This window comes from Seriola dumerili, unplaced genomic scaffold, assembly GCF_002260705.1.
Source record: "Seriola dumerili isolate Sdu_G_001 unplaced genomic scaffold, Sdu_1.0 BDQW01000191.1, whole genome shotgun sequence".
NCBI classification, from domain to species: Eukaryota; Metazoa; Chordata; class Actinopteri; order Carangiformes; family Carangidae; genus Seriola; species Seriola dumerili.
This window is the reverse complement of record NW_019174446.1, coordinates 7046285-7190463: the sequence shown is the minus strand read 5'-3', so window position 1 is coordinate 7190463 and position 144179 is coordinate 7046285. Positions and strand designations below refer to the sequence as shown.

At 39.7% G+C, this 144179-nt stretch overlaps 5 protein-coding genes across 12 annotated transcripts; 3 read left to right on the top strand and 2 right to left on the bottom strand.

The window, feature by feature from the left end:
* The first annotated feature begins 51993 nt into the window (after positions 1–51993).
* Positions 51994–65053, top strand: azi2 (5-azacytidine induced 2). 4 transcript variants are annotated; one of them, XM_022753304.1, is made up of 8 exons: positions 51994–52124; positions 54134–54364; positions 55097–55213; positions 55529–55628; positions 57230–57363; positions 57695–57759; positions 59056–59180; positions 61298–65053. In XM_022753304.1, the coding sequence occupies exons 2-8, from the start codon at positions 54146–54148 to the stop codon at positions 61735–61737; spliced, it is 1200 nt and encodes a 399-aa protein (XP_022609025.1). In that variant the 5' UTR covers positions 51994–52124; positions 54134–54145; the 3' UTR covers positions 61738–65053. The 4 variants fall into 4 exon arrangements, with proteins under 4 accessions (XP_022609025.1, XP_022609023.1, XP_022609026.1 ...); XM_022753302.1 differs by having other exon boundaries at positions 54129–54364; XM_022753305.1 differs by having other exon boundaries at positions 54111–54364; positions 59056–59165.
* On the bottom strand, positions 64639–70888 carry cmc1 (C-X9-C motif containing 1). Its single transcript, XM_022753306.1, has 4 exons — positions 70791–70888; positions 70250–70342; positions 65632–65722; positions 64639–65399 (listed from the first exon to the last, which is right to left on the bottom strand). The coding sequence occupies exons 1-4, from the start codon at positions 70807–70809 to the stop codon at positions 65279–65281; spliced, it is 324 nt and encodes a 107-aa protein (XP_022609027.1). The 5' UTR covers positions 70810–70888; the 3' UTR covers positions 64639–65278.
* A 17610-nt stretch (positions 70889–88498) lies between these two features.
* Positions 88499–93991, top strand: LOC111227694 (eomesodermin-like). 2 transcript variants are annotated; one of them, XM_022753333.1, is made up of 7 exons: positions 88499–88680; positions 90073–90713; positions 90895–91049; positions 91338–91459; positions 91922–92080; positions 92366–92427; positions 92674–93991. In XM_022753333.1, exons 2-7 carry the CDS (start codon positions 90190–90192, stop codon positions 93458–93460), a joined length of 1809 nt encoding a protein of 602 aa, XP_022609054.1. In that variant the 5' UTR covers positions 88499–88680; positions 90073–90189; the 3' UTR covers positions 93461–93991. The 2 variants fall into 2 exon arrangements, with proteins under 2 accessions (XP_022609054.1, XP_022609052.1); XM_022753331.1 differs by having other exon boundaries at positions 90065–90713.
* A 1026-nt stretch (positions 93992–95017) lies between these two features.
* On the top strand, positions 95018–129289 carry ankib1 (ankyrin repeat and IBR domain containing 1). 2 transcript variants are annotated; one of them, XM_022753255.1, is made up of 20 exons: positions 95018–95165; positions 97507–97791; positions 98916–99216; positions 100502–100684; positions 102622–102739; positions 105298–105506; positions 109599–109687; positions 109815–109959; positions 110821–110987; positions 112423–112511; positions 113364–113494; positions 116734–116868; positions 117587–117673; positions 118053–118119; positions 119095–119240; positions 119695–119873; positions 120056–120107; positions 123847–123958; positions 124987–125030; positions 126043–129289. In XM_022753255.1, the coding sequence occupies exons 2-20, from the start codon at positions 97604–97606 to the stop codon at positions 126922–126924; spliced, it is 3324 nt and encodes a 1107-aa protein (XP_022608976.1). In that variant the 5' UTR covers positions 95018–95165; positions 97507–97603; the 3' UTR covers positions 126925–129289. The 2 variants fall into 2 exon arrangements, with proteins under 2 accessions (XP_022608976.1, XP_022608977.1); XM_022753256.1 differs by lacking the exon at positions 95018–95165 and adding an exon at positions 97246–97326.
* On the bottom strand, positions 128084–137342 carry LOC111227660 (protein lifeguard 1-like). Of its 3 annotated transcripts, none has more exons than XM_022753257.1 (11): positions 137280–137342; positions 136020–136128; positions 135475–135643; positions 135001–135079; positions 134492–134545; positions 134104–134194; positions 133919–133956; positions 133195–133282; positions 131328–131417; positions 130642–130689; positions 128084–130015 (listed from the first exon to the last, which is right to left on the bottom strand). In XM_022753257.1, exons 2-11 carry the CDS (start codon positions 136122–136124, stop codon positions 129863–129865), a joined length of 915 nt encoding a protein of 304 aa, XP_022608978.1. In that variant the 5' UTR covers positions 136125–136128; positions 137280–137342; the 3' UTR covers positions 128084–129862. The 3 variants fall into 3 exon arrangements, with proteins under 3 accessions (XP_022608978.1, XP_022608980.1, XP_022608979.1); XM_022753259.1 differs by having other exon boundaries at positions 136032–136128; XM_022753258.1 differs by having other exon boundaries at positions 136020–136125; positions 137280–137324.
* Positions 137343–144179: the final 6837 nt, after the last annotated feature.

Sequence of the window (144179 nt, the reverse complement as noted above, 5' to 3'; positions counted from 1 at the left end):
GGGGAAACAAAGAGAGAGAATTGATTCTTCCAACTGCACAGTTCACTCCTATTATGAGGAGCACAATCTTTACATCTCGCTCTATATTCTGCTGCCACAATAAAGCTTCCTAATTACCCTGTCTAGTGACAAGACAGCCATAATGGTGGTGGTAAATACACACTGGTTAATTGCATTAATTTTAATATCAAACAGACTTGAATTACATCTTAAGTACAATCTAATTGCCTATTTGTTTCTAAAGACTGAATATGTATCTGCTGCATCTGCATTTCTTTGCAAAAAGGATCTTCTTCTTAGCAGAGACACTGTTTTCCATGTCCACTGCTTGACAAATACCAGACAAAAACTGACAGCTGGAGCAAAATATCAAAGTGTTGTCATTGACACTGTGTGTTCTTACAGGCTCCGGTCATCAAAGCAGTTTTTAAATGGAGCAGGAAAGGCCATGCTGTGACTCTCATGTGTTCCTCTCATCGCTGACCACCAGATGTATAACAAACACTGAGCCAGAAAAAAAAAGAAGAGTAAAAGCCTCACATCTTAGCTCAGATACAGCTGGAAAAACAGAGGAGGTCATGATGACGATAGGCCCATTCTACAGAAGCCGCTCTGGTCGGTTTTCAAGGAAAACACTAGCCAGGATATCATCACACACACACACACACACACTCTGTGGTATTTTCACATAGCAGATTTACAGTGGTAAATGGACTATTACATCCAATTGCCACACACAGCATGAGGGAATTTGTCTCTTTGCGAGTCTCCTGAGATACAAACAAAGAGACCGCAGAGAATGAAGAATAAACTGTTTTAGGTTTCTTTGATCCACAAAATCGAATAAAAAGAATTAAATAATTAAGAAAATAGAGCCACTATCTCAGTCAATTTAGCGCTGAGTGTGTTAACATCCAAATTACATCCAAGCTAAAACATTTAACCTTATTCATGCACCGTCAGTATCCTGCAGAAGAATGTTTCGGTGAAAGGCTGAGCAAATCCAGTAACTCTAGGCAGCTGTAGCTCAGGTAGAAGAGCTGGTTGGCCATTAATTGCAAGGTTGGTGTTTCAAATCGTAATTAAGCCCCAAAGTGCTCCTAATGTGCTGGGAAAAAATGTAATAGTCTGGACAAAAGTGTATCTCTGTATCTTAAATGACGCACATTTTCACAGACAACAAACAATACCAGACTAAGGCCTCCGTTGTGACTTTCGATCTGAAAGGCGAGAATCACAAGAATCAAACAAAATCAAAAGACAGCCGAGGCCCATCAGAAGGCTATTTTGCAGGAGCCTTGCTCGCTTTTCTTCACAACTGTCCTTGAAAAATATACGATTTTCAACAATGAAGTGAAAAACTTTTGATTATCAACATTTTTTTATTCTTTCACCCAAGGATGTCACAATACCCACAATTTGGTCGTCGGTACCAGTGCCACTGAAATTCCACACGACACAACGATTCTCCACGACACCAAATTTGATATCAAGGTGCACACACAAACACGTACTTGCATACTGGCTTGCGGTTGCCTATATCTTGTCCCTGATGATCAGCCTCAAACGCAATGACTCATGAAGTGTTTCTTTCCCCCAAATCGCAGCGCAACTCCTGCTGCTCCCGCACTTGCTGCCACCATTCCACATGTTGTTATTGACACTGTGCCTACCTTCCGTCTTCTTATTCTTCCTTTTGTGTTTGACATCAGACTAATCAACAACTAATCAACATAACTTCTACTTAATCAGATTTTGAAAACTAATTTTGGTATAAGTTATTTTCCAATTTCTGTATTGCAGTTCTATTATCACTGAATTTCCCCTGGTGAAAGGCTTCCACCAGCTCCGTTTAGATTGTCTGTCTGGAGAAATATCAGATAATGAGGAGGGCACAGCTCGAAGCGAACGACGATGCGAATCATCATTTCATACTGAAATGTATCCATTGTAAAATTTTTATATGTAAACACATACAGTAAAACAACATAATCCAACACAAGATAACGTTGTGACATTGTGATAATAGCTTTAAATAGTAAATAGTGGTCAGTATTGGTAAAAATGCAAGCAGATTAGCTTGATAGCGGTAGTGCTAGCTTGGCTACAGTTACATGTCCCTCCCTTGCAGATTGTAGTTGTAGCTGCAACTTTTTGTCAAAAATGGACAGTAAGACCAACTGCACATGAGAAGTAAAAGGTGGGAGCCACTTTTGAACAAGAGAGACATCTCTTTTTCCTTAGCATAGCAACATTCGATGCTGAGGTCTAAGACGGAATAAAAACATCATTGCCATCTTTCCATCGTTCCTGCTTGATGGAAAGGTATTTAGAAGTAATTTCACTGCAGCCAGTTTAAACATTTTCCTAAACTATCTCTGTAGCCATAAGAAAAATCACTTCAAACCAGTAACCCCTTGTACAACACTGTACGCTTCATTACATGACTGAATCAAAATGGTGACAAATCACCTTAGGCCCTTGGCAAATCCCGCTCCTCCCATCCCCCTTCTCCGCTCCCCCACCCCTCCCCTTCTACCCGCCCCATCCCACTCTCCCCTTTCCTCTCCTCTCAACAGCAAGCCACATCTCACTTTAACACAAATCATCATTTTATTAAAAAAGAAAAAAGAACAGCGCGTCAGTGGATTCATTTGAACAATTATGCAAATCAGACAGGAGATGAAGCTTTTATTAATGTTAGAAAAGTGTTGCATCAGATAGTGCTGAAGTTCATTAAGTTACTCTAGTTGAAGATGAATACAGTCTGATTAGTTTGATGTCACTATGGTGTGTATCACATTATCATCTTGGGCTGCGTCAGCGCAAAACCCTCCATGGATCCTCTGCCGGAGTAAAATAAGGAAAAGGAGTGTTTTTTCACAGCGAAAATGTGCAATTTGGATTAATAACCCTGATGTCTGCATTGTTTTTTTCTCAACTTTTTTCATTACTTAGACTTGCATTGTTTCTATATGCGTCAACTACAGATTTTTCAGACTCCTCAATTGTTTTCTTTCGAACCAGGCTCATTGTTGCAAACCTAATGTCATCCTCCATGGCTCTCTCCCCCTCTACCTCTTTGTCTCCCTCTTTGTCTCCCTCTTTCTCTCTGCAGGTACCGAGCCTGTGAGGTGGTGGACTGTGACTGACTGACTAGGGCCCATGCTTGCTGTGGCTCCGAGGGGTAATTAATTTCAGAAAACGACCGCCACGTCTGTCGGCTTTTATAAACGAGCGTTTACGCGCTATGGACAATTTAACCACTCCACTGAGCCCGCCTTGACAGAGATGAGTAGAGAGATGTGGGAGAGGGACAGACAGAGAGAGAGAGAGAGAGAGAGAGAGAGAGAGAGAGAGAGAGAGAGAGAGGAGTGGGGGGGGGGCATTCTGCCAGGTGACTGATGGGAGATTTAATCAATAGAGTAAGCACATTTACTCTCATGATGCTCACCCAACATCCATATTCATAGTGTTAATTCTCTCAACGCCTACGCTGTTGCACACCACAAAAATTATACTGCATGAAGGATTTCACTACATCTCATCAGGCCTCATCAAAGGCCAGTATCATCACTGCTAATTATCTGTAGCACCATGGACTAAACATCATCATGGTACTTTAGTCAAATGATTTTCCTCTAGATCTAAGCTTAATTCGATATCCAAAATAACTACCCTCCATTATGTTTTGGCACATACACCTGAACAACCAAATTTTCTTCTTGTTACTGTCATTGTCTGCATTTGGAAGCATGCCTCACATCCAGAGAAAACAAAGGCTACATCAGTACAGTGTCCCTCCTTCCTCAACAAAACTGTGAGTTATGGAGTGTTTGTATTATTGAAAATATTTGGATTGGCTGTTACTGGACTGTGAAAATGGGCTGTAAAATGTCTGGTTGTTATTAACTGTACTTACGTGGATTCAGACATTAAATGACATCTCTTGAGGCTCATGATAAACCGTTCAGTCATTCACCACCCAAAACTTCAACCCTTTGTTCCTGAAAACATACTCCACCTAGAAAATTGAACTCCTTAGACTGTAACTAGGTTGTGAGGATATGTAGGCATTGTTGTGTTGGATTGTACACATCTGACTTTACATCTGAAGCGGAAGCAACAACCGGGAATGACATAAAATTAATCAGCTATGTATTTGTTCATTGACTAATAGTTTAGGTTAAAATGGCAAAAAATGAATCAGTTCCAGCTTCTTAAAGGTAAACATTTTCTGTTTTTCTTGGTGTTAAATGATAGAAAGCTGCATATCTTTGGGTTTCCGCTGGAAATCTTGCAATTGAGAATCCATCTTGCCAGGCCCCAAGCTATTTGCTTGTAGCCAAACTACAGTGGTTTGGACTAATCAGCATCCTATGAGGGAGGAACTACTGCAGCAAGAGGTGACTGTTTGTTAACAACAATGGTGGCTCCTAAAGAGGTTAGCATAGATGCTGCTATAGCATCAGTTGTATCAGAACTGGAGAGTATTTCTTCACTGAAAGAGGGCAAGACTTGGATTTGATTCACCAACTGGCTCTGCTGGTAGTGAAAAAAATGGGAAGGATGCAGAATTTGATTGGTTGAAGTTAGCCCGTGATAGATGGTGACAGACAGATGGTTCATCCAATCACCTGCCAAGTATTTGCTGAAAGTGCCTGCCCTTTTTCAAACAGTTTCCAACAAAGCCTTCCCAGATGGTTCTGTGTAACAAACCATCTGGTGCGTCAGGTTAGGACTGCTGGTTGGACAAAAGAGTACATCTGAAATTAGGTGTCTCAAATTAAGAGATAGGCATTTTTAGCTATATGATGACATTATGTAAACCAAGTGATTAACTGAGAAAATAATCAGTAGATTAATCAGTAATGAAAACTAGAGACCATCTTGCAATAGGATCACACCAGCTGTGACAACACGTTGCCGTTCTGACAAATGAGTATTCAGTAATTATTACTACATTATTACATGAGTACTCAGTACTCATGGGTCGGGCCTCATCCATCTTCAATCTGGGTCTTCATTTTGATCTCCAATATACACCTGTGAAGTTTCCTGACTGTATCTTGCATGGTTGCGACACCATCTTTTTGGTGGACACCAATTTGTTCACAAATGTGGCAAAATTTGCCACGATGACACACACAAAGACTCATAGGTGAAAACACAACAATCGTTTTCAGTTGCAGCCACAGAAAGAAACAAGTTAATCCTGGTATGAAACACACAAACTGCATGTATTGCTATGCTGTTGACACGGGTAAAGTTACACCACGAGGGACATCTTTTCATCCAAAAAAACATAAGAAAACATAAGGAAGTTTCTTCAAATAGTGCAATTTTTTTTTCCAAAATCATTCACTTTAATCACTTTCCTCTCTCTTTTGAACATCCACCATGCCCTGAAAAACTGTGGTCAATATAATCAAATCAGCTTAAGTTTTTTCAGTGTTTGACTGTTATTATAACTCAACAGCATGTAACATTCCCACTTTCTTTCCTCAGAATTTCCAGAGCCCAAGAAGTGCAGAGCCACACCGCAGTCACTCGGCACTCGGTCAGCCGAGTCCTGTGAAAACCGTTCTGTTTGCCTCTAACACTATTGGGTTGCCAGACTATTAGTGCTGCAGCCCCACACTGCTTTGTTCCCCCTGCCAAAGCAAGTTACATGGCTCGCCTCGAAGTCAGTGTTTTCACAGCTAGACATACATTACTGCGCGACATCCAGCCCAGGGGCTTATAGATCTGCTGGATTGTATGACAGGAGCCTTTATGGGTTTCGCAAGAATGTATGACAGCAGTCTGCCTACCTCAATACTTGGCAGGGGATAACTATAGTATACCACAGTGTAGAACAGACTAGTGCAGCCATATGAGAGGCCTGCAGCAGCAAGTGTTTCCATAGCTACAGTGGGCCGAGGGGATTGTTTACTCTCTGAGAATGAGAGATTAAGAGAATGAGTGATTCTGTACATATATGCTGAGCGATCATTTCTGCACTCATGTTGTGTGCATGAATGTGTGTGCGTTTCCCTTCTAGATGGAGCAGCTCTTAATAAAACTGTGAGGGTGCCTGAGAGCATAACCCACTGCACTGACTTTTAATAACACCCCCTCACCCCTCATCTACCATACACACAAATACATATGCACTTGCTGTCACACACATTCAAAAGCCTACACACACATGCACATGTGCACACATACATTCAAGCGGTACGCTTTGCCAAGTCAGTGTAATCAGGGCAGCATAATGTGTTTACCTCTCTGAGGTACGAGAGTTTGATTAAGGAGCAGCCATCTGGCAGAGGAGAGGAGAGTAGAGGAGAGGGAGGGGCGGGAGAGAGAGGAGAGGAGAGGAGAGGAGAGGAGAGGAGAGGAGAGGAGAACCGTAAATTCTACTTCAATAAACAAAATCAAATGTTTTATTGTGATCATTATTCCCTCACAGACATGTCTGCACCACAATCAATCAGTAGAATTGCAGCTCAACCTCTACGACAAACTACATCAGACATAAACTCGACCATAAACAACCGCAACATCTTCCCCATATCACCATCACACAGACATAAACCATTGGTGGCAAATGTCATCATTTGGTATGTCCCTTCTTCAATATGCCCTTAATTAGGTGGCTGGGCAACCTTTTTTAATATCAAAATAATGATGGGTGTTAAAAGATGACCTCTTCTAAGACTTAGATTTAAGCACAACCACCAGTAATGACAATCAGCTGACATGCAGTAATTAACATATGGTTTTGCAGAAATATTTTACAAAATCTCTCATCTTTCTTGTTGCTCTTGCTGTAACTAATGGCATGTGTTGTTCCTACCTGTGATAGCACCTACTAAATGTAAGCAGGAACAAAGCCAAAACAATGAAAATATAGTATTCAATGTAAAAAATGAATGGGTGTCAGTGATGGAAAAAAGAAGGAGGCAGTATCTTCCAGGATACAACCTTCCTCTCCCCTCCCTGTGGTACCTGACAAGCCTGTAGCTAAGCTCACCCTCAGCCATTACTTCTACTATAGCCTTCCTGCTCCATTAAACTCAACAAGCTTAACTCAATGGCCTTCATTCCTCACGGCGACGGCTTCTGCTTCATACCCTGGTGGCTTTTAACAGGAGAGGGGCAATTTGAGTGGGGGGACAGCATCTCCCTTGTTAACACAAAATATGTCATGCATTGCCCTTGTTAACTTTAGAAGAAAAATCTGTGAAAACAATATTTTACCTTGCCCCTGTTGCTGAATATAAAGATACTACTCACTGGGGACTGAGGCAAGGACCTAACAACTGCAGTAAAAAGGAGCCATTAAGTTATACTGTCCTTGTCCTGCTGTGGCATTTAATCGCCCAGTTTTAATATGCGAGAAGGAAACGACATCACACTTACAGTCCGGTGTCGTGCACGACTCTGTACTGAGTCAGCAATTATTGATTACAGAAGGAAGTGTTTTGGAAAATAATCGGTTTTATGGCAACTCCTGGAGTCTTACTGTTAAAACGCCCAGGCCTTACACTGAATATGACATACAGGAAGCCCTGTCAGAGAGTCCACAGCAATGCGCAAACTCTGAGAATCACACACAAACACAGGTGAGATCAGCCATGATGGCGTGGCTGGTCACTCATACAGGCGTTCCCCTTTCCTTATGTTACTTGTTTGTCCCCAGTTTGACTTTGTCTGTGTTTGTGTGTGTATTTGCTGGGTGTGGCTTTCTGGATTCCTGCTCCCGCCAAACCACCTGCACACCTGCTTCAGATCAGCTCATCTACTTAAGAAGCTCCTGCAGTATTTGAATCCCGTTCCTCACTCCACTCCACTCCACTCTTTGCCAGCCTAGCTATTGTTTGCCTGTGCACCAGGTTTATCTTCGCCTGCTTGTCAGAACCATGTATCGCCCACCTCCTCGTCATGGCTACAAATCCTAGCCTGAGATCCGGTACCCAGCCTGCTTTGTGTTTGTTCCTCTAGTCCGGCCCAGTCCTCTTTTCTGCTGCCCATCCCACACTTCAGCGATCCCAGTCCGAGCCTCAAGCCATCATTCCTAAATTCTACAATAAACAGCCTCTGTTGCACCACTCAACTGTCTCTGTGTCTGAGTCCTACCTTTGTGTCCAACAAAAAGCTTTATTCAAATCATAACAGTCTCTCAATTTCAAATAATATGTCTCTTTTTTCTTTAAAATTGCACGGTGGTCCTCAATGAACATCAACCGTGGAGGAAATTGAAAATTTCACTGACGAATATCACAGCAATCCATGCAAAATGCCGATCAGAAACCCAACCAACGCACAGACGGCTCATCCAAGAATGAGAAACCCAAGGAGCGCTACTGGGAATCTGACACCTCTCAATACCAGAGTTTAGTGATGGAAGAATCTGCATACTTTGACTTAAAAAGACAGAACAAGTGCTTGAAAATTACTGTTGAAACCTTGACTAAGGAAATGTACAATATTGTCAAAGAAAATAAGACCATATTGGACATATTTTCTCTGGGATCCCTGAAAATAAATCTGCAAATCCGATAAACATAAAGATATCATATGAACTGAACTAAAGGTTCGCTCTCATACTGTCAACAATATAACTATTCACCAGGCTCATAGGCCTGGAGATAGATATACAGCAAAGAGGGAGCCTGGGCTAATCATTACAAAGTTTGCACATTACCAACAAAAGGAGCTGTTGAAAAGCAGGGGCAGAGAATTAAAAAAAACTCACTATGGCCTCAATAATCAATTCCCCTGCCAAATAAACATATGCCACAAGAGGGTCTATCCCATTCTTAAACAGCACCAAGCAGATGGGAGAAGAGCTTCAATCACCATGGATAAATTGTACATTGACGGCCAATTATTCTGTGGTCTCAAGATTGCTCCGTGGCTCTCTAAAAACAAAAAACATTATATACCCAAAATGCAAGCAATGTGTACAAACCAGTGTTCTTTAATCTCTTTGTTTGATTTTCTGCACAATTTTTTGTTTTATTTTTCCTTTTTCTGTGACTCCAACCTTTTTCCCCTGTTCTCACTCCATTTGTTCCCCTGCTCTCTTTCCTAAGCTCTGTTACACCTTTGTCTGACTTATGTCTCTGTAATACCTTCTACACTGTATGTTTCTGTTGTCTAAGCTTAAATGTCTGATTCTGTGCCTGTACAGCTGAGTGTCTGTTTCCTTTGTTATATATCACATGTATTTGGAGTTCTTGCTCAAGTGCCTCTCATTATTTCTTAATCCTACAGTAAAGCTCATGGATGCACTGTAGTATGGTGTTTCCATTGGCATTTCTGCAATTAATGCTAGATAAAATGCTATAAAATTATCATTGATGTTAATGGTGATGGTGATTGTATGATGTTAATTACAATAATAACACAACTTCACAAAAAACTAGTTCTAAATATGGCAATGTTTAATATTCAGATTATTTCTTTATTTTTTCAGAGCTTAATCTGCTAGTAGCCAAAAATCAACCAGATGACCTTCGTAAAGAACTCTTTGAAGCCAAATATGAGCTTGATATCATGATGAATAAGAAAAAACAATTCCTCATACAGAGTGTCAGGTATACCCATTTTGAACAAAATAACAAATCTTTATATAATTCTAAACATTTCTGGCCAACAATACAACACTGTCATTCATTTAAACTGAAATTATAAATTCCTCTGTCAACAAAGCACTTTTATCACTCCTCCTTAAAATTAATAAATACCTGAGGTCAAGGATGTTCACTCTCACCCCTACTATTTGTCCTGTTTATTGTACCCCTACCAGATACCATCCACCAAGAAACCAAAATCACTGGAATCAGCATCCTGAACACAACCCACAAAGTTAGTCTATATGCAGATGACCCATTACTATATACACAAAATCCTCTAACATCAAAATCCACTATTCTCAGTTAACCAGTAGAATTCTGTGATCCCTAATCTCTCACTTAACATTCATTTAACCAACATTCAAAATCTCAACATTGATATTTCCTCCAACCTTTCAGAGTTGTTGGAATCGAACTTAATGCCAATTCTTAAAACCAGTGGAAATCATTTAAGCTGTTGGAATAACTCACCATTCTCATCTGCTGGCCATATAGCTGCAGTGAAAATGTCATCTGCCAAGAATCAGCTTTTTTCAAGACCAACTCCAATGAAAAATATGTTTTTAACCTTGTTAACATGTCCATGTGGCGTTTTTTATATAATACAAGACACATAACAATAATAATAATAATAAATAACAACTCCATAACTGCGTATTTCCACCATGGAACTGCAGTGAACCAATGACAGTCTCATAAAAATGGCCTCAGACCGCCAGGGTTTCATACGTCATCTAACCTAAAGAACCAATCCCCTCAACTTGTGGGGACAGGGGACGAGTTAAATAAACCCAAAACCTTTCATTTTCTTCACAACACACTGCTCTTTCACCAGTCACCAAAACCTTGTCAGTATAGGGAGCAAGAGTTTGCATTACGACAGCCACAATCACTGAGTAAGCTACTGCTATTTACAATCTAACAAACAAATGACTACAATTACCATTCTGATACGTCTTCTAGTCACTGAGTGTGGTGCACAACAAACTCCTCACTCATCAACAAACTCCCAAGTCTGACTGAGCTCAAACATGTGCGGCCTGATCCAGAATTTTTCAATGAGAAAGTAAGCATAGATGTGCTTCCAGCCCCAGTTTTCCTTTTTTTTTTTTCCAATTCTTACGCGGGAAAACCATGTTAATCAAAATATTAATCAGAGCAGAGTATTTTTTTAAAATGTGAACTCTCCAAATAATTGTACTCCATCACTTCTATGCCAAAACATCATCTTCATCATTTTGACATTTGTGTTAAATTGTGTCATAATTAGTGCATGAATTTGTGAGTTATGGTTAAAAACATATCATGTGAGGTCAGTGACATTGACCTTTGACCACGAAAATCTAATCATTGAGTCCAAGTGAACGCTTGTGCCAAATTTGAAGACATTTCCTCAAGGAGTTACTGATATATCACGTTCACGAGTATGGGACGTACGGATCAATGGACAACCTGAAAACATAATGCTTTCTTTCCTTCCTTTCCCTTTCTTTCTTTCCTTCCTTCCTTATTACTATTTTTGCTATTATTGTTGTTGTTGTTGCCATTTTTGTTATTATTTTGGTTTCGGTCACCACTTAAGGTATTTACCAATGTAATTATCATTATAATTATTGAACATAAACACATTCAAACACTGAAACACCAAAAAACAGATTAGAGGCAATTTGTGCTGCGAGGGCAGACAGGTATAACAGAGGGACTTTAACTGAGCCTCTCTCAAGTAATAATGTGAGGTAAAATTTGGGGAATGTGTATCTGGGACACATAATAAATATTTCATGGCATATTATGAATAGGTTCTTTGTTTAATTAGACTTGGAGAGTTGTCCCCTTCAGCCACTTCTGTCACGTTAGCATGAAAAAATACGATCCTTTCCACTTTAATTATAAAAGTTCTCCAGGCCAATATGCTGTGTTATAATTCATTCATCAACTTTTATATAAGTATAAACTATAAAACCTGTCAGGGGGAGGCATTAATTACATGATTTAAATATCAAATATTACTCATTTTCTCTTCTCTAAAACTTTTCATACACATACTGTATTTGAAAGGGTATTTACTCAGCATGACTGTGCACAGAAACCTACTTTACAACATTTTGAGATTAGTTGTAATTGTATCAGCCAGTAAGAAATTTAATAACATCTGTGTAAATTGCAACAACTGCGGGTACTGTAGCAATATGATGGCAAAGAACCTGAGACAAGTACACCAGATTTAGATTTTGATAGAAAACTTTTCTTTTCACATTAGCATTTAAATTCCTAACTATGTGTATTTGAATTGTTCTGAAATAAAATATCAGGACCATATTTATCTTAATTAAATGCAATTAAATTCATGCACATCCTTTTAAAGTTAATTAAATCTGGCTCAAGCCTGCCAACTCATTACAATTGCTGGCCTAGTTGATAACACACAAACACATTTATTTTGTATATAGTATGTACTATATACTGTGCACATTGCATATCTAAATTGATGTTTAATTATATTAGATTTGCTTTTAGCCATTTAATTTTTGTATCTTTCCTGCTTGGTTTGATTTAAAGCAAAAAATTGGTTCGTGAAACTCAGTGCTTCATCTTCATCTTTAAACTTCTTAACAAAAGACACTTGTCATTATTTTCCACTAAAGCTCATATTCTCTCTGTTTGTGCAGCACTGCAAGCTGAGCTAAGTCAGATGAAAATGCTGTACTGCGCCTAACATAATTAACTGCAAATAACCTGACTCCACACCTTCTGCAGCACTCTGCATAGGAAACTTCCTGACCTGACAGCAATTATCTCATGAAATTTCTATGAAACTCTGTAACAGCCATTCCTTTTCTCGGTTTCTTTCTTTCTTTCTTTCTTTGTCAGAGATTTCATTGTGAAAGCCTGTAGTGCCACAGTGTAACACACCAGGGAGGAAACACTGGACACAGCTCTAATGCCTTTCATCTTCGCAGACTGGGAAAAGCTTCCTGTTTTTCAATGGACACACTAATTAGCGTGGATACAAACATGCACTTAGCTCAGACAAGATGTGAACAGATGCATACTTTGCACACAAGCACAACAGCACACACAGATACATGCACAGCTACACAATCATCGCACAGTGAAAATACAGTGAGTTCTAATTCTAATACTAATTCATTTTCCACACACCAGGTCTTTTGTGCACTTTATACCGCAACAGCAGAGGGGGAGTTAAGTGGGGAGGGGGGCCACACTTCCAGCGTAGTTTTTACGTAATATTTTCTTTTCTTTGAAGTGGCACAGCTAAATGAGTTTTCAAATCTCCATAGGTTTCAATACCACAGAGAAATACGACCACAGTTGATAGGCACCACTTACATTCAATTATCTTTGTTCCACACACGGAGCGTTAACACACGCACACACACGTGCATACATACACAGACACATCAGTTATTTCTGAGCGGAGGAAAATTGTGACTCTCATTACCAGCCCATTCTGAATACTGAGGCACTGCTTCAGAGCCCTCTATCTAAAATTACGTAGATACAGTGCTCTGCTGCACTTCACATATACATCAAATAAAACGACACATTGAAATCCTGTGGGGTTGTAGAAACGCTGATGGAAATGAAATGCTTCATTAAGCAACAGCTATGGCTTTTGTTTTGTCAGACATCCCATGAATTCAGACGTTACTTTATGTGTACCAACGCACATCGTCTTAGTGAGAGATGCTTTGGGTTATTTTTCTATTGGTGGAAGTACAGTCAATTAGATGGCTACTAAAACACAAAACAATTATCTTTATCTATTTCCTTTAATCAGATCAAAGGAAATAGATAATTTTTTTGTGATTTTATTATGTCCAGTTTGGTGATTATTGGGTTTGATATAGGGCTTGATGAAGTTACTAAACTGGTCAGCATACTTCACACTTGATTATAGATAAAATCTTTCTTTTTTTTTACCTTGTCCTTTTGGTAAATCAAATACCTTCAATAAACATGATCTTGAATTATAATTACATTATGACATTAAAATAATGGTGAAGATCCCCTAATCCCACTCAATGTATCACTCTGTTAGGAAAATTTTCATTTTCATGTAACTGAATGAGATATCACACAATATATGCACTTTGACATTCAATAAGTCATATAGAGGTATGTCACATTATGACATACAGTATATATATACTGCATGTATGCAACATCACATGGTTGGCTCAATGTAATGATGCAAAAACAGCAATAATTGAGTTTGTTATCTTTTAAATACAATTGTACAATACAGTCATTTTGTGAAATGATAACACCATATGGTCAAATAATCATGGCAGAAATCCACTAAAAGGTGATAAATGATAATATTTAATCATCAAATGCTGTAGCTGCAGTGTAGCGTTCCAAGATACATTAGTGTAATTTGAAAGGATAGCACCATTTGAAAGTAAATATCATCTCATTTGGACTTGAAACCAGTTATTTCCTGAGCTGCATAAGCTCTGTGGAGTAATTTGTGACATTTTTGAAAAGAATATAGTCTACTTCAGTTTCCTGAAGGAAAAAAAAATTGTAAGCTAACTCGTTTTGTGTTATATTATAACCCTCACTTCGACTGATATGAGTCCGTATGACAAAAGTACACGATTCCTTTAACCTTTAACACTACCACCCCTAAACTCCAATGTGAAGATGCATTATCTGGTTCAATCCATAAGCAGCCACCTCCACCCACTTATCCATCGAGAAGATGCGCATCACCAACTGGACATCTCCCACTACAGATGTTAAACTGAATTTAGTTCACAGCGTCTCTAGAAGTTTCAGCTGCTTTAACCGACACCCCTGCTTCACCCCACCAACATTCACGTGGCTCTTGGCACAGACTGGAAACTCGACTGTAGCTCTTGGATTCTGGACAGTGCTTCATCACATCTGCGCTTCTCCGCCTCCTGTGGCGGCTCAATGGGGGAACACGTCAATAAATCTAACCGTCACCTAGCAGGGAAATTAAGCTGGCAGAAAGATGGACGAGACAGCAGTTAAGACGTTGAGAACAAACAAACGACCAGTAAAGGTCTAAATGATCACACATGGTGGAGGAAGCATCACCACTCTGAATTCTAAATCCATCTCCCTCACATTTACTCCCCAAATCCCAAATCCTTCCATTCCCTCTCTTTCTTCCAGTCTTTGTGCCCACAGTCTCTTCACTTCAGCTTGTTCTGCAACAACTTCCATGGAAATCATTCAAATCCAAATGTGGTAATTGAGTCAGTAAGTGCAATTATCATCTTTGATGTGAGTGACTCATCTTCAGTCTTTGCAATGCATCTGCGCACTTTACAAGATTGTCGGTTAATGTCAGCCCACTGACTCATTCTGCACTCTACCCACTCAGAAAAAAAAAGGCACACAAGTTAACTGCTGTATCCATTTCCCCAGGAAAATTAAGACTCTCATAGGACAGCTTTCACATGATGATCCACTGAAACTCACCAGAAAAGTTCCTAGAGTGCAAGACTATGTCACTAACTGACTTGATGTAGGAGTTGGGAGTTTTATGTATGCATATTAGTGTATGTGGGGGCATGGGGGACATACTGTATTTAATCTGCACATGTGCTCCCGTGTCTGCGTCAGTGTGTGTCTGTGTGCTTGGACCTAAAACAGAGGTCTGATGTAGAGTGCTGTAGGCCTGCAGGACACCTCTGAGGCAAGCACTTGGCACGACTGTGACCAGACCTTGATACTCCTCTCGCCCATCCACAGGACTGTGTGTGTGTGTGAGTGGGTGGATTTGTGTGTGTGTGTGTGTGTGTGTGTGTGTGTGTGTGTGTGTGTGTGTGTGTGTGTGTGTGTGTGTGTGTGTGTGTGAATGTCAAACAGAGAAAGAGAGTGACACAAAATGTGCATGTGCGCTGATAAACAGTGAGTGAGCTAATCAATAGTTTGCAATTTCAGATTGGTTAACAACAGCCTTCCAAGGCAAGCCTTGTTTCACATGTTTGTTACAGCACTTCACAGGGCTAATATAATCACGAGTGTTCCAGCTTGGACTTAGATTACAGACCAGTGTGTGTTCTCCACAGTGTTCATTTTTCACTGATTAAGCTTTTTCTCCCATCTCAACTAACCCAGGCGGTTTAGGCAAAGACAAATAAAAGACATAATAAATTGGAGAGAAAAGGGACAAACAAAGAGTGAGGGAGAGAGCATGATGGACGCACAGCAAGACAGAGAGGAAGGTTATGAAAGAGACGGAAGATAATATATGAGAGAGAAGGCAGGAAGTGAAAGGTAGAGAAGGAAAGTGATGCGTTGGGTGTGATGGATGGAGTTTAAAAAGGAAGAGGAGAGGAGGGAGATATGCGTGTTCTCCACCAACTACCTCCCTGTCAGACACTCAGCTGTGCTGCAGAGGTAGGCGGCTGGCGAGGAGTGTGCGTATGTTCTCTACGTAGCATATGTGTGTTTATGCCGCATGTACCATGAGTCTGGGAACCAGCGGGGGGTTGACAGATTATCTGTCGAGAAGCAGGCTGGAGGGGTCCCTCTCTCTCTGTCTCTCTTTCTCTCTCTCTCTCTCTCTATTCCATTCCTCAGTCGCTGACTCGCTCGCTCTGCTGTGCGTTGCTCAAGGTCACTGCAACACTGCGAAAGTTTGGAAGGTACATGATACCAGGAGCTCAAGGGTGAGTCAGCACTTTTATACTCCTCTGCTCATCTCTAACTGCCAGTCTGGCACAAGAGTGAGTGTGAATCCTCTAACAGGGTCCAATATATAGCTCACTTGCATATCACTGCCCATGGCATCATGGGTAAAACTATGCTTTTAAATGAAATATGAAATGGGTTGTTCCATCACAACTTTACAGATGTCCTGGCTTTTTCAGTAATGTCATAATCCTGGAATTTTACTCTGTCTCATATCCATTTCTGACATGACAGTGTCTTCCTAATTTAAGAGGGATTTCTGCTTTCAGACATTAAATCTGGAGCGTTCCTTCAAAAAATTACAGTTTTATTACCCATGGTTACAGTAAGTGCTTACTCATAATTTCATTCTATCTTGACTTTCCTTTCTAGCTTGTGAAGCTGTGATATTGAGAAAATGGGCCAGTAGAAAAAAGTTCTAGAATGGATAAGTAGATACACATATAACTGCTCACAAAATCAGCTCCAAATCTCTGGGTCATCACACAGCCAGAAATTGCTATGCATAAAACTTTGGGCTATACTTCCTCTCCCCTGACCCTTAACTTCCTTCCAGTTGTGTCTGCCCAGTAACAGAGAGGGCACAGCATATTGGACTTCAGCCTCGAGCTGATCCCAGCCCTGTTGCTGGACCCCTTCATGTCAGCTTGGCAGAGCAACAGACAAAATACCCCAGCAGAGATGCAATGTCAGCCCCAATAACAGCGCAGAGCCAAAGAGAAAAAGAGAAGCGTGACATGTTAGGACGTTTAATCCTTAATATATCATTCTCAAATTAGTTGTGGTATTGTCAGAACTTGCTAGAGATGGCCAGTGATGTCTGAATCATGCCAATGGTGTTGCTGGTGTACCACGAAATTAAGACCACATTTCCCATAAACCTTTTGTTTTATTACAAAACATTGCTGTTACATCTCCTTCAACTAAGCTTTGTTTTTCAAGCATCACCCACAGCAACAAACTTTGAAAGCTGTGTGTACTGGCAGAGCTGCACTCTTTTCCTATTTTGTGCCATAAAGCAATCCTACCAGCATACTATCAGATAACTATAGACTGAACTCACACATATATTGCAATTAAGGTCTACAGATAAATAAAAAGGCCAGGTGCACTTAGAACAAGCAGAACATCTCAAACCTCAGGCAGGGACAATTCTCAGCTGTTGTATTTGTGGAATTTGGCAGCGGACAGTTATCACAGTTAGTCATGATAGGCGATGAAATATTCATTGATGCTAATGTTTCTTTTGGCATTTCGCCTTTACCTCAAAACAACTGTGTAAGAACTTTTTTATTCCAGCTGCAGTTTCTTTTTTCTCCTCTTAAACCACATGCACAGTTTTGCTGAAATGAAGACATTTTTATTACTTCAGTCAACATGATGCAGATCTGACAGAATGTCAAACAACGTCAGGCATGAGTTGTTTATTGGTTGTCTTTCTTTAATTTATCTCAGGTTATTAGTGACTAATAAGGGATACCTATGAACTACTAATAGGAACTGAAGGTCAAGACTATCAGTTACCAAAATGAACTCAGACCAGAACAATTATTAATTCCAATGACACATTCCCATGACTCCCTTTCTCCTTTACTTCTCCTTGGTTTTCATGCTTCTCTCTCGCTTACACACACACACACACACACACACACACACACACACACACACACACACACACACACACACAGACACACAGACACACACACACACACACACACACACACACACACACACACACACACACACACACACACACACACACACACACTTCCTCTGCCTCCCTCTGTCTCACTGTCTCTCTCTCTATGTAGTCCAGCCAGCCACTGTGGGTTTTCTGGGATTCCTGCGGCTGAGTCATCTTGTGCTCCGTATCGTCCATAATATCATCTTCCCAAAAGTCTCCCCAGAGTTGGAAGTACAACTGGCTTAGGATGAAAGGAGTTTGTGCATGTCAAAGAGTGTATATGTGTGTGTGAGAGAGAGAGAGCGAGACTGAGAGAGAGCGAGAGAGTGAGAGAGAGAGAGAGAGAGAGACCTCCTTCACATCTAGCCCTTACTAAATCCGGGAACAGCCAAAATAGCATCAAATGACTCTCATCCCAAACCTCTGCTAAACCCCCAGACCCATTTCCCAGCAGTCAATTACACTCTCACGTGTTGCAGCTCAGTCCAAATTCTTTTGTATTCCAACTTATCTGTAATCCATCTATCTCAGCTAAAAGCATGCATTTTTCAACATCAGCCTCCCATTGTGGCCCTGAAAAGAAAAAAAAACTGAACATAACTCTGGTTCCACAAACCTCAATTCATGGACCCTAAACCAGCTCCAGAGTCATGCTTCACCACAGTCTCCACATCACAGAAATGCAAGTCTTTTCCTTAGCCCACCTAATTCATAGTCTCCCCTACACCAAATCCCACACTATAAAAATATTGATTTAGTATTTAAGTAATTCATTGTATTGGATATTTCAAGTGATTAAATTAAAGTCCATTCAGCGCTGCATTTATTTCCTCGGTCAGAAATACCCCATGCAGCTACAAGACTTTTTTGTTGAAGCAGAGTGGTAGTTGTGCTGTAGTTTCTACAAGGCCCTTTGTCCCAATCTTAACCCCTTTTTCCCAACACTCACCACACCCTTCCCATATCCATCCCTCCCCAACCCCAATTCCCTGTCCTCCCCTCACCCGATTCTGAACTCTCAACTCCAGTCCTCCTAACTTCCCCAGTTTCCCAGCCCCACACCCTTACCCCTACCTCACCCCATCCCTTGTTCTCAACTCGCAACCCCACCCCCCACCCCCACCCCCGGCTCTGGCCCTGGCCCCGGCAAACTTCTCCATCACTCCACCCCAGAGCTCTCATCCGGGATCCTTAATCCCAGCCCATCCATAGTCATTCATTCTCAGCCAAGACCACAGATGTTACAACAGGCCGCTCTCACTCACTCTCACAGTTTGGGTTAAGGAGGCCAGAATTTTGACAGGGTGGTTCCTTTAAAAGGCAGATGGAGACTGCCAGGCAAAACTAAATTTGAAACCATGCTTTTAAGATTAGCTCACCAATGTCTATATATAATGAACTATAAAAATAAATACATCACCCTGATGTAAAAGATGGTGAAAATACCTGAAATATGAATACTGTATAATGCAGAGAACTCTTACTATTACCCTGAGCAACCAAACTAAAGCCCTGCAGCGAGCTTTTACTAGTCAGCAAAAAGCCTAGGAAGTCAGTACATTTGCCAGGAAAAAAAACTACATACATTGTGATCCAACCTGCCACCCACACTGCCAGTAAGCAAAACAGCCAGCCAGTCAGTCGAAAAGGCCAGACACTCATTAAAACAACAGGTTCCCCTCTTCATTTTTCCATGGAACCTGTCGCTGCATTCCTTTCCCTGTGAGGTGGCTCTTGACTCATGGAGAGGTCGGGTTATAGGAAGTTAGTCATAATAACACCAGCAAAAAGAGGCCTTCAGTCTGCCTCCTAACCATAGCCCAGTCTCCACACAGTGCAGGCCTCTTCAGTTTGCTGAAGCTGTACTTCTAAATCCCCCACACAAGAGGTTTATTTGCAGGCTCCTTAAAGGGAATGCAGTTTTATTTGAGAATTTCTTTATTTCTTGAAAGCTCCATCAATACCTGTGACCGTTTTCCAGTGAGAGAGAGCACTATCACGCTCACCTGTGATCTGTTACTGGATTAGCCACTGCAAATAACAGATTCAGTGGATTTAAGAATTATTTGTTTGAACTTTAAGATCTGAGAGGCCAAACAGCATCGGTTTACCAGTTTTACCACTTCTAAAGCAATGGGGGAAAATTATTTACAAAAATGATCTGACAAATAAGGAAGGGAAAACTGGTCGCATCTGTGAGGCTGAATGGTTTTCAACAGAAATATGCATTTTTGTTTAAACAGAACTTGCTGAGAGTCAGAAAGGGTTTCACTATGTCAAAAGCCGCGTTTCGACCAAAAAGTACCTGGATTTTTTTTTTTGGGGGGGCTTTTTGTGCCTTTTTTAATGGACAGGACAGTAGAGAGACAGGAAATGGGGAGGCAGAGAGAGGGGGAATGACATGCAGGAAAGGGCCGTCCGAAGCGGGAGTCGAACCGGGGGCCAGCTGCAGCGAGGCCTGTAGCCTCTGTATATGGGGCGCCTGCGTAACCCACTGAGTTACGCGACGCCCCAAGTGCCTGGAACTTTAAGTTTTATACATGACGGGTGGCAACCCTAGCCACGCCTAGCCAGTCCTGTTTCAGTTTTTTTTACCCTTTCTCTGGACCTGTTTTCGTGGTGTGGAAAATGTGTACACTCGCTCGTTCCCTGCATACTTTTAAACATCGTGGGTGAAATAAAATGCAGCGAGTACTCGACCAATCAGAAATGTTCAGCACTGCAGCCTACAACCCCAAAGTTCCTGAACCTTTGGAAAGTACTTCCCCCCGACCCCCAGGTACCTTTTTGGGGGTCGATCAATTACCCCGGAACTAAATTTAGACCCTGGCTCCTGCGGTGGAAACACGTATAGTTCCTCTAAAGGTTCCTGGTTCCTGGGGAAAGTTCCTGTGGTGGAAACACGGCAGACACAAGAATGACATTTTGTTTAGAGAGGCTACCAGTTTGCTGGCCATGTTTTAATAATAATATTACTAGTATGATTTATAAGGTTTAGCTTCATGAGTTGGATAACTTAACAACCAATACGCATGACTACTGTCTCAGAGATATACAGTGTGCTATGGCTTGGGTGCCAGGCTTCTCATCACATACAGAGTACAGTGAAGAATGAGAAAATGTATAGGCGTGACAATTAATACAAAGCTAACAGTCTGAGTGCAAGTCTGACAAGAGCTGACAATGATCAGCAAAACACCTTTGTATAAAAGACAAAGTGACTTGTTTACTGAGACTCGATATGAGTAAGAAGCAGCAAAATTGTAATTTACATTAACAACACAGCAATACAAGAACAACATGTAAGAAGAAATAGTCTTCATCTAAAAAAAAAATGATATTCTACCTTTTTTTGACAATGTGCAAATTCCTTTTTCAAAGAATTCCTTCTAGCACAGTTCTCTTCACAGCCAGAGAGAAAACTCTGTGTATCTAACTGGTTGGTGAATAAACCATGGATGTTGTCAAGTCCGCTTATCGGGGTGAGTCAAACAGCCAAAGAACATGATTCAGGACTTTGCTCCAATCAGAACAAAGAGAGCCTCCACATTACAGTGTTGCCAGCTGCAATATATCTCAGCAAATCTCAAAAGCCAAAATACTATAGCGGAATTATAAGCAAAACATAATAGTGGATTTAGTCTGAAATAAAACTGAGGAGTTTTATAAATAACAACTTGCTGCTTTTAAATGAGAGCTGACAGAGGAGAAGAGGGAAAGAGAAAGAGGCACGGAGAAAGAGGGAGAGACCTGCTGTGAAGAAAGAGATATGGAGCGAATGCGAATGTGAGAGGGAGGAGAAGTGAGGAGAAATGAAATCAATAATGAACGGCTCCATAACAGGAACTTAATCAGAACAGCAGGTCCCTATATTGCTCCTGACTAGCGCACGCATCACTGCCGTCGATTCAATTTACTCCCCAAACCCTGAAAAAATAAATAAAACATGGAAAATAAATTGAGACGCTCATTCAAATTCATTAGAACTCGTCCCTGTGTGCCTACAGTACATAATATTCCCTTGAAGAAGAAGAAGAAGTAAAACGGAAAAAATGAAAATATGCCAACAACTCACTATTGGTTTCTGGGAGAGAAAGAAGGCAAGGGTACTAAGTCACAGCAGCCTCCTCAAACACCACTGTCTTCTCCCTCTCATGCACCCACACACACACTCATTAATGTATCTCAATACTCGCACTGTATTCATACACTGCAGTGAATATATACGGTATGCATTTGCTCAGTAATATGTGAGATTAAGTAAGCACATTTGCAGACAAATACTTGTGCTTACCTTTACACCCACATGTATGTTAATGCAAGGGCAGGCGCGCACGCACACGCACACGCACACACACACACACACACACACACACACACACACTCCACAGGCCTCCTATTCTATGACTAAGCCACTCAGAGCAAATTCATCAGACTCATAAGAAACAGCGGCAACAATAGAGGGAAAAAAATCAAATCAGTGAAAGGCAATGTTGCGTAAAAATGCAAGCTGGGCTGGAGATGACGTGGGGAGTGAGACCGTGGGTGGTCGGCCAGGCATGGGAGTTCTGTTCTGACGGCAGCACAGGAGTGATGTTTTAATAGTTGGGTCTGCTCCCTCAACCAATAAGTTTCTTTCCCCCCACATACACACACACACACGGCACCATCTTTGTTCCTTTCTCACCTCTTTTCTCACTCTGTCTCTCACAAACATCTTTCTGTCTCTGTCTCACACACTAATGCCATAACTCACTCTCACCCTTTTTTCCCCCCTTCTTCTCTCCATCACTCCCTCGCTCCCAGTCTTCCAGACAGCTTCATAATGGCTGACACCTCCTCAACACTGGCTCTAATTGAAAGATGAACGAGTTTATTTGGGCTTAATCCATCACCCTGTCACCTGAGGAGAGGAGGAAAGTTCTAGTAGGAGATGAGATGAGATGAGAGGAGAGGAGAGGAGAGGAGAGTAGAGGAGAGGAGAGGAGAGGAGAGGAGAGGGGAAGGGAGAGGAGAGGAGAGGAGAGGAGAGGAGAGGAGAGGAGAGGAGGAGAGGAGAGAAAAGGAGGAGAGGAATGAGGGCAGGGAATGAGAAAAGACAGGAGCAAGAGAAGAACAACATCACAGAAAGGTAGAAGGGCAGATAAGAGGTGGGAGAAACAAGAGAAACAGAAAATGGCAGAAGACAGGCTTTCATGATCGTCAACATTATCAAACATCTGGCACATGTAGACGCTACACACTGATACGTGCGACACCTTGCCAAAGACAAACTCATTAACTTTTAATTATGTAGATTTAAATACTGTGAACAACATAATAAACATGATATAAAAAGGGGAATATGTGAAGAGTCAACTGCAAACAAAATGTGCTGCTACACAAATTGGTGAGAAGATGGTACATACCTTGTGCCAATTTAACAAGCCATTTTGTGGATCGTTTGCGCCAAACTGTGTTCTTGTGTTTAATACGAGTGGCACCAATGGGAATATAACTCTGAACCTTGACAGTGGCGGGGGCATTCCTCTACTTAGTTACACAGGATAACAAATTGCTCCTTCATGCAGAGGCAACCACAGAATCTGCCTACTGTGCATACTTGCAGCATCACTACTATAAAAGCCGGTGCTGTAGGTCAGTACTGAACAGGCATACTGCGGCAGTAAGCTTGTGTTTTAGATGACTGCTAAATATTCCTTGCATGTCTTGCAGAAACTCTTCCATCATGGCATTTGAAGTGAAAATAAAATTTTAATCACTTAACAAATCGTTTCTAAGAAAAAAAAAGGTAGATTATAGCGAGTAACCTGCTTGCAGGCAGCAAGGGAAGTTGACAACCACTCATGTGATATCAGGAACATCCATTTCTGTTGTTCCAAAAGAGTTCCAAAGTATTGCACAGGTGATACTGCTGCCAGCTGTCACAACAGATGAAGATTTTCTCCCAGCAGACAGCAGCATACTATGTAAGCTATGAATGTGCAGCAACATGTTACTGAGTTGTTAAAGCACTGGTGGGCTTCCTGCTGAAGACCAAATTAACTGGTTGAGTGCATGAACAAATCTACAACTTTTACCACTTTTGCCCTGACAAGCAGCAGAGAAGAGTGTTTACCATTATTCCTGAGGGTGTCTCTGTGTGTTGATGGTTTTTACTATCTGGCCTCTTGAGAAATGGTCATCACAAAGGGCACAGTCATGCTTGGATGATTTTGCAACCATGAGTCTGAACCGATCTTTTTCATTCTCCATTTTCGGCACAGAGACAGGTATTATATTGTCTCATTGCAAGTTTAAGAAGAGTGACATGACATGTTGGTGTTTTTTTCTTTCGGCGTACCTAATGAACAGAATCCACCATTTGTCATGTGGCCATAAAATGGCCCCCGACTCCTGGTGAGTAATTTGGACCTGAAATAGGGGCCAAGATGCATACTTTCTCACCTGGTGAAAACCTCTGTTACAGACAGTGTTGATGTTCATGTGCCTGGGGCAAAGCCTCCTGTGCCGTCTGACCTAGTAAAAGGATTTTTACCCATGTGTCCAGGATGTGGTGAAATTCATTTTATCTGTGCTTGGACAGTCCTCCAAGCTCTCTTGACTAGACTGCATACACCCCGAGGGTTATGGCCATTAAGCTGAACAAAATGGGGAAATCCTTTCAAGGCTTGGAGCACTTCCAATATACCAAGTAACAGATGATCATGTCTGTAAGCCAGTTCTAACTATCAGCTAGCACACCAACATGTGGATCAGGATCATCTGTCTTAAGGTGTCAGAATGTCAGGCAGTCGAACAGTGTCAGAAACAACGTCTCACCACACATTTCTGAAAAACTGCAAACTGGAGGGAGTGACTGAGTCTGACAACTTCTGTGACTTTCTGAAACCTAAGCTATGTGTGGGGAGGATGAAGTTTTGTTTCTGAAAACAAGTTAGACACTGTGAACGCCTTTGAGGGAAGATTGTCCAAAATGATGCACCATTTTTCCCATTTTAGAACAATCATTACATCTGGATCCTCTCTATGATGGTCGACTTTAAATCCTGCTCCCAGCTATACGTACATCGTACAAATTGGTTTATTTCAAGCAAACTAACTAGCTAACAACTCCCTTATGGCACCAATCGACCAGCATTAATCACATTGACAAAGATGCACTGTAAGGTATCATCACACAACACTTCAAATTCAATTGTATGCCAGAAGCCACAACTCTACACTGCTGCTTCCATTTCACAGTCAATAATATTAGATGAGACAACAAAAGCTAACCATCTAACATCAGGACAGAGGATACTAGGGGGTCGAAATAATGGGCATGTCTGGTCAGACATGGACGTGGAGCATGAGCAGGGGAGACAGGAACAGGGCGCAGGCTTTCAGTCAGTGTTAAGTATATGTGCTCCCAGATTTCTAGGTGGCCGTCTGCAGATGAGTGAATGAACATATGGATCTCCTCTTGTGCTATAGCTGAAGCAAGGGGTGAAGGGCTGGTGGCTCTGGTCCCAATTAACTGACTTTCTTGTGGCAGACACTGAGATTCTCCGGGACAAAGGCTGGAAATCTGCAGCTACAATCACCATCTGCCTGTGTCAAAAAGGGAGAGGGGAGCCAGTATCCTTACAGGGGGTCCCTTGAAACCAGCAGTCATCCAGGACTGGCTGGTTCAATCCACAAGGCTGCCAGGAAACTATGCTGTGAGCTATGCCTCTCTCTGGTGACATAGAAAGAGGTCAAAGCACCCATTTTGTCTTCTGCTGTCTAAATGCTGCAGCCAATACTTCAAGGACTTCCAAGACTGTTTGAGGCTCATCCTCCAGAGTCATCCTCTTCAATGTGGAGAGAATCAGAGGTTGGTGGATATGTCTTATTTGGGTGTGTTGCTCAAGAGGAGAGTTTTCAGGCAGGTCTTCAGCCAATTGTTAAATCCTCTAACGTATCCCCTATAGGATTTATTGACTTAGATTGGGATTATTGTTCATATGTTTTGTTGTTTTAGAATCACTATTTATCTTGATACAGTAGACATCCACAAAAGGGGCGCATGCAGAGGCATTGCCCTAAAGAAGGCCATTTTGTCAAAACATTAGTTACTGTTTTTGTTTGCTGACTATGAATAAATATGTGTAAATTATTGAGTTTAACTTCTGCCTGAGCTCATGCCCTGTCTTTGTTGATGTCAAGTTAGTTCAAATTCTTTGGGGCATACGTGCCTCTATCTCGTGCATGAACATTGCTGCCTGTTTGTTTTGGCTGCAAGGTGTTTTTTTGAATAATTAATTTTTTTTTTTTTGTGGAAAAAAAAACGAACTAACACAAATCCATATTCATGTAGCATTGAGTGAGCAGTCAGAAGTGGTTTATGTGAACTTTACTGAACTCCCTCCTATTGTGTATTCAGCAGCTCAACAGAAGAGCAAATTGTAAATCTCCTGTGTCTCAGTTAAAAGCTTTATCTCATCCCTTGCCTAGCAACCAGTTATAAAAACACACACACACCCAAAAAGCCATGCAAGCAATAGCTTAAACACACAAACTGAATCAGGCATGCACCTGCTGTCTCACACACACACACACACACACACACACACACACACACACACACACACACAATCCTCATACTCACCCAGATGTGTAGACACAGGCATACTAAACACACACACACACACACACACACACACACAATCCTCATACTCACCCAGATGTGTAGGCACAGGCATACTAAATACACACACACACACACACACATACACACATGGGCATTTCTCCACCCCCTTGTATTTAATTAAGCTCCCAGGCTTGGACTTTTATTTGATCAAATGTTGCTGTGGTAATTGAATTAGCCAAGCCAGTCAGATGTAAGGGTGTCTGCTCCATTGGTAGAGGGTATAACAGTTTGAAAAGGATGGATGAACCGTGCTACTGTAGCGAGTAAGGTCAGCATTTAGCCCAAGCAAAATCAAATCTGATGAGTTCTCACAGGTGAAACTTTGTCTCTGTGCTCTAAATGACGTGCTGTATTTTACAGGCTGAACAGCCTCAACTTGTTGAAATTCCTCCCAAATTCTCCTTCACTGGCCCCAGTGAACTTTCCATGAGTTTGTTCCCTTTTTAAACTCAAAACACAATGGTTATGCAAAAGAAAGCTGCTAGCTCAATATACTACACCCCCCACCCGACTAACACAACAATGGATTAACAAGCAATCTAAAGCAAATACGCAATTAATAGGCAAACGTGATGATTTCCATCACCTCACTTTTGCTGTTTGTTTTACTAATGGCCTTTAATTTACTTTTTAATGGTTTATAAACTCTTTGATTAAACCTGCCTCATCTACTCACTGAGCTTGTTGTTACAGACATGTTCAATTAAGATTTATGAGATTATTCCCACATTATGTTATAACATATGAAGAATAATGATTACAGCAAGACACATTCCTGAAGTACTTTGTGTCAAAAAAAAATCTATTAAAAACAAATTGTATTAGAAAAACAAAACAAAGACTTAAATTTCCTCCTAAATGGAGGATTTAATTGGAAAAAAAAACATCAGCAAATAAATTCATGAAACACAATTATTTCATTGCACATCACATGAGTAAGAGTGAGCTGCAATCATTTCACTACTGAAATAAAAGTCAGACCCAGATGCAGCCAACCAAACCAATAACACATAACTCCAACACATAAATAGCTCAGCAAGCATGGAGGAAAGTGGGAAACATTGCAGTTATATTGATAAAAGGATCTATTAGCAGATGATTCTGCTACATAATGTGTACCTTCACCCTCACAGCTCAGCTCCCAGAGGCTTGTGCGCTCTTCCAACTGGTGCAATGTCATTAGAAGAACAGACTTCGAGCTAGTGAGTATAGTAGCAAGCGCTCGCAGCAATGTACTGAACAGCAGTTTGACAAGTGTTACAATGTCAAATTCAGTTTTGTTAGCATAAAGTCAGAAATTGACCGACAAAGAATCCCTGCTAACGTCAATATTGCATTATTTTTTATCAAGTCAGGCCTGCCTCACAAATGTCTTGAGACAATAGCAGACAAAGTTCTTCTGTGGCCATTTAGCAGCATTTTAGAGTAACAGTTTGGGTTCCCTTGTATGACGCATATAGCAGATAGAAAATAGCTAAATCCTCAAACTTTATGTATAGTATGCTGAAATTCTGTCCTACAGTTTCGTCCCAATTTCACTGTGTAATAGAACTTAATCCGATCCGTCTCTGAGAGAAATTTGTAAATCTACCTCAGAGACATTTCCTGTTTTCCTTAGACATCCATTGGATTCTTTAACAGCCATGCAGGTCACTGTCTGGACTAGTGTACATTACACATGCCACTAGGAAGCACATGTTAGTGTGCGTGTGTGTACAGTATGTGATGGATAAGACTTTGTGCACAGTGTTTTTGTATACATGCATTTTTGGTACCGATATAGGTATAACGTATCCATGCTTTGTTAAGAATCTAATAAAAAAGAACCGACTCTCACAAATACACAGTGACTCTACTGTATGTGCAAAAATATGTTGCCTTCATTAACAGCCACTACAACTTAACAAAAACATTGAAGACAAAAATAAAAAAATTATAAAAAAAAAAAAAAAAAGACAATGGTCCGTCTCCAGTGTCTTTTTTTGAAATCACAATATTTCTGCATATTTTCACACGCAAACTCCTTTGTTCTGTGGATAGTGTGTGTCTGGTCAACTGTCCAGTTTTGCCAAGTTCTAGTCTGTGTTACTGGAAAAAGAGAAATGTGTTCCAGCAAATGGGATAATGTACAGCATAACGATCAATTGGCTCCAAATACTGTTTGTCCAAGCCCCTCATAAAAAAAAAAAAAAAAAAAAAAAAAAAAAAAAACTGTGTTGTTCACACACCATAAATCCACTGGTGCACAGTCTGTGGCTATGTGAGCAAGTAAACGAGAAGAGACAGCGTGTGTGTGTGTGTGTGTGTGTGTGTGTTGTGTGTGTGTGTGTGCATGTGATGTGTGTAAAGGCACTGGGGAGACTTTTATGATGCTCATGGCAGCCACCATGACAGAAACCCCACAGTTGGCGCGGTTGCATCAGCCCTAATTCTAGAATAAGGATCATAAAAATGACACTGCTGTCATAATTTCATGTTATTCACCAGACTACTAGCTATGCAGCGTGTGGAACATATGAGCGCGGTTCATCTGGAAAGTGTGGGTCAGTGATGGCCCCGTTCTGGCCCATTTGTGCTTAGTCAACTGGAGACATGTAATTGTCACCAAAAGGAGCCAACGCCAGATATGTATCACATGCGTCTCGAGGCTTGTGGAGTATACGCATCCTATGTTAGGTCAGTGATGTACCTTCCTTCTCCTGTGCAAGTTATCTTTTTTTCCTGTGTCTTAATGAAAAGAGTACTAGTACTGCATAGAGTGAGTGTTAGGTCAGCCTTGGGATCATGACTCGTGTTGTATTACATGGATTACAGCTGCACTGAAACATTATTCAGTTTTTACTAAAGTGGTTCACAGGTAGTCAATTTAATAAACTGCCAATTTATACTTCATCATACAATTGTCATCCAATTACAGACTAATATGAGCTATCCATTCCCTGTTCTATTTGAGTGGACAGTGGAAAAAAGACAGTGATTTTACGTTGTATGGCTCAATGGTGGCCTGTGCAGGAGGTAAATATACAGTGGTAAATATACGGCAATGATATGCAGCTGTGGAGGTGTATGACAGATCACAACAGCTTTAAAAAACAGCACATTTAAAAGTTTTTAATACCCTGATAAATCTCTCTGACAAGCTTTAAATGGAGTTTCGCCCACATGTCAGCTGACATTTATACAGCTATGTAACTGCAGCAAAATCATTTAATAAATGGAGGTGGGGAGGGGGGGGCATCCCAGCAGACTTGGATGCTTCCTCTGGGTTCTAGAGACTGAGTGGTGCTTCAAGATGAGCTTAGTCTGCAATTTATCTGGTCAGGACTTCAACTAATGTAGTCTCCAACTGTGGCAGTCCTTTTGTCTCACTTAAAATGCTGGTTTCCACTGATGGCCATTTTTGCACTTGTATTTCAGTATAGATCTGTCAGCAGTTGGTATAGTTTGGGGATGCAGTAAGTGCAATGGTGGATGTCAAAGCTAATTATAAACCTTGTTCTTAAAGGTTGACGAGTGAATCACAAGAGATAACACAAAACTTCAGCTATCACATATATACTCGATAAATTTAGGGTCCAGTAGAGACGCACTGCTTTGCGTGGAATTGAAAACATGTTTGGGAATTTTGTGTTCCAACCGCAAGACAAAGTAAGTTTGCCAGAATATGTGGTCAATCATGTGATATGATGTTTGTTTTGTTCCGTATTTATTATAATTGATTGGTTCCGACGAGTTAGTGCTACTTTACTTGATTCTAACATGATTATATTCTGATGATCAGTCATCAATGATGATTCTGATAGTCATCATCACCTTGTGCTGCATCTGAAATCCTCTGGCATAATGTATTAAAGCTGGTGTAGGCAGAAATTTATTGGCATTTATGGGCAAAAATTCCATAATCAATATATTGTAATTCAAATGATCTGAGAGCAAACTAGACACCTGCACCACTCCTCTTGGCTCTGTTTTCTGGCTTTAGAAAATCTAACCTGATGAGAGACTTTGGCAAATCTCAGGTCTTTTCGGAGAGAGAGAGAGAACATTCCTATTGGCAGTTCTACAAATGCAAATGCATGTGCACCTCCCCTCAGATAGATATGGGTCAATATTGGTGAACTGTTTCAGTGATGGAGAGAACTTCACCCGGACATGTAACAGGCTGCCAGCTTCACTTTACTTTAATATAGAACTGTAGTAGTGGTTGGTTGTTTTGGTAGATCTACTATGAAAGCAAGTGTTAAATGTTGCTAATAGTTTAGCCTTCCGCTTACTGTAGCCAAAGGTTCACGGATGCAGCTGAGTTGCTTGTGCGTGGATCAAGTGTGTGGGATATACCCGTGAGGAGAGAGATACAGGAAGGAGGCTGTATTTTCAGAATCTGGCATGTTTTTCTTTTTTTCCCTGCAGATTTCTGCCTATCCCAGCTTTAATATAGTCACGTAGATTTAACAATAACTAAACCTATATCAAAAGCCAATGACAATCATCCATCTGCTTTATGTTCTGCTTTTGTCTCTATAGTGGACATCTGCTATGTCTTATGTTCAAACTACTGCATATATCCCATCACTGTTACAATCTGCAACATTAACGTAAAAAAAATAACACTTTATTTAAAGTGCTGCTTAAGCTGAAGGAAACAACAGTTTTCTGTTGTATGCTGCTCTTCTTTGTAATTAGACTTGTCTAGATCTTGAAGTGTCTTAAGTTGATGTTTAAATGAAGGGAAGTCTGTAATTTCGCTTAATTAGAGACAAAGCAAGCATTAAGAGGATCACTTATCTCTTACTGTCTCATTTTGCTAAAATGACACACCACAGTCAACAACCAAGATTAAGTACCAGCTCATCTTTATTAGTTTTTCTTTGTCTTTAATACTTTCTTAATCATGTCTGCTGGCATCAGTGAAAATGGAGGAAGCTTTGCTGTTCATTATACTTTATGTCAAGGCTTGATAATATGTCAGTGACAGTTCTTTCTTTCCTTAACTTTTTTTTTTTGAGGCAGGCGCCTCACCACATCTCTGATCTGGTGTCTGTATTTTCATTAGCTGACCGGTGCTTGCAGAATGTAATAATGACTAGAATAAACATGGCCAAATTATTGCTGTAATTAAGTTTTGTAACAGCAAGAGGAGGGAGCGGGAGATGAGGGTGGTGGATGACTTGGCCACAAATCTGGTGTGCTCCACTGGAGGTGAGTTGGAGTGTATGTGTGTTTGTATTCCAAGTTAGAGTCTACAGTAAGTCCAACATGTTCTTCTTTTTCCTCCTCTTCATTTTTCTTCTACTTTCATTTTTGCATTTCTACCATTTCTACCCCATCGTCTCTCTCCTCCACACCATCTCACTTTATACCTCCTTTTCTCCTATCTGCTTTCTTTCTCTTCCTTTGTTCTTGATCTCACAGTTTCTCACTTATTTCTTGCTGTATTACTGTTGCTCCATGGACTCCTTTACCTCTCTCCCATGTGTGCCATTCCCTGTCTTCTGTTACCATCCAACAACTCTGTCCAGATTTCACTGAAGCACCAGGTTCCAAAATACAGTATTTACCAGGACAAACACGAAATCAATACCCACCCAATGCAAACACAGAACACAGGCAGTCTGGCAGATCTGCCAATGACGCTGGCTCATGCCCTGCAACTGAGTTCAGTGATTACAGAGCTGGAATGACAAAAAAAAAATCCTTTGATTGCATCAAATCTATTCGAAATGCTCTCCAATGCTGTACTTGACAACACTCAATATATCTCTTTTACAAAAAGGCTACATGACAAATTCAATACCTAACATTTGTTTGATGCTTTACAGTACCAAATGTGAACACACACATGACCCCTTAAATAATGGTGCCTTTAGTCAGTTAGTGGCTAAGGATCCAAAAGGTTGGGAAAACAAGTAATGGAGTTATGTGTATAAAATTTGGGTTTATTAGCAATACACCTGCACTGGTGCAAAAAACTGTCAAGAAAACATCCAATAGGTAAGATTTACCAAAGGAATAGTTTGATATATCTGAAATGGGATTATTCACTTTCTTGCCAAGCGGTACATGAGAGGACTGATACATTTGCATATCTGTGCACTTAATATGTTACTAAGACTAGTGTTGTTTTTGGCGGCCTGTTTTAATTTTAGTTTTAGTCTAGTCTTTGTGTCAAGCTGTCATTTTAGTTTTTATCAGTTTTAGTCACGTTCATACTCTTTTTAGTCTAGTCAAGTTTTAGTCGACTAAAAGTCTGAACATTTTAGTCTTATTTTAGTCAGAATCATCCATGACTATTTTAGTCTAGTTTTAGTCGACGAAAACTGATGACATTTTAGTCTAGTTTTAGTCAATGAAAATTTTATTTTAGTCTCTTTCTAGTAATGCAATTCTATTTAACCCAGTATAGTATAAGTACCTAGTAGTATAGACAAAACCAAAATTTTCTTTTGGCCAAACCCATTTCACAGTTCAAACAAGGTTATCTTATTATTATATTATTGTTACCTTATAGACTCAAGAATACATCCATTCAGACACACAAGACGCTCTGATTTGTATTTACAACATATTTATTTTACCAGCCAAACATGTTTTCCGGTGATTTTGTGGCCGCATTTCTCCCCATCTTTTTCCACAACACATTCTGTTTTTTTTTTTCCATCTCTATGTAATGAAAGTGTGTCCAAATGTCATTTCGTCTTTTTCTTCCAAAGAAGAACCCCGACTGGCTGCCGGCCAGCATTTACGTTGCGTCTCGTCTCGTTTTCGTCACGTGATAAAGGTTCGTTGACGAAGATATTTAGTCATAATTTTCGTTGACGAAAGCAACACTAACTAAGACCAACAGCTTCTTAGCTTAGCACATCGCTAAACCAGTTGCCAGGCAACTCTGAGAGGTTACTCGTCCTGACAAAGACATAGTATGTATGTAACATAACCCCAAGAAAAATGGCGGATTTTTGTTTTTCACACATCAGTCTTTGTACCCATTAAAAAACAAGATATAACATGTTAATCAGTAAGCTTTAGAGGTGTTAGTAAGTAGACCTTGCTACCTTTGGATAGAGCCATGCTAATTGTGTAGCCCTGTTTCCAGAATTTATGGTAAGCTGAGCTAACCAGCTGCTGGCTCTAGCTACATATTTAATGTATAGACATTAGAGTGGTAACGATTTTCTTGTCTAACGCTCTGCAACAAAGTGAATAAGTGTATTTCACAAGATGTCTAACTATTCCTTAAACTTACTTTTTCCTCTGTACTGATAATAGAATTTTACATTTTACTCATGATACTGATTTTCACCAAAAATTCTGCTGATTTTGGTTGAGGTTGATTAATTTGTAGGAGTCAATTTTAGTGAAATACTTGTCTGTGTCCCAATCCACATTACAATTAAATGAAATACTTGAATATGTTAAAATGAAACTTTCTGAATGTCTTTTCTAAAGTATTCTCAAGAGCAGGATGCCAGAGTGGTGTGACAACAGATAGCAGACACCATTTGCAGGAAATTTAAATCCAGTTTTCCTCTGAATTGCTGAGAGTTACGGGAAGTGGAGGCCTGAGTAATTGCAAAATATTTTGGAGATGAGAAGGAGAGGAGACGCAACAATAGCCTTAAAATGTCTCTGCTTTGAGTAATTACACTATCTTCTGTACTGTATCTAAAGGTGTCCGCCCTCAGGCAATCCTATGTAATGACTACTACGTGCCTCGATTTGAATGCTCACACCAGTCTGACTGGAAACCACGTCTAAGATGACCACTTTATTGGCCTTTCTTTTTCTACACTTGAACCCACAGAGTATTAAACCCACAAACTTGAATGACAACATGCTTAGACAATCCAAACCGACAGCTATTTTGCTCTCTCCAACAAGCCCCCCCTCCCCTTTTTTTTCACCCATTTTCTATAAAATTTAACTAAGCCCCTTCGGTACTCGCTCTGGTCCCCTGAATGCAACAGTCAATACTTTGTTGATACTGCAGCTCCAGCATTGTGTAGCCAGAACATCCGTGGAGGCCCGTAGCGAATAAAATGTGCCTGTTTAGTGTTTCTCCAGCTGGGCTGATCTGAAGCGACAGAAATTCAACCAACAGCCAGAGTGTCTCTCAGGAGACAAGAGGCTTCAGATGTCGGCAGCACCACCATCACTGCAGCTGTTAAAATTATCTGGATGAGAATGGCGCTAATCTACTACCCTTCATGGGGACTTCACACCGATTTGGGAACATAAAAGGAAATAACATGTACTCCTCTTCTGACAGAGGGAGGACAGATGGAAGAGGACGACACAGAGAGGAAGGTGAAAAGGGTAAAGATTGAGGTTTGCAGACGAGGAAAGAGGACAAGCATAATAGCATGATCGAGCCTGCCGTTCCCAAAAAGGCAAACTGATTTCCCCAATCACTGCATTGTTAGTGTTCCACCTGACGCATGTAGGCTGGCAAATACATCTACACACACGCACGCACGCACGCACACACACACCTCAGTATTGAGTACAAGATGCAGTTTTCAGAGTTTTCAAACACTCTCTCCTGGGAAACCACGTCAACTAAATCATTTTTTTCTCATCACCTAAAACTGATTTTGCAGGCTCGTGTGCAGGCTGATGTAGCAGAATCTCCACTGTAACTAGGACACAAAGCTGAAGCCTGAGCTCAATTCTTGGTGTTCTGTAACCTCGAAAATCGCAGGGGTGTGCTCACACACACGTACAATAGATCATTTTTCATAATTATATGGAGGGGGGTGCTTATAAATCTTGTCATATTATTCACTGTGACTCTTTACATTCCTTGGGCTAAACAATGTGGTTGTATAACTGATTATAACAGCTCACTGTCATGGTTCATTGCTTTGTCAAGGTGCGGCACATTTCCTCGCAAATAAAACTCAAACTGAAACCAAGAATGATTTGACAGCAAATCTAGCCACAAACATCAATAAATGCCAGGCATCACATATTTATGAATAATGTTTCATCTCACTAAAGTCTGGAGCTATATGGTGTATTATTGCAAAATGTCATCTTGCTTTTCAATAGCTCATCAGACTGAATGGGGGAAGTGTGTCATCATGTATGCTTTCAATGGCTTTCTCCCAGCAGACCGCAGATCTCCCTCTCTCTTTCTCTGTCTCTCTCTCTCTCGGGCTGGCTGACATTTAGACTCCAGTGAAGGCAGAATTAAGAGAGGAAGTTAAAGAAAGGATTCTCCCCTGCAAAGGGACAGAAAGAGCCTTCTCTACTCTCCGAGGGCGTGACCCAGGCCGACCACATCTGAAATCAAAATGGTTGAAGCTGCTCTGTCCTCCGCATATTGTAGGGGAGCGGCTCTAACCGTAGGAAATGCAAAAGGTTTTTTGTTTTGTAGGCAAGAAACACTGAAAATAAATGGCTAATAAATAGACTCTACGGAAGAAATTGGAAGCTTTACAAGGGTACATTTAATTTCCAGGATTTTCTTTTCATTACACAGACATGTTGCAACCAACAAAACTGTTGATGATCTGAGGCAGCTCTATATTTGTAACGCTGTCGACGTTTTGAACTCAGCTCAAAGAAGGTTATGGACCCAGGTTTGCAGCTGAATAATAAATATGCACGTGTATTATTCCATCAATGCACTTGTTGGAAAACCTTCTGGTGGCCAATATGTGATTTTCCTAAATAAGGAAATTTAATCATTGATAAATTAAATGATCAAAATAAGAAAAAAACACTTGTGTGCTGACACTCAATCCATATTTACATGCTCATTTATAGTTTCTTTCTAGCAAAAGGTCACATTGAAAAGCAACACCTGAAGATAATATTTTGAATTTGCATACCTACAATATGCAGGGACATGTTATGCATTAAATGGTTTGAAAAGACAGACACTGAATAAATCCTGCGCTTTGCTTTTTAAATCTTTCAGATTTTTTTTTTTTTCCAGAAAACCCACAATGGGTCAGAGTGAAAACAAGATACTTGCCTCCCACAGACACAAACAGGGAAAAGGCAAGAAAGAGTAAGAAAGAAAAAGACAGATAACATTCACAAGTGTAATCGCTATACAAACATATATTTGTGAGATAGATAGGTGAACAGAGAAAATAGGGACAGATAAAAAAAACAGACTCATAAAGGCAGGCAGGCCTTGGAGGAGACAGACGATATAAACACCCAACTTGTACAATCGGAGGATAATTTATGTTAGCAATCCCGAACACAGTAAAACTGTAGTGCTGGCCAGCAGGCTTAAGCCCCAAACATTACATAACAAGACTAGGTCAAAATATGGCTGGACCACATTGTAGGCTATTTCCATTCTGTTAAGTGTCAGCCAGTTCCAGCCATTTATCTGTCTGCTTCTCTCCTACTCTGTTACTCCTACTCTTCTATTATCAGACAATGGAACAAGTATGAAACAGTGACTGAAACACTGCCCATTTAGACTACATGTTAACCAGCCGCCACTTCCAAGCCATTTCCAAGCTGCTGCTCTGCATTGCTAAAATCCTGACCTTTTAACTGTGACGTCATCTGACAAAATCACCAAACATACAAGTAAAAAACAATGGCTGTGCTGTGATTTTGACTATATTTATATGTAAAATTATCACTTAGAGAGAAAGTTAGAAGCTCATTCACATCAGCTGCCATGCAGTCAGCATAGAGTGCGCCTGGGGAGGGAAAACCCGATCTCGCCATCTCAGGGCAATACTGGAAACTTTCTTCTCGGGAAAGTAGCTAAGGTTTGTCCAAAAAGCTGCTACATTTGTCACTAGGTGCTTTTTTGATAAAAGTTACTAAAATTTGGTTAATCTAGTAACAAAGGTGTTAAATTGGAAATATTGCTTGTTGCGGCATTCAGCTGACCAGTGGTTTAACATCAGTCACTCAGCCAGTCAGTCAGACAGTCAGTAAGCGACATGTCCCATGAAGATGCAAAACTTTAAACTTTAGACTTTAAACTTTAGAAAGATAACATCTAAATTTTCACTTCACTCATCAAGTCATGAAATCTCCCCCTATCCAGTTCTGTGTATGTTGCAAGGCAGCAGTACAAGCAGAGCTTTTTACTGCAGTAACAGTAAAGAGTCCCAGAGCCTCTTGTGCTTTCCTTCCTTCCATCCATCTTTCTGCCTCACCGCATGCTCTCTCTACCTCCTTTCCTCTCCACAATCTTCTTCTCATGCCTCTCTCTTCACCCTTCCATGCTTCACTCCCATCTTCCATCTTCCCCTGTGGCCTCCCTCCATCCCTCTCTCCACAGCCAAGAGGCATCCAGCTTCTCATAACTCTTCATTAGAGCCTTCCCAGGGACCCGTGGCTGCATCGTGTAACAGAGCAAAGTCCAACTGCAACCAGAGAGAGAGAACTGAGCCCCAGAGACAATTAGCTCAGCCTGGAAAATAACATCATACTCCAGTCCATAGTCTCTGTGTGTGGGTGCCGGCAGGATGGCTGGAGCTGGCTTTGATTAGGGCCCCATATAGAAAACATGCTCCAAAACTGAAGTGCCTGAGGCATTTAATGGCATAGAATCAGTATAAGAATTTATGCCTATATGTAGTTCAGTGTGCACACAATAGGAATCATATAAACAGAGGTATTACTCAACTACACATGTACACTAATCCACACTAAGCTCATGTGACACTTGAGGTTGTAACATGAGTTGTGTGAACGGTGAGTTTCTCTGGGTGTCACCTTAGGCACCGATGACATATTTACACCACTATATTGATTTTGTAACTAAAAATGAATGTACAGCAATGTATATGTTAAATATGGGTCTGTTTGGGTCAAGTTAAAAACTTTAGTAAGATGTCTTTTTGGGCTGATAAATGTGGCTTTGTGTGGCTCTTAGAGAGATCTGAGATATCCATTTCAGTAAATAACTGCATATACAAATAATGTTTTTTCTTTTCCTGCACGATCTAAAACATAAAGAGAACGGAAAGCTCCTTATAAAGAAGTGTTTAAAGCATGTAGACTGACAGCAGCTTGTCCTTTTATAGTGCTTCGTATTAGTATGATATATGTCATATGAGTATGACATATGGGAGCACATCTGTGACCCAACAACAAGGCTCTGACCAAAGAGACACAAGCAGACAAATAACTCTCTGTCACTTTGACATAGCTTGGTGTGTATGTGTATGTGTGTGTGCACATGTGTGTTCAACCCACTATAAAGCATCAGGTGTCCTGAGGGGTAATTCCACTGATAGAAACACAAGGATCAGGGAAATTCCACTGCACTTGATAACTCCTTCACACACAACCACACACGCATAGAATCTGATTTGTTTATCATCCTGAGAATGCAGACCAACTGCCACAGGGTTTTCCCTCTCTGCTGTAATAAGGGTTTCTTTTGTCATTAAAGGTTATATGTGATCTAGTCTGTCATTAATATTATGCCAAGGTCATGGTCTCACTCTCTCATCCTTATCTGTGTCCACACATCCTCTCATTCTGCTGGTTTCATATGTCAAACCATGTCTGCCAGCTGCTTTATTGTATATGAACCACTTGAACTGAACTCCAAAAGCTGTCCAGGTGATGTCTGAATTGGGGAGGCTATTATGTTAAGCATAGAAAGTTTAGCACTCTAGAAATATATCCAGCTTTTTGTACAAAAATTATGTGATTTTGTTGGAAATATATTCACTTAATAGCTTTTCAGTTTCTCTCTCTTCTTCTCTTGTTTCTCTTGTGACTGGGTCCAGACACTCTGACTTCTGACTGCGCACTTTTTTATTTCCTCATGAAAGCCGTATGACTGTTTGATTAAATGCCTGCCTTCTTCACCAATATTAATAAAAAATCTGATCCAAGCAGTGTTGCTTTGTTGTACTTTCGTGTTGTTAGGCAAAGAAGCCAGTGCACAAATTAAATTAAAGCTGCTTTTTTTTTTTTTAAACCCATCTCCACTGATGCCAGTAGTGGAATAGCTGAGCATAAACAAAAGTACTGTATAATATACAGTGCAGTTGGCTACCTAATAAATATAATAACTTTAATAGAACATGAGTCCAAGAAAAAGGAGAGAATATGAGCACTGCTATTATATTTATAATAACAAAGCTCAACAAGCTGCTCTGCTCTGTAACTACAAAGTTTCTCCTGTTACATCCTTCTTCAACAAAACAGCCACAGTCTGTGGCTGATTTCTGCTGCTGTCTTAATGGCAAGTCAGCTGTCTTTTGAGAATGAGAGGAAATTGGTGGGAAGGTTATAAACACAAATTATATGTACCGTAGTATACCTGAATGTGAGAGCAAGCAACATTGTTGAGAGTATTTGCATTTGGTGAGAGGTGATTTTTGGTGCTACTGTTTGAAACACCTAAAAGAGATTTTTAAAAGGTCTAATGTCCTAAAGGTCTATGTCACTCAATACACCTGGGTACACAGACATGCAGTATATGTCAGTGTGGGACAGAACAGAGAAAAAAACTTGACACCTATAATCTGTCATGCCATGCACTGTGGGTCTGACAGGGGAAGGAGAAAAAAACTGGAGCTGCTTTTGTAAGCTGTAAAAAGTGAGACTTCTACATCTGCATCAACAGACAAGATTCTCGTGTAGTTTATTTAGTCTTTTTACTAAGCCTATAGCCTCAGAAAAATCTGCAGTAGAAACCACAGTAATGTGATTTTGCAAAATGTCAAACCACACTATTTCTTTTCTTAGTTCTGCCAATTCTCCACTGCATTAAAATGCATGTTAGTAATTAATATTTACCTATAAGGACGAAAGAAAGGGTGAAAGCAGTAAAGGTAGTAACTGCAGGTAGCAAGTAGTATTAAATAGTACTTATGAATAACAATCTGTGTTGAAACATTATTAAAAGGGGCTATCTGTAAGTTTTCTCTGCTATAGAATGTGGTTTCTTGCCAGGAGCGGGTGGCGGTGATTGCCGCTTGACTAGAACTTCGGCCACTGTTGCATTTACAAGACAAGAGGTTATAATACGCTCTCTGAGAAACACTACGTCTTTAGGGCAGATTGGAAGCAGCAGTGAGTCGCTACTGGAAAGTGACGAGACGATCCGGGACTAGCTGGTTAGCATGCTGACTTCAGACACATATTATAAAGCATTTGTGTATCTGGTGTTTTTCTCCTACAATAAGCAGTTTGTATGCATCTCTTTAACAACCAAAAAAGCTAGGCCTCACTTGCCAATACAGTCTAAGAAGAGGAATTTTGCAAAACAACTTGAGTGGCTACAACAACCAAAACATCACAGAGACATTGTTTATAAAGATGCTCCAATCAAGACAAACTTCTGTCTTACCAACTATTTTTTTTAACTCTCAATCATTATAGCCTGCTCGAGCAACTGGCAATTTGTAAAAAGGGAATAAAGGGATTGACAAACTCCCTCCTTTGATATTCAATATGCAACACATAAGCACACCTCCAGTATCCACACACAAGCTTCGAATTCACACAAGCATGGACACACACCCACACACAGAGCAATCAGTGGTGCCAAGACAGACATCTCACTCCTGCTGACATCCCCCCCACAAGACTGAAGACATCTCTCCACCGCTGTCACACTGTCAAACCGTCAAGAAGAGACAGAGGAAGACGGACAGGCAGGATGAGAGAAAATCAAGAGTGTTACACAGAGTGGGAGAGAAATGCAAAGACTTCTTCCTGAGATAAAAATGACAGGCACAACAACAGTCTGTGATCTTCGGAGGGCAGTTAAGTCACGCTTGCTGTTTGATATTTTGAAGCTTAACAGGGGCGAACTGAAACAACAGCTGGCCTCACAGTCTCTACACAAGCAGCATGGAGTGAAAGAGCCCTGCTGATACAGGACGAATCACCATGACCACACTGATCAAGGCCAGTAAGTTATTGGCCCCAACGTGGTACACTTAAAGCTTTGTATAGCCAATTTTAAATGACACATCTAGTGTATAAAGCTTACACAAAGTTCAATCTGTTAGCTGTGTCAGAAAAAGTGATAGTAGTAGTACTAATAGTAATGGTAAATTGGGACACATGTCAGACACAACCTCTTTCTCTTACTTAGATTTTTTTTCTTTCCCGTTTCCATCTCCGTTCCCTGACTGACTATTCACCTCAACTGATCAGATTTTGCCACAGCCTCCATGAGTCAATCATTTTATTGCTGTTGTTTGAATCTTTGCTGCTTTCAGCTGTCTTTTGCGAGTTATTTTGATGTAACCCACCTCCACCCCTCAACCTTCAATTTTCATTAGAACCAGCTGTCCAATGGGTGCATCCAGTGAGCTCATCACAAATCCCCCTCCAGATCAAATCCAGATCTTCAGCAGGGCTTAATGTTCTTCGATTCTTCACCAGCAGGCAGCGTGTACACTTCATCAGGGTAGATATTCCTGCGCTGCTCATGGCATTACTGCTCACATTAAAGTGTTACTGTCACAGGCACTCCACTGTGGGTACAATGGTGAAGGCGCAAACCCCAACATCCCTGTTTGGATTCCTGCCACGGTCCTTTATTATGTCCCTCTCTTTCTCCTTGTGCCCCTCTACTATCTCCTCCCTCCTGTTTCGTCTGGTAAACATTGTCAAAGATATACAGTACAAAGCTCTGGCTGCCAAGATTTTAAGATGCCAAAGATATCTTAAAGTTACTACATAAAAGTGAAAAAAAAAGAGTCGACATATAATCAGTCCTGACAATTAGGGAATACTACTGTCAAACTGTGCTGATTATGTTAACCAGAGGTTAAAAAATAAAATAAAATAAGGAAACTAACAAACAAATAAACAAAGCAAGAGAGACAGAGAGAAATGACTTTGCACTGCACAAAACAGTGGTACTAGTTCCACTCCAGACTCACACACCATCAACCAGGGAAAATTCCAGTTAATTTATTGTATTGGTGAGTAAAGTGGTTTCTGTTCTCTGGTTCAGGTGGGAAAGGCTGTCAGCCCTATTTTACTTCTCTGTCTTCAAACAGGAGTCTTGTCTTTCTTTAAATAAAATGAACACAACCAAAATCAAGCAGTCAAAGATGATGTGTGCATGGTGTAAATACAGTCTGACATGCTGAATGGAGTGCAGATCAAACATAAAAATAAAATAAAATAAAAAAAACACGCTCAGGTAATTGCCACAGTTAGCCCAGGGAACAAGACTGATATGTTAATCAGAGCACTATGTGCAGTTGATTAATACATCATGTCTAAAATGTAAATGTCTCATCTCTTTTGTGTAACAAGAAATGTCATGTTTTAAGGTAGAAAAGCTTTTCATGTGCTTATTAAATTGGGAACTCTGAAGCATTAACACTAAAGGCCAAATCATGTCTGTCACGCCATGTTGTTTTAGTAAAGATTGTTGATCATTCATCGTCATCTTCTCTGCCACAAGTGAAGATGTCTGACTCCATGTAGATGTATGTGTTAAAACAATGTGCAATCTGACTTGTGTTAAGCATAGAACTGCAACCAACAATCATTGATAGAACTGTAAAACAATCATCACATCTTTTTCAAAAATGAAGAAACAACATTTTTCTCCATAGATTGCCTCCAAGGGCAGTTCAGCATTGGGTCAGTTAAAAATGATAAGCTGTCATTATGTTTGATAAGTAAGAAAAACATGCCACACGGTGTCAGAGAACAGTTCACTGTGTGAGACTGTCCTCAGACAACTGATATTTGCACCCTTTCACAGCTTTAAAAACACAGACTACATATTTGGCCACAATAAACGGTTGTATTTCAATTACCCATAATTGAATTCAAATTGCATTTTAATCAGCGCTTTCCCCTGATTCAAAATGAGCTTCGGTTAATGGTGTTCAACCACGCATAATTTTGCAGCATTCACACCCAAAATTACAGTGGACGGCGGTCAGTCAGTCCACAGCATTTCTGAGGTGAGCTCGAGGCCCCCAGCAGTGCTTCTGCAGCCAGCAAGGGCAGTCTTAATGAACAGCGCGATACATGATAAATGTGGCCATATGGTGGAGCCGGCTGGCCAAGCCAGGGGTGCTAGCTAGCTCTGCTAAACACGTACACACGCACACGCACACGCACAGCGCACGCGACGGCGCACACGATCATCACACACACACACACACACACACACACACACACACACACACACACACACACACACACACACACACACACACACACACTTTCACTCCTTAGCTAGAAAAGAAAAGTCATCAAACTCTGCACAGCTACAGACAGCAGCAGGTAGGGGTTAATGACCTCCAGGTCCTTTGGAGAGACGGAGTGTTATGGCCCACTGTGAAATCATCACAGCACTTCCTGACAAAAAGTTTCACAGAAGTTGGAGAGAGGACACAAACTAAGTGTGCATGAGCCAGGCTGTCACTCAAAAGTGGTGACTTTTTAATTATAAGCATTGTATGTGTCTCAGCATATAAATTCAGGAAGTCTTCCTAATTTATATTTGCCTCTGTGGTGATTTGCTGTGTGCTTGTTTGTGTGTGTTTGTATGTGTGGGGCTTAACTGAATCACACTAGATGAAGCCATATGCTGTCTGTCTTTGCAGGCACTCGTTTTCTTGTTTCTCTCCCCTGCTGTATACAATACTCCTCTCTCTCTTATTACTATTCAACACACATACTCCACATGCTCATATACTGTGGCTAACACGCTAACACACACACACACACACACACACACACACACACACAACCACACACACACACACACACACGCATAATCAGTAACTAGCCTACAGATATACACACACACATATACTTACACTCATGGACTCTAACACACAGTGAACAAGCCATTGTTCTTATTTCACAGCAGATGCTATCTCTCTCTAATTGGCTCAGCAAAAACAAAGGAAGGGCCTTGGATGCCCTGCTGCAGCTCTGCTCATTCGGTCTACAGGGATGCCCTCTGCTGTACCGAAACACATACAGGGGCCTTGGATATGACTGACCTCTGTGCTGTGTAAAGAAGGCCAGTTCCCGATTATATGGCACAGTTTCAGGGTCTGTAATGAATCAGTAAGCAGGCGAGTGCACTTTACTTGACAACAGTTTTGAAGCACAATATGTGGGTTGCCAAGAATGCTCATGAACTCTACATCCAAACAGTGCTCTGAGGCACAAGGCACAAGGCACAAAGTGTGATGCAGTGTTTAGTCAAGCCATTTTCTCATCACAGTGTGTTTGACAAAATCATGGGTACAAAAGCATCCCACTCCTATCTCCAACAAAAGTCTACGACACCATTCCTCCCACTGCAGCTTGACACACAATTGATAGGCGATAAGTCTTCACCGCATGCAATCCACGGCTGTCAAACTTCCCCAGTGTTCTTAAAACAGAGAGAGGGAGAAGTGCTGGGGTCACGTCGACTGTAGGTGTAATTTGTGTTGGTGCAGTTTAGTTCAGCAGTGTGAAACAACTCTGAGACAGCAGTGTGATATATGACTGTACCGCTGGCATCATTGATCTTAACTTTAACTGCAGTAGTGCAGTGGTAGTTGATGGGGTGTTATATTGCAGAGAAAGGGATCACAGAGGGTATACAGTGACCCCACCATCCACACGTCTTACTGGTGATTAATAAGAGGTGAATGTGTTCTACTTTGCCAAAAGACAAAGGCGAGTATATTCTGTGTTCTCCACTAATTTCATAACGTTCCAACTCAAGGATTTACAAGGCTATAAAAGACAACTAGGTAAGCGTCCAACTTTCAGCAACACTACTTCTCTTGAATGAGTTTCATATGCCTTTGAATGTCTCGCTGTTATACATTAGAATCACTTGAGTGCCTAATGCACAAGCACTAGGTGCAAGAAGTACAATACACAAAGAAACAGCACCCTCCTCTGGTAGAAAATGATCATAGCATACATCTGCTGGTGCTTCAAGTCTCTCAGCTCCATCAGTCCCGATTTATTGGCAGCAGATGTTTATATCAACAACAGACATGAGAAGATCACCCAAACAAACCACAACTGCAATCATAAACCAGAAAATACCACCCAATACAGCAGTGTCAATCTGTCGTAAGCTGTTGTGAAGAGGTGGCTGCCGCAGCCGTCTCAGTTTGAAGGGTTCAAAGGCCTAAAATTGTCAAAAATGATCAAGGACCGAGCAACTGATTTATCATTTCCAAAGAACAGAAAGTGCTTGAGTTTCCCGATTCCAGTCTTTTCCCATCAACATCTAATTACATGGGCTGTAACATAAATAATTCATGGAGCACTTTAGGACAAAAACATGACAATCAACACAGTCAATCTGCAACTTCTGTCATTACTAATTCAGCATCTGCTGAATGCTTTTCTACCTTTTTTTTCTACCACTTGTCCTGATTACAGGATGCATGTGTTTGTGTACAGAGAGTGAGTGTGTGTCTGCATATTATAAATCCAAACAATTTATTATTAAACCCTTCCCTCCATCCCTATAAATGTAAAGGTATTTCTCACTATAGCTTTGAATGGTTACTAAATATAATTCAAGCTGTATTTACGTTCCACTGACTACTATAGCTTACAGCCAAATGTAAAACTAATTAGATTTTTCAAGTGACCATTATGTCTGTAATATGTTGTCATAGAGCTCACGCTTGCAAACACATCCTGAGTGCTCCGAACAAGCACTTAATTTGGGCACTGAACTAGCACATGCATAATAATGACCTTATTTGCATACATTATGTCAGTCTGTTTGGTATGTTAACGTTTGGTAAACTTCTGGGCTTAATCGTTCAGCAGACATTCTAATTGGGAGTTTGTTAATTGGTTACATTGATGCTCTGACACTTGTTCATCTATTGGCAGATCTCATTTGTTCATTTGAGGACCAAACAGCCTTCAGTACTTTCCCACTTTACACAGGGTGTAATGTGGCGAGGCAGGACTGAATGATTTCTATGTCTCAGTTTCACCATCTAGGGGATTTATTTAACAATTAATTTACAAGAGAGATTTATTCATTTAATTCCATGTTAACAAACTAATGGTGCTACTTATGCATGAAGTTAACAAACTGGTGATTGCAATGCTACTATTCTGTGTAACAGGCTACATCAGCACAGAAACATCCCCTCAACAGTTAAGGGGATTTTACAAGGTGATAAATGGCAGAAGCAGATTGTTCTCACTGATATTGCATCTGGCTTTCTTTCCGTTTAAGTTCATAGCACATATGATGATCATTAGCTGTAGCTTAATCTTTCCTGCCATCAGCACTAGATCTAAAATTTAGAACATTGTTGAGCTAAAGTTATGGTTAAAATGTAGATAGCACCCTTTGAGTAATAAATTCAATACACATTTTGAACAATTATTGTTAATTCCCCTTTACTTTTGATACAACAGTATCATAATATTTATATATATGAAAGCGGTGCCTTATATATATTATTACTTTTTGTATAAATTATAAATAATTTATGTAAAATGTTTTTGATACCAGTTTCACCCCTGAAATCAGCAGAGGAGTAAAGTCAAAGTAAATGATGTATCTGACCTACCAAGAAAGATTTCTACATAGTGGACTGAGGGACTGAAAAACAGCAACACATTTTAGAGATTGTACTGTCATAATCATCCTCCAGTGCAGTAAAATGTATTTATGAACTCTAAAAGGTCTTGACTAAAGGTTATTCAATTATAAGATTTTCAGATGGGACCTGCAGATACACAAGTATAGCACTGTCATTTTTATTTATTATACTGTTTTTCTTCAAGCCAACTGCACTAAAAAGCATGGTGGACTGTGAAAGTTACAAACAGGAAGGACACAGAATAGCCTAACAGCTCTGCAATCAAAGACAAAGCCATCTAACGTACACACTGTGTTGTTTTATACAGAAGGACATGTAAGGTGTAAATGACCCACACTATAGTTAAAGGCAACAGCTCAGTGTAATAAAACAGGCGGAACTATATGGAATGTCAGTGAGCTACTCGTTCATTCTTATCGTGCTACTGCAACTGCAAAATGTACAGTGCTGGGTTGGACAAGACTAATAGCAATGAACTAAATAATGCAAAGAAAACAACATTAATCTGAACAATGGAATTCTTATAATATTCCCTCCTTATAATATAGCACTATCATAAACGCAACACTCAAACTGTGTGTCCATATTCTAAAATTATAAACTCAAGCATTGTTCCACACTGTCAAACTATGTTCTCAAAGATAAAATAAAGCAACAATGAACCAGTAACTCATAATATCTGATGACATTAAACTTTTGTATTCATAAACATCTAGAAACAATAGGAACATTTATCTAAAACTGGCTTTCATCCTCCTTATGACATGGTGTCATCCTGCTTTCTCTCTCTCTGCTACACATGTCGATTGTTAGCCTTTCTCCCATCATTTTAAATCATTTTGTGTGTTGGCTCTCTGTCTATCTCTCTGTCATTGTTACCTCTGCCAGTCATCTGACCTGTTGAACTTGTGCGATAAAACCGCAGAGGTAGCCATCAGTCATGTGTCGCCTTGTTGTCCTCCTCCACCAGCCTTTGAACTCAGCTTCCTCAGCTCCTCCCTGCTGGCCGTGCTCTCAAACCTGAGGCCCTCTATGACCAGGGTCTCTCCGTCCTCCTCTATGCTGGCCTCACACTCCTGCTGAATCTGTCACAACAACAACATGTACACCAGACCACGCTGTGAATGGTATGTAGAAAGTAAAGAGAATGATGCACACATGGTTTTAGTGTGTGCATGTTTATGTATATATGCTGTCCTCACTACAGTGGTACTTTGCCTGTCTGGTTCCAGACCTCTGAATAAGCTCCTACATTTCAAATTCTGTTGAGAGATTCAAAGCTCTTTCATAAATGACTGTATTTCCGGTTGCAGAAACAACTGAACCAATCACAACCTCTGTAGTGATTGACGTTGGGAATGTCATCGGACAGGGCCACAGCCAGAACCCAAAGAAATATGACAACTAGCGTGGATGAAATTGACACAGCTATCAGGGCCACTGTGAATCAAATGTATGACATAACAGCTCCTAAATCAGATTGCTATGCACTGAAGGCATTTCTATAAAGCAAATAGGATTTTTCTCAGTCTACCGAAAGCTTGTGTAAAAAGTTTTATTTATTTGTTGGCCCCTTCTGGTACGTGAGGAAATAGGTCAGGAAGATTAATGCTTAAAGCCGTTTGTCCCCTGATCGCTTTGACGGAAGACCATGTAAAAGCTACAGAGAGGCTCAGCTTAGCATGAACAGTGACAATTAAATGATAAACTAGTTAAGCAGCTTCTGTGACAACTGAAATTTATGTTGATGGCAATTCAGTTTACATGCATATATGTAGCTAGTGTTTTGCCACTGAGAGGGCAAATTAACTGCGTTGCTATGCAACTGTAGGGAATTCATGTAGCCCAACTACTACTGACCCCAGTATTGAGTGAATGTAATAGCTTCATTATGTGCTTCAAAGACAGGATTAAAACAAATTAAACAAATATACCTCTCTGATGCCCATGATGTAAGAGCATCAGTTGGGGGAAAGAATAAAGAAGGAAGTCAAGAAGAAGAAAAAAGACAAACCTACATGATCAACTAAGCTCTCTGAGGTTAGTATGGTTAAGATGAGACCTATAAAACCACTTGTTTAATGTTAGGGGATAACTGTTATCAACATCATAGTCACATGGTTCCATTGGAGTTTGTCCTAGTATTCACTCCCCCCAGTACACATACCATTCTGCGCCGTCTCAAGTTGGAGGAGCCTGTTAATGTACAACAGTCCAGCAGCTCTTCTATATCTCTCAGCAGCAGCTGGGCCTTTGACAACACTGCAATGAAATTGACACAAAATTGGCATTTTTCAAACAATTCCTCACAGCACTCCTGCAGGCATGTAAACCTCACAGCTCCAGGGAACAGAAGTGACACTGACAAACCAGCCGAAATGCCACTTATATCACAATTGTTTTGGATTGAATATAACATTATGGCAATGGGTGTGGACTTAATGGTATCTCTTAGAGGATGAAAAACTGTTTTACAAGATTGGGAAAAGCATAGTGTAGTCTAAACTCTTGGCTGGAATGTTTATGTATGCCTATAAGTACAGCCTGAAGACACCACTACAATTATCTGAGCTCCAGAAAAGAAATGTGTATTTATTGTTCAAATGATAATGAAAAGGTCATTTCATGTCACTGACTCCAACTATGTTAGCCTTAAATCAAGACTGATGTTACACAAAAAACACTGCATATTTAATATTTGATAGATGTTTGGAAAGAAATCAAAGAAAAGCTTTTTTACTGCACTTAAAAAGCGTGTTTCATCTCTGAAAGAACAAAACTAAAACAACTAGTGTATGCCACATTCACAGGGAAGTGAGTAAGAAACCAATTTTTCATTGTGCTGATACTGTATATGCAAGTGTTCAAGCTTACATTCACGAGTCTTCGAAATGCAGATCCTGGGTTTCTCTTCAAATGTCATGTCACTGATGTTTGCAGCTTCTTCCACAGTCAAAGCCCAGGATTTATATTTCACACTTTTGACTTGTATGTCCTTTAAAATGATTAAAATAGGACATTTAGGAAATATTTGGTGACACTTTAAATATAGCAATATTATGCTTAGTATTGTTAGAATACTCAAAATTGTTTTCTGCTTTCTCTTAAACTTTTATGATTGTTCAGATGACACCATTTAAACTATTGTATTAATTACACATGTTGGCAAAGAGTGAGATTTTTACATACACATATACTGTATGCAAACTTTAATGTTCTGCCCAGCACATCTATTGTCTGCTGGTAAACGTCACACTTGTCACACTTGCAAACAACATATTTCACTCTCCCACTTCCCCAACACAAATTTCCCAAGATTCATGCATAACATCGACATTAGAATATTAATGTTTAATGATTTAACACTAGAGTATATACTATGTGTTGATCAACTATTATAGTTTGGTATCTAGATATCTTTCTATTTCAGTAAGCAGAATTACTAAACCTGTTGTTTTAAAGCCATAATGAGAAAGCAATAGAATGTTTCATTAGAGTGAATGAATGATTCTTTTGGACTCCTTCAAAAATATTTAGATTCAATCTGAGAGACTGTCCTGAGTGCTAAAGATGCCATCAGGAACACACTTTGATGCACATTATGTCGGAATTTCGAGTTGCACAGGGGTTTTGACTATCAATTCATAATGTTAAAGAGTTGCAAGTTTATCATCTAATATTTATCAGTTTATATTTATGGTACCAAAGCAAGAATGGCTCTCACACTCCAAATCCAGCAGCAGGAGCAGTCAGGACAGGCTGCTTGGCATTAGCTAATCTGTCTTTCCCAACAGCTTTACTGTTTGTTTATCTTTTACTCTATAGACAAAAGAAAACATCACATAGTATGGCTGATCAGTGTTTACAGTGAATATGTTAGAAAATAAATATCATAAATTATAAATCATAAATAAGGGTAATCTATAGTTAAGACCATTAAGAAAAAAATTCAACAAGTTAAGTAATTAAGATACAGGTTAACCAAAACCAGTGACATTTAATCTAATTTAGTTTTTCTGCTTTGGTGATTAATACAAGCTAGCTTGTTAAGATAATGTTAGCTAGCTAGCTAGCTTACCTCTACATCAGTAAACGTCGCATGTGAAAAGAAAATAAGACAAAACCTGTGTGCAGTCATTAAAGTACGTATTTAGGTTTGGTTTTAGAAATTATATTTTGGCCAAGTCTGACGACGATAAATATATCATATTTAGTTAGCAAGTTAGCAACCGGCTAAGTAAGACGTCAAGTCAGTACCACTAACCTTGCTTTACCTGTAGTTAATCGTATTTAAATTCAAAGTTGTTCAAGACATTGAGTTCTTTTCATTTCTTCTTCCTTACTTAATTTTCGTCGGTGCTCACTGGCCTCTTCCTGTTCTTTTGCTCCCCTAGCTGTGGAAGAAAAGTGTGTTGTTAGAATACTCCACTCTTTCCACTCGTCCACTTTAGCCCTGGCCTGGGTAAGACTGGGACCTCCCAAATTAATGTGAGACGGCCAAATTATGTGATGACCTCTTAAATCTGTAAGGAAACTGTCGTCTTCACTGGAGGCTCTGGACTATTATGTTATATTTTTCAGTGATATTTTTAACAGAGTTTCCCCTTTTATGTTATCTTACTAAATTAAGTACACTGCGTTAAATCAATATTCTGCTTCCCCGTCTGCACTCTAGACCAACACTTGTAATGTCACACACCTCGGATCAACGTCACACCGTGCTTTTATTTTGAAAGGACTTCAACAGTCAAGTGACTCCCGGAAGTTTTTGTTTCCTCACCTGTCAGTTCTGACACGGTGCGAATGTTCAGCCTCGTCTCTTTGTTTGTCTCCGAGAAACAGGTCTTCTTTTGTCAAGAATAAATGATAATCCTGTGTGGTCAACTGAAACCTAATTGAGGACAGCATCTAACACGGTTGGTGAAAGTCGAGAGTGTAAAATAATCGACTGCTTTTACTTCACCTAGCCACAAATAGCCAGAAACGTTAGCTAAGCGCTAGCTAAATGTTATCATCATAACAGATCGATCGTTGTCATCACTGTAACGTTAGCTATTGGTATTGACTTTACGATTGTCTAGGTCATTGTGTACTGATTGTGTTTTTCATTCTGTAGCCTACTGTAGAGCTGCCTATCAATGTGTTTTGTCGGCTGTCAACAGAGCTCACGGAAGCTAACACCACAACGTTAGCATCGTATACAAACGAGATTCATTGATTGTTTACATCTCTATTATGGCTGCTTTCCATTACCGCTTTTTTACATTACGTGGTCTCTTGATTGATGTCAGTTTCTTGTCAGGGCTTTAGCTGACCAAATTTATCGTAGGAATTGTAACAAAATGACGTTGCTCTACGTGTTTTGGACACACGTTCACTTTCGTTTTGTGTACTTGAAGTGGTCACTTTCGATTTCATGCCACTCGCTCAAGTCGTCCATGAAAGTCAGCTATGGTTTTTCTTGGTTTATATCTATGACATGGATCTAAAAGCCTGTCTGGGTATTCTACTGAAACTTAGTTATTTCTCTAAGAGCTTCCGCCATCTGTGTTAAAAACTTGGCTCCTCAGTGTTTGCTGCATCATTGCATGCTGACATCATCAATAGCGTTGGCTGCACCGTCTCTGCTGCCGAGCTACAAACAGAGAGAATGCAGGAGGGTGTGGGGTTTAGGCCGGTTTAAGATAGTTTGGTTGGACTGATAAAATTCATGCTCAGAGTGATTTGGACAGTGTGACATCCTGATAACAACAGGCCAGTACCGAGAAAGAGTGAGACCCTTTTCTCCTCTGTAACTGTGCACAATCAAAAGTTTACCTTTGTATTAACACAGATCTCATATAGACTATTACCCCTTCTGCAATAAATTGTAGATGTTGCACACCTTTACTCCCATGTCATTGGCATTTTAGCCAAATGGTCTCATTTTTTTAAGTTCTGTGGAGCAGACTGTTCAGATAAGCTATATGACTAAAGTTTGATGGAGATTGAGTCAACTTTGTACAAGAAAGATATCTCTTACTGTACGGTTGGTCTGATGATGGTGGTACTGAGCTTATTCACATGTGGCTTCATGCTGTATGAGGCCTGTCCCAGTCACTGTAGTCATACAGAAAATCAACTCAATAAACTCCTGCATGAAGTAATGATCAAACAAAACACACCTGTCAGACAAACACTTGAGCATTTGATACAAGTTCATCTGGTCCTTTAATACTAGGGCAAAATGTTAAAAACGCTTTAAGATCAAGAATCTCTCACCTGCTTGAATGTGAATGTGTCTGAGTGAATGAGTCTGTGAGTCGAGATGTTCTGTTTTGTTCTCTTCCTTTTCTTTTTATTTCTATTATGTTGTGCTTTGCTTCAATGTAATCATAATGTCTTTTGAAAAATCAATAAAGATTTTTTTTTTTTTAAAACTTTATAACATTTATGAAGTGCTGTTGCATATGTTTTAAACATTTTACCTCTGGTAGCTCTTGTCAAAATGTCTTTTGCACACAGGAAGTGATAAACTGTACATATTCTGCAGCAGCGGTTTGTATGAAAGAAATAGATGACTATCCCATAGTGAACATGAATAGAGAGGAGGGCGCAACCTTTGGAAACTCAGTGTAATCCACTGTAAAAAAGATATAGCACTGGGACACTGATTGATTATAGAGTGATCTGTAGGATATGCAACAAAAGTAGTAAAGACCACCTACCCCCCAAGATGTCCATATAAACATGGCGGCCATGTGTTAATAACAAGACTTTTTTGCCTAATGCTTTAGGATAGAAGGTGCTAACTTCATTAACTTCATTAAACAAATTATTTCATTTCATTTTTTTCTTTGGCTTTTGCAAAAAAACAAAAGGACACTTCATTTTGAAAATGAAACAGTTCATGTAATCCCCAGGTCTTCTATCTGCTACAGAGTAGGCCTGTGCAGGCATGGAGCCCCTGGCAGTGGATGATGACATCTGTATTCTCAAACATGAGACAGCCTACACCGCCATCGGCGAGAGCCCTGTATCGGTGTGTGCCGGCGATGAATCCGTTGCTTCTCACTTCGCCCTGGTCACAGCCTATGAGGACATCAAGAAGAGGCTGAGAGACACAGAGCGAGAGAATACATTGCTGAGGAAGAGGGTTAAGCAGCTGGAGGATAAGGTATAGCTGTAAATGGGCAGGAAGTAATGACGGTGGGGAAAAGACAAGGAGAAGATAGAAGGAAGAGATAATAGCTTGAGGAGAGTGAAATAAAAGAACATACTGCTGCTTATCCAGATGGCTACACAGCCAGAGTGCAAGGTTTTGAAAGTTTGAGCTGAAGACAGAGATGAATGAAAACAGTTTTCTTTTCCATTTCCCAGGATGTCAGAATTATAGACAAACAGAAAATGCTTAGAGAAAGTTTGGAAAAAGTCAGCAAATTCAACACCACACTGCAAAATACTTGCCTCTGGGAGAGTCTGCATGCCAGCATCATTAATATTGTTGGCCTATAGTTAAAGCTATAAAACAATGAGAAATAAATCTGCTCTGTCTAAAAAGAGAGAGGAGGTCTGGAAAAGCGTGGCATTGCCAAACAATGTGTTGGAGCTCTACACATTGGAGGAGAAGGCTCATAAAATTGGATTTAAAAAAAACAAAGCATCCAGTACAATGCACAGAGCTATGTAAACAGCAACAGTCCTAATACAGACGGTGGGCTAAAGTGAAAATGCTGCACAGTATGTGGGCAGGAAACCTCTTTATCAATTTTGATTTTATTTGTTGCACTATCAAGGTAGGATGGGGTGGGAGGAAAGTAACTTCCTACCACAGATATTTAAATTCAATGAAATTGATCTCAGCCCTGCTCTTGTCTTCTCTGTGTGTTTTTATCTATCACCACTGTAGCTCTTCAGGCCAGATGCGCCTCCATCAGAGGGTCCCCAGTATGTGAACAAGGCCTTCAGTGCTTACCGAGGTATCTATATAGAGAAGGAGGACCTGCAGATGGAGCTTAACAAACTGGTGCGTACAGTGATGAATTTGAACCTTCCTCAAACAGACACAAGAGCCGTGTGCAATGATCCTGTATGTTGCAAACCTGAAAACAATGCACATTTTTAAGTCTAAGGAGAATAAAGAGAGGGATTTTTGTAACTAATTCTTCTGCTGTCATTTCATTGAGAACTTAAGTAGAACCACCAAGCTTATGATATAATTATACCAATATAGCACAGCTACAATGAGCTTACATTTGAGCATCGGCTTCCTGCATTGGCATGAATGCTGACTCTCCCTTCATCCCCCTCTCCTTTACTGTCTCCTCTCTTTCTCTGTCAGAAAAAGGAGAAGAGCGAGAGTGAGAGGTTGCTGACGGAGCAGCTCCAGGCCAAAGAGTTGGAGCTGCTTCAGCTGAGGACGGAGATGGAGACTAGCCAAGGTATAGGTAGAGCACACAGGCCTGCTTTCTATTCTGTATAACAGAGAAGCACTCAGTAGAAAGAATTAGTTTGTAAGTTAATTTGTAAATTAGTAAGTTATTTTATGCACTAGTTTGTGTTTGGAAGCAACAAAAAGTCTTTTGACTGAGATGATATTATACATTTATGTGTTAACATATTTTGATTATGAGGTCTGTGTAAAATTTCAAGTATGACATAAAACCAGTAACTAGGTACGAAAGTAACTAATTACATTCATTCAAATAAGTGCTTTTGAGGTATTGAATTTTAGGGAGGAAAATATTGCACTTTTTACATTTATTTGGCAAGTATAGTCTAGTTACTAGTGCCTATTCAAATCAAACTTTTACATACAAAGCCTATCAACAAAAATCATCACTTGTAATGAGTTACTTACACAGCAGCTTGTAGGTCTCTCGTTCTCTGTAAAGCCAGACCAGTCTTGGCTGTGATCCTTGTGTCTTTATAATGGAGAGAGATTCACATGCACGAACATGCACACACTGCCAGACAGGCTACCAAAACAAAGAAAACAGAGAAGCTCAGATTACAACACATGCAGAAGGTGACTTCATTCTCTCCTCAGGACGCCATTACTCCACTATATCTTCTGCTATATTATTGTTTCATTTACAGAACATTTAAGCACATTTTGGTGATAGTATTTCTGTATTTTTAACTCAAAAGTTTGAAAGATGGACTTTTTTTTAATGGTGAATTTTTACTATGTGGTGTTACTGCTTTTAATTACATAAAGATCTGAGCACCTCTACCACCACTGTGTAAAACCATGTATTTTTATTATATTGCTCTATATTGAAGTTTTTAATATAGAGTAGAAGTCACTATCACTGAAGTGATGATAATAATAGTATATCTTTTGTACTGAATCTGGTCAAAAAAGCTACAGACGAACCTTTGCTTCCTTTATAGAAATAGAACCTGCTCTCCCATGTACAGTAGAAAAAGAATTGTTGAAGCTGTATTTCTCTCTGTCCTGGAATATGATGATGCAATATATAGACATGCTGCTATTACCACTCTCAGACCTCCACTCTTAGATTTATTACTGGGGATACCTACAGTACCCATCATTGCACTTTCTATGAAAAGGTTGACTGGTCCTCTCTCTCTCTGTGAGAGGAGATCAATGTTGGTTTATCTTTATTTACAAAGGACTCTTAAATAAATTACCAAATTACCTTACTTCACTAAGTGTTCCAGACTCATGGAATAACCTACAAAGCACTGATAACACTCTGATCATTTAGAAATGTGCTTTTAAGTCTTTTAAATCTTAATGTCTTTAAATTTAATTGTTTTTATTACGAATTGATTTTTGTATTCCTTCTGTTTGGCTTATTTTCTTTCTGCTTATGTAATCTGGGCATCATTGAAACTGAAGGTCAGCCCTCAATGTATCCCTGAGAAAATAAAGGTTGATGATGATGATAAATGGAAGACATTAGCCTAACATTTTCAAGTTCAAGTTCAAAAGTTATACAAAAAATATTAAAATTTTACATTTATTCACTCATCAACAGTGACTGTTCAACTTCTTTTTTTATCATGTGTCCAGTGATGAAGAGCTTGAACAGCCCACAGGACTACTGGCAGGTGGACACGGTCAGCACTGAAGTAAAAATCCACAAACTGCAGGAGGAGCTGGAGAGAGTGACACTGGAAAACAGCAGACTGGTGGAGAGAAGTGGGGTAAGTATAGGTGGGAAGAAAGAGCTGGAAAGAGAGGAGAGAATAATGGAAAAAGGAGGACAGAGAAAAGAAGGGGTGAGAGAAGAAGAGCCAGAGAGACCAGCACAGAAAAACAGTAGATTTGGAGAGATGTGGCATAACAGGAAGAGAGAGGAAGACAGTGGAGGACAGGTGTTAGGGCAGAGAGAGACAGAGTGACACTGGGGAACAGACTAGTGGGGAAGTAGAGGGAAGAAGAAAGGATGAAAGAAAAGAGAGTATGGCTTGAAGGGGAGCAAAACAACTTCAGACACCTCCACTCTCTATTTTGCATAACTTGACTCTGTTTTAGGAGGAACCCCATGGCCTTAACGGACCAGACTTGGACCAGACCTGTGACGCAAAGTATATTACAAGGTAGAATGCTTTATGAATATCATTGAAGAGTGGCTGCCAATTCAGTGCCCAAACCTCAGTTATCTGCTCTGGCTAAGATAAAAGCCAGGATGGCCCTTTAAAACATTTATTAACCAAAAAGAACAAAAAAAAAACAACATGAGGTGCAAGTGTGGGACAAATGTGATAAGTCAGGTGTGCTGTAATAGTGATTTTATTATTACAGGATGCTCTCTCCTAGTATGTAGTTGCCCTCTTTGGCCACTAGAGGAGGGTGCAGCTTTATACATTCTAACTGTCTGCATAACAGCTTATGATATGCAGATGCAACTGAACCTTAGACATGATTGAGACCAGCTAAACACTTGTGTCTATTATAAATAGTTTAAATTTGCACTACAGTGTGTACAAGCTCCAGGGCATATGGAATCACCCACCACCTACTTTTTCAGTAAGATAATCCTCTGTAAATTAGCACTGACTTACATTTCATGAAGACAGTTCTGTGTGTGGTGCATTAGGATTGTTTCTCGTGTCAGCAGTTTTCAGGTGTTAATTTTTAGCAGCACAAAAAGCTTTAGTTTTTCCTCACACTTTTTCTTTTCATGCTTTTCATTGTTTGAGGCTGGCATTTGAAGTTAAGGCACAAAGTGTTGATGAGATTTTGCATCTTTACCAAAAGGTGTGGATAGGACAGTTTGTAGGTGTTGCTGGCCTCAGCAAACCTACCACATTTTAATACGCTTGATGCTACTGTGCGATTTAGCATGAATGCAGGCTGCCCTTACTGGCATTATTGTTAATGTAGCGAATAATGTGTTTTTCTTTTGCAAGTCAAATATAGCCTAAATGTACCATAGTAATGTGAACTTGTGCTGTTAGGTGAATATGGTCATCTGCACAGTGAGTGACTGTGTTAAATGTGTCATAAATGAAACAAACAATATTGAAAAATTAAAGTTATCACAAAGAAATTACTCTGTTAACAAGCCCCTCTAAAAAAATGAAATAGATAAAGTAAGTAGATCCGGTTTCTGTAATTATATATCCTACAAATTTTTTTCAAATTCATGTCGTATGCGACAGTTTTATGTCTTGGAATTTCAACAAACAGGTGAAATTGAACACCTTCTTAGTTTAAGGAGTACCTCCAACAATATGAAGGATAACTATGAGCTACAGTACACCCAGCTTATGATCCTTTAGCACACGAGATCCTGTCTGACAGTTGGATGTTTCAAACAACGCACAGGCTCTATAGAAAAGCAGAAATACCTTAAACATGATGTTTAAATCAAATATTGTGTTGATCTGCAGTGAGAGGAGCATGCAGCAGATGTGCCAAGCTTTGCGCGGTGAGGTCACTCGTCTCCATTCAGAGCTGAAGCACCAAACAGGCCTGATCAGGAAGCTCAGGCCATTGATCGGTGAGACAAGACAAGGTAAAGCATAATACATCGTTTCGTCAATATAGATCTTTCCGCCCTTCATTTCTGTGTGTGTGTGTGTGTGTGTGTGTGTGTGTGTGTGTGTGTGTGTGTGTGTGTGTGTGTGTGTGTGTGTGTGTGTATATGAGTATATGTAATAACCCACCATGCACTGCTCCCCTGCTGCCATTTCACACCTCCTCATCACCTCAGCATGAGGAGCATCCTGTATCCCCTATAGTCCCCTATCGTTACCATTCAGATGCAGCGAGTGCAGCCTTGAAATCTTTGTTTAGAGGTTTTTTATGTCTCTCAGACTAATACAAAAACTAATGTGGTTTTAGCTTTAGAGCCCAGGTAATGCTCTTCTTTTGTTTTAATCTTTTTCCCTTCATATATATATATATATATATATATATATCCCATTATATTATATTGACCCATTTTATATTTTATTTTATTTTATTTTTATATTTGTGTTGAAAAACATAAATCTAAATTTAAATAAGAATTGCGTGCATTAATGTGATTGTAACATTACTTTTGCATTTGGCCTGTTGCCAAAAAACATGCTTCTATTGACAGGAACTAATGTGTCCAAAATCAAATGAAAGGAGGGAGTTACTACTGCCTCTCCTCACTTAGAGAGGGCTTTTTTCACGAAGTACTACTTACTGCGAAGATTTCTCCTGCTGCTCCTTGTTACAATTTGTATAAGGGTGCGATACGACTGCAGATACTATCTTAGTGCTCAAACACTTTGATAAAGGACATCATGAAATGGTCTATCCTTCCTCTCCCCTCCCTCTGTGATGATGTATTCTACCTAGAAGAGATTACCTCTGTTGTCGATTCCCTCGGAGTGTCAGAAGAGGAGACCAGGAGGTGAAAATTAGAACGAAATATGGCAAGAAAATAAATCTTGGCCTATTTATTCCACTGAATAAGAGGGTAATCCTGTAACTTAGATGAGACAGATGGAGAGAAATAAGGAAAGCGGGAGTGGCAAAGAAAGGGAGAGGGGAGGAGGAGGAGGAGGGTGAGCTATGTATTTATTCAGTCATATTGTGCATCTGTATTCTTCTAATGTTCCTCCTTTGGAATCACTTTTATTCAAATCCTAGACTCAGGAGACCCTCTCATGGAAGAGTAGCAGGGAGGGGATGGATGGATGGATGTGTGTGGATGGAGAGAGGTAGGGGGAAAAAGCGAGAGGAGATACTCTCATTTAAACTTTATTATTCACTCATGATGATTTGATAGCAAAGCAACGATGTGTGTGCAAGATTAGGACATTTGATTTGTGTGGCTTAATCTATGCATAGAGGTTTGTCTGATTAGGTTTTGTACTGGTGAGTGTTGTATGATTATTATGGATATTTACATGGTGCAGGGGTTTTGGTGTACAATATGTACCCTGCTGCATGGTGTGAGATTTTACTTTCACTTCTCTGTTTCTACGCCTATTATCTAGTCAGGGATCAAAAGGCTTTGTTGAACACGCCATAGATTTTTATCTCTTTAGAAACCTAAGCTTAATCCACATGTAAATAAGTACAGAAATAAGTACAGAGGTGCGATCATGGTGCCAAACACTAAAACAGACTGCTTTTAGCTATCAGAGGAAAGAGTAGATGGCTTCATTTACTCTGCCAAGTGGATTTTACAGACTGACATGTTGGAGTTAAAACAACAAAACGATTTCATAGACATTTCTCACCAGCTAATCAGAAATATGGAACATTTGATAGAAATTAACTGAGAAATCAATGAGTGATATCCATTTCTGACATAGTTATGTTAATGCAAATTATCAACATTGAAATAATAATACATTGTTCATTGTACAATATACAATGAAATTGGTTGGTGAATTATTACAATTAGGAAGAGAAACAATAGTCAAAATGTTTTTTAAAAAATCTTGGAAGAGATGCAAGTATTACCACTAATGCTGCAGCTTCCATTTTTGAAATAAACAACCTGTACTCAGGTTCTCACCTCAAGAGTTATTGCAACTATTAATACAGCCACATGCAATTTTGTGTTTCCTTTCACTCTCGGCTTTCCTCACTCTAACCTCCACTCTGTCCCTCCCCTTTTATGTCTCCAATCACTTTCTCTGTCTCTAGCTGCCTCAACAGTTCCAATCCAGTGTTTGGATGACATGGAAAAGAACAACCACCCAGTTCCACGAGCACCAGTGCCTCGTCCCCCTAGTGCCCCCCCACTCCCCTCGTGCTCCGGGCGCCCCTGCCCCCCTGTCGGTGGCCCATCAGGCACCCTGCTGCCCGACAGTCTGAAGGAGGACTGCTGGTACAATGGGCCCTGGCCCTCGCAGAGCTGTTCAGGAGAGGCTCTGGTTGGGAGCAGTGCCTGCTCTGTCGTCCTGCCCCCGCCTCCCCTGAACCAAGCTTCCCTGGATGAGAGCTCGAGGTCCTTCCCCAGTCCCCCCAAGCCCAGTGACGCCATGTTCTGGGAGGGACACTCCGCTGCATCCAACTCCTCATGCTCGATGGGAAACTGTAGTCCCAGGAGCCCTCCCAATACTGAGTGGACCAAGCCCTATTGAGAGGAACTTTGATGGGAGAATAGATGATTAAACAGAGTGTGTAATTGGATGAAAAACAGATGAATGAATGGACTCTCCAACCCTGCCACATAGCTACCACCTAACCTGCCTTAAGTTGATAAGACCACTCCTCTGGGCTGGACTGGACTGGACCTACTGGTTGTGGGAACTAACTGAACCAGAGGAAGCCTTTTCGAGGTGAAGACTCTGTAAACTTATTCATTTCTCTGCACACTGCATCGGTGAACATATCTGACCCTGCAGAGGAAAAGTTGAGGAGGGACCCTCAGTAGAATCAATAGTTTGTCCATGTGTATGTATCCTTGTATGCACATGTATAAGTGTGTGCAAGCATGCACACAAGCAATTTAATTTCTGTGTGCATATAAACACATCAAACAGAGTGTGCCTGTGTGTGCAGATCAGTGTGTGGGCATCTCTCGCCTGCCTGTATCTGTATCTTGTCATAATGAACCCAGTAGGGCTCAAAGGGCCTCTTTCTCCATTCACTGTGGCCAGTTATCACTAGGGCCACAGTTGGATACATAGTGCGAGAATTTGCAAGACTATACTCCCTCCAATAAAAGTCTTTTTACATTTGATGGCTGTAAAGCATACAAGGTATGTAGTCCCATGTCTGTCTCATGATCATGTGAGGGAGATGTCTAGGTACAAGGACTTGATTTGTTTGTTTCTGTACTGTGATGGAGACAGACATATTGTAACTATAGGATAATCACAGATTGTTGATCCAAATTTTAACAGCTACCAAATAAAACCTTTTTTCCAAAATTGTTATTTTCATCAGTGCTGATGGATCATTATCAAAATATGGCTGTCAGTCTACCTATGCTTACCAAATCATTTTTGAGAATGCAGTTACACTATTTGGATTTTTGAGGAGATTGCGTAATGACTAGCAAATAATTTTTATCTAAAAATGTATTGCTTTCTGAAATAAAACACTTCACCCACACTGGCACCAGAAAAGGTTAAACTGTTTACGATTTCACAGAAATTTCACAACTCATGCAAGCCTCTGTAAACCTGCCTGTTATCACATATTCAATTTTCTCAGAACTACTATTAAACAATACCTGTCATGTTTTCATTACCCAATTGTAAAGGGACATGTATATGTAAGGTTGTGCAATGTTGGATGTTTTTCTGTAGGACTTTTAATTTGAAGGACTGATGGGATAGAATCCATACACTCCCCTGTATTCTGGAAACCTGATTATGTTGGAAACCTGCTTTTGAACAATAGGAAATGTATCTAAACTCTGTACTGTGCTGATGTTAAACTATGACACATTTGTTTTGCAGTATGAGATACGTTGTTGTGTGAAGAGGCAAGTTTCTCTTTGATTTCTCTTTTTAAAAGTCAGATGAGTATAAACTGAACGATGTACAAAAGAAAACACATTATGAGTAGAATATATACAGAAGGAAGAATGTGCATATCTGTATAAATGTAAATGGTGGGCTTCAGTACTCTGCCAAACGCGGTTTTGCACTCCAAACCATAGGTTTTGGTTTGTTTTGGGTTTTTTTTTTCTCCCCCAACCCCAACACTTGTGATCTATATAAGAGCTGTCTGCAATGGTGATAAGACAATAAGTGTATTAACCTGAAGAAATGTGAGCTGTGACTTGATGAATAGATGCACAAAGCCCAAAGGCCTGTGGTCATTGAAAAGTTTTTGTTTTTCCATTTTCTTCATTCTGTTCCATGATAACTGTGGTCTTTTATTTTTAAGAAATGTTATTTTACAGCAGTAGTTTCATACTTCTGTAAACGATTTGCAAACTAAAATGCAATGTACAGTAGATATGGATTATATTTTAGATTTACTGCACTTCAGACTGTTTGTAAATATGATCGATTAAACGAATGAAAGGAAGTGACCGTGTGAGGTTGCTGTGTTTCCATTCATACTTTTAGCAATGAGGTTTTGTGGTTCAATTTAAAAAACTGTAGGCTTTGGTATATCAAGCTACTTTACAGTTGAAACTTGCAATAACTCAGACGTTTTGAGACATTTACACTTTAAACATAGTTTAAAGCTATGGAAACTCATGATTGACATTCGACATTACTTCAAAACTAAAATAAATTTAAAAACTACTTAAAAAGCAACATGTCCACCTATAATTTTACACGGAAGAGCTGCAGACTGATATAATTTCAATAATCTTGATTAAAAAAAGGAATCCAACCTCAGTCACTTGCCTCATCACATCCATGGATTACACATTACTGCTATCACCAAAGAGAATGAGAAAAAAACACTAAAGAGCTGGGACCAGCTGATATATTACAATGATACCCTATTACATTCAGTCACTGACACTTTTCCTCATAATTTGTGACCATTAAGAAAAATGATCCAAATTTGATTTCTAGTTTTTTAATTGTTACAAAAAAAATAAACAACTAATTAAATAAAGTGGTCTGACCCTTAATTATTGATTTAAGAAGTTAATTCAGCTCCAGACTGTTCTGTTAGTGTGGTCTGGCTCAGGCTGATGTTTAACGCCCTGTCAATTTAAAAATACAAATAAAATTGAAACAGGATCCTCTTAACCAAATATATTAATTAAATATATTGTGCTAATTAAACCCAATTACAGGGACCAATTTAAATCACAATTTAAAGAAATTTCCACCTGCTTTTGAATGAAGTAGACAGTGTACTGTGTACTAAAGAAAACTGTCATTGCTCAGGTTCATGCTCATCTTACCAATAACCGTCTGTACAAACAATTTCAGTCTGGATTTTCACCCACCTCATAGCACGGAAACAGCCATGGTCAAAATCACAAACGACCTGCTGATGGCAGTTGATTCTGGACTATTCTGGGACTAAATGGATGCAAAAATTATTCATATTTTGTATAGTTTGCCACTGATATACACTTTACTGCCACAGAATATTTACAATGTCACATTTCATTGCATATGTCACCTGATCACATGATTTTGTAACTGGGTTACATTGCTTGGTTAGTTGTTAGAGATGTGTTACAAACATTGACTTGAAGTCTTTCTGAATGTTAATATGCACCTTCTGAGGATGCTACTCCACGCCAGGCAGGGGCAACAAGTCAGACACTTCATTACCACTTGAGTTGTCACTGTATGTAGAATATAAACATACCACAAAGTATTCGGCAGACTGCACACTGCCAAAGTGCAGCACTCTTATCGATCAATAAACTCCTTGGTAAATGTAATATAAATGCAGCTGATTCAATCAAGTGAGAAAGATTCTAATGCAACAACTGAGGCCATCAGATGGAGAACAAAAAAAAAACAGGCATCATTTTGATTATATACCACTCTCGCACACCAATGTAGTTTCAGTCACAAATACAACAGGTTTAAATAAATCAAAGGCATGTGGCTTTATCAGTAATAAACCCTGCCAGATGGCCATGTATCTTCGATGTGCAGGACTTTATGCTGTTTCTGCTTAGAGCCCCATGTTCCGTACCTTCACCTTCAAAGAAGTGAAGTTGCTTGGGTGTCATTTTGTTAATTACATGCTAGTTGGGAGTTTTTGTTTCCTGTTCTTTGCTGGGATCCCCGTCCTCTCAAACTCCAGTTTCTCTCGGATGTACTCCTGCTTACACTCCTCAAAGAACGCAGGGTCCTTGTAGCTGTTGGAAGAAGAAGAAACATGGTTTGACTATCACTTTCATAATGATGACATGGTTTTTGAGCCTGCTGAGGCTTGATGGGCAACAGTTTAGTGCGTCAGCAAGGACGGCAGAGAGCGGGTAAGCCCGGGTACAAGGTGTTAGTGGGATAACACGTGGTGCAATAACACAGGGAAGCCACCTTAGTGTGTGTTAGTGCTGAGTGTTGCAGAGGAAACTGAAAAATACTCACTGTAGTGTCAGACATTCCTTCAGCGCTGAATTCTCCTCTCGACACTTAAACGCCATGAAGAAACCAGATTCTTTACAGCAATGGGCAAAGGCTGGATGGAGGTTGAGAAGGAGGGTGTTAGAGAGAGGGGGAATTCAGCAAAATAAAATAAATAAATAAATAATAATAAAAAAAAAGAGGGAACTGGCCTAACCTATACAATAGCCTCAAACAACTATATTAATAGAACCTGCTTCAAATCTATAAACATCCTATTTTACAGCTTATATGATTTCATCCTAAAGTACAAGCACAAAAAAGAAAACGAGTATCCAGAAGCAAACCAAGATGGGCCTCATCTTTGCACTCCACCACAAGAAGGAACCTGGTCATAGGTCACGCTGCCAAGGCTCTTATCAAGCTGAAACCCATGTTTCCTTGTTCACCTAAGGACTGAACTTAACTGCACTGGCCACAAAGTGGTTGTATCTGTGGTCGCTGTCTCTACACTGGCTCTATAACATCCAGCCCATCACCCGCAAATATAAACACACTGCCCCCCACCCCCTGGGAATTAAATATAGGTTAGGCTTCACTGATCACAGTGCCCAATGAGGCCTGGAGCTTGCCAGGGTTATTAACAAGAACTAGGCCAGAAGCAGGAGTGTTTCTAGAAATCACAGGTGCAACATTATTAGGTGTGTGAAATATGTAACCTTAAGGCCGTGTCTGTAACGGATAAGGCAAAGCTGACAGCCACACAATTGCATGATACTGTGACTTTTTGAAAACCCTCACAGACTTGCGTTTGAATAGATGTTAATTACAAAAAAATCATGTTTAAAAGCACAAAGTGGCTCAGTTAAAAATAATGCACACAGAAAAAACCTGAAACAGTATGACTTCAAATCCACTTTAACAAATGTTTAATCTCTGTTGCATGTTAGTCAGTGTCCCCTATATAGGCTGAAATCTAATGCAAGAACAATATCTATACAATTGGAAAATTGGGTGAGCACTAAATATGGTGATTGTCATTTATACAAATCAAAGGCTGCATCAGTGACATTAAACCCCAGCTAGTGGTGTATTGCAGATTAAACGTGCAAGGTCCTTGTTGTAAACAAGGTGCTGAAGACTCTGAGTCTTCACCTTGTTAGCAAGTTCTTGCTCAAGGCTTTAATTAAAACCACTGCCCTCTCATGTCCCCTTCACAAAAAAAAAAAAAAAACTGACACTATAATTACCTGTATCAGTGGCATCAGTATGGTTATCACACAGACACTTTCATCAGGATGCTGCTGTGAAAAAACCAACTGAAAAACCAATTTAGAGAAGCACAACAGTGCGACTAATCTAATCAACAAACGCCTCATCTCTGTCCCATGGTACTAATAGAAGCTGCAGTGGGTTGCCTTTCTGATCGCAGCTACACCAAAGACAAATCTATGTGATCAGAAGAGGCCCCCTTTAAAGAAAAGTGTGATGCCACCTTCACTTGAGACTGTTTTGTGTGCCATTTTTAAAGATGCAGAAGTGCAGCTCAGCAGTCGGCAGTTAGAAGAAAGCAGAAGCTAGGGGCTTGAACGTTTAGGGAGATTTGACCCTTTAGAGGAAGATATAATGTGTGAACATTTAATACATAATTAAATATAACAGAAAATACATGTCAGAATTTTATTTCTGAACAATGAAGTTAAATAATAATGAAACAGTAACTAACTACTCAAAAGGAAAATGTTTCGATTCAGATTTTTTCTTTCATATTTTGAATGGAGAGATCCAAACAGAAACCTAATGAACCAAATTACAACTAGGTTCTGCAAATCAAAGTCTTGCTAATAACATAACAGTAGTCAATGTCACTGAGTCAATGTCAGTGCCAAATGATTTGGTTCTGAAAGACATGAGAGTACTGACATGAATCATCAACACAATAGGAAAAAATCACGTCAGGTAAGATAAAACTACAAAGATGTTACATACAGGTCAGTAGTACTTGTCTGCTTCAACAACAAAGTCTACAATATACCACCATGGGGTGTGTAAAGGTATATACAGAGCCAGATAACACAGGAAAACATACTCGAAGATTGTGTGTTTTTTTTTTTGTTTTTTTTCTTTGTGAAACACAATCATAGACACACGTGCGGGAGCCCAGTGCAGACACAAACATACAGAATGAGATGATAGAGGGTGGAGGATGGAGGTGTGAAAATGAGTGGGACGAGAAGCTAGTAATGTGAGGGGGGTTTCCACTACCCACAGCCACTGTCTGTCCCACCACCTTAGGCTGCATGTGCATTGTCTCCCTATGTGAGCAGTACACATTGGCTGTCATCTGATTTCTTGAAACCACATCACCTAGTCACTATCTAGCTGATGTGTTGCTGCAGCAGACAGGACATTCATGAGCAAAGCTGCAGCCACCACTTCCATGCAGATGAAGAGGCAGCTGGCGTCATGTCAATTGGCATGCTCCTCAATTCAGTCAAAATAAGTGGACACGAAAAGCAGGTGTTCACGGTGGGAGGAAACAGTTTAGCCAGAAAAAAATTTAAAAAGTCAAGACATAAGAACAGGAAGGTTAAGAGAGAACCCTTCAACAGGACAGATCAAAGATATTCTCAAAATTATGTCAAAATGATCAAAACATGGCAACATCAACTGAAAGTTACCATTTTAAAAATAATTAATATCAAATGGCTCAATTATCCTCCAAACCATAGGTTTAGGGGTGCGATTTTTATGGCTACAGACAGAATGTTTAGTTACATACATTATGAAAAGGTGTCAAATTTTCTTTCTTGTCTATGTATTTAATATATTTCTGGAGTTGCACATAGTCAGACAAAAAAGTGTGGTGAATGGGCTGTTATAAGTTTTGTAGCATCCAGTCTATAAATGAAGAAACTTTGATAAACCTTATCTTCATATTATCTGCAAAGGTGGGTTTCTAACACAATGTTTCGATTTCTAGACATGAAGTTATTTTACGGCCTACAGAATTTAGCATTATTTCTCAGGTAAAATGCAGCCCATAAAACTGAATAAAACTGGTGGGTGGCAGTATCCTAGTGTGACGCTTGACTGTAATGACGACTGAATTTTATTACTTAAAATCTCTAAATCAATAATCCTCGCATTTTTAAATGACATGCAAACCCACTATTCACTCATTCTGAGAATAATAAGGCTTTGGTAGTACAAATTCATAATCATAAATGATCAAGTACTATTTCATGAAGGTTTATTTTTTACTTTTTCTGAAATTTCTTCTGCTGGAAAATAAAAGGACTGAATTTGGATTGGTGCAGGGTATTGTTTTCTAGGCAAAGTGGACTTTGGAATAATTTGTGTTATAAAGTTATAATTCTGAACAAACACTATTTAAACTAATAACTCACAAATCATTAGATTGTTCTTGTCCATATCGAAAACATCACTCAAGCATTCACAGTGTTAGCTGGAAAAAGTATGTGAACCCCATGGCTAACAGCATTAACAAAAGCTAATGAGAGTCATGGGTATTAAACTTGGAGTCCAATCAATGAAACAAGATGAGCTACTTTGACTTATATAAAAACACTTTAACATTCTGACTTTGTTATTCACAAGAAGCATCTGCTGATGTGAACCATGCCTCATAAAGTCATCTCAAAGAGTTTAGGTATTCATCAGTCCACAGTTAGATAAACTGTCTATAAATGTAGATGCTGTAGTAGATGATGATGTAGTGTACAATCTGTAGAACTCGGTGCCCAGCCAGGATGACATAAAAAAAAAAAAAAATAGTAGAAGAAAAAAGAGTAAAAGCTAAAGGCTTAAAGGAATGAAATGGAGCTGGTTAACATCTCTGTTCATGAGTTTACATTAAACAAATCAATGGCAAGTGTTGATTCAACTTCACAGTCACTTTAAAAGTTGTAGTTTGTACAAGTGCTGTTGAATTTGTATTGCATTATACTGGGAAGTTTTTTTTAAATATTTAATCTACCCTCACTGATATTATAAGCCTTTTTCACATTTTGTGTTGTCATAGCAGGAAAAGCAAATGCGTTGCTAATAACATTAACAATGGCTCGGTTAACAGTGTGACACTGCACAATACCAGAACCACGAAACTGAAGGAAGCAGTTAAATGATATTCTGCTGTCATTAACTTTATTATTTACACCTGTGATTTTCCTACTGTGACATGTCAAAAGGTCTTCCTTGAAAAAAAGGCTTATCGGATGGAGAAAAGATTAGAAACACCACTCAATATATCTTCATAATATCCATAAAAGGACATTTTAACAGAAAATTGTGAAGGTGTGAAGTGATAAGTGAAGTAAAAAGTGTGGAGGTGACTATCACTTTATACTTCTAAGGATGCCCTTACGTAAAAAAAAAAATTCCATTTTTTCCTACAGATCCAATAGCATCGCAATTATGAGGTTATTCATGGATGTAAACCAAACAACTGAAGGCAAACCAATTAAAATCCAACTACAATATGTGTAATGGAAATGTATCTAAATTTCTGGTGCAAATTTTACCAGAAAGGTCATAAGCAAACACAAGACAAGACTGACTATGCTCCTGCTTTTCTTAAATGAGATGTTATTTGAGTTGAACAACACACACACGCACACACCTGCAACTTTCTCAGCACAGCGCTCCTTGGCTTTCTCCCTCATCATCTTGGGGATCAGGACCTCTCTTTCCACATGCCTCAGTCGGATCTCGTCTGAGGAAGCAGGGCAAAAAGAAAGACAAGTGCACAGGTCAGAACCATGGCCAGCACCATCATTAGCCCCAGTTTGATCTTCAAAAATGTTAATTGTGAGACATTTTGGTGCTCCTCATCATCATCATTGTTATTCATTACATTCACTCCAAACAGCGTTCAAGGCATATAAAGTGAACATAGACCATTAAGGAAGGCGGTATGCATATTGTAAATCCAAGTGGCTGAATAATGATTTATTCAACTTTACGTAGAGACAACCTCTTTACTTTAAGCTACATAGCTAAGGTTAGCAACACGAGTCCACATAACATTGAGTAGCTTTCCCTCAGTACACAGAGCTGAATAAAGCTGCAAGAGCGGTTTAACTTTAACTTGTAACCTACTAAGCAAACGTTATGTCATGAAAGGCACTTCGGACATTTAAGACAGCAGAAATTCTTAATACCTGCGTTAGCTGCCTCCATAATGGTGTTGTTTCTCAAAACATTACAAAACTGAACCAATGTGACCTAGCTTACGTACGCTCAAAATACTTCCGCTGACGTAATTGGGCGGCGTAAAAAAAAAACTACAAATCCCAGAGTCACGCAACACCTACCTATGAAAAGCATGTAACGTTCAAGATATGGTGATTTAGCTCTATGGTCATCTCTGTAGTGGACTGTTGAAAGTTTCTGATATTTGACTGAATACTTTTTTTACTTAAAGAGAGCCATAATATTGGGAACACCTCTCATCAACTATTGCTGTTGAGCAATAATACTACTACTAATACTAATAATAATAATAATAATAATAATAATAATAATAATAACATTGATGATGATGATGATGATGATGACTTGCGCCTGAATCAAATTTAATTATTATTATTATTATAATTATAATTATTTATTTTTATGGAAAAAGAGGGGTTCTTTCTTTACACACTCAAGTTTGAGTTTGATTTCAAAAGCACATAACCTTTGCAACATAATAACAGTTCTAGCTGAATGACAGAAGATACAATAGTCCTGCAAGAAATACAACCTTTGTAAAACTTCAAATCTGCAGTTTTGTTGAAGCTACATCAAGGAGCTGTAGATTGGACACTTTGGAAATGTTTTAGGGTGTATTTTGTTGGTTGCAGCAAGAAGAACGTGTGAGTCTAAATGAATCAGCAACCCTTATTTATATTAATTCTCACAGGCCAAGGAGAAGGAGTCGCAGCAATTTTCTACCCCAGCTTATTAATCAGACCCAGACCTAAACTTATATATAACTCATTTGAAAGAATTACTCCTCTTAGTCTTTCACACTGAGGCCAGAAAATGCACAAAATAGTTCTACTACTTACTGTTTATTAGCCACCTGCCCCTCACTCAGAACCTTTCTCTGAGTTCTCAGACTTTTTTATCTGAGTTAGTGAATTAAATGCGGAACAAAGGCTGTTGCTTTCCACATCTACATGAATGTTGAAATCACCCACTATAATTACATAAAAACTGATTCATTCATGAAGATTAAATTTAACATTTAATTCACCGTTAAACTCAACTGTATTTTCTCAATATGTAAATGAACCCCCTCACTGTTTTAGTCACAGCCTAAATCTTTTTAATTACATTCATAATTACAATTACAGTTACATAACATTTAATAATATTAACCCAAAACACTTGACAATTTTTAGTATTGTTTCAGTTTACAATAATGGACTAAACAAAATTTCATACAGCCAGAGTCTATCTGAGAATGCTGACACCAAATTTAAGGAAAGAATTCTATTGTTATCTAGTCCAATGCCATGAGCAAGACTGCTATCTCAACTTTATAGCCAAGACAAGTTGATGATCTTACTGATAGTGCTGCAGCCTCACTGGGTACAACACTCGACACCATAGTAGTGAATCAGAGGAGTTGCACAATATTAGTCTGTTGTGTTGTTTTAGTATTCATATGTGCTGGTTTACATCCCATATTTTTAAGAGGTAGCCTAGAGATATCTTTGAACGGTCCAAATGTCTTAATCATTCAGTTGTCCATATTTGAATCAATGTCATATTGAAGATTGACTTTCACAATATTTCGAGTATACCAATATACACAACATTATTATATTTGTATTTATTGTATGTATATTATGCTTTTATTATTTATTATACTATTATGATATTATTACACTATTATACTATTACTCTTATATTGTTATACCATTCACCAATAACTACTGCTACTATTTACTATTTTTACCGTATTTACAAAATTTAACTACTATTTATGACATGTATTATTTTATATTACTGATCTATTACGCTATTATACTACTACTATAATATTATAATATACTCATGCTTTACTGTACTATATACTGTTGTATATCATTGTACAACTACATCTCACTCTATACTATATCACACTTATATTCCATATTATACTGCAATGTTTACTTTTTTTTTTTTTTTTTACCATAGCCTATAATGTAAATATTCATGTTATACTGTTTATTATTATTATTATCAACAATGAGCTAATGGACACATGAATTTCCCCAAGGGGATAAATAAATGATCTATCTATCTATCTATCTATCTATCTATCTATCTCTTTGACGGCTGTGGAACAAGCACTAAGGTTAGCTAATACAAGTCAGCTAGCTAACCTGTTGCTAAGCTGAAAAAGAGATCATATCTCTCCTGTGTTAGCTTCTCTTCATTGGCTTCCTGTAAAATCCAGAATAGAATTAGAAATTCTCCTTGTTACATACAAAGTCCTTAATGACCAAGCTCCATCATATCTAATAGACCTCATGGTACACTATTATCCCAAAAGAACACTTTGCTCTCCAAATACAGACCTATTTGTGGTTTGAAGACTCTAATAATAGAATGGGAGGCAGAGCATTCAGCTATCAGACTTATCTCCTGTGGAACCAGCTCAGCTCAGTTTGGGTTGGGGAGCTAAACAGCTTCTCTACATTTAAGTTCAAGCTTAAAACTTTCCTCTTTGATAAAACTGTATAGTTAGGGCTAGCTCAGGTGAGGCATGAACCATCCCTTAGTTATGCTTCTATAGGCTGACACTGTTGGGGAAACTCCATGACACATTGTACACATCTCTCTTCTCTCTTCTCTCCCCGTCCCCATGTATTTTTGTCACACTACTGAAATTGTGCCCACGTAGTTGTGCTTTTCCTCTTAATACTCACTCTTCTTCTTCAAGCCCAGTTTTGTCTGTTGGGTTTCTCTTTATAATATTGTAAGGTCTTGACCTTACACTGTAAAGTGTTTTAAGATAATATATGATATGATTTGGCACCGTATAAAAAGAATTGAATTGAATTGAACTGAACAGTAGCTATACACGTAAATTCAATTCCTGCTTGGCTACTCTTAAGGTAGATTTTCTTTTTCTTTTTTTTTGTCTCGAATAAATGAAGGGAAAATTTGTATATTTATCTATTGCTATTATGTAAACCATTGAAAGTAATTTAATAATAGCTTTTAATTGATGTGACATATCACAGGAGGAAAAGCATGTGCAATGATGGCTGAATTACATTTAGCTGCTTGTGTTTCAAGGTCCTGGTTTTGTTCCTGCAGGGTCACTGTCATCCAGTCTTTGTGGTCCCAACATTTATGTTATTAGTAATACTGGTGCTTTTCTTACTATAATAGGTTAAAGTTCCTACTGTGAGGTGTGTAATATTTTAATTGGTTATCATGAAATCATTGTAGAAGTCACAAGTGTCACATGTTATTTAGTGTTAGACTCCCATGTAAAGTAGGCTACAGGTCACACCAGTAAAAATGTATAGCATCAGGGACAAACTGATATATTTCAATTAATAGCTGAAATTTTGTAGCTTGAGATTTGCAACATTTAGTTATTGAATGCTTTCATGAAGTTTTTCTCTTCTTCTCACAATTATTTACATTGTTCCACAAAAAAATAAGTTTTTTGGACTAACAGTGAAATAAACTTGCAGTAAAATAGAGACAAAATACTCTTGAAAGTACATCAACATCCAACCACAAAGTATCTGAATCTGCACCCCAGACTGCATGTTGAGCACAGTAAGCCTGACCACAGTCAGCTGTGTCGCGAACTAGCTGTCTAGATCCCATGCAAAGAGGCCCCACCTGTTCAATCAAAGCGACAGGTACACACTCACAGACCCACACACACCTTGAAGCAAAAGGCAATCTTCACACGTACAGTTTGACTTTAGACTACAGAAAGAAACAGGCATAAGCTCCCCACCTTTTTTCCCAAACCACACACACACACACACACACACACACACACCCAGTGCGCCTTCACAACTCACACTCACCCACACACAGCACCAGTAGATGGGCCAGATATAATGACTGTGTTGTTAGTCTGCCTGAAGTTCACACTGCGCTCTCTGACCTTACAACGTTAAAGTTTTCCTCTGTGGAGGAGCAGGTTCTTTTCATCTACAAATCAAAGGCCAGAAAGAGAAAAACAATGATATCTACAAGTAGAAAAAAAGAAGCAACCAACAGAAAACACAAGCCATCACCTGTATGCACTGCACATGCTTTTTTTTTTCTTTACCCAGACACATAGACAGATGGACACATGCATCTCCAAGCCCCACCAAACACCTCCCAGACAGCACACTCTTCTGTTTCCTTCCCTCCTGACACCAGGTGGGCATCTGCAGATTTTAATATCAGCAGATCTCCCCCAAACTGCGGCACCAGCCAAATATCCACAACAGGGCCAAGTGGAGCTCATACGAATGATTGCACAACCACTCAACCAGTCTGAGAAAAACTATATTTCAATTTCTCTTGAATGCTTAATAACACATGGGCTTTATTTGATATTTTTCATTCTACAAATAAAATGTCTCTGCAAGTGTAAGTCTGCATGGCACAAATATTTGAAATGTATATTCTCAAGAGGTCTCTGGCACAGGTAACTTGTAGCAAGAATGTATAAGTCGTATCTTCATGATAAACTATAAGCAATCAAGAGCAAAGACACAATGGCAATCTTTTGTGAGGAGCAACTGTAAAATATATATATATATAATATAAATGTAAATATATATATATATATTTAATTTTACAAGAAAAATCTGATGCTTTGTTGATATACGGGTGCTTTGGAAGACTCTTTTTTTTGAGAAATATTTTGCAGAATTGAAGAATTCTGCAAGTGCGCACACAATTTTAAAAACAGTAATTTGGACAAAGTGGCACAAACAAAATAAAATCATGGTTGTAACAAATCACCACTTTTTGTACATTGTGTGCAAAGCCAAACACCTTCTATTGTTCATGAGCAGAGATGGCAGCTCCCTATCATTGTAGCTTGCTTTCTCTATTAGGAAAACACAACATGTGTATTGTTTTTTTCATGTATATTGTAAAAGTGTTTCAAATTTTGGCTCTTGGCTGTTTCTCTGACTCCATATTATTTTCTCTGCTAGTGTTGCCTGACCACTGAACACTGCTGTTATGATCACCCCTGAATAAAAAAAAAAAATGAGCGCCCCTTTTTTCTTTTCTTCGTTTATTTATTTATTTTTAACAAAATTTCAGCAGAAGGAGAAGAAATACACAAAAACACCATGTGCTTACCTGTCAAAAGTGTGAACCCTCTTGTAAACTGTAAAACAAATAATCAAGAAAATGATTGGCAGTAATCCATTTACTGACTTTTCTCCGCAAGACAGTCCCTGCTTCCCCTTTTCACCTGGAGCCAGTGGTAGCACCATTTCTAAGCACTTTTGAACACATTTTGATTTTTGTTGCTCTACTCACTGTACTGTTGTGAGTAGAATGCATATCATATTGTATTGTTCAGGGCACAATCCTGAAAGTCCACTTTTAAAGACAGAAATCTTAACACCATGGCAAGTATTTGTTGATCTTGTCTTGACTTGTAAGATTAAAAGTCTTATTTAGTGTGCCTTTGAAACAATATCCTAGGCTATGAAATGCTGTACAAGACAGGAAAAAATCTGATAAATTGTACATTTGGGGAATTTCAAGAACATGGAAGATAATCCAGCAACTAAGCCCTGACCAGGTCCAGTTGGCTCTATAGTGGAAAGTGCTCACCACCCCAAGTAGCATGCTGGTTGATATGGCAGGGGCACGGGCTCCCAACACTGATCCAATATTACCCGAGCAGCAGGGCCCCATGAACCTGGCAGAAGGAGGTTAGCAAAGTTAAACCCTCTTACAACACGCCTCACTGCTCAGGGCCAACCACCAGCTCTTCCAACTGTCCACTGACGGCCACAAAACAAGGCCCCTGTCAGAGAATGTTAAAGGGTCATTGACACAGACACGTCTTGTACTTGTGAGTCTCCAGAATACCAGTTATTGGTGTATCATTATTTAACGTAGGATCCGCTAAATGCACTGATAAAATAGGAGGAAAATCTGTTGCAACAAGGGAGATAAAGCTTTTATTGCAACAAGTACAAGGACATATTTGAGCTTGTAGCACAGTGGAGAGTACAAACGTCTTTAAAGTCATTTTGATGAGCGTAATGAAAAATACAGGTTGTAGGTTTACTTTGAGGTTTCTTAATCTCTGTTGCACGGAGCCACGGCGAGAGGGAGGAGGTGTGTTCTGATTTCCTTGTCTGCTCCGCTGTCTCGGTCCCCATTCTTCAGTATCTGTGACTTTCAAGATGACGCTCGGCCGGCAGATGGGGTGTGGAGATGAGATTTTAGAGAGTGTTTAAGCCCGAGCCACGGGGAGCCTCTTCAGGGTCGATGGAGAGCAGATAATCCAACAGCTCGGGTGAGGGGATTACAAACCTACAGGCAGACCTCTGCTGTTGAGTCCTGCTGTGGGGTGCCTTCCTCAGGTCACCCCTGTGAAAAGTGGCAATTATTGTCAATGTCAACTAAGTGTATCTTGATATAGGAATGAGTCACACCTTGGTGGTTTCACCTTTTCTTCTTCCAGGTTTTTAGTGCTGATTTATGTGATTCATGATTGCAAATATTCTGATGAGATAGCGATGGTGATCAGTGATGGAGTTTGTTAGAATGACTGACGGTAAGCATGAGCTTCTGTTGTCTTCCTGTTTTGTTCATGTAGCTCAGCATTTTAACCAGAGGAAGGATACAGACTTTTTTTCTTTTTTTTTTTAAATTATGATAACAGCTTACAGCTCAACTGATGCAGGTATGTAACATTAATGGCACTGGTGTGCAGCAAATTATAGTATTTAGCATATCTTACAGCATATCATCAAATCACCAGACATCTATGGGTAAAAAGCTGACAACTCAAATGTCACAATAATTTAAATAAACCATATTTTTCTCTGGACAGATCACTTACCTGCTTACCTCCTCAAAGTTATACAGTGATATCTAAATGGGCCTGAAAACCTTTTTGCTCAACCTGGCTCTGGTTGTGTTGGCACCACCCGAGCAATGTCAGGATGCATTTCCTCTCAAGCAAGTGAAGGGGTCTGCCACTGTGCCACAATCTGCACCCGCTTCTCAGGCAGGCTAAACCCTTTGACACCACAGTTTTTAATTAAAATTACATTAGGAGTAATCAGCCAGAAGAGTTGGGGATGGAGGTCAGAGGGATGGAGGGAGGGGTGGGTGGGTGGGTGGGTGAGTGGAGGAAGGTGGTAGAGGGAGAGGGTTTGACCCTAAACCAGTGATCTCTGCTGCCAGGTCAGTGAGGATGTAGCTATTGTCTGGTCAGCTTGTGGTAGGTACAGAACAGGTAATGATTTTCTGGAGCTCTCTTACACTATTATACATTTTTTTTAAAGGGAGTAACAGTACATTAAGACAAAATGAATGGCATATATCTTTCAGTTGTTTTTTTTTCTAATTATATTTTTTGGGCATTTTTGCCTTTATTTGATAGTGCAGTGAGAGCTAGACAGGAACGTCAGGGAGAGAGAGAGTGAGGGGATGACATGCAGCTAATGGCCGTGGGTCAGATTCACATCCATGGACACTGCAGTTAGGACTAAGTCCAAGTCCATCTATACATCTATCTTGCAGTAGTTTTGCACAATATTTGAATATCTCGTATTCAAATGACTCTCTGCTAGTTAATGAAGGAAAAACATTAATGTGAATTAAAAGTTTTATAGTTCCCTGAAGTTACGGCGTTATCCTCCCATCCTGTTCTGACACTCTCAGCGGTGATTCTGAAAATACGTTTGTAAAATTAAGTTGTTAAAAGGGATTTTTTTTTTTTTTTTGAGACACATCTGGCGTTCTCACTGCATCTGTAAAAGGGAAAGACCAAATGTTAATATGACTTCCTTCTTCCCAGAAACAGGAGAGGGCTGAAGAGAGATGGGTACAAAGACTCCATTCGTTCTCACTTGAGGGGCTCTCACCAAGATAATTATAAGCTTTATGAAAGTACACAGCAAAAAGTGGAAGAAGCCCACCAAAAGAATGGATAGACAGGAGAAGAAAATTACTTTTCCCCTCTGCCTTCGCTTTATGCCCCCCTTTAACAAGAGATGAGACGGCAATGGATGGAGGAGGCCTTCTTCAGGAGGCATCCTGGGGCTTTTGCGGCGAGGCAAGCAGGAATGAGGGGGAGCATTCAGCCCTTCTTGTGTTTCTTCCATTCATTAAGGCAGCAAACCTTTGACCGCTCTACAATGACCAGAGTTTTCCCTCATTACCTGGTCCATCTTGATGAAAAGATGAAGAGGACAAAGATGAGGACGAGGAGGAGAACAGAAATGAAGACCACACCATTTGAATAGGAGTTTGGTATAGAATCCACTAGCACTAAACAACACCAAAAGAGAACATCTTGTCTTTTGATCAAGTTTTCTCTCCATCTCTCTCTCTCTCTCTCTCTCTCTCTTTTCTCTGTCGTTTTTTTTTCTAGAATATGATCCTCTCTGGGTTTCTGTACCCACATTGCCAACACTGCGCTGAGTGTCTGAATGCGGTTAATTATCTAAAAGGAAAAGTTTGTACCTGTTGAAAAGCTATCCTTGGCTGCTTGGCTTGTTAATGCCAACAAAAAGCAGCCATAGCGGATGGTCAGAGGACACCACATGCTGCGGAGAGCCTTTCAGACATGTCCCTAATAAGAATGCAGTGGTGAGAGCTCCTCTGAATGCATGCAGGGGAGAGGAAGATAGGTAGGACAGAGAAAAGAAAAGGAAGGGGAAAAAACATCTTTTACCTCTCCATCTATAATTACTCCAAATGAAGAATAGGCTGAAGAAATGGCTGGGGAGACTTTCCATTATGACAGAAAAAAAAAAAACAACTATCAAGTAGTGAAGGCAAAGCACAAGATCGATACTTTTTTTAACGGATAAAAGAGAAGAGTTTTTATAACATCTCAGAGTTAACGATGTATGTGTGCATCAGAGTGTGTGTATATGTTTGTGGGAGTGTGCCTATGTGTGTGTGTTCAAGCAAAATCACATTTTGTGACTTAAATGTACAAAAGCGCTGTCCAGACTCCATCAAGTGCAGCATTATGTCTTCACTCTATCGGCCCTGCAGTCAGTGTGTTTCAATACAGTCATGCTTAAGACACATCTGTGCTTTCTTCATGTATGCTTGGAGAAATTCTTCAAAGCTCTTTCACAGCATGTAGGTACTTTCTTCTCAGCCATCTTACTTTTTTTCCTTCATTTTTTCTAATGAAATGATTGGAGGCGCTGTTTCCTCTCAGGCAGCATTAGAGAGAGATGTTGCTTGTCTGTTGAGCTGACAGCGATGTGTGTGTGCATGTGTGTGTAAGTGTGTTCGTGTGGACCACTGACCTGGGAGGAAGTGTCATCTCGTGCTGTAAATGGCCTGTAAATGTTTTCACACTTTCACAGGGAGAGTCGTATGGTGAAGGTTTGGGAGAGGTCAAGCATGGCCCACATTGTTCATCTTGTCATCAGGCCTTTCACACCTTAAAATAATACACAAACACACAGCACTCACACACACAGCATGCAAGGTGTTGCACAAACCGGATATATGATGAAACGTCAGTGTTCATATACAGGTGGATGAAATGGTTGAGTTCCAAGTTGATATTTATAAAAACCCAAATCAAATAAATATCAAAAATCCAATTGTATATTTTATCTACCCTGTGTTTTTATTAGAAAAATGGAATGTACAAATATTTGCAAATAAATAAACTACCTGGCAAAACTTGCACTTCCATTTCTTTGAATCGACTCAAGTTATTTATAACTTTTGTAACTTGAAATTGTTAAAAGGAAAGCCTAAATTAATTCAGCAAGGATTCTTTAGCAAATTCAATACTACATTCATAATGAATACAATGCAGTAATATCCAACCACAATCTTAATCAATACACATATCAAATGCACCTCCTCTCTTGTAGCCTAATTTGCTCAGCTTCTATGCCACCGGCAGAATATGAATGGTCTGATTTTGGGGTTTTATACGTCAATGATCCTCTCTGAGAAGGTGACTAGCACTGAAGGTTTGTGAGCAATTGACAGTGCTTTTATAGGATCAGTAAGTGTGTGCAAGTCTGTAATAAATTACACAAAAAATGGTGAAAAATACACTTTGCCAAGAATGATGCAAATCAGGACCCTATCTAAAAGCAGCATGTTTATTCAATATAGACTCGTTGATTCAACATGCTGTGGATCTCTGTGTGTGTGAAAGTGTGTGTGTGTGTGTTAGTGTGTGTGTGTGTGTGTGTGTGTGTGTGTGTGTGTGTGTGTGTGTGTGGGCATGTGTGTGTGTGCGCATGTGTGTGTGTGTGTCTGTGTATGCGGTGTATGTGAGACGGGTACAAGAGTGGGGGTACGGAAGAACACAGGCCTCACACTGAGGATAGGTGCTAAAATATACAGTGAGAAAAACTCAGTGAGAATTTGACAGCTGAGCAATAGAGAGGAATGGGGCGGGTATGGAGGAGATGTGTTCTGTAGACAATAAGAATCTATTTTTACTATCAGTAGTGGTATATATTTTCATCAGGTGTGGGTCTGAAATAAAGAAAACTTTTTTTAAAAAAATGTTTTCTGAGGCAATTTTTATTTTGCTCTGACAGCACTGTGGAGAGCGTATTTTTGATCTCTGAATCCTTTACATTTTGTTCTACCAGGTGTAGACCCACAGTAATCTTTTGTATAAACATGAGGAAAATGTGTGTGTATAGTAAAGTATGGAAAACTACTGTGTTTTTTCTGTTTTTCTGTCATTACTAACACTGTATAAAATGTCCTATTTGTCACATTGCCAAATATTTGGAAGATTTTCCTTCTTCATATTGCCTTGGCAGTTTCTGCTGCATGGCTCCTAGCACTCCTAAAGTAAGTATATGCATACAAATACACATGCACATACACATAGCCTACATACACACATAGCACAGGGAGCAAGGAAGCAGCCTCTCAATTATCAACCTCTCCTCACTGCTCTCAACACCTCATGTTTTTCTGTTAATGACTGGATTAAAGCTCTGATCAAGATGCACTTAACCTATAAACAGCAGTTCCCATTCACATACCATCGAAGAGCCAATTAAAGCAAGCTTCAATTAAGCCTGACAAAGGCCAGACAATATCAGGGGTTTTGTGGGTGGGTGGGGTGGGGGGGGGGGGTTGAGGGGTTGGGGGGGAGCAGGGACAGTGTGTCATGTTAGCTTCTGCCAAGAGCAAAAATTTGGGACAGAACATAAAAGTCGTATTATCTGATTCTGAGGTGATAATACTTTACTTCAGTTGAGAGTAATCATGCTTTTGCTTTATTTAGATGAAGAGGGCTTATTTAAGGGGCAAGCACAAGAATAAAAGCACAATGTGGGTAAGAGTACACTGTAAAATGCTTTTTGTTATAATTATTAGAAAATACGATGTTTTCCTTCTGCAATCTCACTGCATGTCAATTTTATAAACAATTTAGGTATTAAAGTGTTTATGTGTATTCTCAGATTGTTTGTTGTTTGGCGAGCACTGACTGGATTTTTGGATTGAATGATAACTTTTTAATGACTGTTCTGTAGTTTTTAACAAGATGCCGAAGAGTTTGTCTCCTGAAACATGACAAAATCCTAAATTTGAATTCGACAAGAAGAAAATTAAGGAAAATGCAAAACATCTAGTGCAAATCATCCAGACATAATTACATCTGTTTACCTGCTTAGCTTTGATGTTTTGTTGTGGTTAAAGAAGAGATTCTGTCACAGAGGCTGTTGCCTTCCAAGCGGTTATCAATTCAGAGGGGCATTTCTACTTTCAAACTTCTAAACAAAGCCGATTAATTAACTCTCAGGCTTATACCTCTGAACCATAAAGAGCTTACAAATTACCTTGGGGGAAGTGATTACAACCATGGAAAACAATAAATCAATCAACAAATCTAATGAAGCCTGCGTGCCATCGCTGGCATTTCACTCTTATTCATAGTCATCTGTGGAATAACAATGGGAAAGAAGGGGATCGTAGTTAAATTGTTAATCATAATGTGATACCACAGTCAGCAGATTCCCCATATGAGAAAAATATGCTCGGGGTCCTATCTGCTCAGAAAGGGGACATAATGCAGAAAATATTCTTTCCACCCCACTGGACAAAGGGATATTCTTCAAAACAACATAAAATATGTATTTGTTCTTTGAGAGAATTGGTACATTACAGTGATTGATATACTCAGATTTATTGAAATGAATTTTTTCTTTTAATGTATCATAGAGGAGGGACAGTTGACCTACTATATCCAGTGTTGTCCTGATTATACAATGTTATGTTGTTATGAACCCTGTGGGGATTTTTCTCCAAAACCTCTTTTATACAGAGATCCCAATATTGTCATTAAGAAGACCCCCTATAACAAGCCGCCATAATGCCGCCCCATTGTGTGATTTTTAGGCTACACCCACACTGATGCATTTTCATTTTAAAACACATCACTTTTTCTACACTACTGGAGTTTCAAGCCCCTAAAACTGAGACCTTTGGAAACAATGACGTAGAGACCCACGTTCACTACCTGATGGGGTCTTGTCAGCCTTGACTGCCAGAGTGAATGCAACAAATTACAAGCATTATTGATCTTGTTGTCTTTTCTAGCAGCTGTTGTGCAGTTAAATTCCGCATTTTATAATGCCACAACTGCCTTGCCTTTGCTGTTACTCGTTGGTAGTATTTTCTGCTACTAACCAACTGCAGACAAAACAATCTGCTTCCTGTTTACACAAGCACATGCATGTCCAGTGTATGTGAATGGTTATGTGATATCTCAGGTGTGGTAGTATGGACGGAGATTATTTGTGATACAGAGCTGAAACGGCTGCCTGGACGGAGATCGTTTTTGATTAAAATGAAAATATCATTGTGGAACTTGTTGATGCCGGTGTTCCTGAAACAGATGTGTGACGTGTAACACAACAGCATCACAATGCCGGCTCCCCCTTTTACACAGATGTCGATCTGGCTCTTTGACAGCCTCTGCAGCCAGCTTATGCTCCCACCCCCTATTGTGATGTCAGAGGTCAGCAATGACTTCTATGCAATTTATGCAATAACGTGCTCAGTAGCACTTCGGCGGGAACTGAGTTTTCTGGTTGAAAGTTGGTCATCCTAACGACTAACTGGTGAAAATGAAGCAGAAAGTGCATTAGAGTCTGGAGTCTCAAACTAGGTTTTTTAGGCTTTACACCTGCACATTTTAGAAGCTTTTGACGTGTGCTTATATCACTTGTCGATTGTTGTTTGATCTTGGAGTCATCACTATCTTTGAAGATCAACATTTATCAAGGCAATGGCTCATGACTGTGACCTGAGATCAAATTGTGATCGGGGGGCTGCTGCCACAGGCAGATTGGTGGGCAGGAATTCTTAACAGTACAGATTGGGTGATAACGAGAAAGTGCTCTAAACAGCCTTAATTGGCTTTGGCCTTAAACTTCTACAACTTCCCAACAGATAAGTGATTTTGGGAGTCATGGCTCTTGGCTGAGGAAAGCTTCTGGGAAGATAAATCTCTCGTGTGAAGCTTGTGATCAGAGTGAGCTGACGAGGGCAGGCTCAGACACTCGATCATCAGTGAAATGGTATGCTCTCTTGTAGCAAATACAGATGATAAGAAACGAGAAATAAGAGGTGTTTTACTTTTGGTTTGAAAGAATTTCAAAGACTCAACTGGACCAGTTGATCACATGAAACTGTGCTTTGCCTTTGTTGAATCTCAACATAAGCGCTATACATAATATATAACATAATTGTTAGAGTTGCTCCACTAGTGAATCAAAGTGTATTGTGATACCATAAAATGGCCAATGTGCTTCCTGATCTACATACATTTGAGAATACAAAACTAAAAGAAGCTAAATTCCTCTCACAAATACCTACAATTCTATTGTAAAAAAACAAGAGTTTTTTTGAATCTGTAATTTTATGTCTGCAACATTACATTAGCATAATGCTACTTTCTCAGCCAGATCTTTCCTGCAAAAGACATCCACAATCTTAATGGGACTAATTGGTTAATAAAGGTTAAATAAATAGAACTTAATTCGCCTTCTGTATTTGTAAAGAGATATTCAGAGAGATAGCCTTCCAGTATAAAGTCATGCAAACAGGATCTCATTAGCAAATGCAAATGAGAAAACACCAAATCTTCGCAGAGAGGCAGAAGTGTATCTCCATGGGATAGCTGGAACATGACAGCTCACCAACCGCCCCCACGCTGAGCACCAAATGTGATGGTCCGCTCCTGCTGCTACTCTTAACAGGATGTAGGACCAAACCATAAATGTAAGCGTAGGGGGGGGAGATTAAGGAAGAGTATCACCAGAGGCCTTCATCGTCTCACATTTGAACCTGCTGTAAAAACTCTCAGTGGTTAATATTAGTTTGTGAAATAAGAATCCCAGTATTTGTTATGGCTGTATTTATCATAAAGCACAATTTGTCGCCACTATTACGGTTATATTAATTATTGATCAAGGTTCTAAGGTTCTAATGATATGTCCATTATTGTTTTCCATTTTTTTTCATATATGTGATGACCAAAGTCTTTTTTTTATGTAATAGCTACTTTTATACTCTACGAGCAAGTTAGTTTCGATCTGGCAAGAAGTCTGCTCTTCATGCAGTGGTAACTAACTACAACTATGAGCTGTAAACGTTTTAATTACAAATGTACAAGTAGTGGCAGTAAGTTTTTTTTTCTTTTTCTTTTTGCACAGGACAGATCGTATAAGGAAATAAGGGAATAACATTTCTGGATTTTGTCTATGATCTGTGAAGGCAGTTGATCAGTTACTATGGCAGAAAACTGAGATCACATTCAATTAAAGCGATAATTAATTAGGTTTGTATGTCTGTAAGTTGTTGAGAGGGTATTTCCCAGGAAGTGAGAAAGGCAAACCTTCAGAGCCAATCATAACACTCCTCTGAGAGTGTGTCTGTCGTGACATCACAAGCTGTGGCGGGCAGAGTTCCTGGCATGGCTTCAGACCAACAGACCTTCTGCTACCGGCAGGGTGGCAGTGGCCTAGGGCAGGGCGGTGACGGCCAGGTCACCAGCTTTTTCCTGCCTGGCATGAGCACCGCGGGAGAGGTGACCGGCAGGATGGCAAGATGTCAGAAACAGCCCTTTAGATGTGTCAAAAAGCAGGCACAGTTAGGGGAAGCTGCTCATCGAGTGTGACAGAGTGAGGAGTGAGGCCAGTCAGAGAGGATGCCCAATAAATACGTAAAAGCCAAACAGCATTTTGGGATGTATAGAGGCGGTTTAAAAAAAAAAAAAAAAGGTATGATTTTGGCAATGAGATAAGCTGATATAAGATAGAAAATATGTTTTCATCTTTAAGGAGAGCTATAGTGAACAATCAATGGGCCCATGCCTGTATGTATTTTAAGTGAAGAGCAGGGGGAAAAGGCAAACAAGGGCAAAAGGTGTCAAAGATTCTCTCCAGACATGTTTCAATCATATACAAATACTCAGCTTTGAGTAATAATTTGTGTCTGGTATGGGTTTCCCACAGAAAGTTAAATGAACTCATTAAAAATTCTTTCAAAATCCAGATCCTCAGTGTATATGCAATCGAGGTTTCAAATTTCCACATTACACTTGTGTGACTTGCCTTTTGGGCTGTGACTTATGGCACTTATGTCACGAAAAAATCATATTCATACATAAACGTGTTAACTGAGATTTAAGGTGAGCACAGATAAAAATTTCCCCCTTAAGTAGATGAATGTGAGAACAGCCTCTCTGTCAAACTCTGCACATAAACTCTGCGCTGAATTCCAACTGAAGGAGCAATATGCAAAATGGATTTGTGTGCACATTACGTCAGTGAATGCGCGCTGCTGGGACAGTGTTTGTCCCTGCACTGCTGGGACGAATAGATGCTTATCTAGAAACTGCAATAGAAATTTTTCAAGACTCCACACATTCACACTTCTGAGTCACTGGTTTACCATCAAAGCACGTGACCATATGTGTATGCGTGTCAGATGCGTAGTTTGCTAAATAAAGAGAGCGAGGGAGAGAGAGAAAGTTTAATATGCTTGAATTGAGAGTCACCATTATAATATGTAACAGTAAATGTATGTAAATATATGTACGTATTTGTGTATTAATATACCGAAAAATGGAAACAGGCGAGCAGGGGAAAATGCTGCTTGTTCAGAGTAAATTCAGGATAAATGAAACTGCTTTGCACACCATGATCTGTGAATTCTTACTCTATATTCATGACTTCCTGAAACAATCAAACAACTCAATTAGTTTATCAGTGCAATCAACAGAAGTGTATTAGCTTTAGACTGTTTGCTGTTCAAATAGTTTACCCAAATAGTTGATTTGTCTTGTTTGATGTGCGGTGTGTTTATTTCAGAGGTGACTACCTGCTTCACTAATCCTCTCACTGCCTTTATCATGTAAACTTTTCTCCAAGCGAGCAGCAGCTGCAGCTGAGCAGCGTCTGGTCTTGAGAGGGGAGCGGGTCTTTAAGCTGTGAAAAGGTGTGCCGTTAGCACCGTAATGTAGCAGTATTTTAACGTCTGTAACGGGTTTCCTTTGAACCGAAGAAGTGGGAAGTATCAAGGAGGAAACAGTCTGATATGGGCCCCTTTAAAAGCTAAAATTATCTGTGAATTCTTTGCACGTCTGTGACTAATCTTACTGTACACTGGGACAGTGTTTGACATCAACACTGTACCTATACAGTTTGTCTGTGAGTTCAGGTGTGAACTTGTTGACGATGTCATGTGATCTTTAAAATAGATCATTGTGTCTCTATTTCTGTGTCTGTGAAGATAAACACAGGAACACATCTTTTTCTTCATAAAGTATTTACCTGTTTTTCCATGTAACCCTCTTCTGACAATTACGCCTTGGCTGCTCCTCTAGTAGGGGCTCTTCACTCTTCAGCCCCATTAGCAATGATGAGTGGGATCATATTTATCTGCACTCGTCTTTCACAGCTATAGACTGCGATGAGTTTCAGTCATGACAAGTTAAATATGTGAAGCATTTGTAGCAACACTGACATTAAAATTAAAGAATCATATGTACTAATATAATGTTTGATATGTTTGTTATTATCAGAGAGGCACATTTACTTTCCCAGTTCTTACTTCACAGACACATTTTGTACATGTTATTGTAGGTAAAATATCACAATGGCTGAAGCATGAAATTAGGGCTCTACTTAAAGTTGAAACCAGCAGTGATTTTCAAATTGTTGTTTTTTATACATTTTTGGAGCTAATTTTGTGGGTGAAGTAAATGTTTTTTTAAAAATAAAAAAAATCCAGATCAGCACCTCCTTTCATAAATCTGAAGATGAATGTATTTTTCTCTTTGTGTTAAAATGGATTTCATGGGTTCTTAGACAAGGAGCAGTGTTCTACAAAGTCTTATATAACAATATAAGGCACAGTAAGGTCACCATAAACCGACAGACACACTCTGAGCCCTGATGGGAGTGTTATTTTGGTGATGTCTTTGTGAGGATGATAAGATGGAAACAATTCACGGATGGATTGGGAAGCAGCAGCCTCGCTCTCATGCACCTTTGGATAGATGCTGAGGATCCCCCGCCCCTCCCCTGGAGATCAGAGGAGAATCTGATAATAGGCTGCTATCTGTGCGTCATGGCCACAAGGAGAGAGCAGCGGTGAAAACGGGAGTGCGCCTCTACGCTCAGATAAGTCCGCCTCCACATGGCTCAGGTTTTATCTTCTGCTCCCTCCTCGACCTCAAACACAACATGATGTCATGTGCTGGTATGGGCTCAGCTTCGCAGGTTGTTTCGAGGGGTGCCTGAGAGAGTTTTTATTTTGTTAGAATAATTTTTTGTGTCTTGAACTTGATTTGCAAAAGGAACCAGGAGGAAGAATCGCTTGGTGAGTTTATACGTTTTGATATATTTTTTATAGGCCTATGTGATCTATGTATCTTAAGTTTTTATCACACTCTCTGATTAAATATTATTTTAAATGTAATAAATGAGAAATTAACAGATTATTTGCCACAAAATACAGCTAACAATGAATTTATTGTTTTATATGTTGTTATTTACAGGGAATTGAGCCTCATTAAATTATTTTATTTGTCTATACACAGATATAGGCTATTTGTAGCCAATTTTTTTATTCATTTTTCTCTATATGGCAGTTTAGATTTGTTTGTTGTCATTTGTCACATCGGACTGTCTGATCCAGGAAACATCACAGGTTTCTTCAAACGGAAAAATAATTGGCTATTTCCCTTTTTCACGTCTGGTGTCCCGGTGGGACACAGAACCGCATCAGATCTATGAATGAATGCAAATTCATTAACTCTGAATAATAACATAGGATTAACAACATCACATCTCTTACTAAGAAAGTAACTCTACATATGTTTACAGTGTGTTTTTCAAAATTATTTTTTATAAAGATAAATGGCTTGCTAAACTGATGACATGCATGTATTCTTGTAAATACTATGGGGTTATAACATTATGAAATGCTAAAAAATAAAATGAAATAAAACCAAATAAATAGCACGATTTGCTTTTACCGAAGAATTTGCCTTCATGAGATTCTCTCAAAATATGCCACGGATTTCAAGAGTCGGGGGCGAGCTTTCACCTCACACTACAAGACAACCCCCAAAAATCTGTGCATTACTTCAAGTTTGTCAGATGACTTACAAGAAACTAGGTCTTAGCTGGAGGCGAATCATCTCCAATATTATCCAAATAAAACAACATTTTTAAAATTTATTTTTTAATGTTGACCAGACACATAGCCAACTGTCCCATTCAGTTGCATTAGATAGAAAATAAATTGTCTGTTTGAACTTTTGACCTGAATCACATCGCGGATACTGTAGCCTCTGAACTACTAAAAATCAAAGTGCCTTACACTAAATTTAATTGAATAATCTCCCTAACCTAATAATCCTAATACAGAAAAAAAGATAATTTAAAAAAGTAAAGACCGAGGAGCCTCTTTTTAAGTTACAGTAAAACCACAATGACCGGAGAAGAAGTCAAAGACCGAAATTGAAAATTTCAAGTTTGGTATAGACTTGACAGCCATAGTCTGATACGCCCACACAGATGTAGCTTTGATATGACAGCCACTTTCCACACACATCTCTATGCATTGTCGTGTAACTATACGTGCACTTTCCCTGCTTGGCACTTGCATCGGGCCTTTCAAATGCTGGTGACTCAGGAAACCAAATGACTTGATATGTAGCCTATAGGCTGTCCCTAACTCTATCCTGTTTCTGTCTCAGGGACTCAGACTGCAGTGGATGCATGTTTTTAGAACAAGACATCTGAAATAAAATAATTTCAGTGATTCCTGAGGGGGGAGAAAGCCATCAACCTCTGAAATAAGACTGAACGAAGAACCGCAGCTATGCTCGGCGGTGAAGGAGAGAGCAGCACCTTCTCTTCTACGAAGGAGGCAGCGGATGAGAGGCGCAAGTCTCCAGCTGTGGATGGGGATGACCCGGCTGCTCGCAGCAGGTACACAGAGCACGGGATGGGTGCTGACCGGTACTACCTCCCTCCAGCAGTTTCTAAACAAAACCCAGAGGCAGCGAATCCCTGCTCTTTCATCCCCTATACCCCTAGTGGGACGGTTTATACCCCGTCCGGCGCTGGCAGGTACCCCTCATCTCTCCACTTGGGCTCCGTGTTGCCTCCCGGGGGGTTTTCCCCCTCCACAGCCGGCCGCAGTCACTTCAGCTCGGCTTACCAGCTCGGGCAGAGCCCCGGCTGCATCTACCCGCCCTACACCGGCTCTGGTTCCGCTCTCAGCAACATGACTCTGCCCACCGCCGGCCCAGGGATGAGGGCCCAGGTCTACCTCTGCAACCGGCCGCTGTGGCTCAAGTTCCACCGGCACCAGACCGAGATGATCATCACCAAGCAGGGCAGGTGAGAAGTCTGCAATAATGCAAATGAAACTTTCCTTTCGATTCTCATTCACTTGAATATTTTTGTTTAAATTCGCTGTCAAATTTAATTGATTTACTATAAATGCCTGCTATAATTATGTTTGAGGTGCATTATAGTTTCCAATACTGTTTGTTGATTTTATTTTGCTTTGTGTTTGCAGACGGATGTTCCCGTTTCTCAGTTTCAACATAGCTGGTCTGAGCCTGACAGCGCACTACAACGTGTTTGTGGAGGTTGTGCTGGCGGATCCGAACCACTGGAGATTTCAAGGTGGCAAGTGGGTCACCTGTGGGAAGGCGGACAACAGCAGCCAAGGTACGGAAACAGGTCGATATTTACTTTAATTCCATGTTGAATTTTTATTTGAGTTATTTACCTCTCAGTAAAAAAAATGAAATTAGTAAAATTATCTAATTAGCACGTTTTTTATTTACAAAAATAATTTAGGCTATATATTCGAAACAAAATAAGGCCAGAGGCCTATAGGTTATACTGTAGGTGTGCAATCTGAACCTTTTTTTTTTCATTTAATAACCCATTAAACTGATTACTTGAGGTTGGCTGCTGGGAGTTTGATGTCTCTAATGTCTTTCTTTATTTCAGGGAACAAAGTGTATATCCATCCAGAGTCTCCAAACACAGGGGCCCACTGGATGAGACAAGAGATCTCCTTCAGCAAACTGAAACTCACCAACAACAAAGGAACCAGTCACAATACTTCACAGGTAACTCAGAAATAAATGAAGCTAAATTAACGGCTTAAACCCTCATGGATGATTTAAATAGTCTGAATTTAAATATTAAAAGTGATTTTCGTTGAACTGTGATTAGTTGCTTGTTTTTTGTATCAACGATATAGGCTCAGGCTTTTTGCAACTGAAGGCCATTTTCAGTTTTTATATTGTTGTTGGGAAATTCATTTGCAGGCTTTTATAAGCAGAGCTGTCAAGGAGGATATGACGCTTTTGTTCTCATCAGAAGTTGTGCAATCGAATACATGAATTGTACACGTTCATCAAATAAAAAATAAAAAAATTAAGTGCAAAATTCAATGAAGTACTAAACTCAAGACGCTGTGGTAAAGTAGGGCCTTTTCAAACTCTAGAAAAATAACCGTTAAGCACCAATCATTTGCTTGTTTTTAATAATTGACGGATGATTTTTTTTTTTTTTTACCGTGTGTGTAGATGATTGTCCTGCAGTCGCTGCATAAGTACCAGCCCAGGCTGCACATCGTGGAGGTGACGGAAGACGGAGTGGAGGACATTAACAGTGACGTTAAGACTCAGAGCTTCACTTTTCCAGAGACCCAGTTTATTGCTGTCACTGCCTACCAGAACACGGATGTAAGCATGAAAATATATTGATTTTTTTTTAATTTTTTTTTATCTTACTCAGACTTGCTTGTTAAATGATGTTTTGACCCATTTGTGATTTATATTCACTGAAACTGATCCAGTGGACATGAACAACAATTTGTAATGTTAATCACCTATCTGCTATTTCCTTGTATGGGTTAACATGCATGTGGTTGATCGAGATGTAGCTACATGGTGCTTCTTCACAATTGTTCTCTCCGTATCTTCGCATAAAAATATGTTGCTTTTTCTTCCATTTTGCTTTTCTTTCAGATCACACAGCTGAAAATTGATCATAACCCTTTTGCCAAAGGATTCAGAGATAATTATGATTCGTGAGTATTTTACTTCAATGTCATGCAGTGCTCATAAGTTATAAATTGTGTATCAATATATTTTCACAATACATAAATGTATCAAATTAGATGTTTTATTGTATCAAGTTTTTATTTATTTAACAACTTCAAATCAATTTTAAGTAGTATGAGTGTGCCAACTCCTTTTGAATTTTCACACCAGTTTTTTTCACCTATACATGGACCTTTCTTGACCTCAAGTTCATAAGAATGTGTGTTTTTCAGGATGTACACAGCACCAGAGAATGACCGCCTCACCCCATCTCCAACTGACTCTCCACGTGCCCACCAGATAGTCCCTGGTGCCCGCTACACCATGCAGCCCCTCTTCCAGGACCAATTTGTCAACAACCCACCCCAGAATCGCTTCTACAACAGTGAGAGAGCAGTACCACAAACTACCAGCCTCCTCTCACCTCAGACTGAAGACGGAGCTTCGCAGAGGTGGTTTGTCACCTCCATGCAGCAAGGAGGAAACAGCACTAGCACCAGCAACAAGCTAGATCTGACACCTTATGAGGGTGAATACTCAAGCTCCCTTCTTCCTTATGGTATCAAATCCCTGTCCATGCAAACATCCCACGCTCTCAGCTACTACCCAGACTCTCCTTTCACCACCATGTCTGCTGGGTGGGGGTCCAGAGCAGCATACCAGAGAAAAGTGACTCCGAGTCTACCTTGGTCTCCCAGACCCAGTCCCACTGCTGGTTTCCCAGAAGACTCAGACAAAGTAAAACCACAGATAGAGGAGGAGGTGAATGGCAGTGGAAGCCTGATCTCCTCGTGGACAGAGACACAGGCATCAGCTCTTGGCCTTGACAAGGCTGATTCTTATTCTACAGCCTGCAAACGAAGGCGTTTGTCCCTTAATGGTCCAAGCACAGAGGACTCACCCGCTGACATCAAGTGTGAGGACTTGGCCTCAGCTGCCACCAACAGTAGCTCCTATAGCAAGGAGCCCCCTCCATCCAAAGGCATGGCAGCTTACTATTCCTTTTACACAAACCCTTGAATGATTTGTCTCTGACAGATATGGCGTCATGTTGTGATTTAGTTGTTCTTCATCTGCCACCATGAATAAGAATTATTATTTTGCGTTTTTGGTATGTGTGCACCCGGAATTTGTCTCGGTGTTGAAAAATGTTTTTTTTCCTTCTGTGGTGGCAAAGGAAATATCAAGGACACATTAAAAATAATGGCATTAAAGGTTATGAGACATGTGTGGCATAATAAGCATTGCCCCCCATGAGATGTAGGCTTATTTTGTTTGTTTTCCTTGACAATATATTTTTTGAACCCCCTTATGTAACTCTGTATTTGCAATTCTGAAAGTGCCAAAGCATTTGTTTAAGTTTCCCCATTTTTAAGAACAGTGTTATGTATGTTCTATTGTTGCATACATTACTGTATCTGGCTTTAAACTGAGATTATGTGTTTACAGATTATTTATTGAAGGCCCGTTGATATGAAAGTTGTGCACTCTTAAATGTGAGAATAATATGCTGTATATACCTTCATTTCAATGTTCAGATATTTGATAATAAAAGGCATATGTGTTGTTTGGAGTATGTGAGTGATTATTTCAAGTTAACCTTTGCCCCTGTTTAAACATAGCATACTTTAGATATGATGGACTGAAGTGTACATTTAATCTTAAATTTTTGTTTGCTATATGAATGCGCCACTTAAGGATTGTCTGTAATTACTCAAATTGTTATAGGCTGTTTGATGCATTCATAAACTTTGATTTCATTGCACATTAGACCCAAAGCTTGCACAGGGGGAGGATAAAGCCACTTAAATTGACCTGACCCACCTTTTTAAGACTTCATTTAAATGATATGTTTTTCTTGATGAACAACAAGTGGCAAGGCACAAAACAAGTTATATTAAGACTCAACTGTTCAGGGGATATGCCACAGAGCATAACTTAATGTCCTCCGAAAGTGTTATGTGTGTGTTCTGTGGACTATGTCGCACTCTAGTGGTCCTTTATTGTACTCACAGCCATTACAAACTAATCACGATAGCAGCCTGTTGAGTTGTGATGGAGACTGAGTGCCCCTGACATAATAGTGAGTTCTCCTCTCAATCTCCTCTTAACGATCAGCAGCCGAAAAGTGCAGAGTTTGAACTTTTTTTATTTTGAAGAATCCCATTCCTACTCTGTCCATGGGAACCTGACTCACATTGAATAGCATAGGTTTGTCCTATATGTAACTCTTATCTCCACATAGCACCACAAATATACACAATTATTATCCTGAGCAGAGGATGAATAAGAAGACAAGAAGTAGATGAACTTTTATTTAAAAAAAATCACGCACTTGGTTGGCCAGTGCATGTCTCTAGTGCAGAATATTGTACGTTAGGATACCACCGATAAAACTTTTTCGTTTAAATATAACTTAATTAATGTCTGTGTCTCTGGAGTTATCATAAGCTTTAGCAGTATATGAACGTTTAGTGTTTGAGAAAAAAAAGAATAAGCCGTCTTTCTCCGCCTGTTTTGGGGGTTGTGTTGAAACCTGGCAACCAGACTAGCAGCCAGCAGAGAGTCAACGGAGAGTTGACAGGAACAACATCACTGCTCTGAGCACACATTATTTATAGGGAAGCATTGCCTCACTCAACCACAAATTCCCTAGTTTTCTTGCGCTTGCGACTGACAGTTAATTCACAAGGTCAGGTCTTCGACAGCGAGATGTACCATCTGTGTAAGTCGAAATACTTGTTACTCATTGTTTACAGCGAGTTTATCAACTGCTAGCTAAGTTGGCTAGAAGCACGGTTAGCTTGCTAGCTGACCCGCTAGCGTATGCACTGACGTTAGCCAACGCAAAAGCTAGCGTCATGATGTTTTTTGTTTTGAATAACATACAGCTGGCAAGCAAGATTGTGTATTATGATTAACACTAGGCCTTCCAACAAACGGGCTGGTTTGGAGCTAACGTTATCTAAGGTCAGTTGGCTGGCGAATGTTTTCACTAACCAGAAATGTAACAAAGCGTTATCGCGGACTCTTCATTAAGACAACACAACAACACTGCTATCAGCTTGAGCTAACTAGCGAAAATATAAACACCACACAACATGGAGAAAGGCCTGCATGAAGGAGTTTAGTGACAAGTGGCAACTGACAAACTGTTACATTTTTCTATTTTATAACGCAGCTGTTACTGTTAGAGCTATACTCGGATATCGTTGGTTGGCGCTGATGTGGGGGAGTGTCGTTAACTATTGTCAGATAGGTTAATTAGTTATGTATTTGGAGAGTAACCTTATCGAGGAGTATATGTTTCCAGGTTATATAACTCTGTTCAAAGATAAGGTGTTTACAAGTGTGGGACATTGTCTGTTGGTCTCGCCCTCTGACTGTGTGGTTATGAGCGTGTCTGTCCTCACATAGCACAAGCTTGACACAGATTTATTTACAAGACAAGTTAAATTGTGCTATCTGCCTTCTCTGTTGACATGACGAATACTTTTTTGAACGTGTTAGTGGTATATTATGTAAATGTATTGGTTCCATTGCAAGGATGGCTGGATATTATGCACGGTCATAATATTGGCAATGTTTTAACACATTTAAATAAGTATACAGTATTTAGTTTTTTAGGTAAAGAACAAATAATAAATAGTGCGTGTAAAGTGACCAATTGCAAGTCTGTTCCAGAGAGTGAGGAGGAGACAAAGTCCTGTCCAGCCCCCTTTTCCCCTTACCTCCATTCTCCAATGGATTTTTTCATAGAGGGTTTCTAAAAGGCTGAAACTTGACAGTGGGAAGTTACGGTCATACTTTAAGCAGGTATCTGCCTGTGTATGTGACTGAACCATCTTGACCACCTCAGAACTTTAAACATATATACTTATTGCTTTGGTAGAGTTAAATAACTAATGTCACCACGGGAATCTTCATTGTCCAAATGTATTTATGCATGTAAATGTTTATTTTTTTCTTCAAAGTTTTGCTCATTGTCTCAGTAATGTTACTTGAACATGACACTGAACATTTCCCAAACTACAGTGAATAATAACTTTTCCTGGAAAATGACCAAGGGTTATGAAAAATGCCTGGAATTAACTCCTTGTCCACTCTTATCTGTTACACACATGCACAGCCTCTTACATAGTTTCAGATTACTGTTATTGTGTAAAGATTGGCTGATAGGATGAGGATGAGTCAGACACTTCCATCCACACTTGACTCTGTATACATAAATGGAAAAAGGTCAGTTGTCCTGCAAGTGAAATGTTGAAATTTGCTTACCATTCCCTTTGTCATACTTGCAAACCTATGGAGAGTTGGGCATTGGGTATGTACACTTGAGTGGTATTTGGGAGCATTTTTTTCTTATTTCTTTTCTTATGTACACAGTTTGCCTACTTCAAGGCAGAAATCCTTGTGCAGAAGAATTTGCATGGTGGTATGAATGAATGAAGTAGTGCACACTGCTGTAGGAGACAATGTTGTGTTCTGTGGATTTGTGCTGTAGCTCACCAAAAATACAAAAAAGTATCACACTGGCCAAACAGTCATGACCATATGGTGCTCTGGTGGAAGCGAAATGCTGACTCGCTGCATGTTGTTCTTGAGTTGAGGATCTCTTGCTTCACAATGACTCCTGGCCTCAGTAGGATGGGCAGGATTGGCACAGAGAGGCGGAAGCACCTGGTGATGCCAGAGGAAGTCTTGTCCTTCTCACTGTGTGAGCTTTGTTGGCATTATGTTTGGTTATACAAAACAAAAAATAAAAAGACAAACGCAGGGAGGTAGTTTACAGTTCTGTGGTGATGCTGACACAGGGGCTTGTGGCAGAGCAGCCTGAGCAACATTGGAGATGCATCTCTCATCTTAATGATACAGAGGGAGTGGAAGTAATTAAAATTCTTAAGACGCAGGGCTGCTTTTCCTTAAACAGTGATAGAAATACTGGCTTACTATATTGGAGTTTTTCAGTGACAGACGTGCTCAGTGACTATTTTTCTGCTAGCAAGGCCTTGTTGGACCCAGACAAAGCCATAAAGGAATTAAACCGATTTTTCTTCTTTTTTTAGGACCTTCAGTATGCTGGTCAGCTGGATTTGAGCAGGCTGAAGACAACTTAAGAGGCTGCTGTGTCAGTCAGAGCTTGAATTCGCGGTAGGAGAAGAGATGGGAAACACAGCAACCAAGTTCCGTAAGGCTCTCATCAATGGGGATGAGATGCTGGCCTGCCAACTGTATGAGAGCAACCCGCAGTTCAAGGAGGCTCTGGATCCCAACTCTACATACGGAGAGTCCTACCAGCACAACACTCCACTGCACTATGCTGCCCGGCACGCCATGACACGCCTACTCAGGTCAGGATGTGGCCTGGACAAAATCAGACAAACAAACAAGCAGATGTAATGCACACATTTGGAGTCACATCATTTTTGGACCCGCCTCTGTCGCTGAGGGAAAAAAGCACATCTAAGGGTTGATAGATCAAAGAAATAATTCGTTGAGCTTTAGGTTGTTGCTATGATACAGATTTTTTTCATTATTATTAATTGTATTTTTTATGTGGTACCCGTTCAGATATAAGCTGTCCTTTGAGCACTTCTCTTACTTTTTAGCAGTGTGTTTATCAACTGGTCCCATCTACTACTGTATTGCTGCATCGTAAGAGAAAAATTTTCATGTTTCATCTCTATATATCTCTGTCCCATCTGTCTCTCCACATAGCCATCTGTTAGCAGCTCTCAGGAATGCAACATGCTGGGGTGGAATAGGATGGGACTCTAAGAGCTTCCTATCCGACAAGCTAACAATCTCGCATTTGTTTGCCTCTTCTCAGGCCCTATCCTTTCTTTGCTAATATGATCCTTGCTCACTTTTACATTCGTACGTGACTTACATGCTAGGTGGATTTGTAAAATGGCAGCAAGTAACCTTAATGCCCAGTGGAAGCAAAATATATGGCTGCATAGATGGATGGATATGATTCTGATAATTCTAGTTTCCATATAAAGCACCAAAATTGTTAGACTCAAGACTGATTAACTAATTTCGATAATGAATTAGCTGAAGCGCAATGTGCATTTCCACATGGGTCTCTACTGTGCAAGTCTGAAGATTTGATTAAAAATTTTCTGAAATATACTTCTTAAAATGCTTTAGAATGTACAGTTACACTAAATCTCAAAACAGTTTTCAGTGATATAGGTTATTGATTATTTTCACCAATTTTTTGGTTTGTCGGATGATGAAATGATTTGGGGTTTTTTTACTTTGTTTTAAGTTATGGGCCCCCAAATAGGCTTACAAAATGAGACGAAAAATGCAGGGTTTAAATTGTAAACCCTAAAAGGTTAATTTGTGGACTAAAAAAAAGTAAAACGTTAACTAAAATGTCTTGGCTTTCCCCCCATACCAAGCCATTTCTGGGCCAATGAATTAAAGTTTGAAATCAACTGTTATTTCTCTCCTTGTCTTATTTTAGGTCTTTTCTCTTAAGCAAAGATGGAAATCCTAACAAGCGTAATGTGCACAATGAGACATCTCTGCACCTTCTCTGCATGGGGCCCCAGATCTTGATCTCAGAGGGGGCGCTGCAACCCCGGATCTCACGGCCATATGAGGATGAACACCGTCGGGCTGAATGTCTACAAATGATCCTGGCATGGACCGGAGCAAAGCTGGACCATGGAGAGTATGAGAGTGCTGATGTCAATGCCACTGACAACAAGAAAAACACTTGTCTACACTATGCTGCTGCATCAGGCATGAAGACTTGTGTTGAGGTGAGATTATAAAATCCTGTGGATATAATTCAGTCTGGGTTTAAGTAAAATATTCACAAGTATGACGTTTTAGGTATAGATCAAAGGCTCCATAGATGGAAACTGAAGAGCCTCAGTAAGACAGGGAGCATTTGAGTGGAAGGAAGATAAAAGAGGCCAGAGTAACCCTCATGTTAACACAAATGATTCAATATCTGCCCTTTTGTACTGTAGTTATTTGTGGAATTGTGGCTGGTGTGTCGCCTTGTGTTAGATCCGGTTGTGACCCTGGTTAAGGGACAATAATTTGCAGACCCACATCCATTGTATTAAGTGTGATCAAAGCCTTCCCTGGTGAGTTTTGGGAAGATGCCGTTCAACACAGAACCTCTGTTAATCCCTGGGGCAGAATGTGTCACATACAAGTTACTCAGATGAATTAAGCTATCCAGTATCTGCCTTTGTTAAGACCCTTAGTTCAGTTTTGAAATGGGGCTTGTGTATAACCAAGCTGTGTAATCCCCATAATGAATAATTTAGTTTACAACATGAACAACCACAATTTTAAGTTGAATTCAACTATGGCTACTTACCTAATTGTAGATAATCAAATTGAAATGCACTACATCATTCATTTACATGATTCATAATTATGTAATTTTCTACTGTTAACTGTTCATTTTTGATTTTGTTTATTTTTTAAATTCCTGTGAAAGCTGTACAGTGGCATATACCAAAATGCAATTTGCACCGTGTAGGAAACAACATTTTCAGTATTTGGATATAGGCAGGTGACAGGCCTATTAGATATGGGCCTATATGTGATATAAAGATAGAAATCCTACATTGAATTTTGGAAAATGTAGCAAAAAGGCAAAATGGAAAATAATTCATCGGTAAAGGTTTTGGGAAGCTGAAATTACATATTCATACTTGAGAGTACAATTTTATTTGATTTTCTTAAAGTGGCTCAGCCATTGCTATTTTTTAATTTATTTTGCTTTTAAATTTCTGATAAGATGCACAAGTGCACAAGTCCACTTATGGGTTCTGAAACAGGAGAATTGTAAATAATAATCATGATCACAGTTTATATCAAAATTATTGTGATTTGCGTTCCTTTTATAGTTGTGTAGCCTTTACCTCAAATACTTTCACAGAGTTAGTGGTACTCCACTGTTTTTATCATTTAAGGTGTTTCAATGTACATACAGTATATAATAAGTGAGCTTCAGTACATGTTTCTACATACAGTGTGTGACCCATGATTCAAACACGGATTTTCCCTTTGTTTTCACTTGCTCAGTCCCTGGTGCAGAGAGAAGCGGACCTGTTTGCAGAGAACGAAAACCGCGAGACTCCATGTGACTGTGCAGAGAAGCAGCACCACAAAGAGCTGGCCCTGTGCCTGGAGTCGCAGATGGTCTTTTCAATTGCCCCTGAAGCAGAGGGTATAGAGGCAGAGTACGCAGCCCTCGACCGAAGAGAGGTAGAGAATAACATACCAAGAGGCAGTGGGTATACAGCTTTTGGTTTGTCCCCCTCAACTGGTGTCACTTAAAACATATGTCAACCAAACTTATATAAAATCCCCACCGCACTGGTGAAAGATCTTGTCAAAGACCTAAAGACTTTTGGTCACTGTTATTGCTGTTTCAGATAAAACTCTTTTGAGTAAGCGTGGATACCCTAACCCAACCCAACCCAAACAAATCAAACCCACATAGGGGTATTACGGAACTTCCTTTCTCAATTAAAAACTCACATTTATTTAAAGCTTTAGATCCATAAGTAACAGAAGAGGCATTTTTTATAAGAACTGAACAGTTACAGTCAGTTTGTAGGTCTGTAGTTGCAGATGCTTTGGTTAGACATACACATGCGACTCTTATCATCATCAGTTAGCTCTTTTGGTCTGACTGAGTCATGCGTTAGTAATCATCTATATTTGATTTACTTTGAAAGTGGATATGAAACAGTCAATCAAGTTAACATGATTTACTAAATTGATTTTCTTAACAACTACATAACAAACATGACAAATATCATATGAAAGCAAAAAGAAGACCCGTTACATCTTTTCCCAGCAAAGATCCTTTCAATTTCACCGCCTATAACGTGCTCTACTGACCGCCCAACATACTCGCGACAACAGTGGTGCAGAGGCATCGGTCTGCCGCAGGGAAAGGGCACTAAAACACGCCAGGCAGGCAGGGAAGAGACGACATTTAGCAAACTGCACAAGTCGGCAGGTACTAAGACATCAACTGTGCCCTTACCAGCATTCACCAATAATTTAAATACTATGCAAACAGCACTGGAGCCCTCTATTGGTCCTGCACGGCAATAATGTACAACAGTTACCTCATGAAAAATACAATCAGCTGATAATCAATCTCTAAAAAGTAGTACAAGTAACTATTACCTATAACAGCACCTAATAAAGACAAAAAAAATCTAAGTAAAGACCAGAATAGGAACAAGACATTAATAAAAAGATACTGGATAGATAGAGCACTTTCAATCCCAAAGGGAAATTAGTGTGACAGCAGCCACTTGACTGACTGACAGACAGACAGACAGACAGACAGACAGACAGACAGACAGACAGACAGACAGACAGACAGACAGACAGACACACACACACACACACACACACACACACACACACACACACACACACACACACACACACACACACACACACACACACACACACACACGGAATTCATGAAAAAATAAATCAAATACAAAAACATGGTGGTAGGTTAAAGATACCAATACAATTAAAGGTTTAATTATATACAAAGAAGTAGAGTAACTTGAATGTGAAAAAACAAATAGTATAAATAAGAATAGAGATATAACCATAACTAGAATATACTATTTACTGAGTATACACTGATGATCTTAATATGCTAAAATACACTGTACATTAGTGAAAGTCAGGTCCATAAAACTGTAGTAAGATGTATGATTGTCCATGGATGTTAGAAATTGCCTACAGAACCAACCAACCCCGTGACATAGGCAATGACATCAATCCAAAATGGCAGCTAGCTAGCTAGATAGCTAGGTAGAAATTAAAAATATATAAAAAATTAATTTGTCATATTTGTGGTTTTAACAACTTTTTTAAAATCAGATTTTAGGCAAGGTGGCTTTTCTAAGATAGTAATACTTATATTCTCTTCTCCCCTTTGCTCCATCTTTCTTTCTACTCCCACCCTCATTCCTTCCCCTTCTATTCCCTCATCTCACATCTATCTCCCTCTGCTCTTTCATTACTTTTCTCTGCCAACCTGGCCTGGCCTGATTTTTTTTTCCCCCTTACTTTAATTCCTTCCTCTGTTATTCTCCTTGTCATCCTCCTCCCTTCCTCCTGTGCTTACCCTGTCCTTTCCTCTCCCCTGCCCTTTTCTTTAGCTCTACGAGGGCCTGCGGCCTCAGGATCTACGGAGGCTGAAGGACATGCTGATAGTGGAGACAGCTGACATGCTGCAGGCCCCGCTCTTCACCGCAGAGGCACTGCTACGTGCCCATGGTACTATTGAACACACAGAGATATAAACTCAGTCACTCACATGGTAGTATCTGCTGGTTCTTAAAAATACTGGCACAGGGAATGTCCTAGTTACCTAGTGGTTAAATCAAATATCATGTAACTGCAACAGGGACCAATGCTCCGCACAAATACTGCTTTTTCATCTGAGAGATGCTTTGAAGAATCTGTTTTACTTTGTACATGTTCTGCTGTTTACTTGTGAAAAAAGCATTTGTTGTTAAATTTGTCTTATGTTTTATGTATATGGGGATTAGAGAGGCCTTGCCTCATATAAACTTCTTGCCATACTCCAGTGATTTCCTTGCAGTCAGGATGTGAACAGCCTCTGTTATCCAAAAGAATTTCACTTGTATTTCGCTCAGTGGAGAGTGTCATTGTCACATGCTCTAAATGCTGTTTTTAGTGAGTTTGTCCTCTCCACCAAATATGTGAGGAAAACCCTGGCACATTCAGAAACGAGCTGTGAACCCTCCATTTTTTATTTTATGCTATTTTGCCCATATTGTTGTCACTAATATAAGTTCGTGGAGTTGTATCCTCCACATTTGTACCTATTTTTTGCTCTCATTCTATTCTTACTAAAACAATAGTGTGCAGAGGAAAGTTGCTCTCTTGAGCTCCGTCATTGCAAAAAGTATATATTACTTGTTGGTGTATATTTCTAAATATAAGCTGGCAGCTTAATTTCTATCCACAATCAAGAAATGGCATCCTGACATTGAGGTTGTCAAGTCATAAAAAATGTTAGCATCTAAACTGTGTGTTTTCCGTGTAGATTTAATGCCATAAGGAGAATGATATTAGAGTCTAGAGTGACTTGGTATCAAATTTTAGTTTCCTTATTCAATCTATTGGTGTGATGTAATGGTAGCTATGGATTAAAAGCCAAGTTACATGCAGACACAGTTCACGTTGTTCTTCTTGTAACGTAGGCTTGGCCAAATGCTGAGAAAGTGTATCACAGTTTTGATTTGATTTGCAGCCTTAAGCCACCAATTCACAAACTACTGTGGCTAACATAATATGTGTGAAGAACTTTAATTGTTCAGAAAGTTTTGTTATTTGATTTTAAACCTTTGAAAACCTTCACCTTAATTTAAATGTGTCAGTAGAGTAAACCTCAAACAAATGTGTCACAGTTTTGCCTTATTTTCAGTCTTTAAATACCCTATTCTGTAATTCATTGGGCCGAGTGGCTGGTTGTAGAGCTGTGTGTGCTACATATTAGACATACTTTTGGGAGCTTAGAGGGGAGAAAGTGACCCCAGAATGGTGCTATATTTATTCACCTCTCTCATGGGAATGCTGTCTGTGTGTTTAATAGGGATGGAACATTTTAGGATTTTTGTTAATCTCTAGGAGAAGGGCTTTTTGACTTATGTATCATTAATTTCTTGTAAAAACCTTAACAAATTTCCACACTCCTTACTTTTATATTTCCATATTAGACATTTTCAGCTTTCTTATCACAATGGTGAAGCTGCAAGCTTGTCAATCTTTCTGTACTTCTGACAATTTGTATTTCTCAGCTAATTTTTGATATTTAAGACTTTTAATTTCAGACCCCTTTTAAGGGCCAAAGGCATGAAGATAGGGTCATACTCATTGATGAGTTTTAATTGAATGGGGCTGTGGGAAATTGTTGCAATATTCATTATCTAAACGAGGCCATTTAGAGTCGGAGGCATTTGATTGGTGGTGAAACGTGTCTTGAGGCTGATAATGGCCTAATTGCACAGTTGACCGGGTCATGTTCCTTATTTTAGGAAGGGACTTTTTTGTCAGAGTATTTGCGCTCCGGCAAAGTCCACAAGTCATTCAATATTTATACTGAAAAGCTCTCAAAGCTGTTCCTGTGCTAATGTGAAATCGAACAGCTATTCTAAAACAGAAAACCAGATGGCAGCAGGTCTATGTTCTTGGTTGTTTGTAAGGCTTAGGTGGTAGTGTTGCCACTGGAGTGGGATTTGTGTGGGCTTTGGTTGGTTCGACATTGTGCTTACCAAAGCTTACACTCTTAAATATAAGACAGGATGGACTGAAACAAACTTTTTATGTGAATTAATTTTGTGGGGATAAAATGAGAGTTTAGCTGAGAACAAGGAGACTTGTTGAATGGAAATTCTGCCATATGTTGTCTTTTATGTTTATCCACATGTGCTACTTTTAGAAGCTTTGTGTAACTGTTTGTGTATCACATGGGTGAAAAAAGTTATGGTAAAATAAGTTGTTGTTGAGAGTTTTTGCTGTTTTAAAAGACCAACTCAACTGGCCATTCTAACTTAATGCTCAACTTTTTTTAAATAAGCGCTGGCCTTTACTACAATGTTCACTTCCCTTACAGTAATAGTCACCTATTTACCCTCTCTCAGCTTATTTATTTTGTGGACTGTAGTTCTCCTTACCTCATTGTCTTATGCTCATAACAAAACTAATAGGGTTCTCTTTTACGTTTATGCTTCTGTGTGTTAACATTTCTTTCTCTTCACTTATGTTTTTTTCTGTTTTTCTCTTTCTGTTCACTACTTTTGCAACAGACTGGGACAGAGAGAAGCTCTTAGAGGCCTGGATGATGAATGCGGAGGAATGCTGCCAACGCTCAGGGGTACAGATGCCCAACCCGCCTCCAAGTGGCTGCAATGCCTGGGACACCTTGCCCTCACCCCGGACGCCACGCACCACCCGCTCCTCCGTCACCTCCCCAGACCAAATCAGCCTAATGCCTGCTGATGATGACTCTTCTCTGGTGAGCGATGTCGTCAGATTCCCTGTTACCACTGTTTGCCAAATTAATTCAATAAGAGGGCAGGAGAGAAACTGAAATGGGTACTTTTTTTACCAGTCAAATCAGTCTTGAGCCGCATAAGTCAGACAATCCTGCAAATGAAAAAGAAGGGTGTAGTTCCTCCATAGGGAACTAGCTTCCAAGGTTTCAACACTTCTATAGAGGAAATGATTCATAACACTTTACTCATTTATCAAAATAGATGGAGCGTCCTCTGTCCGCCACCTGTGCCTGACATCAGGCAGGATCCTGTCCTCTGTTTGTCGAAGCAGAACATTTTTCCTGAGTCTTCTTGAGACTCCCACCACAGTCAACCTTCAGTCTAGACCCAGGCATTGATCAGCAGAACTGTTAACTCTCAGTTCACCTCACAGCTTAAACACAGAGTCACATAGGTATCAACAAATTAATACATTGATTACTCAATCAAAAACATTCACGATGGTTCACAGTGCACTAGATTCAAGTTTGACTAAGAAGAGTTGTTACACAAAAAAATTGTTTTTTTCCAGAAATTTTAGGTTAAAAGGTTTAAGAAAACTTTAAATGACAGTAGCAGATGTGGTATTGAGAACATGATTTTAGTGAAGTCTGTCGTGTAACTGTACTCATCAGCAAAGAGCTATCAGATTAAATTAAACTACAGAACAAGCAGCCTCAGGGAGCAGCATGTTTTCCTGGCCAAGAAGCTGCTACAGCAGCAAAGGATAAAGTTAGCATGGAACTGCACTAAAAGTAACTGGCAGTGTACCCATAAAAACTGTACTCCAATGTTTATTTAAATTGAGTCCCTACGGTGCCACAGATTTCCTGAAGTGTTTCTGCTGAATTCTTTAAATTTTCACCACCACACCTGTCTTTCTGCATAATGTTGCATTATTTCCCAGCCTTGTATTGCTAGAAATCATTAGTATTCATCTCACTGATCTCCCCCACGAACATAAACACAAGCAAGCCTTCCTCTACTCCTAGGAAAGTCGGTGGATTGTTAATTATGGTGTGGCAAATTCTGAAAAGAGTATTAAAATACTTCCTAGAAATGTTATTAGTGTATGTCCACTGCCCAGTGGGGCAGACAGACAGTAGAAAGGACATTATATTGCAACCTCCTGCTTCAAACATGAAAGAATTGGTAATCAAATGAATTATTGGTACATAGGGAGATACTGACATGGCTAAGGTATCTGTTTGCAAGGCTGCAGTGGAAGTGATGCTGTGGCTGTCTGCTATTTGTTTTCACTCTACAGTGAACATGAACAGCTATCAAATGTGATCTGCAATGTTAAATTTTAGCACCTTGTAATTTTAAAAAGACTAAACAAATATTTAGTTAGATTTCAACAACCGCAGCTCCCATGAGTCATAGAAATGTAAGTGTGACATCTCTACATCATGTAAGCTGTAGTTTCCACTGCTGTTTGTAAATCTGCATGTCTGCAAGGTCATCATAGAACCTTATCGCCCCCAGCTGTGAGAGGGTTGGCACACCCCCTGTTTAATTGCCGTACCCTTATCCTGACCTTGTCTGGGATTTCCCTATCATTATCAAACATGCAGGAGATTTTCTCAGCAGTCCTCTTTGTGAGGAGTTGTCAAGATGACAATTACGCCAGGTAATTTGAGCCAAAGGCACCTGGCCTTTAGCTAATTTTATGCTGTTGGCAATTTGTCTTGTTTGACCACTCACTATGTAGGACTGTGAATAAAGGTATCAAGTGTCTTGGATAACAATCAGTGTCCCAGAGGAGGTCAGCAGCATAGACGGGCAAAGTCAGCTGTCCTGTCATCTAATTAGTGCTTAGCCTAAAGATAAAATCGTGCACATTTAGATTTCATTGTGGAAAACTGTATTATGAGCTTTTTTTAACATGCTAAAGGTCAACAAAAAAATACTATTCACGCTTGTTGTGACTCAGCGACTCTGTACACAGCTGAGTGTTTGCAATGAATACTGTGGCTTGTATTGTAATTATATACTCACCAAGCATTTTATTTGGAATACCTGTACACCTGCTTATTCATGCAATTATCCAATCAGCCAATCATGTGGCAGCAGTACAATGCATTAAATCGTGCTGGTACAGTTCAGTTAATGTTCACATCAAATGTCGGAATAAGGACAGAAAATGTGATCTCAGTGACTTTGACTCTGATTGTTGGTGTCTAGTATTTCTGAAGCTGCTGATCTCCTGTGACAGAAAAGTCTTGTTGATAGAGGTCAGAGGAGAATGGCCAGACTGATTCCAGCTAACTGAAAGGCTATAGTAACTCAAATAACCACTCTCTACAACTGTGGTGAGCAGAAAAGCATCTCAACATGTCGAACCTTGAGAGGGATGGGCTATAACAGTATCGGACCACGTCAGGTTTCACTCTGGTCAGCCAAGAACAGAAATCTGAGGCTGCAGTCGGCACAGGCTCACCAAATCTGGATAGATGAAGACTGGAAAAATGTAGTCTGGATTAATCTGGATTTATTCTGAGGCATGCAGATGGTAGGGTCAGAATTTGGTGCCAACAGCATGAATCCATTGACTCAATCTGCCTTGTTTCAACAATCCAGGCTGCTGGTGGTTGTGGTGTAATGGTGTGGGTAATGTTTTCTTGGCGAACTTTTGGCCCCTCAATCAATCAGGGTTTGAACGCCACAGCCTGTCTGTTTATTGTTGGTGACCGTGTGCATCCCTTTATGGCCACAATTTACCATCTTCTAATAGCTACTTTCAGCATGATAATGCACCATGTCTCAAACTGGTTTCATGACCATGACAATGAACTTCATTGGTCGCCCCAGTCATCAGATCTGAATCCAGTTTAACACCTTTGAGATGTGGTGGAACGGGAGATTCATAGCATGAATGTGCAGCTGACAAATCTACAGAAATGATGTGATGCTGTCATGACAACATGGACCAGAATCTCAAAGGACTGTTTCCAGCATCTTGTGGAATGCAGGCCAAGCAAAGAAAGGCTCTATACAGTATAACTATGGTGTTGCTAAGTGCTCAGTAAGCATAAAAGTGACATTTCCTTGGACGTTATATGTACTTTAGAATTTATATATGACATTGACATTTGACATTGTTGATCAGGGTCTTTTAAGCTTTTGAAATGACATTGCTGCCTGTGCGGAAAATCAGACGTGTCAGAGGGTGTCAGAAGACGTAATCCTTTTGGATGATGATTTATCCTTAAGTGGACGTTTCAATCCAGTGTTACAGTGTGTGAACTAGACTGTTGATAGCTGAAGTTGACGGACTTGATTTATCAGTTACTTTATGAGAAATTATAGGTTGCATTTGTCTGACAGGATCTTTTGTTGTGGCTCTGAGTAGGCGTGCATTGAAGTGCACTGTGCCAATCGACCGGGTCTACTTAAGGGCCTGTTTAAAGGTTACAGTTGATTATATCACATTTTGCTCTTTCACAAATCAATACTTACATTGTTGAAGTACACTATGTCCTTTATGTCTTTTGTGAGGGTCAGTCTTTCACTGTAACAAGGCCTGTGTGTGTGAGTGAGTGTGTTTGTCCCTAATTGTATCTGTGTGTGTTTCAAGTTTGTGGGTGTGAGAAAATACATCTGATGACAGAACAGTAATCAATAAGCCACATGCTAAGGAGAGGTCATCATTCTGGCCTTGGCTAGCCTTTGTCACAACATTTTTTCATACATCAAGGACTGCCATTGTGTGTAGTTATGCACATTGACATATCTTATTATGGCATAATATTCTCTGCTTAGTAAAACAATTTGATATTAAAATTAGGCAACCCATCAGCACATTTTGAGAAGATTGCCCAGTCGACTTATTCTCAAGAATTTTAGGCAAAAACCTGTGAGGGATTTTCTCAAAGGCTGCTTGGGTTTTCATTCAGTGTGACATAAAATAATGCATGGATTGTAATGGAGGGCCTTTTGAAATTGCCACTACTTACTCAGTTTACTCAGAAGATTCGTTTTTATGGCAGGCTTTATTTATCTAGATGGACTTGAAACAATTTGTATCGTGGCCTTAAAACAGATTGCATCTCTTTTCTTTTGTCTTACAGTGTGGTATCTGCATGTCTTCCATCTCCATTTTTGAGGAACCTGTTGACATGTCCTGTGGCCACGAGTTCTGCAGAGCATGCTGGGAAGGGTATGCTGTATTTTGGCTTGTACTGCAGATTCTGTAGATTAACTTGGGATGTCCTTAATTTCCTTCCACTGATCTGTGCTTTTCTGTTAAGTTAATGGCTGCCTGCAATGCATGTATGCTTCCTCAGGTTTCTAAATCTGAAGATCCAAGAGGGTGAGGCCCATAACATCTTCTGCCCGGCCTTTGACTGCTACCAGCTTGTGCCTGTGGAAGTCATAGAGAGTGTAGTGTCTAGAGAGATGGACAGGCGCTACCTGCAGTTTGACATCAAGGTAAACTAAATGAAAAACACAGATGTGTACACACTAAACACCTTTCTTTTAACTATGAGCCTTCTACACAGAATATTGAAATTGTAGATGAATGAATGAATGAATATTTGGAAGGGCACAAAGGGGCAAAGACTGATGAAAGAGAGATGGACATGAAAGGTAAGCCATGAAGTTCAGTTGAACTCAATAAATTAGAAATCAATTCTTTACTTGGAAACAGGATTTTTTTATGTGAGCAAACTGCCTGATTTCTTACTTTGACAGGACACACAGCAAGGTACAGATCAGTGTGAACTTCAGTAACACAAAACATGTCACCCAATGCTTCTCCAGTGTACCATGCTTCATTCACCATAATGTTATTGTCTATCTCGCCTTCAACAGATTGTTAGATGTAACTATCAACCAATGACTGTCATAGAAACATTAACATTTTCTCATTTAGGTTGCACAGGCACAGTCATCATATTTGGGCGATTATTTTCCTTGTTGGGTAAAGAATTACTCAAGAAATTGAGCAGCACTTAAGAAACGTTATAGAAAAGGAAAACGTGCACAGTGTAGGGGATTATTGGAGCGTAAATCAACATGTTTTTATCAGCTTAATTTGTTATGTTTCAGATTCTTAAGCCACTTGTGTGTGCACCATCTCAAACCTGTAAAAAATAAATTCACACCAAGTGGAAAAATCATTGATCTTTTAAGGCAGAAACCTTCAAACTTGTAACTGACATGTTGTGGTAGAGTTGTAATGTAAACTGTAATACAGTCACCGTCACTAAAATACCTATACTTCAACAATAGATTGTTGAATTGCCAATTCATTTTTGAAGTTTTAAATCTTTGCTTCTTCTGTTACAGGCATTTGTGGAGAACAATCCAGCAATCCGCTGGTGTCCTGTGGCAGGATGTGAAAGGGCTGTGCGACTAAACACTCAGGGTCCTGGGACCTCCACCTCAGACCCTCTTAGCTTTCCCCTCCTTCAGGCCCCTGCAGTAGATTGTGGCAAAGGCCACCTCTTCTGCTGGTCAGTACTCAGTACCATACCTTTATATTTGAAACGTAAACATTTCTGGAATTGTGTGTATTATTTTTTAATTGTGGACTTCAACTTTCAGTATTCTAATATAATAGTAATAATAGAGATTACTGAGAACAAAACTTTTGAAAGCCAAGAATGTTGATGTTTTAACAGTTTGAGTAGGAGTCAAAAAGGCTCTTTATTACGATAGAAAATAACTAGAAACATCAGAAGTGTCTGTCTGTCTTGATGTTTATGTGTAAACAGATGCATCTGCATGTTTTGCCATTACACATACTACCCCAAAATTACAAAGTGGAAACATGTTAACATTTTTTTTTTCATTTTAAAATCAAGTTCTCCAGTGTTCTATCACTGTGAAACAGAAAAAGTTTGAAATCACTCACATGTCTGAGAGTTGAGTATCAAGTCAAACCCAGTATCTAGGAAGGAATGGAGCCAACCAAGAATTCAGTGGCCTCTGCAACAGAGAGCTCTGATGCTCTGTTGGTAACAGCACTCCACCGATATTTCTAAATGATAGAGTGGCTAGATAGAAGCCGTTCTGAGTAAAAGCCATATGACAGCCTGCCTGGGGTTTGCCAAACAGCAGTTTAAGAAATCTGAGAGTATCATCGGATAGGACAGAAAATGGACTGTTCAGAACAGAACAGGTCAGAACAACAAGCACTTTGGTAAAAAGCATCTACTACTCATTATCTGGCCGTTACTAGTTTTTATGCCAAGCTAGGCTAACCTCCTTCCACCAATCTTCATACTTAACTAAGAGACACAGACACGGATTCATATTGATATTATCTATATTTACTAAAATGTTTAAGATGTGAGGAAGTATGTATGTATAATTTTTCACAACAAAGCTACTCAATATGCTCATATGTGTGGTGTGAACATGCATGGTCTTTGCTCTTGAACGCCAAATTCCAGCATCTATGCTGTTTGTATGTGTTTGTTCACATGGGTATCGATTCATTTTTTGTGTACACACATTTGTAACTACACATTTTATCTTTCTGCGTATGCTAGCTTAGTAGCATGCTCAAGGGCGGAAGAGCCCAGATACTGTGTAGTTCTCCACCTTCTGTCCTTTGTATTCATACTCCCAGAGCCCTGCAGAATGCCCTCACAGCTACACCAACGTCATATCTTGACTCAATCCCCTCTGTCAGGTTCACTCAAGAGTCCAGTTGACATGACATTTAGTAATGGAACTGGATGTAACACAGGTCCAACTTCTATAGTTCCCCTGGCATGAGGAAGGCAGAAATCGTCAATTGATGATGGTTTGACAGTTTTGACAGCACTGTGCAATTGGTGTGTTCATAATTTATCATGATTTCATGTATAGGCAAGAGCCAGATGTTTGCATCAAATAGTTAATTTCAACTCCAATCTTCATCTTTGTTTATGTGTATTCCAGGGAGTGTCAAGGTGAGGCCCATGAGCCCTGTGACTGTGAGACCTGGAAGTTGTGGCTACATAAAGTCACTGAGATGAGGCCTAAGGAATGTGAGTATTGACAGGAATTGACTTAGTTTAGTTTTTGGGTGTTTTCAGACATATTAATACACCTAAATTTACAAAACGTACAGTGTTCTGTCTTAAACCTGTAAGTTCATGCTGTTTTTACAGATGTAATTTAAAATGGCTTTAAGGAATAATTGCAGAATATTTACATTTTTATTTTTATCTATTCCTACATCACCTAACTCGTTATACCAGTAGAATTATATTTACCTGGTGGTAAATTGTAAAAACAGTTTAGTTTATTAGCCATTGCCCTTACTTGCCTGGAATTTCTTGGTTCACAGTCAAGTGATTGATTTGGAGTTAAATTGTCTGGAACTCAACCATAGTAATTACAAACAGTTTAGCACTAAGACAATTAAAATCCACCATGCTGATGATAAATTATTAATTAAAATGAACAACCCACTCGTTGAAAGTATGGAATGTTAAGAACCAGTAATTGGATTGTGGGCAATCTAATAGATGATTTAAGATGGCCCAAGCTGCTCAACCAAGCCACTTCATTGACGAGACAGTTGAAAGATAAAAGCAATTCTTTTGCTGTGGAACTATCTTCCCCTTCGATTTCCCCAGATTCTGTTTTATCTTGGCATTTCAAACGGCACATCAGAGGTGCTTTGATAATAGCCAATTATTCTGTCTGTGTGTGTGGGTGGGGGCATGAGCATCTTGGGAGATGTTAGCAAAATATTAAAGGAATACACATTAGTCAGGCAGGACAGTTTCCCACTCAGTGCAGTGGACTGTTTAGACTCTGTGGTAATAGCCATTCTCACTCTGTCTCATTATGCCTTTATTTGTTCTGTTTACCTCCCCCTCCTCCTCTTGAAGTGGCTGGTGTGAGCGAAGCTTATGAGGATGCAGCTAACTGCTTATGGTTGCTCAGTAACTCCAAACCCTGTGCCAATTGCAAGTCCCCGATACAGAAAAATGAGGGCTGCAACCACATGCAGTGTGCAAAGGTAAGTTGTGCAGTATATGATCAGGTGACTATCTCAGGTGCTATCCTGGCTACTGTGTTTTCAATTCATAATGAGTAGATGGTTTATTAATTGGGAAAACTACCTGAATGAAGAATTCACAAGTGTTACATGTGTGTTTGACTGTTTACATTTAAACTAATAAAATAAGCAAAAGAATCAAAGTCTGAGACAGAAAACATTGCAAAGTCGCAGAATTACAGACACATTTCAGTCTTTGGTCTTGCTGATTGGTTTGTAATTTACTTAGAGCTCAGCATGGGGATTTGATCAGCTAAATGTGCTAAATTATAATTAGAGTAAAACAGATAAGTAGCTTCAGAAAAATTGGTTGTTTTATCAAAACTGTAAAATGTAGTTTTGACATCACATTAAAATAAATCGGGTGCATTCTAGCATTTCCTGCTTTATTAAAAAGTATATTAGTAGAGAGACAGGAAAGGTAGGGGATAGAGAGGTGATGACATGCAACAAAGTGCCTGGGTCGGATTTTGGATTTCGCTACGTTAAGGACACTACCAGGTGAGCTACCGGGCACCCAGAAATTGTATTTTCATTAATATTGGACGTCTTGACCATTCTCTGTGGGTGCAGCCAGGGCTGCGTTATCAGGTGCTACTATTAAGTTACATTTGGCTACAGTTTTGTAGATGACGTTGCTCTATTTTATGTAGACATAGTGACATCAAAAAGCCAAGGTCACTAATAGGTGGACCACAGTCCGGGTCCAGACACTTTCGCATCCAGACCTGGACCTATAACCTATAAATTATTGAGAGTTATTACATTTTGACAGAGTGTTTCTGTTTTAACCAGCACAGCTTTTATAGCCTTTACATCACTGATCACGTGACTGACAGAGACACACACACACACACACACACACACACACACACACACACACACACACACACACACACACACACACACACGGGATAGTCGAGATGGTAGACCACAGTCAGAAAAATAAGTGCAGAAAGTTGGGGAGAGGGATATAAGAGGGAAAGAAGGAGAAAAGGATGTGTTAAAGCTGTTCAGTTATTCAGATTTGTTGAGATTGCTTATTATAAAATGGCTGGGACTGTTAAGATGTTAAGTTAACAAAAAAGAAAAAGGGAAACTGAAGCTACATTTTTTATTCTAGTGTTCTAAAAGTAAGCACTTTACTTTAAGATACACATTTTACAAAAACTCTGTTATATACTTGTGACTTATTAGAGTGCTTATTTTCCTTAAAATGAAAAAATAGCATTTAATTATCAGTAGAGTAGTTATTATTTATAATCCCTCCAGTCCCCCCAGTCCCAGAACATACTCACAGCACGCTCTCATGCGCAACGATAAAGAAACTGCCAGGGAGGGTAAAATCTTTATGGGGTTTTCGACGGTCCGGTGGGCCACTATTTATCCCATTGGGTCTGATGGCCAGTCCGACACTGATAAGTTAAGATACATTATTTTCTTTTAGCAGCATACAGATGACTTTCTCAGAAACTTGGTGAATAGTTGCTACCTTCAAACTTCAGAAGCCTTATGGAAACAAAAGATCTAAAGTAATGGCTAATTAGATATTTTCCTGTAGGGCAGGCTTTGTTGTGTTGTAGCACTATTTTGGATTCTTGTGATGATACGCCTTATTTAACTTTCAAATATCTCACCACACTCTTGATGAATTTGCTCTTGGTTATTCACTTTTAGGCAATTTTTCTTCGCTCATTACACAAGATTTTCCAGTGGCTGTGTTATTTTTTCATCAGTTTGTTGGATTATCATCTACACCTTGGACTCTTCTTGTATTAATGATTAAATAATTGAGTATGAAGCAATTCTTCTGTTGAATTACTGAAAGCATTATGCTATAGACATGAGCAAGTAAGATTCTCTCTTGTAGTAATGATTTTGTAATGTAATTGCAAAAGTGAAAATGTACCTGATTACATTAAAGCTGCTATCAGGCAAGTTTGCAATCATTCTAAAAGTTTACTTTTACATCTGTTAGCTTATGTCACGCTCACAAACAATCCATCAAACAGCCGGGAAGCCAGTAAGACCTGCAATCAGCAGCTTCTGTCTTACTGAGATGGACAAAGGAGAGTAACACAGAGTTGATGGAGAAAAAAAAAAGACTGAGTGAGTGGTGGAGTCAGAGCGTGCGACACTGATAATCACACAGTCATGTTGCCTGACTGTGTCTCTGTTACTACCACTGTTGCTGGAGGGCAGGCCATGAAAGGAGCCCAGTGCAGTCACATAACCAAACTCCTTCTGTCTCTGTGACAGCCCTGTCACTGTCTCCATTCTAGTTAAAGAGACTGACTAGAGATAGAGATTAGTTTGGGAGGAATGGAGCAGCTTTCGCAAGCCAAGAGGCGACAGAGGGCTCAGCCTGTTGACCTCTTATTACCTGGTAAGAAATGGCTCTACCCCTGTTGCTTGGAAACACAGGACTCTGTTGCCACTGAACATTTCTTTGTCTTTTTGCTGCCATTTCCTTCCCTCCGGTGTGGCCTCACACTTTTTTATATTAAGTCTCTCACTGTCTTTTTGTGTATCTCTGTCCTTCCATTCATGCATCCCCCCACTCTTTCATTTTGTATTGATTTTTCTGAAGTGTCATGTAAGCAGTGTTTCCAGGACAGCAGAGGTCTCAGCCTTTAGGGTTTTGTATTACGCTGGCTAACTTGTCACTCACAGAAGTACTTGTGGCATGGGGAAAGAAATCCCTTACACTCAAATAGGCTGCGGATTGGAGTGTTTTGATGTTCTAGAGTGCCCAATGGGAATTGCTGATCTCAAATTTAGAGTGCCTTCTAGTGGCAGCAGGCTAAGGGTTCACAGCTATGTTCAAATAACTGTTGTACCATTTGTAGAAGAAAAAAAAAAAAGAGAAGATTGAGATAGAGGAAAGACAAAGATGGGTAAGTAGATCTTGAGTTCCAGGTTTACTGGGTTTAGGGGCTCTCAAGAATATGCTTCACCCTTAATTATAATTCTGTTCTGATTTTGAGAGCAGTAAAAGGATAAACAGTTTTTTTTATTTAAGACTTTTAAGGTTTTTATATTCTCACAGGTCCATACTTGATAATGTTATGAGGTACACCACATCAGCTGAGTTGTGAAGTTCAGTAGCTGGACTGGAATTTGTAATTGGCAACCCAATTTTTGCTGTTAAAGCTGAGCAGAGCAGATTTAAGTCTAATATTTCCATCCTGTCCCTCTAGTGTAAGTATGACTTCTGCTGGATCTGTCTGGAGGAGTGGAAAAAGCACAGCTCATCAACAGGAGGCTACTATCGCTGCACCCGCTACGAGGTCATCCAGCAGGTGGAGGAGCAGTCAAAGGAGATGACTGATGAGGTATATAGAGAGACACACACACACACACACACACCTAATCTAGAGCTGGGCATTTTATTTTTAGATTGTCCTATTGCTGGTGTGTTTGTTTGCCAACAGCCAATTTGATTGATTGGTGGCACATTGCACTACCACAAATTAACAAAATCAAGAGGCAGAGCTGCTTCAGTTGATTAACATCACATTCATCATGCGTTTCAGCCCAGATAACTGTCCCTTTTCCAAAATGTGAGGTCACAGCGGTATATGACATGAACCCCCTGCTGTGCAAAGGTACTGACATACAGGCTTTTTTTATAATACAGTTTAGTTCTAAATGTTAAGAGTACTCGACTGATTTAGCATTATACTTCTATTACTGGACTCACAATAGACAGTCTTTTTTATTCCACACATTCTTCCTCCATATCAAAACCTGTACATTACCAGGAAAACAGTTCAGTCTATGGCTTAAATAAGTATGAAGAAAAACACAACCAACCTATGTCTAGACTCTTTACCATGGAGCCATGCACAATCAATCTGAACTGCCTTCATCAAAATTTATTCACAGTCTTCACCAGCATTCCTCTCAATCACAAGTACTGATTTCACCTGTGGAACAACTCACTTTTGTACTACTCTCAACCAGAGTACCTACCCACTCCTCTGTGAGGGGGAACAACACGCTCAGGAGTTTATTATTCACTGTGACTCATGTTTCATCATGGCTTTACAGGCAGAGAAGAAGCACAAGAGCTTTCAGGAACTCGACCGCTTTATGCACTACTACACACGCTTCAAGAACCATGAACACAGCTATCAGGTAAACAGGTCTGGCTTTGCTTTCCATTGATGTGTGCTTTGTATCCTTTTCAGCCATGCAGTTGTTGAGGTAGTGGATGTAGCAAGAGTGAACTTGTCAGCTAATGTAAAGCTGGCACATGGCCTTGTAGATGGGTGTTATAGTGTAAAATGATGAAGGTACAGTATTTCTGTTGTCTACACTTCTCTAATATTACTGCAGACTGTCCTACTTTTTTGGTGATTGGAGGTTGTTGAGGCAGCAATAATCAGACATCACAATACCTTGATTAAAAAAGTCTACAGCCCCCACTTTTTTTTTCATTGTTTGGTCAGACAGTCTTCTCAAGATGTTTTTACTTAACAATAAAACCTAACAGTTTCTGTCTTCCCCGCAATAGCTGGAGCAGCGCTTGTTAAAAACAGCCAAAGAGAAGATGGAGCAGCTCAGTCGAGCCCTGAGTGGAAGTGAGTGAGCAATCTGCCATAACAGTGTCACTCTTTATTAGACATTTAGACACATCTTAATCTAGTCCTCTGATAATGAGCTTTGGGAAGAAGGCAGGAGGGAGAAAAAAACACAAAGGTGTATTAATAATGTATTAACAACAGTGGGTATTGTTATTATTCAGCAGTTTCGTCTAAGTTACAACAAAACAAAGCTGTATATTGTGAATAAGCTTTGTCTAGAGTCCTTTAAACCATCTCTATAGGCAATTTCCACCTGTTAAGCATAGTCAAGTTTTATATTGGTAGACAACGCTCTTTTTCAGATTTCAGTAGATTGTGATCACAGTGGTGGTACTTGCACAAGTCTGGCTGACAGCTGCCGTAGAAATGGAGATGGCCATAACTCAGTGGTCATGGTTTTGGTCAGTTGAAAGTTTGCACAATTCATCCTGCGTAATAGATAACAGACTGCAAGTTTTATTCTCTAAAAGGCCATGACTGACCATTACTATTTTTTGATTCAGATTAAAAACACTTTCTTTTGTTTTTCTTTATTCACAATGTATAGATTAGTCATTACTGTCGTATGCTTTTGCGAAAAAGATCAAGGCAGAAGATCACAGAGCAGATCACAATTTGAGCATGATACTCACCTAGGATCTAAAATAAGTTGTTTTACCCTTAGGAGCCTCAGCAGGTTTGTGAACTCTCTCTTCAGAAGGAGAGAGTTCACAGTTCAACAAAGGCCAGTACAGATCCTGGCCCTCGTTTCTCATCAAGCTAGACCTAGAGATGTCATATATAACAGTTTCTACAATACGTTTCATACAATGGAGCTTTTCTTTCATAGGTTTAGTTTTGGAATTTCACATCATTTAGTTCTGATCTGCTTAGAAGTGAAGGTAATTTAGGCTGGAATGAGGGATGTATTCTATAAAAGTAAAGTAGATATTCATTTTGTTATCTAACACTCTCTTTCACTCTCTTTCCCAGGGGAAGGAGGCCCACCTGACACTACATTCATTGAAGATGCGGTCCTAGAACTACTAAAGACTCGCCGCATCCTCAAGTGCTCTTATCCTTATGGGTTCTTTCTGGAGCCCAAAAGCACAAAGAAAGAGATCTACGAGCTTATGCAGGTTTCAGTTCTACTTGTTAAGAAAAAAGACAACTGTTCAGCCAGTCTTAAATGAGCCATTAGACATGTGGGACTAAAGCTTTCAACCTCATGATCTTGACAGTCTGCCCCAGTTGTACCTGCACATCTCAGCTTTTAGTTTCAAGATCTAGTGTTATGTAATTTGTCATCACTGGCATAACAACATGACAGAAAACATACTTGCCTACCATCTTTTATGTTGTGGCCTTTTAGATACTGCAAAATTAATGCGCAAGGCTCCCATAGGTCTTAGAATTTCTTAAAGGCTTTTAAAATTAATACATTTTTAAAGTAGATAAATACTGCTTCTACAGTTATTTTTTCCTTGAAAATCCCAGTTGGGAACAGATTATTTTATAAGACCATTAGGTTATTTGAAATTGTGCATTCATACACTAAAAACATCTCTCAGCCAGTTCTCTTTCTGTCCTCAGACCGACTTGGAGATGGTGACTGAAGACTTGGCACAAAAGGTTAACCGGCCTTACCTACGGACACCGCGCCACAAGATCATCCGTGCGGCGTGTCTTGTACAGCAGAAGAGGCAGGAGTTCCTGGCCTCAGTAGCCAGAGGAGTGGCCCCCAATGACTCTCCAGAGGCTCCCAGGCGCAGGTAACACACAGACATGACACACTGAATGTGTCAAACTATTCTATACAGAAGAGAGAAACTGTATTAGAATATAACAGAAATGTTCAACTTGAAATGATCAGAGAGACTAATTAGTTAAGTAATTTCAGTAATTAACCACATTCTTATTCTAACAAAAACTTCTGTCTCTTGCTCAATTACAGTTTCGCTGGTGGAACATGGGACTGGGAATATTTAGGCTTTGCATCACCTGAGGTAACAGAACAAGCCTTCATTAAGTTCCAGTGTGCTTGTTAGTTAAAATGTCAGCTGTGCTGCTTGAACCCCACACTTAGACAAAATGTGAAAGTGTCTTTTGACACTTGCACATATTGTAGCCTGACAGATATCAGATTTTGCTCCAAATGCTTATTCTCAAATTTGAGATCTTAAATTCCTGATGACATATGAACAGGTTAGAGGTGCCTGGTCAAAACTAAATACTTAGATCATTCAGTCATTAATCATTATTCTAGATGAAACATGTTAAAACAAAAAAAGTTGAATTTCACTTCAGCATACAAATAAAGACTCTCTACTGACTTTGTTCGTAGAGAGTTATTGTTAACAAAACCAGATTCGGTAATAACACTGCCACCACAGTATGCAGCCAAATGAATGGATTAATCCCTACAGAAGATAACCTTACACTTGAAACACTCATCAGCAACCACACCCATGTTTGCAGCTGAAGGTGGTTAATTGGTGCTTGAAACAGTTAGCCGATCTGTGACATCAGTATGTATGTATAAATCTTTATTGGTGCTGGTTGACTTAGGCTGTGTTATTAGCACTGACAAACCATGATGACCCAAAGATTACTGTGTTATTCAACACACTTGGGAAGCCAGATGGTTCATTGTTCCCCTGTGCATATAGTTGGAATGATTAAAGCACAGAGCTCTGGCAAACACCTAAGCAGGTTGTTCCTGATCGTTGCGCATTAGTAACAGACGTCTGTACTTAACACTTAGACTCATAAAACTAACGACCACATAATGGTTTGATTGTTGACCTGTCTGCTTTTCCTGCACAGCTTGATGCATGCACTCGATTGTGGTACATAAGTCAATACACTGCATTTACTACTCTTAAGTTTGTATTATTGTTCAGTTACCACACTGCGGCAGCTTTCAAACATACAGGGCTTTCATCTGGAACAAATTCACTCAGCTCAACAGCTCCATCACTCCTCAGGCTTTGTGGTGCTTTCTTCTGAAGTGTTAAAAACACAACACAAATATGCAAATCTTACATCAAACCTAAGCCTCTCAGGTTACTGTGCACATCTTTCAACAGCATAAACCAGACATTTCTCTATTGCCAAGCAAACAAATGACAAGGTCAGTCTTGTCTGCCAGTGTGATGCATTAATTTTGAAACTCCTTATCTTCTTCCTGGTCAGCACCATGCAGTGGAGCATAGGTAAATCTCTTGTTTACTTAAGGTTTACAGAGTTAACAGCTACTGCTGGACAAATACTTTTATATTCAAACCTGGACCCACTGTGTTAATTATGCTTTTAAATTATAAAATATTGAGCCACATGACGTGAGGTTATCTGCTGTCTTGCTGGTTGCTAGTCTAATCACACTAGAAAAGTGAAGCTATCAGTTTCTTATGCTGACTGATCTCTGCCAGACCTTAATGCATATCTGTTTGTTTACTGTACTGTATTATTGATTTTTCATTATTGATGAATATGTATAATATATAAAAGTCAATTGAAGCGCAAACAACTATACAAGCCACAAGAGCAGATTTATATAAAATCTGTTCTTGTGGGTGTGTGTGCCTAGTTTAATTAAATCATTTAATTAAGCCAGGCACACACTAAAAAAATGTGGCTTATCTTCAAAAGAACGAATTATCAATGTAAATTCAGGTGAGATGCTCATCTCACCTCCACCCCCATTTCTCATACAGGATTTAAATCGCAAACAAGCCTGCCAATATTCTATCATTGTCAACAAATTATTTTGGTCACGTGTATCTATGAGGAAGTTCACAGTAAATGCTGCCACCAGAAGCCGAACACCATGCCATTCTAAAGAAAATGGTATTTTATTTTTTCCCCTACTTAAGAGCCTCTGTCTCTCAGCTGCAGTAGTTAATGGGAACACCATAGTAATAATCAAAGCCTGGTGACACTGCCTCTCAGGCACAGCTACAGATGGTCTGCTCCATGGTTCTTATAATGTCTCCAGATCACTTTATAGTGGGCTATTTTTAGAGTGGTGGAAACATGAAAGATAGAGTTTGGGTGACAGGCTTTTGATTATAAAAATATGACTTGATGACTTGTGCAAATGTATGAGATGATTGAATGGAGAATGCAGAATGATTATTTCCCAAAGTATTGATATGCAGATGTGCAAGTTCATTATATGAAACCTTTTCATGTTGGTCTACAGCCAGAGAGCAGCCTTGCATTTATCACTAGCTTGGTATTGAACATTTCATTCAGTTGACAATTGACCAGTTCTATCTAATTGAACCAGAACTCTGAAACTATGACTCCTACTTTGTAGAAATATTATTTGTAAATTAACTGCACCCTAAGTTAAACTAAGATCACATTTTACACTTTACTGTTTTCAGTTTGAGAAAATATAGTGTCTAAACTAGATATATACTTCCTGTAAAACTCCGAAGACTCCATTAGGCTGCATTATATCATTCATCTCCTGATGCCATCATATCATTAGATCATAATAATTGGATCTCAGTCTATTGATACATATCAGTCACTGTTGTCAACATTGTTTAGGTGATACAAAGAACCCTGATATGCACATACACTGAGAAGCCACAACATTAAAACCACTTACCTGTTTTAATGTCGTGGCTGATTGGTGCATTATTGGCATGTAGGCTTATAAAATGGTGAGCTTATAAATACATTATAAATACAGTATCACCTAATATTGGCCTTGCCTAAGTGTCATAGCTTACAATATGTGCACTTACATACCGATCAACCACGACATTAAAACAGTTAACTGGTTTTAATGTTGTGGCTGAGTGGTTCAGGTGGCTCAGGTGTTGATATCTATTGACATCCTATAGTTAGAAACATGCCTATGCATACACACCTATAACACCATCATGTTTTTGTAATTTCATTTGCAACAGTCTGTATCAATTGATTCTATGTGATTTAAACTCCCACTAGTGACAATCTGCCAGAAATATCATATTGTATCAATATATTTTGTTTGTCATAATAATAATAGATATATTTCAACATTCTCTCTCACTACCTTTAATGCAGAGCATGCAGTACTGTAAAACTGCATCTGGGGTGGGGTCATTATTTCATAGCCATTATAGCTAAACCTGGACAAAACATGTATTTCAATTCATTCTGACTTTTTTTTTTTTTTTTTTTTTTAAACTTGCTAGTAAATAAATATTTAATTTACTTTCTTTTTTATTAACATCACTTTCATCTTTGATAAGGTATTCTGGTTGCCTTTGAGATTAGTCGGGCATACACACATAGTATTTTAAACATCTGAACCTCAGTCCTCCTGTTGCTTAATTTCCAATTCCCTACCAGTGAGTGTGTGTTCTAATTGGATTCAGTCTAGACTGGAGCCTAGGGGTTGAAGGTCTGGAGATGAAAGTTTTTGAGGCAGTCTCTGGGTGCTGATCTTTCCTGGAACGGAAGACTCAGACCAGATTTGAAGGAAAGTACTTCACCACTTGAATCAAAGTTACTAGTTTCCATATTCACATATTAATTGTTTGTTACAAAAAGCCTGGACATGAATCAAGGAAAATGTGCTGTAGCTCCAGATCAGCAATATACGTCAATTTTCTTTCTGGTCAGAAAGTGGTATGTTCATGACAAGAGTTAGGGACATAGTGACTGGATGAACTGCATGATTAGTGTGTTTGTAGACTTAGTGTTACTTATTTTTAAAACGCAATTTTTTGCTGTTGTTTTAAGGAGTATGCAGAGTTCCAGTATAGACGGAGACATAGGCAGCGGAGGAGAGGCGACATGTCCAGTCTGCGTAGCAGCACACCCGACCCCGATGACCCCAGCGACAGCACTTTAGGTATGGTAGTGGGCAAACAGCATTCTTCCTCAGGAGATTCTAACTTTTTTGCACAGTTAAACTCTCCATTAAAGCTACAATATTAGAGTTCAGGAAAGCAAATTGCTCCTCCCAGCCTTTCAGCTTCATCCTCATTGTGTATGCTGTCTCAGCTAATGCAGGAACCAGGAGCATGCCAGCCTGTGACTCAGCCAGAGCAACATCTTTCGGCAGCTAGTAATAGCTTGAAGCCTTGGTGCAACAGTAGTACTAGACCAGAAACACCTTCATGTATTGATTGACAGCCGTGAGCTCCCACCCATGACTTCAGCCTTTTCTGATTGGTTGGAAAGGTGAAGCTCACTCAGGCTTTTCAATAAGTCTGGGTCACAGAAGCCTGTGACAGCGCGTCTCTACATTAAGATATGTTTTGGGCTATAATTAAACAAAACAATATGAGAAAAAAGTTACACACCGTACCTTTAAACAATTTTATAACCTGATGATATCATACACGTGGACAGTTCCTGGTGTTTTGCCTTTTTATGATAGTGACTGAGAGAAATGTTTGGAAATGAGAGGAGTGAGGACAAAAGCAACAAACATGGGTCTATCAAAATACATTAAGTTAAAGTACATTGATCCACTATTCTGCTCTCAGTTTTTGATACACTAATATGTCCAGGAGCCAAATTAGGGTACTGGCCCAAACTTTGGAAAATCACAACTGCTCAAGTTCAACAAGCCAATATTTCTAATCCATCAATGTCATCCATCACAGTGCTGCTTTGTTTATGGCCGTGTGGAGTGAAAGTTGGACCGAATTTGCAGTTTTCAAGACAGCTAATAGGTTCTGTTTTGCCAAGGCACATGCTCTGTCAGGTTGCTTATTATGTGATCATCTTGCAGTGTTCTCTAAAATAAAGATGATTTTCCTAAATGGGGTGATTAGCAATGTGTTAAATTGCTATCCAAGTGCTGCTGTAAAGGTTCAATTTAATGACAGTGTTTCGACTGTTGGCATTTTGTCCATTTCTTTTTCTCCAAAGACACACAGGATGTCGGAGGTGGACGACGACAAGGTCCTCTAATGGTGAGTCTACATTTTTATTTCAATCCAAGGCCTTCAGCCTGTGAAACGTTTAAGATGATATGAAAAAAAAATGTACAACATTAGTTCCAGTGTAGATGAATTGATGTCTGGGGCTTTTTTCTCTCATAGTCATTGTGGCTTGATATTGCCATGATAATAAAGTTTAACTGGACCAGTTTTGTTTTATTTTTGTTATTTCTAAAGGCATTCTTAAAAAAAAGTTTGAAAGTCTAATGTGCTTCTTCCCCCTGTAGTTTTGCACACTGTTAAATTATACAAAAGATAGAATATTAAATTCAGAGTCAATATTCAGAGAAAATTGGGCTATAGAATCCAAATGAAAGATGGTGCAAGTACATTACAGGACAAATTTTGATGACTAGTATATATATGGTTGGTGTCAGTCTTCCAAATATCTTGTGCTTTCTGACTGGTAAAATAAACAGATGAAATACATGCACATAATGTACAAAGCAAGGTAAAATTTTCTGTCATTTTAGACATGAAAGCCTCTATTGCTGTTCAAAAACGATGAAAAACACATCACACTGTTACACCAGGTGACATCTTCATTCATCACAATGAATGTGGCACTGACAGCCACAGACTGACTGGAGAAGTTGGAACGTACTGAGAGAGATTAAATTACTGTTATTTCATGGAATTTGTTGACAGTGAAAATATACAATGTCGCCAGCCTTGTCCTTTACCATTTTGGAGTTGTGAAATGTAAAATCTCAAAAACACGCAGCACAAAGCAGCACAGCAGCTGTAAAAAAAGAAAGAAAAAGAATGCAATTGCCAGTAGGTGAAAACCATCATTTTTCTTGCCTGTAGATGGTGCACAGCAAGTTAGAAGCTGCTGCTGCTGCTGCTGCTGCTTCTACTACTTTCCTCACAAAAAGGTGGTGCAGCTCTGAAACTGCTGCTGCTCTGTAACTAGATGAGATCAGTGTGGCCTGGGTATTAAGTACTTTGCATCACTGACACTTTATCCTTTATTTTCTTGCAGGGTCTTGGTTCCTTGGATGACGATGACCCTAACATTCTCCTGGCCATTCAGCTGTCACTTCAGGACTCTGGGATGGCAGGGATTGGGTCCGGCCATGAGGTCCTTGCCAAAGAAGCGTCACTTGGCGCTATTGGCACCTCCCTGCCTTCTAGGCTTGAACAGAGTGCTCCTGGTGTAGAGGTTCTCCCCAGAGCTTCCCTAAGCAGCTCAGAACTGCTGGAGCTCGGAGATAACTTGGCAAGACTTGGCAACATCAACATCAGCAGCCAGTACTCTGCTGCTACTGCGGTTTCCGCCTCTGTACAGCACTGTGACAGTCGCCACCGGGCCTACGGGGCCTCCATGCCAATACCAGTGGCTCCAGTTGGCAGCAACTCATCAACAGGCCTCTTCTCCTCTTCTAGTGACACAGTAGACTCGACCACATGCAGCAGCCACGACCCATCCTCATCCTCTGCATTAGCCGCAAATGCTAACCTCCTAGGCAACATCATGGCCTGGTTCCACGACATGAATCCTCAAGGTATCACCCTGCTTCCATCAACCTCCTCAGACACCGATTCAAACCCAGGTGCACTCCATGCAGGTGGAGGCGGCTGTCTGCAAGATGATGAAAAGGAAATGATGGCGGATGTGGGTTTCTGCTCTCAGAGACTGAGTGACATGGAGGAAAAGGATTGTGCCGTCGCTGAGAGGCCGACCCAGTTAGACCTAGTCACCATGCCACTACCTTACATGGCCACCCTTGACCCGAGTGGAGACCGTGCTGAGCGTGGAGGCTCGAAGGTCTGCCATGTCGACACTCCATGCTGTGACTCTGTATCCGACCAGCTGCCCAGCACCAGCTCCTCTGAGTGGGAGGAGCAAGTGCACCTGGTATGATCTGATTGGCTGAGATTGGAAGGAGTTTTTTTCTGAAAGGCCAAAAACCACTAGAGATTGCAAATTAATCAGAGTTGAGGAATAGTAGCTATTCAGGTGGAATGTATACAGAATGAAGAATGTGTCAGTTCATACTTGGTTGGAAAGTGGGGGAAGATGTTTTTAGACACTTAGGCTAGTCTACCATTGCAGTCAGATCAGTTTCCTGTGTTGAGTGTATTATCAGACCCCCATCAACAAGCCCTCCTGAAACGAAACCACTAACTGAAGGAGAGATTAAATTTGATCACGAATTTCAGTGATATGTTTCCTAAAATTATTCTGTGCGGAGTAAGTTGCTTTTTCTGAAATCATTATTTTAGAAGAGAAAAGAGATTTAGAGACTTTAGCCTTGTGCTGGTATTATTTTTCCACTGGAGTAAAAGCCTACTGTATGTGTCGTACATAGGGAGCAGATTAATAACCAATATTGAATCTGTAGGGTACTGGCTGAGAAATTGTTCTCACTGTCCATATCTGCCTACTTTATAGGTGCCAAACACTGACTAGCAAAAGCACAGTTTGCAGTCACCAAGTGGATTCCTCAAAGCAAATTGTGCCTGCTCATTACAATCTCAAAACCAGTCAGCTAAACTTTAATGTGAAAGTCTCAAGCCATATTTTTCTTTGAGATTACAGCTGAGTGAAATTTTCAAATCTCACTGTTTAAAAGCTGTAGTGTGCTCTGTAAAACTGTAGTTTAAGACCATAATGGTTGTGTACTTAATTATGTGAAACATTCACATTCATTTTTGATTAATTATTCAAATGAACAGGAGGAGGCCCAAAAACATTTCAAAATGGTAATTCATCTCAAAGCCTCTATCTTATAACACTTTCAATAGGAAATGTCTTTTGAGCTTCAACAACAACAGCCGCTGACAGGCCCAGAGGGCTGCGCAGCATCATTCACTTCATACCTTTGTAACAGCGTATTCTGAATTCCACTGCAGCTTGTCTTAAATTAATGTTTGAGTACTGCAGCTGAATGAGGAGCGTGACGGACTAAGTTGACAGTGAGTAGTCTTGTTTATACATAGCAGCAAAGGCCGGTGAAGAGAGATAATCAAGCAATCACATTCAGATTTTGGTGAATTAATCAATCAAGCCCAAGTCACTGTAATGAATCTCTGGGTCTTTATTTAAGTGTAACATGAGCAAAGCCTTCTTAGAGCTCTGCATATGTCCCGGACTGCAGGGTAATGCATGGAGAAAATGTGAATGTGTATTGCATCTCAAACACATGGAGAGTCCATGTTTTTGAAACGGTTCTCTACACAGTTAGAGATACAGTGCCTTTATGTCAATCACCGTTATTTAATCCTTTTTTCACATATTTTTTCTGAGTGCTAATTACACAGTACAGTGTAAACAAAACAAACACCTGTTACCTTAAAGTTATTTCTCTAACATAAACTTTGTAGTGTGCAGACATGAGCTCTTGATTTTTTTTCATCAAAATATTTGTAGCATGAGGCTTTTTGTTGGTTCTAATAGTATTATGTTTATGGATAACACTAACTTTATATGATTTGGTATAATGGGTAATGTCATACTTTCAAATCTTGTTCCCAAATATTTTGAAAAAAGGTTTAATTTCTCCTGCTTTTTGTGCAGTAGGGCTTCTTGCCCCACATTTGGAAACAGTTGGTTTTTCTGTGGTTTAAAAAATAAAAATTACTGTATTGACTTTGGAATGAGTTGACCTACTGTATGTGTATCTATATTTTACCTGAAGACACTAAAATGGAGTAAAGTTGCAATATAAAGTAGGTATTTATTTCAAGTGAAATTGATCCATAAAGAAAAATGGATTGTGAATAACCAATACGTAATGAGCACGTCAGTGTTTTACATTTAAGACCTAATGGTGTTTTTGCACAGACTAATGTCTGACTGAAGTAAATGACCTTTCTTATCCAACAGATGTATAGAGCCACATTAAATCTAAAAGTAGTGATTGCTTTGACAAGTGTCTTGAAGTTGTGAAACTGAGTGCCATGTGATTAGTGGGGCTAACTTGGTTAATGTAAGTGGGTTAAACAGCAGATAACATGAGTTGCCCTTTTTGTGTAACAGTATGCTGTGCATGAAGTGGGTACAAGTCTAAATGGAATTTGTACTTCCTTTGTATTTCACCTCTAATGTCCAGGTGATTTATTTTAAAATGGCATATAACATTTTGTAACACATGGAGATTTTCTATTGTAAAGCAACTAATCCTTGAAATGCTATTTGCACTTTCATAGTCTATACTTGATACATTCCCTCTTTATATAAAAAATGTTTGATGTGTGATGCCAATAAACTATGTGTTGAGTTTTAATTTGTGGTTTTTTTTATTCATACAGCCGAGACAGGTGCTGTTGAATTTTATTGGTCATTTAGACACCTACATTCTGAACAAACATGTCACAGAGCAACCAGCTGGTTTTATGGGAGTGCTAAAGCTAACAGATTCTGTTCTTTAATGGAGTTTAAGCTTCATTTAAATTGATTCTCTCAACAGTGATCATAAGTTTAGCAAGACTTTTTCTATATTTTGTAAACTGCAGCACAGATCAGAGTGGTTGAATACTGTAAATTACTTGTTAAGTGACTGTTTAGTTACTGTAAATCTGCTGTAAATTTCACTTTCTTGTTACAGAACTCTAAAAACAATAGTTAAGTTAAATTTAATAGAAATGAATATTAAGCAAAGAACTTTAACTTGAATACATCATAGCTATCCTTTCATACTTAAATATGAGTGCACGTGTTGTGAGCCTCAATTGGGTTGTCAATCTTAATTCAGTACGAGTCTAGATACATGTCGAACTTTTGTTGTACAGTTGGATATTTAAATGGAGTAGGAGTCTTTCAGTGCGGCTTTTGTGATGTCTGTCATGGAGGTGTGGTGTCAGCGGCAGAGGCCGATGAGCTGGAGCAGGAGCAGGAACAGAGAGACAATGTCCAAATAGAGGTTCAGAGCAGCAAACACATACTCCTCAGGAGACACTTCATACTTCCTGTGTTTCCCACCCAGGATAAGCTGTGTATCAAACACCAAGTACTGCAGAGAGACACAGAGAGATGAGACACTTCAACACGTCCAACTATGACATCTGAAGTGCAGCGTGTTTGTGTCACACACAAAAAAAAAAAAAAATAGACAGAGCAGCGGTTACAGGAATCGGTCCGAAAGAAAACACGGGCAGTATTTCTTATCTTTGAGAGAGCGGACTGTGCTGATAAACAGGCCATATAAATAATCGTGTAGTCAGAGTTGTGCAGCTGAAAATAAGTTGTGACTTGCTGCTGACAGCCTGTTCAGCCCTGTGTGCAGTCGCAGTTTGTTCCACCAGCTGACGGGAAGGGTCACAACATTTGCTGTTAATGCCAAAGGCACACAGAGAGGTGGCTGTGAAAATGAAGCCCACTGCTGTTATGTGGTGCATAATTGAAATTAAAGGGCACAAGGAAATCAGCGTCTTGCTCTTTACACTAACTACTGTGACAAACACTGGTGGCAGGCTGATTGGCCCTGGGATCAAATCTTACATCACTTACACTCACTTAACATTAAGCCTTCTTTGGTGATGGTTTTTTTAAAAGAAAAAAAAAAAAACTGTCACTGTCACTTTCAGTCTTTTTATTTCAACCAGTGTTGAAGAAGACCATATGAAAGTTTGTACTTACTAAGGAAAACAGCAAGGTTCCCAGGCAGGCGTACATGATGTTAAGATACTGTTGAAAGAATCAGACACAAAATCATCAGAGGCATTCAGCAACAAACAGGACTTTATACTGCTTTGTGATTATTTCTGCCACAAATGAAAGTAATATGCAGTTAAAAAAAAGACTCTCAATAGACTCTTATAAAATGTATGTTAGTTTCGGTCTTACTGGTGCTTGCTAGATACACAGTCTCATCCATTAACTCGTAGCTGAAAATTTAGCATACTTTTATCCCTTTTTCCTTTCCAGTTGTTCTGTACAGTTATTATGATGGTTAAGGCTGATAGAGGGTGGAAACAATATCCTTTAAGACAGCGGTGTTTATTTTCTTTTCCGGTTCATTTGTTGCGTTTAAAAATAGTTTACTTCTGTAGATTCCCTGCTTTGGGCTTAAATACCAACAGCTGGCACAGTTAACAGCTGTGTACATCTAAATGCATCGGTCTGAGATCAGTGTAACTCCTGAGAGGTTTGAGAGCGCACTCTCTTCTTTATAGTCTGCTCAGCACACAGGTCAGTGCAAGTACATCCAGGGAATAGAAGCTATGAGGCTGTATGTCTGCCTCTTAACTGCACGCTACTGCAATGCATTTCAAACCTGTTCTCACTGCAAACACAGGTGTTAACACAATGACTCCTTGATTTACCTGAGATCGGAGGATTGCACAAAGTAATGCAAATGAAACGAGGGTCCAGGCAAACACCCACAGGCTCCCATTTGCTGCAGTGAAGTCCCACTGGTGCCAGAAAGGGGGGAGAAGAGAGCAACACTGAATGTGACGAGCCTCTCAAACAGAAAACTGTAGACACAACATCTCTCGTTTAAACTCATCATTGCCATAAGAGCCAGGGCAGTCAGGATTGTCTGCATTGCAGCTGTGCTGTGATGCACCGCAGATTACTCAGTGATGATGACATATTGCAGTTCAACACAAGAAAACGATTCTGGATACAATGATCCTGGATAACTAATCAACAAGATGTCATGCAGGCATAGAGGAGGGCAGTGGAGGTGGCCTTTTGGCCCTCATCCCGCTCAGATCGACAGCAAAAAAATGGCAATCACTACAGGAGAACTGCTTCCACTGATCACCTGAGGAGCTACGGCAAAACATGCAAGGCAGCCTGCATGACATTTATATGACAGCGACAGAAACAACAACAAACAAGAAAAGCTCTGTGCACAGCGTGAACTCCAGGGCAAGAGGTGCTGGAAGCTGCAAGATGAATGTGAACGTGAAGTTAAAATAAATAAACTAAAAGTGTTTGTGATAGTGACTGCTCACTCCGGTAAAACTACAGTATGTCTTTTATGGGATGAGGGTGTATTTATATCAAAGTATTACCTTCCATATGCATATGCCTTCAAGCTACAGATGAATAATGAGCAAAGAGCATTTAAAACTGGATATATTCTCACTATAATCATTAGACACCTGCTTGCTCATTTTATCAAATCTAATCAGAAAGAATAAATGTGTGCAGATGTAATCTGTGGCAAAATGTGTGAAGTGCCAAAATGCATTTAAAAGCAATTATGAGGGACTTAAAACACAATTTGAATTTGGCCACGTCTATTTCACTTGTCTAATTTTTCATCCCACTGGTTGTAAAATAACTTTTGTTCTGAATATGAGCCATTTACTGAAGCAGTGAGCCAAGCTGCCAGTGTGGTGATTCTCAAAGGGTCTCCTCACATGTGCACATTCACTCTTACTAATAAAACATTCACAACTTGAAATGAAACTTTTAAATGTTACTTACAGAAGCTACTTAATATAAAACAAGTGACATCTTTGTGCAAGATTAATACTGTTAGAGTACCTAAAGTACACACTGACACAATATACAATAAAAGGAGAAAACTCTCATATCAGAGTTCTTCACATTCAACGACTGTATTATTGTAAGTGTTAGATGAGATAGTGGGTGAGAAATCATGAATGCAAGTCACTTATATTTTCTTATACTAAAGTGCATGCACATAACACACCAGAAATGACCTTTTCAATATTAAAATATATCTCGCTGGAGGAGCATCATGTCTCCCAGTGTGTACCTGAAAGCGCCTTTTTAAAGATTCATTCCAGAGTGTGTTTGCTTTATTAGACAGTTCTTGGTGAAAGGAGACAGACAAAAAAGAAAGAGGGTGGATTTAGTAAATAACAAAAGGCTCCAGGCCTTTTCTGAACACAAGATTTATGGTGGGAGGCTCAGCCAGCCCAGGCAGAGGTTTAACTCTGTCCCACCACTGGACACAAGGAATTAACTTGATTGGCAAATACACTGATCTCAGCAGTAATCATACTTCTGCCTGGACAGCAAACCCATCAGAGTTCTAAGCCTTTGCTGGTGACTGCATGTAGAAAATATTGCCAACAGCTCAGCTTAACACTTTTTTCAGCTCAGTATATGGAAATTTACCAGCGACCGCATAGCAAAGTCGCCGCAGTTTATGAAATTTCACTTACGACTACACTGCAAACTGAGCTCAGAGTGTGTGACAGATCTTACCTTCGACTGCATAGCAAACAGACTCAAGGCAAAGGACACCACCGCTGTTGCCCCCACAGCCCACAGAACTGCCTCGGCATCAAAGTTCCTGCAGACAGAAATATCAAACAGATATGGGGTGGGAAAGGCACCCCATACTATCATGTCTAACTAGTCGGCAGGCAGAGTGGATACATGAACAGTGGGGTTCTGTTTTATCCTAAAAGGGAAACATTTCTTTCTTGTAAGAAATGTGGCATTTTCTCCATTTAATATTCAGTATTATACATCTCAGAGAGTGATGGCAGAGACCCCCACTGGATATGCATTGCATAATGTATTGCCCATGTTCATTTCATTTATGGCAATATCCTATAAATATGATAATTTGAATGTATTATTGATAGTCAGGCCTCAGCTGATGCCTTTTCTGACAGAGTGACATGAAGCTAAAAAAGAAATGTCTCCCAGATAGAAAAGGTAACTTGTGTTTACACGGACACTGGTACAGAAAAATTGGTTTGGAACCGTTTGTGATGCTTCTGATTTATCTTCAGCCAAAAACCTGCAAAATATATTTCCATATGCTTTTTAATTTGTTAAACCAGCAATGATAACATCTTATCAGGTTTGATGGCTTCATTACTGGCATTGAATACACTACCAGATATGGATCAAATAGGGCTGTTATTGTGGAAATGAGTCGGCATCAGGTGGGGATTCATCCTTGGAATTAAATACTCACGCTGCCACAGATCCAAGCATCAGGCCCTCTGCGATAGTCTGAGACAGGGAGGGAAAGAAAGAGAGAGAGAGAGAGAGAGAGAGAGAAATGGATAGTAAATACAAGACAAAGAAGAAAAAAAACTGAAATAGAGCAGGTGTGGTGGAGGTTTAATTTGATGCCTGGCTGGCACTGCTTCTACTCACAAACAGGCCCAGGGCGATGAAATTGAGGGGAACTTGACGACGGAGGTTGTCACAGCAGGACAAGGCCACGATGAGCACCATCACCGCTGCCCTATTTCACAGAGAATATAGAGTGTATCGTAAATAGCAAATAAACAGGCTATAAAAAGAAAAAAAGCACTGTGTTCGATGGGAGAATTCACTGAGTGCATTATTTATGCATGGCGTAGCTAGCAGTTTCTGGATTCAGACTGGGGTGACAGTTTGTGACTTCCTTCTATGGATTTCCATGAGCAACAATTTCATTCAAGTAGCTCACCGAACTGGAGATTTGCAGATGGTCAAACTGGTTAAAACAACAAAGTGTGCAGCATCTAGACAATCAAACTGAATGTTTAGGAAAGCTTACATCATGCAGTAGGAGAACCAGTTGTTGTCCCATGCCCATTCCCTGAGAGTGTCCCTGTTATTTGATAAAAAAAGAGGATTTTTTAATAGAGGCATCATTTATTTGATAGGAGCAGTAGAACGATTTTATTAAATATTAACAGAGGACAGAGCATTGTGCACACGGGGGCTGAATACAATTTATGAAAAGAAATTACTGTAGCAGCGTTCTACCACATCCATTATACAAAACATATAAAGCTTTCACACTACTGCCAGCAAAAATATTATGTGGTAGGAATGCTCTTTTATTCTCTACCAACTTGTCTCAAGTCTCATATTCATGATGATCTGAGCAGTGCTGTGCTGCATGCTCAAAGTGTTTGTGGGGACAACGATTGTACTTGTGCTACTCTGATGTTGGGTGCTCCTAAATATTGACAGACTACACTAAATGTGGAAAGATGGATAGGTGCCTATCATGGATTCCTCTCTTTTAGGAAGGAATTCCCTTGTGTGATGGAGCCTCACCAGAAAAGAAAAGCACAGATGATCCCGACAGTCACCAGCAGCTGAATCATCAAGGTCAAGTAGACTTTCCTTATGAAACCTGTTCAGAAATACAGACAGACACGCAGTGAGACACGACAGACAGACTGGGTAAACAGACAGGGGAAAGACAGATAATAATGACAAAAACATCTGCCAGGGCGAAGCAGACGGGCAGGTGGGGTTGTTTATGCTGCACCACATTTAAAAATGGTTGTTTTCACCCAACCTGCATTTCATCCTCTCATTTAAAATGATTGTGTTGTGTGGGAGGTGGAGAGCTGAGGCAGGCTACACCACAGATCAGGGAACAATTTGCAATTCCAAATCAATTTCAAGAAAACACTGCAAAGCAAATTAAGGAGTAAATATTGTTTATCCCTTTTCAGCTCTGACCATGGAAACAAAAACATTAATTTCTCTCACTTTCTGTTCCTCCCTTTTTTTAGCCCTCACCTCTTCTTATGGCAGCGTCACTGAAGCCGCTATCCTCTGAGCCATAAGAGCAGACAGGTGGAGCCTCACCATACTGCTGGTTTTCTCTGGCCGCTGCCGCTCCCTCGGGATTCACCATGTTGCTATAGGTGCCAGGGGGCGAGACCACTGCAACATTGCCTTTCCCCACCTGGGTCACCCAAAGAAATGACATGACGGACAGCTCAAACTACACCTCTAGAGAATTCTACCTTTGAACAAAAAAAATAAATAATAATAATAATTTGAACAGTGGTCTGAGTTTTCTTTTTGAAATGAATTAATGAAAGAAAATCCATCATTTATGTGTAATCAAATGTGCAAACAGTGCTTATGGACATTTTTATAATTAAGGTTTTATAATGATCCTATGATCAAAGCCAGGTAATGTATGATTTTGTCGGATGCTGTACTAATAGCTGGACATTAAATCTAAAATAAACAGGACAGAAACAAACTTCAACTTACTTCCTCGTTCCCCTCTCTTTTGTGATACAAATTAAATAAGTTTTAATATTACTACTAACCTGATAGCTCACCCCTGTGTAAGAACTCTCTCCATGGTCATGAGGGTTGTATGGAGGAGGGTGAGGCTCATATCCACCATTGCTGCTGCCATTAGTTTTTTCCATTCTACTAAAAGGCAGAAGATCATTTCATTGACTGAGGCACCAAACTGACAGAGATGTCAGACCAATAGGTAAGTTAAGGTCATGGCTGAGACACAAACACATCCTTTTGAACAGTGTCAGTGCTTTCATCAGGGATGTAAAATTGGCAAATGGGGCAATGTCACTGTGGAACAAATAAATGGGTAATTACAAAATGATGCATCACGCAAACACTGAGAGCCATCCATGACTAACATCCATAATTATGGCCTTAAGCCTCCATTTAATAGAGCTGTATGTATATTTAATGGCCAAATAGGTTGTGGTTAATTGATCTCAGAGGAAATTCAGTTATCATCAAGAGGGACAGATAGACAGTAAACTCTGGGATTTATTTTGCATATACAAACCACCATTCCCATTGGGAGAGTGGTCTCAGACTTCTGGGCCGACTTTATACTAAAGACATGAGAATTTAAGGTCCCTTGGTTTGCATTAATTATAAAAGAAATGCAGTTATTATTAGCTACACAATGACCAACTCTGTACTACATAAAACGGCAGTAAAGCAATGATCACACTAAGTGCAGATAGGAAATCATTATATATATATATATATATATAACACAGTTTCAGTTTTCAGCACTACATATATACATCTATATTGCATGTATGTCCATATATCGATGTAGGGTTTATATACAGGATCTCTGGAGCTCGGCCAGTGACAATGGGGTTTTTGCTCAGTTTGGCTGGGTGGCCAGCTCTAGAGAGTCCTGGTTGTTCCAAACTTTTATGAGGCCAGAATGTTTCTGTAGCCTTCCCCAGATCTGTGCCTCGACACAATGCTGTCTCTGAGCTCTGCAGGCAGGCAGTTCCCTCCTCATTTTGACTTTTGTTTCCTACTTCAGCTTCCTCAACTCAGACTGGACAGAGCAAAGTTAATATACTTAAACAAATTTTCTAGGATTTGAATGAGAGGAAGTGGACTTTGTTTCTGTTCACTTACATAGACCAAAACAGTTGAACATCACTTGCGACATATGATGAATAAAGCACTTTCCAAAGTACGCCTCATGTGTTTCAAGTCTTCAAAAAGTCATCAATTGCTGTTTGACTTTAAGTCTGTTCACATAAATCAATTAATTACAGCTCTAATCCATTCTAACGTCTTACCTCTGCTGTGACGGCCAGGAATCTGCTCTGCTGCTCTTCCTGTAGCGTTGGTTCACCTTCAGGGCAAAGTCTACCTGCTATCAGTCGGTTCCCACAGAGACAGGACTTTAGCTCCAGGGGAAAGGATGTATCCCTCATTAGGCTCAATGGGATATTCAGATGAAGTTATTAAAATGTCTGGCAGGCTGGCACTTTGTCAGAGCAAATCATGTCTTTACGATTTTCTTTCAGTGACACCGATTCACACAGGCCTTTAGAATAAGTTAATAGTGGTGCTGTCACACACTTTGAAAAAAAGGCATGTTTTAAATTTGAATTTCCCAGAATGATGATGAGTCTGTAACATTTCATCCTGTACTATACAAAGAGGAAAATGCAGTACAATGGCTCCCTGTGAAATCCTGTGAGTCATGTGACCTTCCTGGCTTACCTTGGTTACACATTGATAGCAAGCTGCCTGTGGAGACTGTCCAGTAACAGAGAGACGAATGCAAGATCAATCCAGCCTACACAAAGGGATTATGGATATTGAGTCACATCAAGGAAGAATGGCTGAGGACATACCATATGCTGAAAATACATGAACCAATGTAGGTCAATACAGTTTTAGGGCTTCTCCATGGAGAATTGCCACAGAAAGGGATATAGTGAAGACATTCATCCATGAATGAGAAACCAGTCCAGGATGAAGCTCAAGGAAAATGTAATTTCCACTTCTTAGCATTGATTAAATTTGATTAGACTACACATTAAGTATTTAATGTAATATTCAAAGTGATTATGTCTGGGATAGATAACAATTCGATATTTAACCTCTAGATGGCATTTCAGCCTCTTTTTAAGTCATGGATGAACAAGCAGAGTCTGGTGGACCTCCTGCCTCACGTACAAACACTCAGGAAGTCCAGCTTTTCATTTGAGAGATGGTGATTCTGCAGAAGACACATACAAATCAAAATTATTATATCAGCATTTGGGATGAAAGGTTTGATGGTATATTGGTATCAAAAAACATTAATTCCGAATTCACTGGATTAGTGTACATTACAAAAAAAAAAAGACTTTCTACTGAGTGAGAGTTTTTAATCCAAACATTTCACATCAGTTTATGGAAACTATTCATATATCAAGCAAACACTGGGGGGCACTAGTTTCCTTTGCTACTTCCACTAATTGCATTGATATGGTTGTGACTCTCCTCCTTCTCATGCTGCCACCTCCCCAACCAACCAGCAGCACCAAATCCTCCAGAGAGCTCCCTCGAACCGGCCACCTCTTCATTTTAACTGTTGGATCAAATTGTTAATTTCTTTCACTTACCAGAGAAACTAATTACATGTTATGGTTTCGTTTATATCAAAGTGTTGCTAATACAAAAGGAAGTATTATTTTTCCTATTTAGACAACAATATGTAAAGATTAACAGACTTGTTACATGGTGGCATATGCACCACATTTGAAGGCACAGGCTGTTTTTCTGTCATAAATCCAGATTCTCACTGTTCTCTTCTGATTAGTGTGTCAACATGGGCTAGAGTAACACTGCCTGCTCAAATCTGATGAGCCTGCTTTCACCTATTCATGAGATCTGAGTCGGATTTGAATGGGTGGCACAACAAACAAAGTCACATTTGAGCAGGCAGTTGAAATCCGGCCTGTGTTGACATAACAATCAGTGCGGAGCCCAGTGTGAGGCCGCATTTAACACAGATCTGATTGCCTCTGCATTGTCCAAACAGGAGCAACACATGAGGCTCAAGCCGCATGGAGCAGAGTGTGTGCAGAGCAGAGAGCTGTGTCCACACCATGAGACACAGGATGAGTGGAGGGAAAAAAGTATAGATAGATAGATAGATAGATAGATAGATAGATAGATAGATAGATAGATAGATAGATAGATAGATAGATAGATAGATAGATAGTGTGTCCTCCGTCTCGATGCAGACAGACTGTGACAGCTCTGTTTTGTCAGACTGCTATGATGCACTTTAGGGCTTCTGGGACTGAGGATCACAGATGGGAGTGTTCTGGTGTCACTGGAGAAGGAGAAATGTAGTCATCATGTGAGTCTCTCTTTCCACCATATGGAGCTGTGAATTACTGCTTCCCGGCCGTTCAGGCCACAGTAGGATTTTTTTCCCGAGAACTGAAATGGTGGTTTGTGGGACCTCAGAGAGCCCCAGTGCAGGTCTGGAGGTCTGTGTCACTAGATGCTGCTTCATTTCTAATTTACCACTGTCCCGGAGAAATTCAGCAGGATGTATGGCTGATGAGAGAGCTCTACAATGGCTTGCACTACACTGCAGGACTACATGTTTTCCTGTAAGTAATGAGACAGCTTGCACTGTGTTCTATTCAATAATAGTCAAGTAAGGAATAATATTTCAGTGAAATAAAAAATCCTGACACAACATTTTGACTTACTATGATGGCCAAATCAGTGTTGCATTATCTTGGTTAGTAAATGAGTGTGATACAAAAGGCACAGCTGCAAAGTAACTCCATGGATATAATTAAGTGAATAAATAACTGTTATCCATAGTTGATTTAATATATTACCCTACTGCAGCAGAAAGCACAAAACTCTAGATGAATTTATCCTTATTAGAGTCAGAGTTTACATTAGCTTTGTCTGCAATGAGCACTCCATTACTGAATTATAAATAATCTCCAACAAACTTCTGTCTAAACATGTTCAATGAGGAGCTTAATTGATTGATTATCATCAACTGTGCTACAGACACACCTAAACTACAGTTACTGAAATGGACCACGATAATACAGCTATTTTCATCTGTGGCTCTGTCACAATTTATCTTAAAAATAACTGTATTAAAAGGGAAATAAAAAAAAAAGTCTACTCTGACATCATTTTGGATCTATCAAAAAAAAAAAAAGTCAGTTTGAAGAGTTTTGAATAATGCATTTACACCTAATGCAGCATATGTTAAAAAAAAAAAAAATAATAAGTGTGAAGAGTCAAATTATTTGAAAAGTTTATAGTGCATTTCCTTTAAAAGCAACCATATCAATACATAACTTTAGGTTACGTGCATAGCACCAGTTTCTTGAGTAGCATGAGTGAGCTGTCAGAAGCTAAGCCAATCTTCAATACAGGTGTTGTATTGAAATGTATTCCCCCTTCAGACCCGTTACAATTATTTGTCCCTCTATGGTTGCGGTTGAGGTTTACCTTAGGTTACGGTTGGTGTAGCAGAAATAACTGCGCATCACAAATGATGACTGGTTGGGGTTTGGGATAAGGTTTGGTTCAGGTTTAGGCAAGGGAAACACATACTGATGGGGAAACCGACTTTGACAATGCACCGGATCTCAAGACTGATGAACTCAACTGTCAGACTGGTGGGGGTAGTTCCATTGCGGGGTGCTAGTTGCTGGGCATACTGGTCCAACTACCTTAACCATGGGTGGATTTTTGTGCCACTCTGGTTTATCTCCAAGGAGTGTATTGTTGCTTCTTGCAGTTACCTCAGTGTATACTCCTCAGTAGACCTACATAGCCCGACAGTTATCACTCCAGGTCAGTCTGGCGAGTGCCTGTGCACTTGTCGGAATAAAAGTTTTGGATAATGATTGTGTGACATCAAAACCAGTGCTATAAATGCGAACTTCATAAGAAATCTAAGTAGTTTATGGTGGGTCTTATGGTTAATCATTGTATATCTATCCAGTAATGCTAACATAATCAGTGCTAACATAAGTCCTACCGACTCCAAATGCTGTTGACGTTTGGCAATACTGTCTATCTAACTCTCTATTCTAACTCTTCTCGCCGGCCACAGCTGTGGCCAGAGGCATTATGTTTAGGTGTTGTCTGTTTGTCTGACTCATACTCTGGAACGCAATATCTCAGGAATGCCTTGACGTCCACTTGGACTCCTGACTGAACTGATTAGACTTTTGTTAGTCAAAGGTCAAGGTCACTGACCTCATGCCTGTCCCATTTTTGTGAATGTGATATATCAGGAACACCTAAAGGGAATTTAATTACACCTGGCACAAACATCCACTTCAAGGAAACTCAGGAACAGAAGGGGAGATTGCCAAGATGTGTGTGAGTTAATGTTTTAGAATATGTAGCTTCTTTTCAGCAACATGCATATTTGAAGCATTGTGTACTGTCATAACTACAACTACAACTGATAGACTGTCTGTCTGTCAGAATCAACTTTATTGGCCAAGTAGGTGAACACATACAAGGAATCTGACTCTGTTTTTTGTTTCTCTGTCATAACCTGGCTCAGTAGGCCATGGCAAAACGGGAAAGAACACAAAATGCTATTCACTAAACTAAACTGAAGCTTTTCATTTTAACAGAAAATTAAACCGCAACAGATGAGATGTGTTTAGTCAGTGGCATCAGTACTGTCTGTGGGGATGTGTGTGAAAAGTGTAGTGTATGGTGATGTGGAGTAAAACGAAAGCAAAGCAAAAAAGATGCAGGCGCTGGCAGGGAAGAGGGAGAGAGGAAGCCACTCTGGGAGCTGAGGCTTTTATATCCTGTGGAGCACTGGGCCCAAGTGCTCTGGATCTGGCTGGATACTGCAATCAGCTCCACCTCAAAGAGTAGTAACTGACACACCGCACACGCAAGGAGACAGCCCCCCCCCCCATAAAGTCATTGTCCCAAAGGCAATCACCGGCATTCTATCACCGACCCACAAACACAAAACATAATCACTTCAATTACTCAAAGCCAATGAAGGAAGAAAAAGTATATACACATAACCTTCCTTCTTGCCTTGGACTACTGTTTAATTCCACCCATCCTGAGAAGCAGATTAAGAAAACAGGCAGACCAAGAGCAAGTCAAAAAGGCTGTGAGAAATGGCATTACAGTAGGCTTAGAGATCACCGAGGCAAGAGCTCAAAGCAAAAGGGGCATGTGCTATGACACTGTTCCTTTAATGCGTCTAATGTCAAGGTCATAGGCCTTCAAAAACAGAGACCATCTCATTAGTCTCTGATTTGGGCATTTAAGAGACTATAAAAAGGTCAGAGGGATGTGATCCATATAAACCACAAGAGGCACAACCACTAGCCTTACACACACCTCCAAATGCTGCAAAGCCCCAATGAGTGCCTTCTCTATTAACAAGTTATTAAGCTGATAGTGGTTAAACTTCTTCGAAAAGAAGCTGACTGATCTCACCACCCCCTGGTCATTCCCCCGCAGTAAGACAGCACCTGCTCTGACGTGGCCGGCATCTACATGGAGCTGCCAGAACAGGGGAAGCACACAATAGAGACTTCATATTATCAAAGGCTTGCTGACATTCATATGACCAAAAGGATTTTGCTTTGGCTTTCAGCAACTCAGTCAGGGGAAACACAACAGTGGAAAAGTTTTTACAGAAACTTCTTTAATAACCTACTAAACCCGAAAAACTCTGGAGTTCCTTTTGTTGTAGGCCGCGGATCCCTGTCAACTGCCGTAGCCTTGACCTGGACAGGACCGGAGCCAGACATCCACGCCCCACCACATGGCCAAGATATGTCATATGTCATATGTTTTTATAATTTACTTAAGATACAACGCACCAAACAAACAACCAAATCCATCTTTGAAAACCAAACGGAGCAAAACGCGCAGCCAGTTACCAAATGCCAGGGAGCTACAGACTAGACTGAACAAGCCTACAAATGCTTTGACTGAATTGTGTGGCACAAATGAAAACTAAATGGACAAGACCAGATAATCTGGCCCAGTAGGCCATGACAAAAATGGGAAAGGACAGCAAAATATCAATAAATAAAGCTGAGTACTGGGCCAAGGTTATCTGGATCTGGTTGAATACCATCACACGTTTCAGTGAACTTACACACTAAAATGGTAGACATAGCCTACAGCAGAAAAAGAACAACAAAGCCTAACAAAATCAAGTCAAATCAATTTTATTTATATAACCATATAGCACAAATCAAAAAATACACCTAATACGTTTTGTTAAATTCCTTCAAAGTCTTTGCTACATATATTATGGGTCTTCTAGTAACTTTAAAAGACTCCACTAAATCAACTTCTTATTTTCTCAACATAAAACTGCTACACCACTGTGGCACTTTTGCCAACAAAAGCTCAACTTTATAACAACATCAGCGCTAATAATGAAAGCCGGTTTTGCATTATTCACACTGCAAACTTATAAAACAGCACTCCTCTAATTTTCACAAGTTTCAACAATACCCAGACAGCTGAGTAAGCAAATTGAATTTTCAAGTTGTTTCAAGTTAATTCAGTCATAACAAATATAGCTGACAAAGACCAAACGCTGTGTGACAGTTTTTAAGGAATCACAGACATCGAGTCTGCAATTACGCTCCCATCATTTGACCTCAGTGTTACTTGCATAGATTTGTAAATGCTTTGAGATCTTGTTTCCAATAATGAAAGAGTTGTTAAAATGAGGGAATACAACTTCAAAATAGCTGAGTTAATTAACTGAAGCTAAATAAGACATCCTGTTTTGGTAAAGATTTCGACTGCGCTCGCTCAGTTTAACTTACAGCTGATATCATTACCCCGTTCTGTATGCTTCTCTTTTTTAACATGAAAAAAACATGACTGCAAAAGCTCAGCCAGTTAATTAGAGTCCATAGGCTTCAGATCTGACCACTCCAGATGTCTGAACACATTCTGACTGCTCACTTGACGATGTTAGGATGCTGAGTTTGGGATGTTGGGGCTGATTCAGAGTGGAGTGGAGTGTCAGGATGCTGCAAAAGGATTGAGGGAAAGTTTCTTCAAAGCCATGGCAGTGTCTGACAGGCTGGGTACATGCTGCCAGGTCAAATATAGGTTGGAGCTCTATGAAATCCCTGAGGGCCGAGAGCAATTGTCGTCATGGAAAAGTCTCTCCCTCCTTATGTATTTCTGCT

What these genes read in the sequence shown, in the direction of transcription:
- cmc1 (XM_022753306.1), bottom strand. An exon ending in CTGTGCTGAGAAAGTTGCAG is followed by an intron (nt 65,723 to 70,249) that starts GTGTGTGCGTGT and finishes ACCTCCATCCAG; the next exon opens with CCTTTGCCCATTGCTGTAAA. An exon ending in AAGGAATGTCTGACACTACA is followed by an intron (nt 65,400 to 65,631) that starts GTGAGTATTTTT and finishes TTCTTCCAACAG; the next exon opens with CTACAAGGACCCTGCGTTCT.
- LOC111227694 (XM_022753333.1), top strand. Translation starts at nt 90,190, where the DNA reads ATGCTCGGCGGTGAAGGAGAGAGCAGCACCTTCTCTTCTACGAAGGAG. An exon ending in CCAGTCACAATACTTCACAG is followed by an intron (nt 91,460 to 91,921) that starts GTAACTCAGAAA and finishes CCGTGTGTGTAG; the next exon opens with ATGATTGTCCTGCAGTCGCT. An exon ending in TTCAGAGATAATTATGATTC is followed by an intron (nt 92,428 to 92,673) that starts GTGAGTATTTTA and finishes TGTGTTTTTCAG; the next exon opens with GATGTACACAGCACCAGAGA.
- LOC111227660 (XM_022753257.1), bottom strand. Translation starts at nt 136,124, where the DNA reads ATGGAAAAAACTAATGGCAGCAGCAATGGTGGATATGAGCCTCACCCT. An exon ending in TGGTTCTCCTACTGCATGAT is followed by an intron (nt 134,195 to 134,491) that starts GTAAGCTTTCCT and finishes TCTGTGAAATAG; the next exon opens with GGCAGCGGTGATGGTGCTCA. An exon ending in GAACCTTGCTGTTTTCCTTA is followed by an intron (nt 130,016 to 130,641) that starts GTAAGTACAAAC and finishes GTCTCTCTGCAG; the next exon opens with TACTTGGTGTTTGATACACA.
- azi2 (XM_022753304.1), top strand. Translation starts at nt 54,146, where the DNA reads ATGGAGCCCCTGGCAGTGGATGATGACATCTGTATTCTCAAACATGAG. An exon ending in GGAGATGGAGACTAGCCAAG is followed by an intron (nt 55,629 to 57,229) that starts GTATAGGTAGAG and finishes TCATGTGTCCAG; the next exon opens with TGATGAAGAGCTTGAACAGC. An exon ending in GATCGGTGAGACAAGACAAG is followed by an intron (nt 59,181 to 61,297) that starts GTAAAGCATAAT and finishes CTCTGTCTCTAG; the next exon opens with CTGCCTCAACAGTTCCAATC.
- ankib1 (XM_022753255.1), top strand. Translation starts at nt 97,604, where the DNA reads ATGGGAAACACAGCAACCAAGTTCCGTAAGGCTCTCATCAATGGGGAT. An exon ending in CAGCCCTCGACCGAAGAGAG is followed by an intron (nt 100,685 to 102,621) that starts GTAGAGAATAAC and finishes CCTTTTCTTTAG; the next exon opens with CTCTACGAGGGCCTGCGGCC. An exon ending in ACCTGCAGTTTGACATCAAG is followed by an intron (nt 109,960 to 110,820) that starts GTAAACTAAATG and finishes CTTCTGTTACAG; the next exon opens with GCATTTGTGGAGAACAATCC.